Source organism: Peromyscus californicus, unplaced genomic scaffold, assembly GCF_007827085.1.
Source record: "Peromyscus californicus insignis strain IS unplaced genomic scaffold, ASM782708v3 Scaffold_7__1_contigs__length_154581171, whole genome shotgun sequence".
NCBI classification, from domain to species: Eukaryota; Metazoa; Chordata; class Mammalia; order Rodentia; family Cricetidae; genus Peromyscus; species Peromyscus californicus.
Genome location: NW_026294595.1, coordinates 66669827 through 66812154, shown reverse-complemented (window position 1 = coordinate 66812154; position 142328 = coordinate 66669827). Strand labels below are relative to the sequence as shown.

Sequence of the window (142328 nt, the reverse complement as noted above, 5' to 3'; positions counted from 1 at the left end):
CCAGCTCCATTGCCTGATGAAGACACTGAGGCTTCACGAATTGCCTGCAGTCAAACAGCTTAAAATCTAGATCCCCAAATTAATTAGCCACAAGTCACCATATCTTGTGACTCTGGCATCTGTGAAGCATCTCTTCTCCTCTGCCCCACTTGTCTCTTGGTACCCAAGAGATCGTTTAGGAGGAAGAGGTTTGGACCACTGCTCAGTTTCCCCACCTGTGCTCCTCAGTGCTACCCCATCGAGCTAGACAGTGCTGGCCTTAGACCCTGGAGTGTCTTCACAGGCACATCCTGGCAGCCAAGCCTCTCCTGGCAGCTAGAGACACCCAGCAGGGATGGGCCCTCCGGTGACTGAAGAAAGCCCAGCCAGTGCCTCACCCAGTCATTAGGGAAAGCTTAGCCTCCAGCGGACACATTGACACACAGGCTGGAGCCAGCTCAGAAGGAAAGTATGTGTGGTTCTTGGAAGATGTGTAGAGAACCCCTTTGCTCTGTGAACCCACTGTTGGGATTCTGTGTCCTCTGCGGAGCAAGCAGGAGGGTGATGCCATGGCCACTTGAGACGGGGGGGGGGGGGGGGGGGGGGGGGGGGGGGGGGGATGCTGTGCTTCTTAAGTGGGTATGTAGTCCAAGGAGACAGCTCACATAAGCAGTCTTTTTGTTTTCTAGCACCTGGCATGCCTGGATGTTCCTGCCCTGGCTGTGGTATGGCAGGCCAAAGGGTCCTCTTCCTCACTGTCGTTGCCCTGGAGCTCTTGGGAAGGGTTGGAGGTTCTCAGCCAGCCCTCCGGAGCCTGGGGGCTGCAGCTGCCTGCCGCCTGGATAATAAAGAAAGCGAGTCCTGGGGGGCTTTGCTGAGTGGGGAGCGACTGGACACCTGGATCTGCTCCCTCTTGGGCTCTCTCATGGTTGGGCTCAGTGGGGTTTTCCCCTTGCTGGTTATTCCCCTGGAGATGGGGACCATGTTGCGCTCAGAAGGTAAGTGACTCTTCAGTGGCCCTGAGAATCAGCTAGAGGCCGGGGAAATATACTGCTTGCTTTTGGGAAATGCTAGGTCTCATGTACCAGATACAGTATATCTGGGATGGAGAGCAGTGTCACCTTGGTCCTGTGGGAATAAGGTGTCCATATTCACCTGTTCATCCATGCATGCATCTGTCTCTTCTTTCATTCAGCAACCACTCCCCAGACTCAGTATGAACCATGGCTGGCAATATGGCTGCCACACTACCTGGGCTCAAATCCTGGCTCTGCCACTCACCAACTAAGTAGAACATGAGGCAAGTTACTTAACCTCACTCTGCCTCAGTCTGCCAGACTTTAAAATAGGGATAAGTCGGAGCATGTAGTTCAGTAGTATAGAATGATTGCCTACGTGTTCAAGGCCTGGGTTCAGTCCCCACCCCCTCCACCCCCCCACTGAAAATAGTACCTTTACTAACTGGTGAGTTTTAGATGGAGTACTTGGAGGTTGCCCTGGTGCAGGGAAGGGGCAGGTGACGAACCCTGGGTACCAAGGGGAGCAAGTGCTGCCTCCCCTCCAGTTTTGGTTAGTGCTGTAAAGGCTAGGGATGTAACACAGTTGGTATTGTACTTGCCTGGTATGCGGGACTTCAGTCCCCAGCACTGAATAAAACTGGATATGGTAGCACATACTGGAAAATCCCAGAACTGGAGTGAAGGCAGAAGAATCAGAAGTTCAAGGTCATCTTTAGCTACATAGCCAGACAGAGGCCAACCTGTGCTACATGAAATCCTTTCTCAAAATATAAAAAGAACGTAGGGGCTGGAGAGATGGCTCAGCTCTTAAGAGCACATTCTGCTCTTGCAGAAGATCCAGATTCAATTCCTAGCACTCATGTCAGGGAGCTCAGGACTGTCTGTAACTACAGTTCCAGCAGGATCCCCTGGTCTGGGCAGGCACCTGCACACGTGTACATGCATATAATTGAAAAAGAACAGATCTTTAAAAAGGAAGGGCTGGTGGGATGGCTTAGTGGGTAAAGGTGCTTACCCCTTACCCTACAAGCCTGGCAAACTGACTGCATTCCTGAAACCCATGGAAAGGTGGAAGGAGGGAACAGACTCTGCACCCATGTATCCGTCCACACACATCATGGGCACACATAATAATAAAATAAATGAATAAGTAGAGTGACTGCCCTTAGCCTTTGCCCATCTGCCATGCTCAGGAACCATTCACTAAACCAGATGGCTCCTGGATGATGGTGTCTGTCTGATGGTTGCTACCAGTTGTGATCCACATCTTTCTGGAGCCTGTCATGCCCATGCAACAAGTGTCCTCCTTCAAACAGCCCAGGGGTAGCTCTGTGGTGGAATGCTTACTTGGTATGCGTGAGGCCTGGGCAGGGTCCGTGCAGGATGCGCTTGGAGTACTGGCTACATTTTACAGGTGGGAAGCATTGGACATGGCAGTGTCGCCCCACCATCAACTGTATCTGTCCTCTAGGCCTCAGTTGCTTTATCAACTGACAAGCACTTCCAAATCTGGATATGCAAGCCGTAAAAGTCCCCAAAATTCTGTCAGCTTTCTGCAGGTGGCACTAGTTGAGAGAGATTCCCATTTAATGAACATTTGCTTTATTCTTTGTTGTTTAATTCTGACAAGATCCAATTTATACACGGGGAAACTGAGTCTCAGAAGTTATCTTCGGGATGCCAGCAGATGGGCTGGAGAGCTGGAACTTGCCAGGGTCCAAGCCCATCTCTTAACCAATATGCAGTAGCCAGTGAGTCCACAGTGGTTCTTCAGACTGTTACACGTTCCTCCTGAGTGCTCTGTCCTTGTTGGCTGGGCCTGTGGGTTTAAGAAGAGCTACCCAGAAAACCAGTAGCCCAAATCCAGCCTTTGGAAGCTTGCAGTCTGGAAATGGGTGAGCTTGGGAGCAGAAGCTCGGCCAGGACCTCATGTCTCTGCTTTGCAGCTGGAGCCTGGCGTCTGAAGCAGCTGCTCAGCTTTGCCTTAGGTGGACTCCTGGGCAACGTGTTTCTGCACCTGCTGCCAGAGGCGTGGGCTTACACCTGTAGCAACAGCCCCGGTAAGTGAGACCGCAGGGCAGGATAGGAATGCAGAGCTGGTGTCCATGCCCAGGGTTAGCCTAAGCCCTGCCGGTTCTGCAGGGTCTGGGAGGGATATGGGAAGAGACCCAGAAAACCTTGTCTGAGAGGGAAGGTCTAATCCTGACGCCCTGGCCTCTTTGGGAGTCCTAGGGCCCAGCTTCCGTTCAGTAGGCCCCCCACCCCGGCAGTCCCCCACCTCCTCCCTGGACTAGCTCTGACCTAGGTCCCATTCCAAATGGCTCCCTTCTAGCCACTGGCTTGGCATGGCCTGTTAGTGCTCCCCCTGCAGGTGGTGAAGGACAGAGTCTGCAGCAGCAGCAACAGCTGGGGCTATGGGTCATTGCCGGCTTCCTAACCTTTCTGGCATTGGAGAAGATGTTCCTGAATGGCAAGGAGAAGGAGGGCCCCAGCCAGGTGAGCCACAGGCCCCAGAGCCTGGATATGTCAGTTTTGGTTTTTGTTTTTTGTTTTTCTAAAGTAAGTACCCAGGGCCTGGAGAAGCCCAGGGTCTGAGTTAAATCCCCCCAAAAGTATCTCCTGGCTCTTTCCTGAGAGCTGTGGAGTGTGGACCAGCTTCTTTAGGAAACTCCTGAGAGTGACAGTGTCAGCCTCTGAAGTAGTTTGATCTTATAGATGGATAATGATAGTAGTGTGGGGTTGAGGTCTGATGAGTCTGGGGAACCTAGCTGATGGATCAGCAAAGTCTAGCCAGATCAAAGAAGTATTTGGTGTCTCTTGCCCTTCTTTCTTTCTGTCTGCCTGTCTGAGTGGGGGGGGGCATCTAATGTCACCTCTTTCTCCTTCTTCTGGCCGTAGACCCCCAGCAAAGACCCCACTGCTGCCGCGCTCAATGGAGGCCACTGTCTGGCCCAGCCGGCTGCAGAGCCCGGCCTGAGAGCCGTGGTCCGGAACCTCAAAGTGAGTGGCCCATGAGGGCCCCCCTCCTGCAGCTGCAGAGCTGAATGGCCAGCTCAGCTCTGCCTGCCTGGCTCAGCCCGACTTTCTCTCCCTTCCCCCAGGTCAGTGGCTATCTCAACCTGCTGGCCAACACCATAGACAACTTCACCCATGGGCTGGCTGTGGCTGCCAGCTTCCTAGTGAGCAAAAAGGTAAGGAATGGGGCAGGTAGAGTTCTGGCATTTCTGGTGGGAATGATACCAATGTCTACCAATTTGATCAACCTTCAAAACAGTCTCTCTACTTCTTGCTTTTATTACCAGTACCTTTGGGAAGCCCCCATCCCTGACCCTCTGCTCGATGCTACAGTCTCTTCATCCTCTCCCTTCACCTTTATTGTCCTCAAAGACTTCTTTGCATGTGCGTGCTGGTGTCACATGCTTGTGTGCTCTTGGAGGCAAAAGATCCTCTAGCTGGATTTGGGTCCCTGGAGCTGGAGTTATAAACAGTTGTGAGCTACCTAGTGTGGGTGCTGGGAACTGAACTTGGGTCCTCTGGAAGAGCAGTAAGCACTCCTAACCTCTAGGCCCCCACCCCATCGCACCTTCTGTCCCCCTCTGCTGTTCTTGTTGCCAGCACACCTCCTCTGGATGCCTCTATCAGGCTCCTAGACTTGGCCCTGCCCTCTAGCAGATGCTTCTCCCTTCACTTCCTACTGTCTCCTATGCTCCGGCCCCAGTGGTCCTCTGCCCCTAACACTGGCTAGTCACTGAGCCTCTTCCTGGAATGTCCCTCCTCCCACTCTTGGAACAGCTGACTCCTCATCCCCGGGGCCTCGATTTAAATGTACTCCCAAAAGGCACTTGTCCTCCCTGCCCTGTTCTCCAGAGCACCTGTCAATATTCCTCACAGCACTGCTCCATGTGGAGCCACATCCAGCCTGCAGCTTAGGGGCTGCACATGTCCCCATGTGCTGTGGATGCAGCCAGCACATCTGTAGATGATACCCTGCTGCAGTATTAAGGCTTTGTCTCCTTTAGTCTCTCCACTGTCTTTCCTATAGCTACAGTGTCCCGCCCAGAGCAGACTCAAATACATGTTTGTAAAGGGACTGGGTGTGGGGGAAGCCTAGTTACCCAGCAAAGGCATCAGACTCAGACTCCCATCTCTGCAGATTGGGCTCCTAACCACCATGGCCATCCTCCTGCATGAGATCCCCCATGAGGTAAGTGCCCAGAGGGTGGCCCCAAGGCCAAAGATCCCAAGGTTCCCATGATCAGCATGGGTGTGGAACTTGGCCAGGGCTTTGGGTGGGCCTTGCCCACAGAAGTGGGCTGGGGGAAGACACAGCAAGGTACTGGCCCAGAGGCAGGATAGACAGGAGGCTGGGTGTTCATGTGGTCTGGTTCTGGGTGACCATCTGGGCCTTTCCTCAGGTGGGTGACTTTGCTATCCTGCTCCGGGCTGGCTTTGACCGATGGACTGCAGCCAAGCTACAGTTCTCTACAGCCTTGGGGGGCCTCCTGGGGGCCTGCTTCGCCATCTGTACACAATCCCCCAAAGGAGTAGGTACGAGTGGTGGTGTTCAGTAGAGGTCCAGCAGCCAAAGGCACCATTGCCCTGCTGCTACTGGGCTAGTGTCTGCCTGGTCTCCCCTGCAGGAGAGGGTGGGTACACACAGTCCCCCGAGCTCACTACCAGCTGATCCTTCCCTACAGAGGAGACAGTGCTCTGGATCCTGCCCTTTACCTCTGGAGGCTTCCTCTATATTGCTCTGGTGAATGTGCTGCCTGACCTCTTGGAAGAAGATGACCCGTGGTGAGTGACCTACTGGACTGGTCATTGCTGGGGCCCAGGAGGAACTACTGCCTTGGCCCACCCTGTCCACGAGCCTAAATCTCCCTCTCCCAACAGGCACTCCGTGCAGCAGGTGCTGCTGCTCTGCTCGGGCATTGTGGTGATGGTGCTGCTTTCCCTGTTCGTTGAGTAACCATTCCTGACATCCCACTCCGCATAGCAAGCAATAAGAGAACCAACTTGTCCTGTGACTTTGTGTGTGAGAGGCAGAGGGTGAATGCTAGAACCAGCCTCACTGGACAAGGAGGGTGTGGTGTGCATGTGCAGCCAGATGTGTGCGAGACCGACACTGTGATCCCTGTGTGCAGAGCCCAGAACAGCACCTGCCCAGCCACCCCACTGTCATCTAGCAGCAGGAACGATAGCACTGGTGCCAGCTCAGGCCTCACCTCTCAGAGAAAGCGGCCCTCAGAGCCCGGGCTACAGGGAAGCCCAGAGTTGTCCCTCCTGGGCCTCTAGCCCAATAGCCCAAGAGTAATTAAAGCTGTGCTCATACATCCAGGCCCCAAGCACCTTAGAGGCAGAGGCTGCACAGCTCTTCTCTGCTATCCATTTTCCCAGGCCTTCCTACACCACCTCTACAGCCAAAGAAAGGGGAGGTGGGTGCTCTGTAGCCCCAGCCCCACTCAGCACTGATGCCCTACCCTTCCCCAGCACTGAGCAGGCAGCCTCTCCAGGACATCCTCCCGGGGGCTGCCAGTCTGGCTAGCTCATGCTTCCCTAGCAAATAAATGCTCCTGGGCCTCATAGGCAGCTCTCACCACCTCTAGCTGCCAAACAGCAGTCTGCAAGGCAGCAAGTAGTCCTCAGGCAAGCAGTCTCCTATGCGACTCCAGGATGCTCCTGCCAGCACAGGGTCCAGCAGACATGTCCAGGGCAGAGAATGAGCCTTGCTGCCCTTCCCTGCTCAGGCCCCTTGTCCTCTGGGTTGAGAGTAAGGTGCGGGTGGTGAGGGCTCCACATTGTCAGTGCTCAGGAATGTGAACTGGGAGAATGCTGAAGCCATAATCCCCAACTATTTCCCTTGGCTGACATCCAGGTACTTAGCTGGCCCACTCTACAGCCAGACTCCAGCCCTGCTGCTCAACTGTGGGTGTTAGAGAAGTGGCCACTGAAGAGTCTGAATGATTCCAGAGCAGTTATGCTGTGGTCCGTCTTTATCTGTAAATACCTGTTCTGTAGATATAAATAAATATTGCCTAGACTGCTGCCTGTTCCACATACTAGGGCAGTCAAGCAGAGCTCTTGCTACGTGCTCCGGCCAAGTTCGTTACACTTGCTGTGCATCTCTGGAGGTTTCTCATCTCCCTGCCCAGTCTCATAGCAATTCTTTTTTTTTTCTTTCTTTTTTTTTTTTTTTTGGTTTTTCGAGACAGGGTTTCTCTGTGTAGTTTTTGGTGCCTGTCCTGGATCTTGTTCTGTAACCCAGGCTGGCCTCAAACTCACAGAGATCCGCCTGGCTCTGCCTCCCCAGTGCTGGGATTAAAGGCGTGCGCCACCACCGCCCGCTAGCCTCTATCAAGGGGTTAGGACATGAAGTCATCTCCAGCTCTGACTTCAGTAGGACTGCAGTTCATTTAAGAGAGAGAGCCAGGTGTGGTGTCCCACTATAACCTCAGCATCCAGGAGTGGTGGCACAAGGATCTGGAGTTAAAAGATGAAACCACCATTTTGAAAAACAAGGGGGAAAAAAGAGGTCACGGGGGAGCATTGGATATAATAAGGATGAACTGAAGGCCAGCCTGGGCTACGTGAGACCCTGCCTCACTTGCGCCTCCCCACAGCACCCACCTCCCATATACAGTCAGGAGGAAAAGGGGTCTTTACCAGGCTCCCCTCCCATCACACACCGGGGGCACTGCTGCTCCATCAGCAGCCCACTGCTGGGACAAACCAGCTGTGCGGTGTCAGAGTCAAGTGCAAGCAGGTGGGAAACAGTCACCTACCCTTAGCCGGGAATGCCCAGCTGTCAGCGGTCTTCAGCACATCCGTCAGAGATCTGTTCCACCTGGCTGACATGGGTAAGCTCACCATCCAGGACCTCAGGACTGAAGGGTAAAGCCCAGCTGTCCTTCCTGCCAGCAGGTGCTCAGGGCGGTGGCTGTGGTGTGAAGCCCTGCTGGGAGGCTGACAAGCACATGCCAAGGATCACTGCCCCCCACTGCACTCGGCCCGCCTGAGGGGTGGAGAAGGGGCTCTGTTATAGTGTAGAAGCCAGCAGAGGAGGGGTGCTGCCTGCACATTCACCTCTGTCCTGGCCAAGAGCAAATTCTATCTGGTTAGAAAGGAGGAGGGGCACCTAAGTCCAGGCCGGACCGGAGGACCAATCAGAAACACTTGAGCTGCTCAGCTCCTGGAGCAAGACATAATCAAACCACAACCACCAGGCAGCATGCACTCACTGCTTGGTGAGCCAGCACGTGGGGAGGGTCACACCAGAGAGCTGGCACGGTGGCCCTGTGCAGGTGTGACAGAAGCTTGCTGTAGTAATGTCCACTGGGTAGAGGAAAGAAGGAAATGGCAACGAGTTTTTGCCCCTTTTGGGCAATAAAGTGGAATTTTGAGGATTAAGTTTTGAAAGGCCATTGAGGGCTGCCAAAGCCACTGGTAAACAGCTCAATGGAAAGATGATGAGCCAGACAAGGCGGCACATGCCTTTAAACCAGCACTTTTGAGACTAATCTCAGAGGCCACAAGCCAGAGTTCAAGGCTAACCTGATCTACATAGAAAGTTCCAGGCTGACCAAAACTTCATAGTGAGATCCTGTCAGAAACAAAGAACATGATGGATGGGTCTGAATCCCTGCTATGCCACCTCATTTAATTATGCTACAATTCTAGCCCAGTTGCTCACTTGCATCTGTAAAATGGGTACACCCAGGTCAGGGAGATGGATCAGTGGGTAAAGGTACTTACTGCGCAAGCTTGCTGATCTGAGTTCAATCCCTAAAACCCAGGTAAAGGTAGAAAGAGAGAACTGACTCCAGAGTTGTCTTGATGGCCATGTGTCTTGACCACAAGCACGGGCACAAAGTAAAAATGATATATGAACTCTACAGTGTCTATCCTGATAAAAATTATGCATTAAGACCTATACAGGTGCAGGGATGTATCTCAGGTAGTAGAGTGCTTGCCTAACATGGACTAAACCCTGGGTTCTATCTTTATGCCACATAAAACTGGGAATAGTGGGGGCTGGAGAGATGGCTCAGAGGTTAAGAGCACTGGCTGCTCTTCCAGAGGTCCTGAGTTCAATTCCCAGCACCCACATGGTGGCTCACAACCATCTGTAATGAGATCTGGCGCCCTCTTCTGGCTTGCAGGGACACATGCAGGCAGAGCACTGTATACATAATAAATGTTAGAGGAGTTGGGAATGGTGGGACATGCCATCACCTCAGCACTTGGGGGCTGGACTGAAGGCTGTGGGGCGCCTGCCATACAGAGCAGGGCAGACAGCAGGGTAAGGCTGGCTGAGAACAGCAGGATGGAAGGTTAGGCCTGGATGGCTTTCAGAGTGGATCTTGCTCAAGGTTATTTTGTGAGCCAGAAAAATTGGACTGAAGGGTTAATAAGACCTGGTGAGAGGGGTTGGGGATTTAGCTCAGTGGTAGAGCACTTGCCTAGCAAGCGCAAGGCCCTGGGTTCGGTCCTCAGCTAAGACCTGGTGAGAAACAGGATGCCCACAAGCCACGACAGTGTGGTTCATTTCAAGAATCCAAGCCCTAATCTTGATTTTATAAGGCAACAGGAACTAGATTCCAGCGCTGAGATGCAAGAGGGGAATTCTAGCTCCTCTTTAGGGTCTTCCTTCTGAACTCCAAGGCCACAGGCCTCTAAAAGGGCAGAGCCGTGGCAGGGAACAGAACAGGGGAGAGAAGACTTAAGGAGACTGTGGGGAGAGACTGGAGAAGACTCCAGGCAACAGCCATGCCCTGTACCCCCCTGCCACAGGGCCTCACCCAGACAGCTGGTTGTGGCCCATGGCCATCTGTGGGATTTTGAGACTGTAGCCCCTGAGGAAAAGACCTTCTCCATACATGCCACTTGCACCGAGTCCATGGAGGGTAAGACAGACAGGTGGCAAGGAACAGAAAACACCTTTTATTACCAACTTCAGCCCACAGACCAGTGGGCAGACTAGACGTACTCCTAGGCATAGTACTGCAGGTTGGCTTTCTTCTTGGCCTGTACCTCTAAGATGCCCTCCATGTAGTCCTCGTGCGTAAGCTCCGTGGCACCCCTGCGCAGTGCGATCATACCCTGCAGCCAGGACAGACATGGTCTAGGGTGCCTCCCTGCACCCTGAGCCCAACTTCCAAAGGCCTGGGCCCCTGACCTATGCAGGGAAAGGGCAGGGCTGAAACAATCCACCTATCCCCTGACCACTCACCGCCTCCACACACACGGCCTTGCACTGGGCGCCATTGAAGTCATCAGTGCAGCGGGCCAGCTCCTCATAGTTGACGTCAGGACTGGAGAAAGGACAGACACCACAGAGCTTGGTTACTCATGGGGAGGAAAGGGAATGGGAAGCTGTCCTACTATGCACTCATTAGGCAATAAAGTCAACTCGCTTTCTGCTGGAAGGCAGGTTTCCACCCACCCTGACCTTTCTTCTCAGTATAAAATAAGGGGTTGAAGGCTAATGACATTAAACAAAGTTACTTATAGGATCCCTGATACTCTAGCCTTCTAGAACCCTCCATCTGAGATCCCAGGAACCAAGTTTGCCTGAGGCAATGGAACAAGGGGTTATAGACACAAAAGATAATATAACTCCACAGAGCCCTGCATCAGCCAGCACAACGCAGCTGCCATATCTGTCCTCATATGCCCAGCACTATGTTTTAAGACCTCGTCATGGAGGGGTTGGGGATTTTTTAGCTCAGTGGTACAGTACTTGCTAGGACCCTGGGAGTTCAATCCTCAGCTCTGAAAAAAAAAAGACAAAATAAGACATCATCTGCCGGGTGGTGGTGGTGCATGCCTTTAATCCCAGCACTGGGAAGCAGAGCCAGGCAGATCTCCATGAGTTCAGTCTACAGAGTGAGATCCAGGACAGGCACCAAAACTACACAGAGAAACCCTGTCTTGAGAAACCAAAAAAAGACATCATGGCACTGGGTGGTGGTGGCTCACACCTTTGATGCCAGCATTCAAGAGGCAGAGACAAGCCTAGTCTACAGAGCGAGTTCCAGCATAGTCAGGGATGCACAGAAACTGTCTCAGGGGAAAATAAAGACATCATCATAGCCAATTCTCAAAGTCGAGTTAATTATCCCCAAGTTTCAAATAACAGAACATGCTTAGATAGTTAGGCCACCTGCTGAAAGTTGTACAAGTCTGAGCTCAGATCACCTGGTCCTAGTCAGTCTCCTAAATCATGCTTGGACTGTGCCCACCTACTGAGCTGTGGAGGTCTATGTGTCTTCAGACGGGAGGATGAGGTGCAGGTGATTTTGAGTACCACAGCACCCAGAAGTAGGGTCTGAGCCCCAGCAAAGCCTACCTCAGGCAGTGGGGGAGAAATGAAGGGTACGTGCATGCATAGGAAGGGAGGGGTAGTCAGGCTGGGGAACCACAGCACAGGAGTGGTGAAAACCAAGGGTCCAAAAACGCTCTTGCAGCTGACCTGACATTCATCTTCCGTGAGTGAATCTGCATGATTCTGGCCCGGGCCTCCTCGTTGGGCATTGGGAACTCGATCTTCCGGTCCAGGCGTCCTGATCGGAGCAGGGCAGGGTCTAGGATGTCTACTCTGTTAGTGGCTGCAATTACCTAAGGATGAAGGGAACAGCAGCCTGAACTGAAGAGCAGTACATCCACCCACAGGCACAAGTCATGGTTGGAACAGGAGGCAGCCCAGGGTGTGGGAAAGACAGAGTCCCAACTCTGTCAGTACCGGAGCCCAGCTCAGCCCACTGCTGAGCTGCATTTTCTTTACTCACCTTTACTTGGGTGTTGGGCTGGAAGCCATCCAGCTGGTTCAGAAGCTCCAGCATGGTCCTCTGCACCTCCCGGTCCCCTGCCTTTTCACTGTCGAAGCTGCGGGGCACAGGAGCCCGAGATGCATAAGCACAGGCTATTCCAATTTGTACAGGGAAATGGTTGCCTCAACTTGAGGCTCCCAGCCCAGGGACTAACACAGAGAAAAGTGTCACCAACAGTTAACTACAGCATTCAAAGCTTGCAGCGGGTTCTGGGATCAGATGCTGGGCTGACGACAAACAGTGAGCGGTAACAGCCAGGGCTAGGGCTCTGAGCAATGCATGATCCTAGAAATACCCAGGCTCAGAGTCAGGAGCCCAGGCATCCAACCCCAAGGAAGGGTTCTTAAGTCTGAAGACAATGGCTGTTCACTACCAGTGAACAGGAAAGAGCAGAAACCAATCAGACACTGGGAGGGTGTCAAGGGTGTCCAGGGTGGGGGCAGAGTGAGACTCTAAGTACAGGCCACATAAATCTAGCACTTATGCTAAGGAGCAATGGGGTGACCCAGGAAGGGTTTTAAATAGCTCTCTGTGTACGACAGACTTTGAATACATGTGAGATGACCAAATTTCTCTTTTGAGAGCAATGTAGCAGCTGTGAGAATTTAGGAAGCAGATAAACAGAAGAGTTACTACCCAGGGAGAGGGAGGGAGGATGGGAAAGAGTCGGAATTTAGCTGAGTTGGGAGTTCAGCTCCCACCCCATCCCTTACCCCCAGGAACCCTTGGAAGTCCCTAGCACTCCCTTACCGCTTGGTACCAATGGCATCCAATTCATCAATGAAGATGATAGATGGCGCCTTTTCCTTGGCCAGGGCAAAAGCATCCCGGACCAGCTTGGCACCATCTCCAATGAACATCTGCACCAGCTGAGGGCCTGCCAACTTCAAGAAGGTAGCCTGAGAGAGAGAGGATAGCTAGATCAGCCCGAAGGCACAAGAGGCTCCAAGAACCTTCCAGCCCATTTCCTACAGCTTCAGCCCACCCGCGTCCTCCTCACTGCCCCCGCACACACCTTGGTCTACAGCTTCAGCCCACCCGTGTCCTCCCCCCTCACCGCCCCCGCACACACCTTGGTCTACAGCTTCAGCCCACCCCGTCCTCCCCCCTCACTGCCCCCGCACACACCTTGGTCTACAGCTCCAGCCCACCCGCGTCCTCCTCACTGCCCCCCTGCACACACCTTGGTCTACAGCTTCAGCCCACCCGTGTCCTCCCCCCTCACTGCCCCTGCACACACCTTGGTCTACAGCTTCAGCCCACCCACGTCCTCCTCACTGCCCCCGCACACACCTTGGTCTACAGCTTCAGCCCACCCACGTCCTCCCCCCTCACTGCCCCTGCACACACCTTGGTCTACAGCTTCAGCCCACCCACGTCCTCCCCCCTCACTGCCCCTGCACACACCTTGGTCTACAGCTTCAGCCCACCCGTGTCCTCCCCCCTCACTGCCCCCACACACACCTTGGTCTGAGCAGCACAGGCTCGGGCAAGCAGAGTCTTCCCTGTACCAGGTGGTCCGTACATCAGCACTCCTTTGGGGGGCTGGATACCCAAGTTCTCAAACTTCTCTTTGTGGTTCATAGGCAGGACAATGGCCTCTACCAGCTGCCAGGAAGAAGTCCTGGGTGAGGAGAGCGATGCCCTGAGGGATCCTACAACCCTAATCTAATCTGCATATTTCCTACAACACTCTACTCTCATTCTCCTACAACTGAAAGACATGCAAGTCCCCATTTCCCACCCTAAGGCCGCCACCTAGAACAGCAGAATGAGGACAGATGGCTGGGCACATGGCTGTGCGAGCATGAAGAACTGAGTCCAGATCTCCAGCACCCATGTAAAAATCCAGGCATGAACATAAGCCTATAACCCCAGTGCTGTGGGGACAGTCAGGAGGATCACTGGGGTCTGCTGGCTCCCAACCTAGTTTCAGGTTCAGTGAGGGACATCTCATAGGAAAAAGGTGGAGAGTGACAGATGAGGATATTCGACATTTCCTGTATATGTATGCACCTACACACACGCACTCACACCACACATATGGAGGGAGGGAGCGGGGAAGGAGGCAGGCAGGCATTGAGGCAAGAACAGGAGCCTGAGTGAAGTTTTTGCACTGGCCCTTTCTGGCCTTGGGCAACCCCTCCAATCTCTCTGGAATCCAGGCTACCAGCACTTAACACTGATTTTTTTTCCTCCCCAGTCAACTATTCCACAAGGATAAAGGCACAATAAGGGAATACAATCTGGTCAAATAGGTGAAAACATACAAAAGGCTGGCGAGGCTCCTGGCAGTGGCCTTGCCTCCCTCACCTCCTGGATCTGCTTGTCCAGGCCCCCGATGTCACTGTATTGCTCTGTGGGCCTCTCGTCCACCTCCATGGCCTTCACCCGAGAGTCATATTCTGTGGGCAGGGTCTCCAGGATCAGATAGGAGTCTTTGTTCACACCCTGAGGACAGAGCATAGAGTCTCCGCATTTGTCCCAGCTCTGCCCAATGGGCTGGGGGACAGTTACTTACAAAAAGGAGGCTACAGGGCAGGGGAAATTCAAGAATCACAGACTGCAGAGAGAATTTCTGCAGCAGTGGCCAGTTCAGAGGCCACAGGGACCTAAAGCTGTATAAGAAGCTCACTGGGTAGCCGGGCGGTGGTGGCGCATGCCTTTAATCCCAGCACTCGGGAGGCAGAGCCAGGCGGATCTCTGTGAGTTCGAGGCCAGCCTGGGCTACCAAGTGAGTTCCAGGAGAGGAGCAAAGCTACACGGAGAAACCCTGTCTCGAAAAACCAAAAAAAAAAAAAAAAGAAGCTCACTGGGGAAGCCCTGCCTGGGCTCAGGCAACACTCACCACCAGGTCTCCCGGCTTCAGTTTTTCTGCGTCCACCAACCCAATTACTGGCAGGAAGTATGTCTTCAGGACAAATCAGAGGCAGTGTTAGCTCCTTTCCCCACTGACAGCCCAATGCTGCCCCTTGCCCTCTGTCCATTACTGAGCCAGGCTTACTTGTCGTGTGGAAGTTTTGATCACGGCACACTTGCCCTTCCTCTGCGAGTCCAGGTCAATATTGGCACCATCCTCCTCCTGGTCATTGGGATCAACGTCCAGCAACTAAGAAAGAAAGTAAGCCCAGTCCCTTGAAATTCCGAGTCCACTGCTATGTGGGCCAAAACAATTCCCCACATTCATGAGGCCACAGGCCCTACTTCGATCCCCAAACTAGCCTTAAGCTTAATAAAATAATTTGCCAGGCGGTGGTGGCACACTCCTTTAGCCCCAGCACTGAGGAGGCAGAGGTAGGTGGATCTATGAGTTCAAGCCAAGGCTACATAAAGAAACCCTATCTCAAAAAACAAACAAACAAAAAAAACCCAAAAAGATAAATAGATGAATAAATAAAAAATTAAATACAGTAGATATGCTAGAGGGTTGATAAAATATTTGTTTAGGTGCTGCTTCTGATGCAAAGTCCATCACGTCTTTGCAGGCCTATGTCTAGGAAGTGGGTCTCAGGTATAAGGTGTAATAGAGTTTGGCTTCAAAGTTTGTACCAACTCTACCCCTTTGGGCCCCATCCCAAGATGCCCTTCTGCCTCCCCCTTTTCCCATCCACACCCACACACACCTCAATGACGTTGGAGACAAGGTATGGCAGGGTTTTGTTGACTTTGATTTTCTCACTGTTCTCTTTGATTTTGTCTTTCATGGCTTGGAGTTCATGGGTGACTCGCAGCACTTCACTCTTCATGATCTGCGGCAGGAGAAAGCAAATGCCCAACCCTGATTCAGCGTGCATTCATGAGGGGTCTGGTATTGATGAGGCCAGACTGCCCATGAGACCCATCCAACCAGGTCTAAGGCTTTCTGAAGGCCCAGCCTGTCTGTGTCCAAACTGCAGAAGTCAAGACAAAAAGCCAGTTTGAAAGCCTCCTGGCCGGGCGGTGGTGGCGCACGCCTTTAATCCCAGCACTCGGGAGGCAGAGGCAGGCGGATCTCTGTGAGTTCGAGGTCAGCCTGGTCTACCAAGCAAGTTCCAGGAAAGGTGCAAAGCTACACAGAGAAACCCTGTCTCGAAAAAAAAACAAAAAAAACTGTTCACTTGAGGCCGGGCGGTGGTGGCGCACGCCTTTAATCCCAGCACTCGGAAGGCAGAGGCAGGCGGATTTCTGTGAGTTCGAGGCCAGCCTGGTCTACAGAGCTAGTCCAGGACAGGCTCCAAAGCTGCAGAGAACCCCTGTCTCGAAAAACCAAAAAAAAAAAAAAAGAAACCTTGCTGGTGAAGGAGCTGGGGGTGGGGGGTGGGGTCGATGAATCCTTCCCTGAGCCCTGTCTCCTCTTCTGTAAAACGGAGACTTATTTTAAAAACTGGTGTTATATATAATGAGACAGTCTCATTATGTAGTCCAGGCTGGCCACAGATCCTTGAGAATACTTTGAAGACCTCTTTGGGAACGATAACTCCTCGTCTCGGGGTGGTCCGCAATCACCCTGTCCCTTCTCCCCTTTCAAGGCTTAGCTTTCTTTTTTTCTTTCTCCGGCCCCAGGAGACAGGCCCACAGCCCCCTGCATTCTGACTGTAAAGCAAGTAGATGAACGAGTCTGGGGTCGGCAGGCGGGTCTCGTTGGGACTGCACCCCTCACTGGAGCCCGGCGCCCACCTTGATCTCACTGTCCAGCAGCCGCGTGCGCTGGATGATCTCTTCTGTGGACATCTTGAGCACCTCCTCGCCAATGCCATCTTGCTGTTCAAGGAAAGGAAGGCGTACTTTCTTTACTGTTACGAAGGGCTGCCGTCCCTCGTGCCCACAGCCCCTCACAGCCCGTTTCTCTACCCCTAACAGCAGGATGAAGACGTCAGGACTTCTGCCCACGTCCCAAGAGGCACCGTGCTCAGTCCGAGCCGGACCCGCATTCCCAGGCACCTCCTTCCCAGTCCTCCAAGAATGTCTCGCCCTCTGGCCCAAGCTCAGGGACGCCCCTCAGGTCTCCCAGCACTCACCTCAGCTTCATCCCACACGGTCGCCATCTTCTCCTGCCGAGTCACTGGACTCTCGGGCGTCGGCAGCAGATTCATTTCCTGCATGAAAAGGCCGAAACGGGGAGTGCGCCCGAGCCCCTGCGGGAGCCCAGCGCAGTCTCTCTCAGCGCCCTCTCTCCACCAGTGGCAAACTTCACCCACGATTCTTGACTCGACAGAGTTAGCTCCTTCTCCAGTGCCGAGCGAATCTGCCGCTCGGACTCCACGAACCAAACCAGGCCACAGGGCCCGCCCCGCCCCGCCCCGTGGCTCGCTGGTTGCTCCGGTTTGTGCGGGAGCGATAGGTGGGCTGCTATTGGCCGGCGCGAGTGGTAGGGCGGGGCCTGGTGCACAACCGGAAGAGGCGGGAGACAGGTTCTTCCGGGAAATGTAGTTTTAATGAAAAGGCTTTTGCGGAGGCGCATGTTCAAGCTCAGGATCCAGGTCAACTCGAATTGAAAGATTTGTAAAATGCCGGGCTTAGAAGCCCTCACCTATTTTTAGTCCCAGCATTTGGGTGGCAGAGGTGGATCTCGAGAGCAGCCTGGTCTCCAGAGCGAGTTCCAGGACAGCCAGGACTACAAGGGAAATCCTGTCTCGAAATAAAAAGAAGAGGAGGAGGAGGAGGAAGAGGAGGAGGAGAATAGATGAAAGATTAGTAAAATGGCACTGCCTCCCCAACCATAAACGACACATCCAGCCATGTGCAAAGGACCAGAAAAGAGGAATGCCATGCCACCTTAGGCCAAATTTTTACTATATACAAGCTGCCCTGCCCCTCATCCCCAGGATTACTGAACATTAGCCACTTTTTAAAATTATTGTTTTATTGTGTGTGTGTGTGTGTGTGTGTGTGTGTGTGTGTGTGTGTGTGTGTGTGTGTTTGCATGTAGGGGGAGGCTGACATTGTGTGAGTGCAGGCACATGCCCGAGGTTGGCATCAAGTCTCCTTCACTTCACCTTGTGTACTGAGGCAAGCTCTTGCTGAACCTGCAGCTCACCAATTTGGAGAGTTAGCCAACTTGCCTGAGGATGCAGTGCTGTGATTGGCATTTACATGGGTGATGGAGATCAGATCTCAGTCCTAATGTTCCCAATACTTTGGAAGCAAGCAATTTGCCCACTGAGCCATATCTCGGCTGCTTAACAGAGAAAATGGCTGGCTGTAATGGCACAGGCCTTTAAACCAGTACTAGGAAGACAGAGGAAGGCAGATCCCTGTTTGAGTTGGAGACCAGCATGTTATACATAAGGAGTTCGACACCAGGCAGCTTACTATGGCCTGTTATGGGGTTTTTGGTTTTTTGTTTGTTGTTTTGTTTTGTTTTCGAGACAGGGTTTCTCTGTGTAGTTTTGGTGCCTGTCCTGGATCTCACTCTGTAGACCAAGCTGGCCTCAAACTCAAGAGATCCGCCTGGCTCTTCTTCCCGAGTGCTGGGATTAAAGGCGTGCACCACCACCGCCCAGCTTACAATGACATGTAACTACAGTTTCAGGGGGTCCAACAGCCTCTTCTGGCTTCTTCAGGCACTGCACATATATCAAGCACATAAATCACATCGGTACCCACCCACATACATTAAATAAATAAGCCATGTCCAAGCAGTGTTCTCTGGTGAATACCCCCAACAATTGCTTCTACTACTATTGTTATTTTTTCCTTTTTCTCTTTTTTTTTTGTGTGTGTGTGTGTATGGGGGGGTGTTCGAGATAGGGTTTATCTGTGTAGTTTTAGTGCCTGTGCTGGATCTAGCTCTGTAGACCAGGCTGGCCTCTCACTCACAGAGACCTGCTTGCCTCTGCCTCTCGAGTGTTGGGATTAAAGGCATGTACCACCGCACCTAGCTGCTTCTACTACTATTAATGCAGATCCCCCAGACTGTCCACATAGGAAGAGCTCAGTCGACAATGCCTATGCAGTCACAAACAGGACTCAAGTCTGCAGCGGTCTGTGTTCATAGTGACCTTGGTGAGCATGACAGGTCTCCTTTGAAGATTTATTTTATGAGTATGAGTTTTTTGCCTACATGTATGTCTGTGCACCACATGAATCCAGTGCCCAAGAAGGCCAGAAGAGGGCATCAGATTCCCCTGGAACTCCAGGTGCAAATGGTGTAAGCAGCCCTCCAGGTACTGGGAAGCAAACCCAGGTCCTTGGCAAACGCAGCAAGTACCCTTAATTGTGTGCCATCTCTCCAGCCTCTCTTTTGAACAGCACGAGACTGGTGTGTTGTGCTCGTGTCTGTTACTCAAGAGGATCTCTGGATAGTTTGAGATGAATCCTAGGCCCCTGTATTATTATCTTCATGGAAGTCACACAGCTTATATGCTCTAAATTGGGGGGATGTTTGCAGTGGTTGCCTTGGGATACAGCTGAAGGCAGATCTTTCTTTAGGTCTCAGCGGTGGCAGTTGCCGTCCCAGACAAAGCACCTCTCGGTGCGTGTTAGTCTGTCCTCTCAAACATGCTGCCCTGTGGACAGGTCACTGCCAAGTTTAGATAAACACACAGAGGCTCAGAGGGTTGGATGATGGACCCAGGGTCATTCAGTGAGTCACTGTCAATACTGGGCCTACTGACCTCAAATTTCTACTTCCAGCTGGGATCAGCGGCATGCTCAGGAGTTTGAGGACGGCCTGAGAATTGTGGCCAAAGTTTGTCTCAAATGAGAGAGGAGAAAAATGGGTGGGTGGGGGGCTTGGGAGATGGCTTGGTGGGTAAAATGAACAGTACACAAGCATGAGAGCTTGAGTTTGGGTCGTCGAGTGTCCATGGAAGAAGCTGTCAAAATGTCTGCCTGTAACGAGGGAGGGACTGAGAGCCAGCAAACAGGCAGATCCTGGGGGGCCACCAGTCAGCCAATCTGTTGCCGGATATTTGACCACGCTGTGAACCCCGAGATTGCATTATGTACTGGAAAAAACTCTTTCTCGTTGTGGTGTGGCTCAGCCCTAGCACACATGTTTAATCCAAGAGCTTTCTGCTTGAATATTGTCAACAGGATTAAATAAAGTCAACTACAGGTTAAGAGGCAGAGCAAGCAGCCAGTTGACAGGAAGTAAACAAGAAAAACTACAGAGAATGAGGAGTCAGGAGGGTGGATAGGTAGACACACAGGAAGTGGAAGGGAGGGGCATTGAGTGTGGGGAGTTTTGTTTGAGACGGGTGTAGGAAAAATCTCTTTCTGGGATGATGGCAGAGGAGGAATGTCAGCTGGGTGCTTTCTCTGCCTCTCTGAGCTAGCAGGTTTTTATCCCAGCATCTGGCTCCCGAGTCTTTATTGGTAAAATGAATGATTGACATTTAGTAAAAAAACACCACCAGTCTAGCCTAAAAAGGCTCCAGGATTAGTGAAAGACCCTGTCTCAGACAGGAAGGGGAGGCAGACAGCAGGAAGATACCCTATTTAGATCTCTAGGTTAGATCACAAACATACGCATGTGAGTGTACCCACACAGAGGCACAACACTCTCTCTCTCTCTCTTTCTCTCTCAGGAAGGGCAGGACAGGAGGAGGGAAAGAATGAGAGAAGTAGACTGGATTTCTCATATGAAGAATATCAGGACTGATCAATTCTTTTGAGAGCAAAGGAGTAGGATGTCTTGGGGGAGCCGGGAAAGAAAGCTCATTTAAGAAGGCTGTGGTGCTGAGGGAGATTAGGACTTAGGAGGGGACCATCTCAACAGGACACTGAGATTCTAAGCATGGCCTCAGGGAGAAAGAAACTAACCCAGCTTGGGGCCTCAGGTCCATCTAGGCCTTTCAAGGGAAGAAAAGGTCCAGAGCAAGGGAGGCAGGAGGTCCTGGAGTCAACGCACTGGTGCCAATAGAAGCTGGATTCAGGATGGCATCCGGACTGAGTAGTTCCATTTTAACCCTGGGCTCCTGTGAAGGGACTGGGAATGGAGAAGATGGCCCAGTGTGCTTGGGCAGCTCTGGTCCCCTCGTGCTGATCACACAGAGCTCTGGTCCCCTCACGCTGATCACACAGAGCTCTGGTCCCCTCACGCTGATCACACAGAGCTCTGGTCCCCTCGTGCTGATCACACAGAGCTCTGGTCCCCTCACGCTGATCACACAGAGCTCTGGTCCCCTCACGCTGATCACACAGAGTTGTGGTGAAGGTAAAGCAGGGTGGTGGATGTGGCTGTTCTTTGAGAACAGTAAGATGGTGGACGTTTTTCTGACAGCCTTAGGCTGGGGTGAGATCCATCCCTTCTTTTCTTTTTTTCTTTTTCTTTTTTTTTTTTTTTTTTTTGTGTAGTAGTTTGAATGTAATTGGCCTCCATAAGCTCATACGAAGTGGCACTATTAGGTGTGGCTTTGTTGGAGTGGGTATGGCCTTGTTGGAGGAAGTGTGTTACTGTAGGGGCCAGCTCTGAGGTTTCCTATGCTCAGGATACTGCCAAATGTCTCAGTCGAATTCCTGTGCCCTGCATATCAAGATGTAGCCAGCACCATGTCTGCCTGCACATCGCCATGCTCCCCACCACGATGATAATGGGCTGACCCTCTGAAACTGTAAGTGAGCCACCCCATTTAAATGTTTTCCTTTATAAGAGTTGCCATGGATATGGTATCTCTTCACAGCAACAGAAATCCTAAGACATTTTGTTTCTCGAGACAGTGTTGTTTACGTAGCCCTGGCTGTCTAGAACTTGCTCTGCAGACCAGGCTGGGAGATCAACCCCTTCTAATCTGTTCTCCAAAGAGTATCCAGAGACATCAGGCTCAAGCTAGATCTGGTCATGGTAGCTGTGTTACAGCTCTGGAGGGAAAGGTATTCTGGCTGTCAGAAGCCAAGTGATAACAGCCAAATGATACAGGAATGTAGCAGTTCTGTTCTCTCCGGGAGAGAGCACAGCTCAGCTCTGCTCTGCTAAGGGAGTTTCCCCGCAGAAATGTAGCAATTCTGCTCCGGCTCCAGCGAGAGCCATCACAGCTCTGCTTTGCTAAAAGAGTTTTCCCTTCAGCAAAAGTCGTTCTCTGCCCTGCTCCACTCTGGTGAAAGAAGGTGGTCACCCAAACCTCGTTCAAGAGACTTCCTGGGAGGGAGGAATCCAGGAGAGTGGCTGCCTCTGCCAGGATGGAAAAAGGCAACCCCCAAACTGAACAGGTACAGGGCTTGTATGTGATTTCTTTCGGGGTGGAGTTTTTTCAGGGTGAAGATTTTCAGGGTGGGAATTGATCGGATTTCAATCCCTGAGCTTGGACAAGCTCGGAGACTGGCTGGATTTTGTACTCAGGGATTGGCTGGTTTTCCTGCTGAGCTGGTCAGGGGCAGAATGTGTTTTATTTGGCTGGGCCTTTTACTTTACAGTATCCATTCTCTCAAGAAGAAAACAAAAACAAAGCCTTCTCTTAGGATAAAGAGCCAAGTCTGGCCAGGCGGTGATGGTGCGCGCCTTTAATCTCAGCACTCGGGAGGCAGAGGCAGGCGCATCTTTGTGAGTTCGAGGCCAGCCTGGTCTACAGAGTGAGATCCAGGACAGGCGCAAAGCTACACAGAGAAACCCTGTCTCGAAAAACAAAAACAAAACAACAACAACAACAAAAAGAGCCAAGTCTGGTCCCTGACCACATCTTGCCCACATGCTACATCTTTTCTTGCCACATCAGTACCTGGGCCTTTGCCCTTTGGTGTCTCAGACCCCCAATAACTCATCCCACATCTGTGCTTCTACTTTTCCTATAACTCTGTGTCCCCACTGAATATCAATGAACTCTCATGCTCTTTAATCAGACCCAAAGACTAGTCAAGTCTTATTCCGTTTCCCACACTCCCCTTCAGGGCACTTACCAGACATACCAGGAAAATCCCTGGCACGAAACATATGCTTTTCTCCATTGCCTTTTAGAGGGAGTTTCACTACATAACCCAGGCTGGTCCTGAGCTCACAAAGATCCAACTGTCTTGTGTCCTGAGTGCTGGGATTAAAGGCTCACAATTGGCCGAACTGTGTGTGTGTGTGTGTGTGTGTGTGTGTGTGTGTGTGTGTGAGAGAGAGAGAGAGAGAGAGACAGACAGACAGACAGACAGACAGAGACAAGGCTTCATATCCCAGGCTGGCTATGAACTTACCATATAGCCCTGGATGCCCTGGAAGTTCTGATTCTCCTGCATTCAAGCATTGGGATTGTGTACTGATTTTTTCCCCCACCAAACCTGGTTTCTGCAGCACTGGGAATCAAACCTGAGGCTTCCTCCACGCTAGGGTAGCACTCTACCAACTCAGCAACACCCCAAAACAGCCTGCTTTCCTTTGGCAAAATTTGACACCTGTCACAGGAGCCTGTTCCCTAATATCTGGATCTGTCCCTTCCCCACAGCACATCCCCACACCCTCCCTCCCTATGTCTGGGTAACATTTCCTAAAATTTACCATTTGGAAAAACTCTTGATTTTGAAAAAAATGTAAAAATTACAAGTTGAAAGAACAAACAATGAAAACCTGCCTTTCCCATAAATTTGCCAACTGGTAACATGTGCCACATCTACGTGTGTGTGTGTGTGTGTGTGTGTGTGTGTGTGTGTGTGTGTGTGTGTGTGTGCTTGTGTGTGTGTGTAGACAAGATCTCACATTGTACCCCATGCTGCCAGTCTGGAAGCCTTCAGGCCAGTTGTCTTGGACCTAGTCTGTTCTCTACATAGTAACCAGTGGAATTCCTTTGAAACTGCTCAGATCATGTCACTCTGCCTAAAACCCCAGCAGCTGCCTGCCCTCTCAGAGTAAAACCCAGTCCTCACAACAGCCTGTACGGCCCTGTGTGTCTGTACTCTCTGGTCTCTCAGCTCTAGGCCATGGTGACGAGCTTCCTTGCTGTCCCTTGACTGTATCAGGCAAGCCCTTGTTCCTTTCTTCTAGAATGTACTTTACTGATAATTGGGCTGCTTGACCCCATCCCTATTTTTAATTTTTCTTCTCTTTTAATATTTGTTTTATTTAAGTGCACCACATGGGTCTGTATGTGTGCATTCATGTGAGTGCTGTGCCCTGGAAGGCCAGAAGGCAGGCGGCATTTGGGACCCCTTGGAGCAGGAATTAGGGGAATTATGGGTTGTGAGTCACCAACATAGGTGCTGGGAACTGAACTCTGTAACAAGTCTTTCTCTGTTCCGCCAGCCAGCTCTCAAATAATGACACAAAGACTTCTTATTAATTATGGAAGCTTGGCCTTAGCCTGGGTTTGTTTCTAATTACCTCTTATAACCTAAATTAACCTATTTCTATTAATCTACGTGCTGCCATGGAGCTTGTGGCTTTTTCCTCTTCTCCTGAATGTCCTGCTTCCTCTGCATCCGGCTGGCAACTCCCCCTTTCTTCTTTCCAGAACTCTCTCTGTCCGGAAGTTCCACCTGTATCTCCTGCCTAGCTACTGGCAATGTGGCTTTTTATTAAACCAGTCCCAGTGACATGTCTTTACAGAGTGTAATCAAACACCGCGCAACAGAACTCAGGTCCTCTGGAAGAGCAGTAAGCACTCAACCACTGAGCAATTTCTCCAGCCCTATTTCTTTCTTCTTTTAAAATCAGGACCTCACTCTGTAACTTAACTGGCCTAGCACTTTCTGTTTAGTCCAGGCTGACCTCGATCTCAGAGCAATCCTTCCTCCTTGATCTTCTGAGGGCTGGCATTACAACCGCAAAGCACAACACCAACCTTTTCCCTTTATCTCTTCTCTTCAGTACGGGGGTTTGAACCCGGGTCCTCCCAGGTGCTAGGCAAGGCCTACACCACTGAGACGCATCCCAGCTCTTACTGCTTGCGTCACCTCTCAACACCACCTTCTCAGAAAGACCACCCCAAGAACCACTCTAACGCTAACCCGCCCACCCCGCTGCCTACTCCCTACTCACTCTACTCCTTTAAAGAAGTTAGCTATTTTTGTTTAAAAGAAAAAAAACAGGCTGGAGAGATGGCTCAGAGGTTAAGAGCACTGGCTGCTCTTCCAGAGGTCCTGAGTTCAATTCCCAGCACCCACGTGGTGTGGCTCACAACCATCTATAATGAGATCTGGCGCCTTCTTCTGGTGTGCAGGAATATATGCAGACAGAGCAATGTATACAAATAAATAAATAAATCTTAAAAAAAGAAAGAAAGGAAGGAAGGAAGGAAGGAAGGAAGGAAGAAAGGAAGAAAGAAAGAAAGAAAACAACCTGAAGATATGGGATAGTTCCTTGAATTCCTAAACGGAAGCAATCTTCCTGTCTCCTGAGGAGCTGGGACTACAGGTTATGTCATCCGTGCCTGGCATTGTATACATGTGAGAGAGATATATATGCATATACATGTGAGATACATATGCATATATATCACATATATATATTAGAAATACAACAGTAGTAACTTCTCTTGGGGAGACGGCTGTTTTCAAGACAGGGTTTCTCTCTGTAGCCCTGGCTGTCCTGGATCTCGCTCTGTAGACCAGGCTGACCTCAAACTCAGAGATCCGCCTGCCTCTGCCTCCAGAGTGCTGGGACTAAAAGCCTGAACCACCACCGCCAGACTTGTAACTTCTTTTCAGGAATCAAATGAAATTGAGGGCTAGTATCAGCTTGGATACTTCTGTAAGAATTTCCTAAAAGAACTTCCACCTGGGCAGTGGTGGCACACGCCTTTAATCCCAGGGCTCAGGAGGCAGAGGCAGGTGGATCTCTGAGTTTGAGGCCAGCCTGGTCTAGAAAGCAAGATCCAGGACAGCCAGGGCTACACAGAGAAACCCTGCCTGGATAAAACAAACGAACAACAACAACAACAACAAAAAGAACATCCTCCTGGGCTAGAGGGATGTAGCTCAGTGGAAGAGTATTCCCAAAGCCCTGCATCAAATCAACAGAACCGGATCAAAACCAAACAGTCTCCCGATTAACCACGGCATTGCCTGGAACAGGGGGATGTGAATATCAGTAGCTTTCCACAATTTCATCCTCAGGCCTCCTCCTCGCTTCACTGGCTGTCCTAGCAACAGCCTTTACAGTGAAGGAGTCCAGCGGAGAAGGGCTGCGTGCACTCAGTGCTTCTATACAAGAATTAAGTCTAAACAACCTAATCAATTATATATAGTTAAAACTGGCATTCGAAATTGAAGCCATAAAGCTTCCCATTAAAGTTTGCACTTTCAATATTGAATACATTTAATGTACTTGTCTATCACTGAATAAAAAAAATGATAGACTAGGAAAACAAAACAAAAACAAACAAACAAAAAACAAAACAGAAAAACAAAAAGCACACACACTCACAAAAAAGAATTTCCCAGACTTTCCTTGCATCCTGGTTAGTTTTAACCAGCTCGACACAAGCCAGGGTCATTTGGGAAGGGGAAATTTCAACTGAGGAAATACTTCCATCAGCTTGGCCTGTAGGCAAGACTGTGGGGGTGTTTTCTTGATTAATGACTGATGTGGGAGGGCCCAGATCACTGTGGGTGGTATCAGCCCTGGACTGGTGGTCCTGGGTCATATGAGAAAGCAGGTTGAGCTAACCGTGGAAAGCAAGCCAGTAAGCTGCATTCCTTCAAGGTCTCGGCTTCAGTTCCAACCTCTAGGTTCCTGCCTCCAGTTCCTGCCCTGACTTCCCTTGGTGAGGGACTGTGATTGGGACGTGTAAGCCAAATACATCTTTTCCTCAAGTTGTTTTTGGTCACAGTAGAAAACAAACGAATACACCTTGATTTCATTTCTGGACACTTTCAAAAATCACAGTTACTCTGAGGGATGTTTCTAACTGTGTCCCTCTTAGTGTTGTGCCTTTCAGGTGGCACACAGTTTCACCTTGTCCTGGAGGTGAACTGGGCCAGCCAACCAGCTCCACTGAGACGTAGCTTTTTCTTCCCTTTAAAATTAATACCCATGTCTGGAGAGATGGCTCAGTGCTTAAGAGCACTGGGTTCAATTCCCAGCACCCATATGGCAGCTCACAACTGTCTGTAACTCCAGTTCCAGGGGATCTGACTCACTTGCAGACATACATGCAAACAAAACACCAATAAAATATTTTTTTAAAGTATAAACTAGATAATCTAAACACAGAAGCTAATTTCTTTTTTAAAAATGTTTTATTTTTTATGTGTATGGGTTTTGTGCTTGTATGTGTATCTGAACACCATGTGTGTCCTGGTGCTGTGGAAGCCATAAGAGGGTTTGGGTCCCTGGAACTGGAGTTACAGACAGATGTCATGTGGGTCCTGGAAATCAAACCTGAGTCCTCTGGATGAGCAGCCAGTGAGCAGAGAAGAAATCATGTAGCTACCGAGCCATCGCTCCAGCCCCAGAAGCTAGTTTTCTCTCTGTTTTAGAGGCTGCAATTCCCAGAAGAGGGTGCTAGGAAATTCAGTTTTGGGTGAGGTTCCTTTTCCTGGCTGGCAGATAACCATGTCCTTACTGTGTCCTCAATGAGAGAGGCTCTTTATGCATCATGGGGAGAGGGGAGAAAACTCTCCTATTTCGCCAATGTCTCTCTTCTTCTCAGGACAGGAGTCCTGTTTGATGAGCATCCCAACCTTAGGACTGAGATGAACTCATTTTGTTTTGTTTTTGAGACAGGGTCTCACGTAGCCCAGGCTGGCCTTAAATTTGCCATGGAGCAGAGGGTGACCTTGAACTTCTGATCCTCCTACCTTCATCTCCCAAGTGCTAGTATATTTGGTTTGTGTGGTGTTGGGGAGTAAAGCTAGACCCTCAAGTGGGCTGGGCAAGCACCCTACCCACTAAGCTTTCTTCCCAGGCTTTCACTAGCCTGTTCAAGGCCTCATCTTCAAATATACTCACAGTAGGGGCTTTTTTTTCCATCCAAATTCACATGTTGAAACAGAATGCCTTGTGTTGTGGTATTTGTAAAGAGGCCTTTGGGAGGTGGTCATCAGTCCCTTCTAGTAAAGGTGACAGAGCCAGGCATGGTGGCACACGCCCTTAATTCCATCAGTCAGGAGCCAGAGGCAGGAGCTTCGTGAATTTGAATCTACACAATGATTCCAGACCAGCCAGAACTACATAGTGAGACTCTTGTCTTACTGAATAGACAGATCCTGTTTAAAGGCATTTGCTAGGCAGTGCCTTTAATCCAAGCTCTTGGGAGGCAGAGGCAGGCAGATCTCTGTGAGTTCGAGGCCAGCCTGGTCTATAGAGTGAGTTCCAGGACAGCCAGGGCTATGCAGAGAAACCCTGTCTCAAAAAAAACCAAAAACAATTAACAACAGAAAAATTGGTGGGGTAGGTGCCAGCGAGATGGCTCAGCATGTAAAGACACTTGCCTCCAAGCCTGAGGACCTGGGTTCCACCCCCAGGGACTCACATGGTAGGACAGAACTGGCTCCCTGAAATTGTTCTCTGACCTCACATTCACACTGGCACATGTGCTCCTACACATGTGCACACACATGCAATAGATATAATTTTTAAAAACTGGTGGGGCAGACGTTTACAATGCAATCCATGCAAGTTTCTAGCACTTTCCACATTGCTTGCCTATTCTGCTTATTATCTAGTAGTCCCCTCTCACACTGGGGGTAGGTATCCCAGCAGCAAGGATCGTGTCTCCAGTTCTTGTGGTAACTGAGTTGTTAAGAAGGTGGGTGGCTGGAGGGTCTCACACGGAATATGGAGTGAGGCTTGTGTCTGGGGAAGCCCACGTGAGGAGGAAAGGCCAGCACCACTGGCACCAGGTACAAACATTTTATTTTTCTATAAAGAACAAAATACAAAGAAACAGGGGAGGGGAGCTAGGCCCAGAGGAGCAGCAGGCAAGCCCCTGGCCCTGAGTCGGCAAAGGAGGCCCTGGCAGCTACCCTAGAATTTCACCGGGCCTTCAGCTTGATGGTGGAGAAGGAGCCAAGGGAAGTGATGTCAACGCCGAAGACAGCCACTGAAGTCACACGAAGCCTGGCTTCATGGAGGCGCGGCGGCAGTTGGGACAACTCCGAGTGCCATTGTTCTGCAGGCATCTGCGGAGGCAGAGGGCTCTGTCCACTCACCCATGCCAGACTTTCTCCAGGCTCTGGCTTCTGTCTTCCTCCCTTCCAGCCCAGGGGTCGCTGTCCAGTGGCAGAGGAGGCTCTCCAGGCCTGCTGCTCACCTCCTGCCTGCCCTGCATCAGAGGCTTCCACCCTGGGGCAAGCCTGGTCCTGGAAGGGGACGCTCTGAATTCCCCCTGGGATGGTGGTAAGAACAACCCCTTCATGCGGTTGGAGGGAAGAGTCGGTAAGTAGGTGGGAAGTTCTTAGAACACACCAAGCCTGGGGAAGACACCCAGGAGCTTGCCTCTAATATTGTTAGTGTGATCTGGGGGTCGTGCCCACCCAGCCTCACCTGAGATGAAAGATGTGGGAGCAGGGCAGGGCCTGCAGCCGGCTGTTCTTCTCCCCGATGGACTCGCCACACAGGCCACAGTAGAGCTCCGTCTCCTCCACGCACTCATGGAACCTCACTACGTGCGCGCGCAGCTCACGCTGCAGCCCTTTGCTGCGGTAGATGCCCTCACTCAGGCAGTGCAGCTTGAGCTGGCTCAGCTAAGATGGGGGGGGGGGGGGGATAGATGCCGTGAGAGGCTAGGCAGAGGGCAGGGCTGGGAAGGTGCTGTCCCTGTCACACTCCTGCCTGGCTGGGGGACCTGGGAGAAAGACCCTGCCCACCCCCAAGCCTTGGATTCCCTTTGGACAGAGAGTGGGTAAGAGACAAGAACATGGGACCCCATGTTTTTGTTTTGAGATAGGGTCTCGCATACATAGCCGAGGCTGGCCTCAAACTCACTATATAGTCGTGGCTAGCCTAGAACTCCCGATCCTTCTGCCTCCACCTCCCAAGTCCTGGAACAGGTGTGCCCCACCATACCATGTTTCTGAAGGGTTTTGTTGACCAAACGTGCTGCTGTTAGCTATTAGATATTGCCTCTACCGTATCTAATTTGCTTCCTTATTTTTACTGAGTATTCATTTCCGATCAGTGTGAGAGCTGAGTAAACATGAGTGGCTGCGGTCCAGCCCAAAGCAAATACACTTCAACATCTTAGTCGGGCTGTGCACCAGAGCCTACAGAAGACTCTGGGAAACACTAAGCCAAAAGGCCTCAAGGTCTGGATACGATTAAGACATCTGAAGAGGCTACATATTACTATGGACTTTAGCATTAGGTCACAGCAGCTGGTAGCTGGGGGCCCGTGGGCCTCATCTATAGTATGAGATCACTTAGAGGGAAGGCTGCAGCCAACATCTGTGAGGATACCCAGCTCTTGATGCCAAGTACCCAGCTATGGAGAAGTAGAGGACGTTGTGAGGGTTGGTATTTTGGCTTTATTTTTAAGATTTTTAAAATGTGTACAAGCATTTTTGTTTGTGTATATGTTTGTGTACCATGTGCATGCCTAGTGCCCATGGAAAAGAAGACGTCTAATCCACGGAACTGAAGTTAGTTACAGGTGGTTGTGAACTGCCGTGTGTGCTGAGAACTGAACTCAGGTCCTCTAGAAGGGCGGGTAGTGCTCTTAACTGCTCAGGCATCTCCAGCCCCTGTTAGGGGTTTTTAAAGAAGAATAAAGAGGCTACCAGGGACTCACTGCTTCTCCAAACTATGAAATGCCTGCCTAGCCCCAGAAATACTCTCTAGGAGGAAGCTGGAGATCCAGGGGGTTGGGATGGCTGCAAGTACCTTCCAGAGGATCAGAGGAGCTCAGAGCTCTAGCAGGGTCTTATGTATCCCAAGCTGGCTTCCAACTCACTATGTAGCCAAGGCCAAGGATCACCTTAAACTCTGATTATCCTGTTTCCTCCACCACCACACCTAATTTTCCTCCTTTGGTTCTTGATCCTGCCAGACCCAGGAGACATAACCATGTCTGACCTTATTTCCAACCTCTTCAGCCAGGTCCTGGGCTTTCTCAATGGCATCCAAAGCCTGGAAGGTGAGCAGAGGCCAGAGATGTAGGCAGTCTGACTGTCTTGACTCATAGCAAAGAAAAGGAAAGTGGGCCGGGGGGGGGGGGGGGGGGGGGCGCGGGGGTGGGGGTAAAGGGGGGGGTGGAACCGTTGCTCTGTGAGAAGGCAGGAGAGGTTGTATGAGCAAATTACATCCCGCCTTAGTTTCTTAGTTTATACAGACACAATGAGCAGAACATGACTGCCTCATCGGATGCTGTGAGACAGCAGAAGGAAATTTAAGAATCTCAGCTCCAAATGCCAGCTTTGGCCCTTTAGAAGCTGTGGGCCCCTGGACAAGGCATGGGCCTTCTTTGAGGGTAGAGAATTACTGGGAATGTCTGGGCCTCATGGGAACAGAGTGAGGCAGATGTTAAAAAAGGGGGACAAGCCCAGCACCATACTCCCAGTGTTGGCTGAGTAGCCCCAAACTGGGAGCCCCCCGAGAGAGCTTTAGCTCCAGGAAAGGGCCCGACCTCACCTTGTCCAACACCTTCCTGGCCATCCAGCACTTGGCCACACCCAGCAGCACATGCACCTGCCCCAGGCGGTTTCCAATCTCCGTCATGATACTCATAGCAGAGTCGTACCTCGGGAAGGCTGTCTGCAAAGCCGGGCAGGGTTGGAATTGAGGTGATCCAGGCCCACGGTCCCCCCTCATCCTGGTGATCTCACCTCCAGGTCCCCCCGGCTCCGGTGGATATCGGCAAAGCAGAGCAGACAGAGTGCCTGCAGTGGTCGGTCACCGTGCTGCAGAGCAATCTTCATGGATTCCTGCAAGGGAGGCTGGTCACTCAGGCAAGCTGACCCTACTACGGGGTGTCCTATACCCAGCAGTCCCTCAGAAGGGACAGCTAGGGTCACCACCTCCTCAGAACCGAATACATTCTTGCAGTTGGTGAGGCCTCTTGTACTGAACCACTAAGATCGTAGTATTGTCTGACCGATGGAAACTGAGACCCAGAGAGAAGTACCTTTACTGGGATCAGAGGAAGAAGCAATGGGCTTTGAGCCTGAGTGGGGGAACTTCAAGACGCCTTCTATCTTTCTCTCGTTTTTTTTTTTTTTTTAAAAGACAGAGTCTCATGTAGCCGAGGATGGCCTTGAACTTCTGATCCTTCACCTTCCAAGGGTTGGGATTATAGGCATACACCACCAATCTGGATGGGTTTTATGTAGGACTACAGATTGAATCCAGGGCTATGTTGTTGTTTTGGTTTTGGTGTTTCAAGACGAGGTTTCTCTGTATATTCCTGGCTGTCCTGGAACTCTCTCTGTAGCCCAGGCTGGCCTTGAACTCACAGAGATCCGCCTGGCTCTGCCTCCCGAGTGCTGGGATTAAAGGCGTGTGCCACCACCGCCCTGCTGAACCCAGGGCTTTGTGCATGTCAGGCAAGCATTCTACCAACTGAGCCACATCCTCAGCCCTTACGTTTTACTTTTCTTTTTTTTTTTCTTTTTTTTTTTTTTTGGTTTTTTTGAGACAGGGTTTCTCTGTGTAGCTTTGCGCCTTTCCTGGAACTCACTTGGTAGCCCAGGCTGGCCTCGAACTCACAGAGATCCGCCTGGCTCTGCCTCCCGAGTGCTGGGATTAAAGGTGTGCACCACCACCGCCCGGCACGTTTTACTTTTCAGAGTGACCTACAGAGGCTGCCTCTTGCCCTGAGGATGGACTGGAAGGGAATAAGGTCTGGGGCACAGTTTGTGATAGAAATACTCTCTTCAGCGACTCAAGGGCAAGGGGTGTGTGTGTGTGTGTGTGTGTGTGTGTGTGTGTGTGTGTGTGTGGATTCTGTGGACTGTTCTAGAAAATCGGGGGCCCGGTGTCCTGGGCCTGAGGTCCTTCCCCCCCACCCCCACCGAGTGCTTCCCAGCTCCCCCACCTCACAACACTCCATGGCGCTGCCCAGGTGGCCTAGCAGACGGTAGGCCACAGCCATGTGGTACTGGCTCATGGCCCGATACTTGAGGCTCCAGCCTTTGCCATAGTCGTTGACAAGCTCCGCAGCCTTGCAGGGGAAGAACAAGGCTTTCTCATAGTCCTGCAGGGACACAGAACAGGAGGGGGACACAGTGAGTGGTAGGAATTGCCCTAAACCCGGGGCTCCAGACTGGGGTTCTCTGACAGCCAGGGAACCCCACTTTTTTTTTTAAATGTTGCACGAGTTAGCTGCAAACTTATAATCTTCCCGACCATGCCTCCCGAGTGCTAGGATCACAGATATGCCCCACGGTGGTCATAGTCAGCTCATTCTTTTTAAGTTTTTTTAAAATATTTATTTATTTGTTATGTATACAGTGTTCATTCTGCCTTTATGTATGCCTGCAGGCCAGAAGAGGGCACCAGATCTTATTATAGACGGTTGTGAGCCACCATGTGGTTGCTGGGAATTGAACTCAGGACCTCTGGAAGAGCAGCCTTATCCTCTTGAGTCATCTCTCCAGCCCCCCAGCTCATTCTTTCATTTTGGCCTCCAGTGGTAAGCATGATCCAGGAAGAAGGGGAAGCCAGTGCACAGGTATGGTCTCTTAGGATGGCTGCTGTGTGCCAAGTGCCTAAAACAGTTCTTAGACTTGGCTGATACGTAATAAATATCTGTTCATTGAATGAACAGGCAAAACACAGCTGGCTTCTCTCATCCTGTCCTAGAGGGCTTCTGAGGGGTTTACCAGGAGCAGCTGCTCCTGAGGGCTGAGACAGTTCTATCGCATCAGCACCAGAGAACATCAGAACAGGCTTGGCATGCCCATGAAATCCTTCTCGAACGCTCCCCCCTCAAACTCACAAAAGCCCCTCATAAAGAGCCAATGCCGTCGCCTCCCACTCATCAGGAAAGCAGGAGCTCAGAGGACCGCCCTGTCTGTCCACTCTTAGCCACATTCTCTGCCCTACATCTTGGTTCTCTTCCTGTTCCTCCACCCATGCCATGGGAACCAACCCCTGGGCCGAAGCCCCTACGTCTGCATCTTTGAAGTCTCTCTACCTAATCATCTACTACATACAAACAAGTCCTGACATTTCTCACCTCATTTAAAACTTAATAGCAAGGCTGAATGTGACATTGCTCACTTGGAAACCCAGCACCCAGAAAGTGGAGGCAGGAGAATCAGGAGTTCAAGGCCAGCTTTGGCTATATGCAGACTGTGAGGTCAGTCTGGATACATAAGACCTTGTCTTTAACCAACTAACCAAACAAACAAATGGACCAAAATTTTCCACTTTGAGAAAGAAGGACTGAGTTTACAGTCAGTGGAGAAGAACCCCTAAGCACTAGGTTTCGGGTGGAGCTAGCCCTGCCGTGTGAACTCCAGCTGCTCTGGCATCTGAGAAGATTGAGCAACACAGACAGAAGGCCGCTGTGCATACCTGGGGACCCACAGCTAGACTCCAACCACCATTGCCCACTGAAAAGAGCCTGAGGGAACAGCAGACTTCACGCCTAGCCCAGAGGATGTTCAAAACGAGCCCGTGGCTCTTTATTGCGCCAAATAAACAGGACAGTAAATAAAACACTTGTCAAAAGGATATGGGGTCAAGGTTGGAGGGACTTCCACTGGGCAAGGTTAAAATAATACAAGCCAGGCAGTGGTGGTGCACACCTTTAAACCCAGCACTCAGGAGGCAGAGGCAGGATCTCTGAGTTCAAGGCCAGCCTGGTCTACAGAATGAGTTCCAGGACAGCCAGGGCTACACAGAGAAAGCCTGTCTCAAAACAAAACAATAAAACAGACTACAAACAGGGCTGGGAGACGGCCCAGTAGCAAGCCAGCATGTCTTGTAACACATACACCACCTCCACGCAGAAAATTTTAAAAAGAGAATTCAAACTACAAAAAATAATAATGGAGGGCTGTGGATATAGCTCTGTGGGAGATTTGTCTACCATACTGGAAGATCCTGGATTCCTTCCCCAGAGCTGGGAGAAAAAAAAAAAAAGGGACCCTGTGATTTCACAGCGATGCACCAAAAGGAGAAGGCAGAGGTAGGCATGCCCTGAACACAGCCCTGATGTCCTTACTCCGGCAGCTAAATGAAGGGAAAGCCTTTGGTTTCCATTGGATCTGCACTTCAGAGTACCACCTAGCCCTCACTGATGAAGGAAAGGCCTTCAAGAAAAAAAGAAACCGCCGCTAATCAATCAAGAGGGACTAAGAGGGTGCAGGTGTCAGCATTTCATCAGCATTCACAGCAAACTGTGGACTCGGGCAACATTAGGGAAAGCGCTACAACCTCTAAGAGTCCAGGATGGGTTAACAAGCTGGCTGTGACAGGGCAGCTTCAACCCCGAAGGTGGAAGGACCCACTCACTGTCACTCTGAACCATGTTAACAGGTTTGTGTGGTGCTGGGACCCAAACCGGGGCACACGAGGCAAGTACTCTACCAACCGAGCCACAGTCCCAGCCCCATAGGCTGGGTATAGGTGTTTTGCCAGCATGTATGTCTTTCACCACATACATGCCTGTGGAGGCTGGAAGGGTGTGTGGGACACCCCTGGACGTGCAAATGGTTGTGAGCAGCCATGTAGGTGCTGGGAATGGAACCGAAGGTCTTGGAAAGAGCAGCAAGTGCTGGGTCATCTTTCCAGTCCTCCATAGCTTTTTTCTCTCTTTCTATTTTTAATTTTATTTTTACTCTTTTTTTGTTTAGGTTTTTTGTTTTTTTAAGACAGGGTTTCTCTGTTTTGCCCTGGCTGTTCTGGAACTCACTCTGAAGACCAGACTGGCCTTAAACTCACAGAGATCCGCCTGGTTCTGCCTCCCAAGTGCTGGGATTAAAGGCGTGCGCCACCATCGCCCAGCTTGCTTTTTTTTTTGACATAGGATCTCACTCTGTAGCTCTGGTGGTCCTGAAACTCACTATGTAGACCAGGCTGGCCCTGAACTCACAGAGATCTTGGATTAAAGGCATCCACTGCCACAATTTTAATTTTGGATTTTTTTCAGAAGACTATTATTTTTCTTCAGTATTTGGTGTGTGTGTGTGTGTGTGTGTGTGTGTGTGTGTGTGTGTGTGTGTGTGTGTGTGTGTGTGTGTTGGCAAAGGTCAACCTCAGATGTTGTTCCTTGGTCCCATTTAACTTTTTTTTTTAAACAAGTCTCTCACTGGCCTGAATGTCTGTAGTAGTCTGAGCTAGCTGGCCAGTGATCCCCCCAGATACGCCTGTCTTCACCTCTAAGGCGTGGGGGTGACAAGCACAAGGCCCCTGGCTTTACACACGGGTTCTAGAAATGGAACTGAGGTCTTTGGGCTCGCACAGCAAGCCCTTCACCAAGGCAGCCTCACTCCGACCTTGATTAAAAATGGCCACACGACATGAGTCAACCAAGGAAAAAACAGCTCCTCCTAGCTCTAAAGCCCCAACCAGATGATTCCTCCACTATTTTTCCATCACACTAACGAGCCTTTCCCTTATTGGCCTCAACCCGGTCCCTTCTCTCCCTCTCCAGCCTCTCTGGTTTCCCTTTCTCCCTCCTCAGCGCCAGGCTGCCCACCCAGTCAGCACTGAGGGTCCCTACCCAGGACCCTGAATGGAATTACACTATCCCAGGGGGCATCCTTGCTAGGGATCAGTTTGTAACTTGCCTGCTGGCTAGTTTTCATAAGGCCACCCTTAAAGCACTAAATTATGAAAAAATCCAAGAGGTCAAACGTGAAAACCCGACTCTACTCCTAGACCAACCCACAAAGGCCCTCTTAGAATACACTGATCTGGATCCCTAGACCCTAGACGGACAACAACTCCTTATGTCCCACTTCTTCTCCCAGTTTCCCTGATATTAGCGACACACTCAGACATCCAGAGAAAGGACGCCCAACTCCACAGGCAGAAGTCTTGGCCATGGCCTTTAAGATGTACCACGGAGAAATGAGAAAACCCGGAAACAAAAATACCTGATGCTATTGAAGATCTTTCGACTGGCCATAGCCACTGCCCAGGCTTCCTGGCCTCCTAAAGCCTGAGAACCTCTGGGTCCCTGCTTCAAATGCAGTTCAGGAGGATCACTGGGCCTGGGCCTATCTGAAGCCACGTAAACTACCTGGATCATGTCCAAGGTGCCATCAAGGAGGGCACTGAGGTGTTGACTGCTTCCATGTCCCTTGTGGCATGGGGATCAGGCTCAGATGGTCCTGCAGCCGTCCTCAAGTCTGGCCATGGATGACTGAGGGGGTCTGGGACCCCTTGGCCTGACCACCGCCATCTCTGACGGGGAGCCTCAGGTCGACATCACAGTATCAGGGAGATCTACCTCTCTCCTTCTGGACACTGGGGCCACCTACTATATCCTGATGGAGTTTTGGGGACCTAGCTCTCCTTCTCATTCCTCTGTCTGTCAGAGGAGGGGGACAGCTGTACCAGCCTCACCCAAACCCACCAGATCACCCAGGCTCCATACTCACTCTTTCTCCACAACCCCGGGGACTTAAGCCTCTTGCCTCTGACCTCTAAGGAGGAATTTTCTGTGATCCACTTCTTCCCCCTTTAATACCTCCATACTTGTGGTTAAAACAAAAAACAAAAAACAATGGAGCCTCCCCCTTGGTTCAGGATCTCCAACACCATCTCGGCAGTGGCTCCCCTTCATCCCACCGTACCCAAGCCGTATACTCTCCTCTCCACCATCCCATTTCTGTCCTAGACCTCAAGGATGCCTCCTTATTCATACCTCTCGATCCCCAGTCACAAACGACCTGTGTCTTTACTTGGGCTGACCTGGACTGTCTTTCTACTCACCTCTCCTGGACTGTCCTACCCCAGGGGTTGCAGGAACATTCCGCATCTATGTGGCAAGGCTCTGGTCCCTGACTTGTTCGCTCTGTCTCTTCCTAAATCCAAGCTTACACAATACATAGCAGGTTTTCTCCTCTGTAGTCCACCTCTACCTTATTAAACTTCCTGTCCAGCCAGGGATACAGGGTCTCACCCCGAAGGTCCAGCTGTCCACTCCTCAGGTTACTTATCTGGGATTAGCTATTACTCCAACTCAGGCCATTACCCTAGATAGAAAACAGTACCCAGCACCAAGCACGAAATTCTATTCTTCCTAAGGAGGAACAGCTTCTTACACTCTTGGGTTCCTTCTCTCTCCTCGCCCACCCGATATGTGAGGCGGCCCTCAGCCCCTCACACGAACCCTTTCTTGTACCCGTTACCAAGCCACTTTGTAAGCTTCAACAGGCCCTCCTCCAGGCTCTGGCCCTACATCTTCTGGACTTAACTCCTCCTTCTCTCTCCAGGTTACAGAAAAGAGGGGTGGTATGTCCTCAGGTTCCTGGGTCACCACCTGGGAACTTCCTTTGTGCCCATTGCACACTTATCGAAAGACAGCACATACTTGCCAAGGATGGGTGCCTTGCCTGTGTGCTCTGGTCACAGCGGAGCTTCTTAAACACAAATAAGAATGATTAACCTTTGGGTCACCCAGTACTGCCTTCTCTTTTCACTCCCTATCCCATCTCCTAGCGTACAAGGGGCTCCAAACACTACCCCCTTCCAGAGTTCTCTCTCTTCAGGTAGCATTGGTAGAGGACGCTATGCTTACCTTTCAGCCATGCCCACGTCTCAACATTTCAAACTGACTCCAGTTGCTGATCGGACTCTCTTAAGGTGTACATGATCATTTGTTTCTGCTGGCTTCTGACACACACCATATGTGATTCCAAATTCTAGAGCCTACCTCTTCAGCCGCTTCTTCCCTCCACCTGCTCTGTCCATCTGTCTCCTCCCCTACTCGGTAAGTGTCCTCTCTCTGGCTCCTGCGGCCTGCTACCCTCTCCGGGGCCCCACCCTGTGGGCAACTCTAGTTTCTAAGGCAGTTACTCTTCTCCCTCTACTGGAACCCCTCCTTTCCTTGCCTCCTCCTCCTAGGAGCTGCCTGCTAAGCCCTCTGGGCCTCTGTGACCTTGCCCCATCTCACAGCTCCATCTTGTAAGTCTCACAGCTTCTCTACACCCCCCCCCCCCCGTGCCCCCACCCCCTGGGCTTCTCTAGTGCCTCTCAGCTCCAACCTGGAACTTAGAGAAACTCCCTCCAGTGGAGTTCGTTTTGTGACTCTTCCTCTCTTCCTCCATGGACTCAGATTTTATAAATGTCTCACTCTGTTACTACAAACAGCTTGGCCTCGGTACATTTTGATGGCCTAAATTGGCATGCTTGGATTTTCAATGGTGGCAAATTCTTCCACTGCACAAACAAATGATCTGAAATCTGATCACAAACAAATGATCTTCCACATTTAAACTTGCTCTCTCCTCCTCTATTTCTTCCTAACTACACCTGTCTGGGGTAGCTCTTACATGTGGACGTTTATCATCTAAGAGACCCCCACCTTTAACCAACAGCCTGTCCTAACAGGGTTGGGAAGTTGTTCTATACCAGGCTGCCAAAGGCTGATTCAGTTCCCTATCACTCCCCTATCCATCTCTCCTTCACTAGGGCTTACCCCCATGCTTGTTTTCTCTATTTTTGTATGATAATTCCTATTCTGAAAGCAAAAATCATAAAAACAGGCCTTATGGTAAGATTTAAGGAACAATGCTTGTTTAATAGGGTATTAAAGCTGCACCTCCATGTACTCATAAAAGAATGCACCTCATGCTGGTAGCCGAACTTTGTAATGTCACCAAGGTGGTATTACTCTTAAAAAGACATGCAGGGCAGGGCTGAAGAGATGGCTCAGAGGTTAAGAGCACTGGCTGCTCCTCCAGAGGTCCTGAGTTCAATTCCCAGCACCCACATGGTGGCTCACAACCATCTGTAATGAGATCTGGTGCTCTCTTCTGGCATGCAGACAGAACACTGTATACATAATAAATAAATCTTAAAAAAAAAAAGACATGCAGGGGTCATCAAGAGCAACTGAGCCTTGGCACTGTGTGGCAGGACAGAAGTTCCTAAAGACAGCCCAGGAAAGGCTATTGGTGAAAGATTCAGTAAGTTTTGAGGATCTATGAAAGTATATACAAGCCTGAGGACACAAAAGCCAAAGAAAGCTCTGAAGGTATAAGAAAGTGACTGAGAGTAATGAAAAGTGTTTCAGATTTCTTCCCACCCCCTCCCCCATGCTACTGTTTCATTAAGATTTCAAAGGTTTAGGAAACTTGTACTTAACAGTTCAACCAGACCACTCGTCTGGAGACTGTTCACCAGCAGGTTACCAAAGGAGATACTTGTCCCTACAGCACCAAAACCGACTTCCCAAACACCTGTCCCCTCTGCTTGCTTTCTCTATGATCCAACTAGAGATCACTGTCAACACTGGCCAGAGACTTACGGAGGCTGCCCTTACTGGTCCTGTAGGAGATGTGATGCATATTCAGGAAGGCATTCTACCTTTTATGTAAAATGACCAGTCTTTTATAGTCTAACTAATGATCCATGGCACCCCAGATAGGAGACAAAGTCACTGGTAAACTTTACTATAACATTTATCTCAGCTGCCCATCAGGCACAATCAAAATACAGAGGATACACATCCCACTCTCTCATGGGGTACATGAGATCTGTCGGAGGGAGGGAGGAGCCCTAATATCACCCCTTTTAGACAATATTGACCCTACCTCACTGTCACAGCATCTCTTGTTTCAGACCTCAACCTCTGCATATCAGCTATTGAATAATGCTTTGCCTGACTGCTTTGGAGAATGGTGGTAGTGTGCCCCTCCTGGGTCAAACTGACGGCCAGCATTGTGGCCTCACCCATTGTCTTATTAGACTCTCTCACCTTGCCTGTCTTTAATTGCTCTAAGCCGAATATCACTACCACTCCTTATCTCTCCCACACCTCTCTTCAGTATCACAGACTATGGTGATATTTTATTTGTACTGAAATGTGATTTTATTTGTATGTTAATAAGTAAAGTTGCCTGGGGGTCAGAGCCAATAGCAAGCCTTAGCAGAAGCTGGGCGGTGGTGGTGCACCCCTTTAATCCCAGCTCTTGGGAGGCAGAGCTAGGTGGATCTCTGTGTGTTCAAGGATACAGCCAGCATGGAGACACACGTGTTTAATCTCAATACCAACCATAGAAGACCTGGAGGTCTGTACAGACAGGCAGTGAAGAGGAGGTCATGTGGTTGGGTTTACAACCAATGAGAAGGCAGAACAGAAAGTCTATATAAAGACAAACACACAGGAAGTAGATCTCTTGGCTGAAGAGGATAGCTACAGCAGTGAAGGGTAAGGCTCCTAGCTCTGACCTCTTGGGCTTTCATCTTTGCATTGGCTCTGTGTTTCTTAATTAATAAGATGGTTACTTCTACAACAGACTGCTTTAGCTCTTCAGGAACATACTTTGTGGGCACACTGGATTCTGCAGACTACAATAATTCCTTAACCCTTAGTACTACCACCCAGCTCCTATGCCCAAACATTTACAATGACTCAATTCTCTACAACACTCAAGTTTATTGCTGCCTACCTGCTCAGGGTGGTCTGGGATTTGTCCCCTGGTTTTCCTTTTTCCAAGACTGGGGGTGGTACCCAGTGAAAAACTCTGGCTGATTCCCATCACAGGGTTTACAGCAGTCCTGGGTATAACTGCTGGTGTCCCCATTGGAGCAGCGAGACTGACGACTTCCCTAACTATTTACCATCAGTTTTTCTTAGTTCATCCAGGACCCCCAAATGGGTGGCTTACCATTCTTACCCTCCAGGGCCAAAGAGACTCGCTGGCCGCCATAGTGCTACAAAATTGGTGAGGATTAGATTTACTAACAGCAGAGAGAGGTGGTCTTTGTTTCTTCCTCAGAGAGGACTGTTGCTTTTGTGTCTACCCGTCAGGTAAACTTTACTATATCATTTATCACATAAAAGACAAGATCTGACAACTCCAGATGGATCTCCTAGAATATAAGATACAGCCTGATGCCTCTGGCCAGCGGCTCACTGACAGTCCAATATAAAATTGGATACTACGTTTCTGTAGTAGTTTGAATGTAACTGGCCCCCATAATTTCATAGGGAGTGGCACTATTAGGAGGTGTGGCTTTGTTGGAATGGGTATGGCCTTGTTGGAGGAAGTGTGTTACTGTAGGGGCCAGCTCTGAGGTTTCCTATGCTCAGGATACTGCCAAAGGTCTCATTCCTGTGGCCTGCATATCAAGATGTAGCCAGTACCATGTCTGCCTGCACACCACCATGCTCCCCACCATGATGGTAATGGACTGACCCTATGAAACTGTAAGTGAGCCACCCCAATTAAATGTTTTCCTTAAGTTGCTGTGGTCATGGTATCTTCATAGCAATAGAAACTCTAAGACACCCTCTTAACCCCCTTTCTACCCCCCCTTTTTTGTTTTTTTCTAGACAAGGTTTCTCTGTGCAGTTTTGGTAGCTGTCCTGGATCTCACTCTGTAGACCAGGATGGCCTCAAACTCACAGAGATCTGCATGGCTCTGCCTCCAGAGTGCTGGGATTAAATGTGTGCACCACCACTGCCCAGCCTCTCCCCCTTTTCTTAACATATTTGTGACTTTGTGGTATTCCTTGGCTCCCAACTGCCAGAATACCTACATTTCATACAGAACTATTTCAGGGTCAAATATGAGATGTTGGGCAGGAGAGTTGGCTCAGTGGTTCAGAATACTTGCTGTTTTTGCAAAGGACCTGGGTTTGATTCCCAGCTCCCACAACCATCTTTAATTCCAGTTCCAGGGAATCTGACACCCTCCTCTGGCCTCCTGGGGCACCAGACACACATGGAGTGCACATACACATACTCTTACACAGGAAATAAACGAAGTCTAAAAAATAAAATATAAAAATAGTGACATGTCAACAATTTTTCTTCCCTCCCTCTGACAGATCTCATGTACCCCATGAGATCTTCAAACTCATTGTCAGTTACAAATGACCTTCAAGGGGCTGGAGAGACAGCACACTGTTTAAGAGCACTGGCTACTTTTCCAGAGGATCTGGGTTCCATTCCCAGCACCCACATGGCAGTTCACAACTGTCTGTAACTCCAGTTCTAGGGGATCGGACACCTGCACACCAAAGCACATAAAATAAAGTTAAAAAAAAAAGAATGATCTTCTGATCCTTTTCTGCCTCCTCAGTGCTGGGATCACAGGCATGTGCTACTACACTCAGTTTACGCAGTCCTGGGAACTGAACTTTGTGAACACTACAAAAGACTGCCAACAGCCCTACATCGCCGTCTGATGTCAGTAACTTTCTAATCCAATAGTAAAATGCATAACCCAAAAGTAGCACAATATGAATAGTTGGTCCATCTAAGTGGTGGGTATACGGGAATTCACTGTGTTATTATATTTTCTTACATTATTTTCTCACTTTGGGGGGACAAAGTATTTATCATATGCCAGGAGTTAAAATTCCACCAAAGCTTGGGGCTAGAGACATGGCTTAGTGGTTAGGAGCACTGGCTGCTCTTCCAGAGGACCTGGTTTTGATTTGCAGCACTCCCATGACAGCTTCAGGGCATCCAATGCTGACCTCTGGTGTCCACTAGCAAGGCACATGTGGTACTCAGACACACACGTAGGCAAAGCATCCACACACACAAAATAAAAATTAATCTTAAAAAAAAATCCCCCACGGCCGGGTGTTACACTGGGCCATAGGAGACCATGTCACGCCCTCCCCACTAAAATCCTGGTGATGGTTTGGTCCCCGACTCTGCCATCAAGTTCACAACCACCCTTCTGCATGGCTTCCCGCCTCCTCATACACCTCTGGCCACTCTGTGCCCTCCCTTCCTCTTGGCAGAGCTTGGGCTGATGATCATTCCTGGGATTTCTGCATGGCTCACCCCTCTCTTCCTCCATCACTCACTGAGGCCTTCTGATCCCTGTCTTAACAATGGCACCACTACCCCACATCCTGGTGTTGCTACCTTTCTTCACACGATGCACAACCACCTTCCTGAATGTGTTCACCGCCATTCTCCTCCAGATAGAACAGGGCTGCCAGATAGAGACCCCACCATTGTCTCTGTTGCTACAGACACACAGTCCAACGGTGCCTGGGATGGAGTGGATCCTCAGCAAACTTTGGTTTCCTTTTGTTTTTTGTTTTTTTTTCCAGACAGGGTTTCTCTGTAGCTTTTGGAGCCTGTTCTGGACAAGCTCTGTAGACCAGGCTGGCCTCAAACTCACAGAGATCCACCTGCCTCTGCCTCCCGAGTGCTGGGATTACAGGCATGCACCATCACCGCCCGGCTCGTTTTGGTTTTTTATTTTTTTAATTTTTTTCCTTTTGGTTTTTTAAAGACAGGGTTTTTCTGCACAGCCCTGGCTGTCCTGGATATCACAGAGAACTGCCTACCTCTGCCTCCCAAGTGCTGGGATTAAAGGTGTGTGCCACCACTGCCTGGCTCAGTAAATATTTCTTAAAGTATTTATTTGATATTGTGTGTGTGTGTGTGTGTGTGTGTGTGTGTGTGTGTGTGTGTGTGTCTGTCTGTCTGTCTGAATGTATGTATGTGTAGCAGGTGCATGCAGCAGCCTGCAGAGGTCAGGAGAGCTATGGGACTGTAGTTAAAAGCAGTTGTGAGCCACCATATCAGTGCTGGGAACCAAACCTGGGTCCTCTTCAAGAGCAGCAAGCATCAAAGCAGCAAGCAGGGCTTTTAACCACTGATCCCTCTCTCCAACCCCCTTCCAGAAATATTAGACAAATAAATCTTTAAACCTCATCTGAGTCTTGTTCTTCCTCATTTATAAACAGACCTCTTAGGGTTCAGAGAAGGTAGGTGACTTGCTGAAGACCGTACAGAAAACACAGCCTATGCCTTGTTCTTACAGGGGGCTTCCCTGTCTCCTAGGTCACCTGAGAGATGGAGGTGAATGGCTCCACCTTCCCTGGAGTCCTGTCTCATTCAGCACACCACTATCTAAAAGGAGGGCTGAGGGCAGTGCCCAGCAAGATGAGTGGTCCTAGGAGGCTCTCGGGGCTTGTGCTGAACCTGGAGGAGGCAGGCGCAGCCTCTATAAAGCATGCCAGTGGGTTTGTGGACTTGTGCATGCTGGGAAATGCTCCTGTGCCATGGACCACTCGTCCACCCAAGGGAATGTGAAGCTGACAAGGTCACAGGCAGGTTCAATAGCCACCTTAAAACCTATGCCATCTGAGGGACCATTTGCAGGATCCGCAAGTCTGATAGTTCTGTTCTCTGATTGGCTAAGGCTGATGGCATTGTCTCAAAAGAACTTTCGGCCAGAGGAAATCAGGGAATAGCTATCATAAACAGTGAGAACCCTCTCCCCGAAACTCTCAGGGAGGCCCAAACCCCCACTGTCCTCCCCCCTAGGGCCCAGGCCCACCTTGACCTGGGCGTAGAAGCTGCCCAGGCTGCAGCAAACACGGCACTCCAGCATGGTGTCATCATTGTTGTGGGCATAGCGCAGGGCCTTCTCAAAGCTCTCTAGGGCCTTCTGGAAGAGGCTGAGGCCCAGGAAAGCATTGCCCATGCTCAGGCTGACCTGGCCCCCAAGCTGGGCACCAGCCCTGGTACCAGGCAGGCCAAGGCAAGTCTTGCAGTAGGAGATGGTTTTGTGGAACTCACAGAGTTTCTCATTGCTGCGTGCCAGGTTCAGGTAGCTTTCCAGCAGGAAGTCAGCATCCTCCAGCTCCCGTGCAGTGTCAATCTGGACCACAGCAAACTGACCCCGGGGTAGTAGGCAGACAACATTCAGCCAAGGCTCAACCTGTATCCCCTGGGGTGCCATATCCAGCCCCACCTCACAGCCAGAGCAGCAGACCCCAAAGCTCAGACTCAGAGTTTCCACTATCTCAGATACATCCTCCCAGGCTCCAGCCACAGCCTATAAGCTTGAACTGCAGCTCAGACCTGTAGACAACACCCTTTCACCCCCAGCCTCAGATCTGGAGTCTACCACTGACCAGCCAGACACTCAAATGGAGCCTGTATCTCCAGGCAGCAAGCAGCAGACCAAAACCTAGGCTTGGAGGTCTGGTCTTGAGATCCCTGGACTCTAGTCCTGATGCCTGAGAACCTCAGGCTCAGAGGCTCAGACACTGAAGCTGAAGGCCACAGGCCTGAATCTGAAGATACCCATCCATCTAAGTCTCAGGGTCTTCCACGCAGATTGAAAACCTCAGACCCAGCCACTGGCCTGTTAAGATAGAGGATTCTCAGGAAGCTACAAAGGAGCCTGGGAGTCGGGAGCCACCCAGCCCTGTTCCAAGCCCTTTCACAGCACCCGGGCCCTCCCATGGCACCCTGTGAAGGTACATCTACCTTCAGCATCTCTTTGTAGCGGCCCATCTCTGAGTGAGCTGTGACCAGGCAGCCTAGCACCCGGAAGCGGCCCACGAGGTCGGAGCCTTTCTCCAGCACCTTCATCCACACCTGCAGTGCCTTCTCTGTCTGGTTGGACTGGTACAGCTGCAGTCCTTTTTCGATCTGTTGCTTTGTCTGGTCCTGCCCCATCCTCCCACAGCCCGGCCACTCGGAAAGACTGTGGTTGGGCTACGTGCCTCTAGACCCTCATGGTGTTGGCTCCACGGCACCGGCTGCCCACTGAACGCTGGGAGGGGAAAGCAACACCAGGAACGGAGCAGGGCCTGGATGGACACCGGGCGCCACCCTGGGAACAAGGCTGGTTCAGCCCCTGTCTGCAGCTGTCCCTGCCAGTTGGCACCACGTGGCTTCTGAGGAATGTCAGCAGCAAGGTCACGAGGGTTTCTGCCGCACCCACCCAAAGCTGAGAGGTGGCTCCTCCAGGGACGCAGGCATTCTGCCGCCTGGGAACCTGTCTGGGTGCCCCCTTGTACACTTCTGATACCAGCCTTGATGACCCCGGAGGTTAGACTTTCCTGAAGCCTTGCCAAAGGCTGTTTGTCGGCCAGGATTTGGGCAAGCCTCAGGACAGGGGTTCTGACAGCAGGAAAGAAACAGACAGGACGCTGGGCACACAGGCATCAGGGAGGAGGGGTGAGTGCCCAGCCTGCTTATTCCCTTTTCCTCTCACCTCTGCTTTTCTTTTTTTCAGTTTTTGTTTTTAAGACAGGGTTTCTCTGTGTAGCCCTGGCTGTCCTGCATCTCGCTCTGTAGTCCAGGCTGGCCTCAAACTCACACAGATCCATCTGCCTCTGCCTCCCGAGTGCTGGGATTAAAGGTATGCACCACAACTACCCGGTGCTTTTCTTCCTTTCTTGTTTTTTGAGACAGGGTTTTTCTGTGTAGCCCTGGCATTCCTGGAACTCACTTTGTAGTCCAGGCTGGCCTTGAACTCAGAGCTCCACCTGCCTCTGCCACCAGAGTGCTAATACTAAAGGCGTGGGACACCACACTCAGCTAATGGACACCTCTTATTTTTCAACAGGGTTTCTCTGTGTAGCCCTGGCTGTTCTGGAACTCACAGACATCCGCCTGCCTCAGCCTCCCAAGTGCTGGGATTAAAGGCCACCACCACCTGGCTTCACCTCCCCTTTTCTTCTCAGTCCCCCCAACCCCTGTTTTATTCTTGCAATTTACCCATCACTTAGACACTTACCCGGGCACATAACCACATTGATCCTGACATCTCACCTTAGACAGCTGCTGCCTGCTTCCTTCCTAATTCCCTAAGCAACTCACTCATGCAGCTCTCGGGGCCTGATTCCACAAGGCGAGGATAAACTCTCACAGCTGTGCAGTGGCTCACACACAGCACAGCACGGCACACTGGCTACCAGCCTGGCTCTGCTTGCTACATTTCTGTATTAGCTGTGTAAGCACAGAAAATTTGGGCAAACTACCGGCCTGAGGAAGAAAGGTTAACCGCACCCAGTTCACAGGATTGTCACAGAACTCGAGGACTCAGAACAGTCTCTGGTGTGAAGGAAACACTATGTGTTAGAAAGGATGACATTACCCCAATGACAAAATGACAACCGAGGGCCACCGCTTGGTCCATAAAAAGTGTCCCAATTCCAGGGACTGATGAGATGGCTGAGCCAGTAATAGCATTTGCTGCTAAACCGAACAACCTGAGCTCCATCCCTGGGATCCATGTGATAGGACGGAAGTGACTCCCACAAAGTGTTCTCTGACCTCCACATGTGCAGGTGCATTACACACATACACACACCGAATAAGAAAAATTTTAAGTGACCCAGTTCTAATCCCAACCCTGGTCTGACAGCACAATAGTGAATTTAATGCCAGACACCAGAGGGGTCTTATGGAGAAAGTAGCTATATTAAATTCTAGACTCCACCAGAGCTGTGCAGTCGAGAGTAACTGCAGAGGCTGGCAGGGTTCACTGGCTCGACTCATCCATGCTCCTCAAAGTCACTTCTGGCCTCAGTGCAAATTTCATTCTGCTAGAGAGGGTAATTCAGTGGAGTTTTAGCATAGTCTCAAAGTTGTGCATCGACTGCCACTACTTCCAGAAAGTGTGTACCCACCAGCAGTTCCCTTCAGTCCTCCCTGGTTATGGCTGAACTGTCTCCTCTTCTAGATTCATGGGGTAAAGTCCTAACCCTCAGTTCCTCACAAGGTAGCTCTATGTGGAAATACTGTCTCTAAAAAGCTAATTAAGGTACAGTGAGTTAATAGGGGCTGTGTGACTTTTTCTGGAGAAATATGAAGTGTCTTTTTACTAGGTAGACTTGGGTGGAACTGCCCTTAAAAAGTCTATTTAGCTGGGTGTTGTGGGATAAATGTTTGTATGGCCATTCCATTGTACCCATAAATCAACCCTGAATCAAAGGACGGAGTCAGTGATTGGATGACTGGGATTAGGCATAGAGTTCTTGGAGGACTGAGGAGGTCAGCTAGAGAAGACAGGAAAGGAGAAGAGAGAATTTCTGGTGCTGGTGATTCAGGAAAAATGTGAAGAGAGGGTCAGCCAATTGACTCTCTGTTATCCTTAGATTTAACAGGTCTTTATTTCAATTTCTGACTCTGAAGTTTTCATTATACTGCAACAATTTAGGTATTCATTACTTCTGGCGCCCAACATGGGGCATTATTAAACCACACCAAGGTGGTAAACTCTCCATGCTGCTGCCTGGGATGAAGGGTTCACCGCTGCTTGTTCAGAGAAGAATTGCCAGGACCATTGTGTTACAAGAAAGCATCCACAAAGGTCAGTTTGGAAGAGTTTGGCAAGACAAATGGTGGGGAGAAATTGCTGTGAAAATACTCTCTTCTAGGGAAGAACATTCATGGTTCCAAGAGACAGACATTTATGAGACTGTGATTGCTCCAAACCACAGAGGAGGCACAAAAAAAAAAAAAAAAAAATTCTAAAGGAAACCATGACCACGCCTAGCAGCGACTTTGGAATCTTCAAAAGGATGACAGGATCCCACAATGATGATTCCACATGGACTATGGTAAAACCATTAAACTGACTAGCACCACGGAAAGATCGACTTTGGACTACAAACTGTTCAGGACAATTTTGAGATGGCTAGCTGAGATGATCCACCCTGACAGTCTACTTGAACAAGGACTTGAAACAAGCCCTGAAGTTTCCTATTATGCAGAGACTGGACAAATGATACAGGACTTGACAATTAACCCAAAATTTTTCTTTTCAGGATCCCCTAAAGATTTTTCACCCCCAAAAAGCAGGAAGTAATTTTAAGAAAACGACACCCACAATCCCAAGAGGTGGGATGGGAGGTTTTTAGTCATTTAATGAGTTATGGATATTGTCATTGTTTATGATGGTTGGTTACAAGTTGTTAATTGTTAGTGGTCAGGAAAAAAGCTGAACAAAGAGATTAGCTTCAGAGTCTTTGTTTGAAAAAAAAGAAAAAGAAAAAGAAAAAAGATGAATAATAGGATAAATGGGTAGATGATTCAATCTATTCTAAAAAGAAAAAAGGGGAAGATATAAAAATGACAAAAGGTAGATTACTGTGGAATGTTCTGTATGGCAAATGTGTTGCTAATTAGTTAATAAATAAAACACTGATTGGCCATTGGCTAGGCAGGAAGTGTAGGCGGGACAAGGAGGAGAATAAAGCTGGGAAGTGGAAGGCTGAGTCAGAGAGACACTGCCAGCCGCCACGATGAGAAACAGAATGTGAAGATACCGGTAAGCCACGAGCCATGTGGCAAGGTATAGATTAATGGAAATGGATTAATTTAAGCTGTAAGAACAGTTAGCAAGAAGCCTGCCATGGCCATACAGTTTGTACCCAGTATAAGTCTCTGTGTTTACTTGGTCGGGTCTGAGTGGCTGTGGGACTGGCGGGTGACAGAGATTTGTCCTGACTGTGGGCCAGGCAGGAAAACTCCAGCTACAGTAGATTACTGAATCTATTATGAAAAGAAAAAATACTTTTAAAAAGGAACTACTTGTTTTAAATAGGATAAGTAATGAAAATTTTTCTGAGTTTATCAAATGTTACTGGACTGAACATTGTTAATATATATAATGGAATTTTTTGTCTGAATCTGTCAAATGTTAATGGTCTAGACATCGTTAATGTAATTCTTGACTCTATATATTGTATATACTTATTGGATAGTTTTTCTTGTATTAGTTATAAGCTTTTTTAAATTTTAGACAAAAAAGGGGAAATGTGGTGGTATTGTATTCCCCAAAATATTGTGTACCCTAATAAACTTATCTGGGGTCAAAGAACAGAAAAGCCACTAGCTACTTAGGCTAGAAAATGGTGGCACTCACACCTTTTTTTTTTTTTTTAAATTTATTTATTTATTATGTATACAGTGTTCTGCCTACATGTATGCCTGCAGGCCAGAAGAGGGCACCAGATCTCATTATAGATGGTTGTGAGCCACCATGTGGTTGCTGGGAATTGAACTTAGAACCTCTGGAAGAGCAGCCAGTGCTCTTAACCTCTGAGCCATCTCTCCAGCCTGGCACTCATGCCTTTAATCCTAGCATTCCAGAGGCAGAAATCCATGTGTTCAAGGATACAGCCAAGCACGGTGACTTACGCCTTTAATCCCAGGGAGTGGTGGTAGAAAGCAGAAAAGTATATAAGGCGTGAGGACCAGAAACTAGAAGCATTTGGCTGGTTAAGCTTTTAGCTGTTTAAGCTTTCAGGCTTTGGAGCAGCAGTTCAGCTGAGATTCATTCTGGATGAGGACTCAGAGGTTTCCAGTCTGAGGAAACAGGATCAGCTGAGGAACTGGTGAGGTGAGGTAGCTGTGGCTTGTTCTGCTTCTCTGATATTCCAGCAGTCACCCCAATACCTGGCTCAGGTTTAATTTTACTAATAAGACCTGTTAAGATTCCTGCTACCCATGCCCTCCATGCCAGCACAATCAAACATCAGAACTGTAGCTGATTACCCCTGCATATCCCTGCCTACACCGTCAGCATCATCAGATCTGGTAAGACGCTTGGGAATTTTTAAGTGGGGACTTAGGTTAAAAAAGCGAGGTGGTTAAGAATAAAACATATCACAATGCAGGGAGTTAGGACCCTGTTTGGAGCTACTATGGATGGCTTGCAAATGGAAAGAATAAATGAGGTGATAAACAGCTTAGCTGGGATTCACATAATGTCGATCTTAATTATCATCACTTGAGTAGTTCATATTTTATCCTTAAAAAAGTGGTTTGATAACTGTGCCAAATATGATAATTTGACTGATAAGATATAAGCCTTAGAAAGACCTACTAATCAAAATAAAAGAAGGAGCACAACCTATCATACCATCAGAGGAGCAGCCCAATGTTACTAGAAAACCAACCTTAAGCTGGGCAGTGGTGGCGCACACTTTTAATCCCAGCACTCGGGAGGCAGAGACAGGCGGATCTCTGTGAGTTTGAGGCCAGCCTGGTCTACAGAGCTAGATCTAGGACAGGCACCAAAATTATGTGGAGAAATTGTCTTGAAAAACCAAAAAGAAAAAAAAAAAAACCAAAAACATTAACAGCAGTACTGGAAGCTGGCGCTCAGTTACAGTGGAAAACATGGTGGAGAGAGGAAGCCAGGGCCATAGAGCAGCAAAAAGGGGCTAGAGGTGTGGAAATTTCCCAAGACCAGCTTCTCGGTGAGGGCGACGACCCTGGTTTGCAAAGACGACTTAGATGATGATTACACCTTGCTGCAATGTCATATAGCAGCCTTGAATGCTTGAGACATGGTTGATGAATCAGGAACGAGGACTGGGTCATTTGCTAAAATTTTGGTCATGGTTAGGGAGGAAACTAAACAACAGAGATTAGATTCAGGGATCAGGTTCTGAAAAGAAAAAGGGGTGGATATAGAAATTATAGTAAAAAAGGGTAGATTATTGAATCTACTTTCAAACTAAAAAAACAACTACTAGTGTCAAATATTTGACATTGGTATGGATTTTTGTATACTGAGACAAATTTAGGGTGCTTTTTGTTATACTGTATATATGTTTCTACTCTTGTTTAAGGTGTTTTTGTATATGGATATAAACTTAAGGCTATTTTTGTTATATAGTATTATGTTTCTATTTCTTGTTTAAGGCATTGTACCTATGCAGCTCATTTAAAATGTAAAGTTCTAGTCCTTGAAAGCTATTTTGAATAATAAAGAACTATAGGTTGGTAGCTAGTCATCTATAACAATCAAACTTAGAGTCATGTTAGGTATGTTTTCAAGGTCAATCAGAGACATTTTAAATAGAGAGATGGTCTTCAAACACTTCAGAGACCTACAGAATATGGTATTTTAATAACATACGGATTTTCATGACAGCAAGACATGTCTGCTCCTGGCAGCACTAATTTACTCCAAAAGATGACAGGCATTGAAAAACCTCCATACAGTTTCACTTGTGGCGAGGTTAGGCACTGGACAAAGAGACTGTCCTTGCCTTGGACTGCTGCCAGTATGCTGTCCAAACTGGACAAGCAGGACACAAAAGGAGGCACATGCCAAACTTTGCCAAGAGAAGGTAGGACAGTCCTTCAAAAATTCCTGCTTCACAGAAGATGGATGCTTCAATGCTGTAAAGGAACCCTGAGGTGACTGTCAAGACAGCCAGATGTCTCTGTTGTTTCTTAGTTTTGGAAGTTGCTTGATCTTCACTTCCTGTTTATTCAGGTAATATTATATATATATATATATATATATATATATATATATATATATATATATATATATATATATATATATATCTCCTTCTCGGGTCTCTGATAGGGTTGAAGATTAGATAGTTATAGTTGCATAGTTGCAGTTTTCCTTAGTTATGATAGAAAGTAAATCAGGTACAAACTTTGGACTCACCAAGGTAAGATAGAGTATTTTCTCTGAATTTGCCAAATACAAATGGACTGGATATTGTGAATGTATTTCTTACTTGATAATTGTTCTTACTGTATATAGTTTTACTATGTTAGAGTTAAAACCTTTCCTTTTTATTTAGATAAAAAAAGGGGAAATTTGAGGGAGTATTGTTCGTATAGTCATTCCACTGTGCCAGTAAAGCAACCTTGAATCAAAGGACTGGCTGACTGGGATTAGTCATGGAGTTCTTGGAAGGCTGAGGAGGTCTGCAAGAGAGGACAGGAAGACAGAAGAGAGGATTCTGGGGGATTTCAGGGGCTGGTGGTTCAGGAAAAATGACTCTCCACTGTCCTTGGATTTATAGGTCTTTATCTCAATCTCTGACTCAGGAGTTTTTATTATACTGGAACAATTTACACATTCATTACCGCTGGGTGTGGTGGTAGCACTTGGGAGACAGGGGCAGGTCTACATAAAAATAAGCCAGCTTGGTCCACATGCAAGTTCCAGGTCAAAGGCCACATAGAGAAACCCTGTCTCAAAATATGTATGTTCGTGTGTGTGTGTGTGTGTGTGTGTGTGTGTGTGTGTGTGTATGTGTATGTGTGTGTGGCAGGGGAGGGTCACACACACCTTTAATCTCAAGAGGCAGAGGCAGAGGCAGGGGGATCTCTAAATTGGAGGCAAGCCTGCTCTACAGAGTGAGTTTCAGGACAGCTAAGGCTACACAGAGAAACTCCATCTCAAAAAGGAAATTAAAAAAAAAAAAAAAAAAAAAAAAAGAGCTGAGTGTGGCCTTTCTTCAGCCTCCCTAATGCTAAAATGACCATCATACACTTCCATGCCTGGCTTTTAAATCAGAAGTTTGCGGTTTGGGGATGTAGTTCAATGGTAGAGTGCTTACTACACATAAGGCCCTGCGTTTGATCCCCAACAATGTAAAAGTAGAACCAGAACTTTATATGAGTTTGCAGATAGTTGCCATAGCTAATGTTTGTTGGACTATTTGCTGCAGTCAGGTGATGTGGGAAACACATGAAGCTCATTATATATTCCATCTTTACATCATTCCTGGGCTGTATTCATTGTCTCTCCCCATTTACATACAAACAAGTCAGCTAAAAGCAACTGTGCTAAGCCAGGAGGTGGTGGTGCAAACCTTTAATCCCAGCACTCAGGAGGCAGAGGCAGGCGGATCTCTGTGAGTTTGAGGCCAGCCTGGTCTACAGAGCGAGTTCCAGGAAAGGCTCCAAAGCTACACAGAGAAACCCTGTCTCAAAAAACAAAACAAAACAAAAAAAGAAAGAAAAGTATAAGAAAGAAAGAGAGAAAGAAAGAAATGTGCTGTGGGGGCCCTCGGAATTAGACTGGACCACCCAGTTCCCAAGCCCTCTCTCTTCACTACCACCAGGGAGGAATGTCTCAAAAACAAATACAGTTACAGTGACCGCAGGCTCCAATGAGGATAGACTTGGGAGGTCCTGTGGCACTCATGCCATCTCTCCCATCCCCCAGAGGACTACAGCTCTGCCTCCTTTGGCTGTTTCGATGTTGGAGGGAATTACTAGTCACTATTTATTGTTCCCGCAAAAGTGCCACCACCTGTGGGAGTCAAGGATCCTCTGGGGTATTTCTCTACTAGATATCCTGCCCAGCTCTTTCTTTTCTTTTCTTTTTTTTTTTTTTAAGATTTATTTATTACGTATACCGTGTTCTGTCTGCATGTAGGACTGCAGGTCAGAAGAGGGCACCAGATCTCATTATAGATGGTTGTGAGCCACCATGTGGTTGCTAGGAGTTGAACTCGGGACCTCTGGAAGAGCAGCCAGTGCTCTTAACCTCTGAGCCATCTCTCCAGCCCTCCTTTAAAAAAAAAAAAAAAAAAATTATTATATATACCGTGTTCTGTCTGCATGTATGCCTGTATGCCAGAAGAGGGCACCAGATCTCATTATAGATGGTTGTGAGCCACCATGTGGTTGCTGGGAATTGAACTTAGGACCTCTGAAAGAGCAGTCAGTGTTCTTAACCACTGAGCCATCTCTCCAGCCCCCAGCTCTTGTTTTATCTAATGTGTATTTACTTATTTTTGAGACTGGGTCTCACTGCTTAGCCCTGGTTGACATGGAACTTGTAGATCAGGCTGATTTCAGACTCATAATGCTGGGGTTAAAGGTGTGAGCTATCACACTCGCCCTTAATGATTTGTGGGCTTTGTTTTTTTTGCTTTTCAAGACATTGTTTCTCAGTGTGGCCCTGGCTATTCTACAACTTGCTCTATAGACTAGGCTGGCTTTGAACTCAAAGAGATCCACCTACCTCTGCCTCCTGAGTGCTAGAATTAAAGGTATGGGCTAACACCAATTGGCTTATTAATTTATTTTTATGGGTACTGAGTGTTTTTGGCTGCATATGTGTACATACACTCCCCCCACACACATGTATGCCTGGTTCCCACAGATGTCAGAAGAGGTAGTCAGATCACATGGAACTGGAATTAGGTACAGAGGGTTGTGAGCTCCTGTGTGGATGCTGGAAATGGCATCAGGGTCCTCTGTACGACCAAGTGTTTGTAGGCGTTGAGATATCTCTCTGGCCCTTGTTTTGTTTTTGAGAGTGTGGATGTTTTGTGCACGTGAGAGACACATACATGTATATGTGTGTCAGAGGACTTTCAAGAGTCTCTTCTCTCCTTCCATGTGGGTCCCAGGAATCAAGGTCATCAGGCCTGGCTGCAAGCTCCTTTACTCACTAAGCCATCTTGGCCTTTTGCTTTGTTTTGGTTGACAAGATCTTTGTTTTTGTTTTTTGAGACAGGGTTTCTCTCTGTATCCCTGGATGTCCTAGAACTCACTCTGTAGACGAGGCTGGCCTCGAACTCACAGAGATCCACCTGCCTCTGCCTCCCAAGTGCTGCCAACACTGGGTGACAGGATCTTTTAAATTTCACTTGTGAACAACATCAAATGGTATTGTGTCCAGGAAATGCTTGGGTTAAGGAGACTTCTTTCCCATCCGTTTTCTCTGAACCTAGAATATGCTAGTGTACCACTAGGCACTAGAAAGCAGGCAAACGTCCCTAACTATGTGTTCAGTCACAGACTGTAACATGAGATAGTACTGAATAAACACTATACCCTGCACCAGACAGACCCCAAATAAAGGGGTATTGAGAAGAGGAGGGCTGAGGTCTGGCCCACCCACAGCCCAAGTAGCCGTTGTAGCAGCTTCTAAAGAGGGTTCAGTTCCATGAAGACTGGACTACTCAGAGTTGCTGGGACTCTCCATATAAGGAAGACTGTGGTAATGAAGGATAAGATCAAAACCAAGGCCTGACCTGGCAGTGTGGCGCACGCCTTTAATCCCAGCACTCAGGAGGCAGAGGCAGGGGGATCTCTGTGAGTTCAATGCCAGCCTGGTCTACAGAGTGAGTTCCAGGACAGCCAGATCTACACAGAGAAACCCTGTCTCAAAAAACAAAAAAGACATCTTAAAGGTATAACTACTTTTTAAAAAAAAATATGAGTGTTCTGCGTGTATACCTGAATGCCAGAAGAGAGCATCAGGTTTTATTGTAGATGGCTGTGAGCCATCACGTGAGTGCTGGGAATTGAACTCAGCACCTCTGAAAGAGCAGCAACTGCTCTTAACCCGTGACTCACCTCTCCAGCCTGGTATAACTACTTTTGGGACTGGAGACTGAAGGCTTAGAGAAAAGGATTCACATAGGCCATCAGTAGTTACAGAGGAGGAACTCCAGCAAGAGCTGGTCTGAACCAGTTCTGTGGTACGGCAGCCATTACCAAAGAAGAGGAAGAACAAAAATTAATGATGCCAAAACATTTCAAGGTGTTCCTATGTTACCTTGTAGCATGCAGACAGGTCAGGCAGGTCGTATTCCAGAGAAAAACTGTATTTTTCTTCAGGATCTTTTGTGTGGGTTCAACTGAACCATCATCAGGTATACCAGCATGAAACACACACACACACACACCCTGACACCACCCCCCCCCCCCACACCCCCGTCTCGGCAATCAACAACTCTGAACACATCAGTTCTTCTCAAACAGTTTAATAGCAAATAAACAAAGGAAGGTACCACACTTGGCAGATACAAAATGACTTTTTGTCCGTGTGTCTGTGCAATTAAAACAGATTTAGGTTCCCCATTGGGACGAAAGGAAAAACACACAAAAAAAGGAAGGAGAGTCCTTTTAAACACATACTCCCTTGCTCCAAACTTTTAACAACTTTTTTCTTTTTAATCCACTACACAAACTGTGATTAGGTAAGAAAAGCGACAAGGGCTCTTCTTGCCCTTTTTTTTTTTTAAACCATTAAAGCAAAATCCATAATTTTCTACAGAGTACAACACAAGTTCACACACACAAAAAAAAGACATCTTTTGTAAATCAAACAGGAAAAAAAGGAAAGCTCAAACAAGGTCAAGGAAAAGCATTTCTACGGCTGAATCACGACTTTGAGTTGATTGAATCCCGTTGTTGCTGCAGAACAGACTGTGCGTTTGGTCATAGTGGCAATTTTTTCTCTTCACATTGTGAAATCACTTTACATTGTTTTCTAGTAGAAAAGGCAAAAAACTGTACAAAACCCCTAGTGTTAAATACAACGTTTGTACCAATAAAAAACTCACACAGGTTTGTCTCCAAAATGTAAAGTTTCTTTTTTTTTTCTTTTTAAATTATTCACAAAAAGCAGCTGGAAATCAGAAAGGCAGCTGCCGCTCCAGGGTCTCAAATCCATTAAAACCACTACAGAACAATTAAAACAATCAGAGAGAAAAGGAAAAGGAAACAATGTCCAACATTTGGCATTTGGTTTTATCCACAGGTTTTCCCAGAGCTCCTCTTGGAACTGAAAGCAAAATATATTGGCAAACACAGCTTCTCACTGCACAGAAAGGGGAGCCTCGGCGCCTCGTGCCGACAGAGGCGGCTCTGTGCAATCAGACCGTGGGGCACACAGCAGGCTCTCAGGCTAGGGCTCTGGCTTCACCCCATCCCACATCACCCCTCTCAGGACATCAAGCAGCCTATCTACAGGGGTCCTCCACTTGGCTGCCTGTCCTTCCTAGTAAGGTGGCCTCAAGCATAATATATTGGGCAACCTGTGGGGGTCCCAGAGCAGACATTCTGCTGGCGTCCCTTCATCACCTGGGCGTAGATGATGCTAGTCAGTGCTTCAATACCCCACCCCCATCCCTTGCTGCACCTTGTCACCCTTCCCTGGACAATCTTGCTCCCACTCTCCCTCCCACCAGTGCTTATGTCTCAGTGGGACCTGTCAAAAATCCTCCCTGCTGCCTCTGCTCTTCACAGACCCACCATCCCTGTCTACTCATTTCCTCTAGCCCCTCTCCTAACTCACATTCTTCCAAGTCCCCAAGACCCTGAGGCTGGATGGTGCTACAAGAGAAGAGGGTAAGTTTCCCTTAGGAAACCAAAGAACTGGCTGGCCTGGCACCCGGGGACAGTAGCTATTTGGCTCTTCACCCAATTTAATAACAAATTCTTGCCCTTACCCCAAGTCTACTAGCTGAGTAAGAGCAGAGCCACAGTGAAGAGCCAGTGTGGGGTGGTTGGTGCCCAGGGCTGTAAACAGTGTGAAGACTGTAGTATTTATTGTGCTTGTCACCTAGGGAAAGAGCAGGCAGGTGTATTGCCACTCAGTGTGCAGACGGCTTTCTGTGGGTAGTTAGGAGCACAGCACCCCCTCCTCTGTGATTTAGCCTTCCGTGCTAGGCCTCCTGCTTACCCACAGCCACCTTTGGTTCTACTTTCGCCTCTCCAGCCCCCCTGGACTCCCTGAGCAGAGCAGCCAGCCTCCTGGATGCCCCACCGAGACCTGGAGGCCACAAAGAGTGACAGTCTAAGTGCACAGGCAAACACTCTAAGGGCAATAGAGGAGAAAGTTGCCACTTCAAATAAAACAATACAATCTTGAGAAAAAAAATATCAACCCCATAACAATTTAAAACATCTTCTTTGAAACCCCTTTAAATCAGTCAGTTTTTGCACAAACTATAGAAAACAGAGAGGTGAAGGTGATACATACGAAGGTGTGGAGAAACAGCAGGAAACATGCACAACTTGTCTTTTCTGGGCATAATCTTAGTAGGAAAGGAAAAATTCAAAACAAAAAGGCAAAAACAATACAAAACCCCCCAAAATTTCAAAGCATCACATTTTGCTGTGGAGACTGTAGGAATAAGCATGGATGTGAGCTGGTTGAGCTGAGGGGAGGGAAAAGTGGCCCTAGGGTTTCCCTGCAGGGCTGCTTCAGGAAGAACCACAAAAGGAAAACAAAAAGCTAGCTGGGGCCCAAACCTCAGCCTCAGTGAAAAGCGAACGAGTGGGGGTGTTTCAGGTGTTTTCTGCAGTTGAGAACTCAGAAAAACAAAAATTAATAATAACACATGCGGTCTCCTCAAGCCCCAAAACTATATCAGCAAAATGTGTTCAGGAGCCTCAAAGATTTTAGTGACATCGTTTATTCCATTGTTTATTTCCAAGCTGTCTTTAAACTAAGCACACAGAGGAGGAAGCCTGGAAGCGGACTGGCTGTGTGTTTACAGGGTACAGACACCACACGGCATGTGCTAGCAGGGCTGCTCTGAGACAGTTACAAAGAATCGGAATCACAAAACCAAGTGGTTATCTTATGAAGTTCTAGAAAAATAGATTTTTTTTATATTCAAATGCAAGTTTAAATATTTTTCCCTTCAGCAGTCGTTCTAGCAAAACCAATTTTGGCAGCACAAAAGGGAAAAAAAAAAGAAAGAAAAAAGAAAAAACAAGGAAAGAAACAAACATAATAAAATACACATCAGCATCAAAGGTCAACACAAGGTCAAAGGTGAGAGTTCAAGCATCAGAGAAGCTGAAGAGACAGGGATTTGGACGATGTACTGGACGCCACATCGACATGCTTTAGGCACAACGATGAACATACGGCAGGAATCTAGAAAAAAAACAGACCAGAAAGAGGGAGACCCACTGAGTTACACAGAGCAATACATCCAAACAGAGAGACCAGGACACTCACTGTGTGCAGCCTGAAATGAGGAGGGGGCAGGGCAGGGCAGGGGTGGGGCAGGACAGGGACTTTTGCACATGCTAACAATGGACACAGGGAAAAGTTCAAAAGGACATGGAGGACACCAAGAGAACATCCAACTGCCAGAGACAGAAGGGAACCTAAGGCTTGGATTTCCTGCAAAGCACCTAACACATCAAGACAGTCTCTGGGGTAAGCAGGGCCTCAGCCTCTTTCCCACTACCTGGCAAGACCCAAGGGGAGAGGAAACAAAAGATGCTGACTAGAGCAGAAGGGAGATTATTTAGGGTAGAAGGCCAGTTTCTTGCTCAATCTTGGATGGCCCTTTGATCCCGGAAATCCAAGCCCTAAGCTTCCACATAGGCCCTGGCCACTCGTGTGGAACCCAGGACACAGCGGTCGGGCTGCAGTGAAGGCAAATCGATGGCATGATAGAATCCAAGAAACAAAACTACAGCAGAAAACACACTGTAAGTGAAACCTCCCTCCACACAACAGAAATAGACTGCTTAAGACTTCACTTCAGTCTCCACTCTGAGCTGAGCCCTTCCACATCAAGACTTATAGGGAGCAGCTTCTTCAACAAAACCATCTTTGGCCTGGGGAGAGAACTGTGCTCAAGGACAGTGCTCCTGCTGTGCTTAGGAACTGGGTGAAGGGGGAGAAGAGAAGTGCATGGTCTCCCCAGCTGGCTGGCTGCCTGAGCACACCATGAGCCTGCTGGGGCTACTGCTCCTTTTACAGCCCCAAGTAGGTATCAAGTTTGGGGTCACACCTTTGCCTCTAATATCATTAGGAAGGTAGTTTCATAAGGTCCTAGAGCACAGGACAAATCTGTGGACAAATGGTGAAATGGGAGAGAGAGAAGGGGGAAGACAGAATAGAGTTTCTGGTTAGGGAGCACAGCGCTGGCAGACCCTGTGGAGCACAGCTCTCACCTCTGCCGATTCACAGCATTAATGTTAGCCTTCCCCTTGGACAGGTTACCTGGGCTGCAACGGTCACAGAAAGTCAGTAGTTTCAATCATACACAGCACCCCGTGTGTACAACAATCACATTCTGGATTCTACAAAATCCTGGCCTTTTCCAGAGATATAATTTAGGTAATAAATATTCTCCACCCCGGAGCTGTATAAAACTTCTATAAAAATAGAAACGACATTCTTGGTTCCAGCCGGTTGGGATTCAGAACAGTGCCTGCCCAACCTAGCATTTTCTTTCTTTTTTTTTTTTTAAAGTTTTTTTATTTTTATTTTTTATTTTTGCATTTATTTAAAAAAAAATCCCATCATTACCCTGGAAGCCTTTAGAACAGTTTTATCTTGAAACACAGGACACTTTTCTCCCATTTTGCAGAATTCAAGTTTATGTGGTTCAGTTTAAGAAGTGTATTATTTCATGTTTCTTAAGAGGACAATAGACCCAACTTATCACTATGAGAAGAGAACAGCTGTCCCAGTTTCAATGGGATAATCCAACACTAACGACTACCTGTACAACAGCAAGATGGTCAATCCCTGTCTATACATACAGGGACAGCATGATAAACAGAAGTGTCCCCATCTGACTTAAAAACAGGCTAGCCCCTTTCTTTTAATCTCTGTTGCTAGGAGTCAAGACTTTTAACTTGTGAGGTTTAAGCTTCCAAGGACCCAGGAACCCAAGCCCTGGCGGTGGCTGAGAGTCATATGCTTACGGGGCTACCTCTGCCCAGATGAACATTCCCAAAAGCATTTCTTGGAGCAGAAGCAGAGCCCAGAGGCTGTGGAGGACACTGGCAAACACTGGAGTTAAGATTGGTGAAGGGCAGCAGAAAGCTAACTGTAAGCATGAACACAGACTAATACTGAGGTAAATGAACACTAAACCCACATGGAGCCTGTAAACGTCCTGTACTCTCTTCTGTCTCTAGGGGAGGCTTGCCAGACCCCTGTGGGAACTCAACTTCTGGGACACCTTCATCCAAGAGGTCAGCGTGCACTTCTGCATCCTCCTGAATACTAGGCTCTGCTCAAATACAGTATCCTGGCCTCAAGAGACCTTGATTCAGGTCCATCAAGAAGCAGGGTCCTCCTCCTGGCTTCTGATCGCTCTGCCTGTGAACAGTCCACCCTTGTTGGCTAGATGCTGCAAGAGCTTCTTAGATTCGCCCTCAAGAGGAAATTGTGGTGGGGAAGGAGGCAATATTCTTTGCTGTGGTGAATTTCCATAGACTTTCTTCAAAATAAACTGTTGGAAATGAGCCATGGTTCTAACTTCACACTGAAATAAACTAAAAATGACCTCTTTGGCTGCTTCCCCCAAAGAACCACCAGCCAGGTAGGGTAATACAATACCCATGGTGAGCTGGGATGGCTAGTAATGGGTATCTCCCTGTTCTTTGCATATTTCAGGCTAAATGAAGAAGTGCTTTATTTACTGAGACTTGCTGACCCCCTTTTAGGAAAGAAGGTCAAAAATCCAGGACAAAAATCAGAAAAATGGGTGGCAGAAGCTTAGCATTTCCACAGAGAGCAGCTAGTATATGAAGGGGTCTAGATGCCAAGCTACCTCACCCACTCTGCCCCTGTAGCTCATTAGATCTTGCCCACCCTCGCACTCAGGGAAAGAGATTTGGGGTAAATCATTTTTCTGTTCTGCTCAGTCCTCTCTCTTCCAGTGGTTTGGGGCACATTCTGATCATCTTTTAAACCATTTCCCCCTTCCTCAGGGTGGACTGGTTGGTGTTGGTCCTTCTCAACATACTGGTTACAAACACAGCAAACTTTAAATAAAGGGAAAAGAAACAAAAACAAAACAAAACAAAAACCCCCTCAGGATATGGCACCTAAACTCCAAAGTAAAACACTGGAAACCAAAGCACAAACTTGTCCTCTGTACGAAGCGACACTCCCACAGAAGGCAGTAGCTGAGTCTTCAGGGCAAGCTGTGCCTGCGAGAGTGGCAGGGGTCAGGGTCCAGGGCTGTCAGCACACAGCCTTAGGGCTTCGAAGGATTAAGGGTGCTCCTCCCCACTTACCACAAGATCTTCTCACTCCAGTCTCAGAGGGAGCGCGCTCAGTAGGGCTTACTGTCGTTCTTGGAACGCTTGAGCTGCACTTTAAGCCTCTTCATTCCAATCTGAAAGCCGTTCATGGACTGGATGGCAGCTTGAGCTGAGACAGGATTGTCGTAACTTACAAAACCTGTGTGTCCAAGCAGAAACCTAGGTGAGAGACTAAGTCCTCCTTATGCAAGAGATTATGTGTTAGTCTCAAATCTCAACTTTCCTCAGCGGGAATGACAATTCTGGAAAAATATCAACATGAAAACAAGTAGGTTCCCAGTGGTACCACCTCTGGACCAGCGCTGTAAGCAGAAATCACCCCCTCCGATTCAGAGAAAAGTGACGCTCAAAGAGGTCATACGATCCGCCCAGGTCAAAGCCCAAAGCAGCTTTTGGGGGCTGGAGAGATGGCGCAGAGGTTATGAGCACTGCCTGCTCTTCCAGAGGTCCTGAGTTCAATTCCCAGCTCACAGCCATCTGTAATGAGATCTGGTGCCCTCTACTGGTGCAGGCATACATACATAGAGGCAGAATGTTGTATACATAATAAATAATCTTTTTTTTGTTTTGTTTTTCGAGACAGGGTTTCTCTGTGTAGCTTTGCGCCTTTCCTGGATCTCGCTCTGTAGACCAGGCTGGCCTCACAGAGATCTGACTGCCTCTGCCTCCCAAGTGCTGGGATTAAAGGCATGCGCCACCAACGCCCGGCAAAAATAAATAATCTTTAAAAAAAAAAAAGCAGCTTTCTCTGAATTTGTCAGCAGCTCCTTTCTTTCTCAGTGGCAAAATATTTCATCCCATTCTGACACCAAAAGAGAAGCCAACATACCAAAACACTTGCTCAGGTTGGTCTGCTTGTCTATGAAAACCTTGGCAGACACAACATTCCCAAAGGGCATAAACATCTGCAGCAGGTCCTGGTCTCCAAACTCCTGGGGCAGGTGATAGATGAACAGGTTGGCTCCCTCTGGACCTTCAAATATCCGATGATTGGAAAAGTATCAGTGTTAAGTATGCTTATCAGCCAGAGCCAAGAGTCGCTCATTCCCATCTATACCAACACTAGCAAAATCAACAAATTTATTCTTTGAGGGGAACTAAACAGATTCTCTAAACACAAGGCAGGAAACCTAGCAGAAATTCCAAGATTAGATTTCTCCCCTTGCATATAGCCATGAGGCATCTCATGGAAAGATATCTTTTGGTATTTTGTTTTTCTTTTTTGTTTTATTTTGTTTTTTGAAACAAGGTTTCTCTGTATAACAGCTCTGGCTGTCCTTGAACTCAGAGATCCGCCTGCCTCTGCCTTTCAAGTGCTGGGATTAAAGTTGTGTTTTTTCAAAACAGGGTCTCATTACACAGCTCTGGCTGTCCTAGAACTATGTACACCCAGCTGCTGGCCTCAGACTCACAGAGATCCACCCGCCTTTGCCTCCCAAGTGCTGGGATTAAAGGCATACACCACTATTTTTGTTTCACAGAAAGATGTTAAAGTCGTGCCTTGCCAGAGACAGTATACAGGGATTGGAAAGAAGGCGGATCTGCATGTACAGTAGTAAAACAGAAAGCGAACCCACAAGGGAATAAGGAAAAGGGGGTAAAATGGGTTCTATAGTCAAAACAAGTTTCAGCCTACCACTCAGGAGGCTGAGATAGGAGGATCTCAACAAATCCAAGGTCTGCCTGGGGTACATAGTAAGACCACCCTGCCTCAAATACAAAAACTTATAAGTAACAAAAATTAGGTTTCAAAGCACAGAGTTGGTGGTACATGCCTTTAACCTCAGAACTTGGGAGGCAGAGGCCAGCCTGGTCTACAGAGTGAGTTCCAAGACAGCCAGGGCTATTACCAAGAAAAACCCTGTCTCGAAAACCCCCCACCTCCACCCAAAAAAAATAAATTAGGTTTCAAAACTGTGCCTGGATACTAAAGGGCAAACAGACTGGTAGTGCCATTGGCAAGAACGGGAGCAGCAAGTAAGAGTGGGGTGCTAGTAGAGTTTCTAGTGGACTGTATCCCAGTAAAAAGAAGACATTTTTAAATGGACCTATGCTTAACACATTACTTACAATGTGATTTTCTAATGAAGAGTGACTAAGACAATAGGTAACAATTCAGTCATTCTCCAGCCACACTTCTCCCAGCTGTTATAAACACACGCCCTTTATTGCCTCCAGGACCATGCACTTGCCATTTTTGTGCCACTACTTCTCTTTCTCCTACACACACTTGGTTGGCTGCCTCATATCCTCTAGGTCTCTTAACACTAGTTCACACACTAAAGCCAAAAAGGACACTTGTTTGTTTGTTTTTTTTTTTTTTTTTTCCATTAGTGCCTAAACCTTATCAAGTTGTGGTTACAGAAACCCAGTCAAACCTGAATACTAAGGTGCTAGCAGGAACACTGTCTAGAAAGTCTCTTATAAATTTAATATAATTCATATGAAACCCACTGACTATATCACTCTATCTCATCCCATCTCAGTATCTCACTTAGGACATACATTAATCAGAAAGAAAGGTGTCAAATGAGATCCCTAAAGAATACTTAAAACAACCCTCTGACAGGTTCATAACCACAGAAGACTTCCTAACTGAAGATTCTTGTCAAATGATCAGATGCAATAATTACAATGTCTGTTCATTTCTTTGATTAAAAACTAAGCTCCATCCTAAGAGGATCTCTAGGGATTCTGATCCCCCACCCCAAACTGCAAAAACACTACACTTCATAGTCTTTCTCGGTCTGTCCTTGCCTGGGCTGGGCAGAGGTTAGTCTGGCCACCTATATTGTTTCCCTAAACCTCGACTTCAATTCTGGTGCACTCACCTTCCTTCTGGCTTCCAGCAGCACCAATGCTCTGCTGTGTCAATAAATTCTGGTTGTACAGAGTGGGCAGCGCCGCGGCGGCGTACTGCTGGATCCCAGAATATGCCTGGGTGAGGGCCTCCATAGTGCTCCCAGTGCCGTTGGAAAGGCCACTGCTGCCCAGACCACCATTCAATGCAGCCATTCCTTTGTTGGGGGAAGAACAAGGTTAATATATTGGAAAGAGTCAATTGATTCTGAAGACAGATATACTTAAGTTACTAGAAAATTGACCCTCCCAGCAAATCTGCCCTTCCATCTCTCTCTTAACTTCCCACTGAGTGAGTCTATTCATCTGAGTGGTCCCATTTCAGGACACTTCACCAGGCTTCGATGCTCATGTGAACATCAAACAATTCACACCCCTCACTGCTCTCTTCATTACTGTTTTCTAGCACATGGAAGGACTGACACCATTCACAATGCCTATACCTGTTTTTCATCTTCTTCATACAAAGCTGGAATATGTAAAATCAGGCCCAGAACCAGGGACTTTTAAGATGTGAGTAAATGCTATCATTAAAATAGCACCCAACATTTACTGAGCATGTTCTGTATGGCAGGCACTGAATTAAGTGTGCTCATCAGCCCTTTGCCAATGTTCTCAGTCTAATTTATCGATTGATTGGTTGGTTGGTTGGTTGGTTTTTTAAGACGGGGTTTCTCTGTGTAGCCCTGGCTGACCAGGAACTCACTCTGTAGACCAGGCTGGCCTCGAACTCAGAAATCAATCTGCCTCAGACTCCCAAGTGCTGGGATTAAAGGTGCGCACTGCTGTCACCACCTGGTTCATTTAACATCATCTTCATAAAAGGTTGTTTTGTATTTTAAAATTTTGTGTGGGTGCTTTGCCTGTACATATGACCATGCACCATGTATGCGGTGCCATGAAGGCCAGAAAAGGATGTCAGATCCTCTGGGATTGGAGTTACAGACAGTTGTGACCCATCATGTGGATGCTGGGAATCAAACCCAGGCCCTCTGGAAGAGTAGCCGGTGCTCTTAACAGCTGAACCATCTCTCCAGCTGCTCATTTAACTTTTTTTTTTTTTTTTGGTTTGTTTTTTTTCAAGACCAAGTTTCTCTGTGTAGCCCTGGCTATTCTCAAACTCATAGAGATCTGCTTGCCTCTGCCTCCCTGGTGCTGAGATTTAAAGGCATGTGCCACCACCACCTGGCATCATTTAACGTCTTAAGAACGCTTCAAAGTATTCTATTACTCTATGGATAAGAAAATGACTATTAGAATGATGGTCCAAGGTTACAACTAGCTAAGCAGCAGAGTCTGACAAAACCCTGACTATTTCTAACTTCTCTTGGGCCAAGGCAATTTATCTAACCGGTACTGGGTTAGTTTATGATGTGCCATTTATAAAGTAGCTGGATGATAACCAGGGGCTGCCCATTACCTGCCAAAGAGCCAACGTTGAGGCCAGCTGTTGCTCCGGCTAATGTTTGCAGGGCTCCAAGTGAGGCTATAGGGTTGACAGAGTTACTGCTGCTGGAGCTCGGTGAAGACCCTGCTATTAGAAATTGAGTTAAATCATCACTTGCCTTTTCTTGTCAACAGGAACCAAAGCACAAGAATGATCCTACCTAACTCTTCTATTTGCAAAAGGGGTTTTGCAATCACTGAATTACTGAAATAACATCTGAGAGTGGTTCAGTGGGTAAAGGTGCTTGGCCATCAACCTTAAGGACCTGAGCTCCATTTCTGGGCCCACAAAGGGGAAAGACTCATCTGCTACAAGTTGTCCTCTGACTGTTACATAGGTAATGTGGCATGTGCACATTCTCACAGTCACAAATGAACACACACACACACACACACACACACACACACACACACACACACGTAGCTAGAGTTTTCCTGCCTGGCCCACAGTCAGGACAAATCTCTCTCACCCACCAGTCCCACAGCCGCTCAGACCCGACCAAGTAAACACAGAGACTTATATTGCTTACAAACTGTATGGCCGTGGCAGGCTTCTTGCTAACTGTTCTTACAGCTTAAATTAATCCATTTCCATTAATCTATACCTTGTCACATGGCTTGTGGCTTACCAGCATCTTCACATGCTGTTTGTCATCGGGGCGGCTGGCAGTGTCTCTCAGCCTTCCACTTCCTAGCTTTATTCTCCTTCTTGTCCCGCCTATACTTCCTGCCTAGCCAATGGCCAATCAGTGATTTATTTATTGACCAATCAGGAACACACTTGACATATAGACCATCCCACAGCTCGCAGGCACACACACGTAATATCATTTAAAATTTTTATTTTAGCTGGGCGATGGTGGCGCACGCCATTAATCCCAGCACTCAGGAGGCAGAACCAGGCGGATCTCTGTGAGTTCAAGGCTAGGCTGGTCTACAGAGCGAATTCCTGGATAGGCTCCAAAGCTACACAGAGAAACCCTGTCTCTAAAAACCAAAACCAAAACCAAAAACAAAACAAACAAAAAAATTATTTTAAATTGTATAGATGTGTAGCTGTATAAAAGTATAAATACATGTGAACATAGGCTTACAGAGGGTGGAAAAGGAAGTTGAATTCTCTGGAGTTACAGGCTGTTGTGAGTTGCTTACTGTGGATGCTAAGAACCAAGCTCAGGTCTGCTGAAAGACCAGTACACGCTGTTAATCACTGAACCACCTCTCCTGCCTCAATAATTTAAATTTTTTTATGAAGAGCAAAAACAAACAAGGGTGTGATCCACAAATCTTTGATCCCAGCACTTGGGAGGCAGAGGAAAGGATCTCTTTTGAGTTCAAGGCCAGCCTGGTCTACACAACAAGTCCAGGATAGCCAGGACTCACACAGAGACCCACAGGGGTGGGGTAGGGGGAGACACCAAGACCAAGACCTCTGAATCTTTGTTCATAATACAACCCATCAAGATGACATCCCACCCCTGCAAGCCTTCAAAGTGGATCTGTCCAAGAAACACAATGCTCCCTGTTGGCTCCTTACCTGAACTGGTGAGCACGCTGAGGGGACTGCTGGATGTAGTGAGGGCATTGGTACCACTTGGTGTGTTCTGAGCTGCACTAGCTGCAGCAGCTAGTGCAGCCAAATTCTGTAGCTGCATTGCATTTAACCCTGAAATATCCAGAAAAAGATATCAGTCAGCAGATTAGGTGTTCAACATTTATTCCAGCAATGCTTAAAAAACGTCCCAGACAAAGAGGAACTATCCTATGTAAGAATATACTTATTTTCTGTATTTTCCATAATAAACTACAGGGATCCAAAAGATCTAGTAATAAAATTTAAAATGCCAGGGTTCTAATTCAGTGGTATAGCACATGTTACCATGCACGAGGTCTTGGGTCCTCTCCTCAGCAGGGAGGAGAGGAGAAGAAACCCAGAGCTTGTGAATCCAATAGCAACAACGCTCCAGACGAGCACTAACACAGAGGTGGGCAAAACTGAATGAGGAGCACACTTGTAACCTGTCATGGGGCCAGGGGCTCAAAGGAACAGTGCCAAAAGCCACAGTAAAAAAAAGTCCCCCTTACACACACGTAAGTGCACTAAAGAAGCAGGGAACAGAGATCTAGAAGGCTCCCATGGGAGTAACAGGAAAGACCAGTAATAGGAGAAGGGATAAAGAAAACACTGCCACTGTAACAGTAAATTAATCATCAGAAGAAGGCAGAAAATAATGTGAGGGAAAGAATTGTAAGTAAAACCTTAGTAATACAGAGTTAAGAACAAATTAACAGATTTGATTACATAGAGAAACCCTGTCTCAAAAAAGCTAAAAAAACAAAAAACAAACCAAGCCGGGCAGTGGTGTTGCATGCCTTTAACCCCAGCATTTGGGAGGCAGAGGCAGGCGGATCTCTGAGTTTGAGGCCAATCTTGTCTATCTACAGAGCGAGATCCAGGACAGGTACCAAAACTACTCAGAGAAACCCTGTCTCAAAAAACAAAAACAAGAACAAGAACAATGAATTTGAATTGTGCTGTGGATTTTGTAAAGCATTTTACTAGAGGATATACATACTATCAGGACAGGAAATGGACAAAAGTAAAAACACCATACATTACAATTTAATAATTTTCCCAAAACATAGAAAAAAATCAAATTCCCTAGGACAAAACCAATCACTATCAACACTTCAAAATGCAGTTCACCAAACATGCCCCTCTTTCTCAATGTGTATGATTAGCTGTACCCTGCTGCACAGGGTACAGGCGCAGGCTACTGTGGGACTACTCACATGGTGCCTCCTCAGACTTTTCTGTCAGCCTGTGGCTCATGTCTGTCTTTAGAACTTCATTTGCTACAAACTATGTTATTTATAATCTACATTTTCCATGCATTTTTTTGTTGTTTTCAAGACAGTGTTTCATGTATCTTAACAGCAACAACAACAGCATGAATTCAGAAACACAAAAACTCCTTGGTTCGAGCAGCTTTGGGTAGGTATTTACACAAAGTCACTGATTGTTACTTCATTATATATATAGGGCTCTTGGCCATTTTCCTTCCCCAACAGTGACTTAGAATTAAGTATACCAGACAACTTCAGAGCAATGTGGCATCAACCAACAATAAGGCTACATAATAGCGATAAGAAAGTTTGAGTCCTAGATAGTCACCTTATGTAAGGAGTGAAAAGGTTTGGCAGAAATGGTGCAAAGCTCTCAGACTGAGACAGCCGTCTGCTGGCCCATGCGCTGCTGCTCCTCTGCAGCAGTGAAGCACTTACCTCCCATTGGGTGGAGGCTGCTCAGGGTGTTGAGGTTCCCAGAGGAGGCAGTCTGCTGAAGGAGCTGCAAATAAAGCTAGACATTACACCAAAAAACAGAACAAGAGTGAGAGTGAGGGCTGGTTCTGCATCTGGGATAACTCTACAGCACAGCAAAGCAAGAGTGCAGAGGCCCCCAGAGAGAAGGAAGTCAAAGACAGATCCCAAGCCAACACAAATGCAAGCCTAACGACGACATGCAGCACGAGGAACACAGCAAAGCCCGGCCCAGAAGACTGTTCACTGGACAGTGAGTTAAGCTCAAGTCTCTGGGCAGCAGAATACAGCACAGCAAAGAACAAAAACAGCACAAAGAAATAACCTAGTGCAAGTGCTAGCACACCTCAGGGGTTATAGGCCATTTCTAGTTTCTTTCTTTCTCTCCCATGTTCTCCCAGTAAGGCCAACACATCATATTCTTTAGGTTACAACCACTAACTAGTTTATTATTACCTTGTTGTTGTTTGAGATAGGTTCAAACTATTTAGCCCTGGTTGGCCTCAAACTCAAAATGTAGACCAGGCTAGCCCTGAATTCAGAGCTCTACCAGCACCTGACTCCTCAGAGCTGGGATTAAAGGTATACACCATCACACCCAGCCTTCCACTTAACTATTTTTATTTTATTTTTTAATTTATTTTATTTTTATTTTATGTGCATTGGTGTTTTGTCTACATATATGTCTGTGTGAGGGTGTCAGATTTTGGAGTTACAGGCAGTTGTGAGGTGTCATGTGGGTGCTGGGAATTGAACTCGGGTCCTCTGGAAGAACAGTCAGTGCTCTTAACCGCTGAGCCATCTCTCCAGCCCCCCACTTAACTATTTTAAATTATCATATTGGATCTTATTTTAGTATTTCTTGTGTGTATGTGTGTGCGCATGCGCGTGCAAGCATGTGTAATTGAGACAGGGTCTCTCTTTATGTAGCTCTAGCTGTCCTTGAACTCACTATGTAGACCAGGCTGGCCTCAAACTCAGAGATCCGCCTTCCTCTGTCCCCGAGTGCTAGGATTAAAGGCGTACACCACCACACCTGGCTAGAGATCATTTTCAAAGCATTATTCTGGTGGAAAACGACAGTTATCTCTAAACTTATAAACAATGTTCCTGGCATTAAGAAATAACTATTGAAATATATAGAATAATCTTTCACCTTTTCTTACCTAATTTTAAAGACATACTAGTTAGAATAAATTGGCAGTTCTAAGATTTAAGAAATATGGAAACCAGTGGGCATTAGGTTAATTAGAAATCAGTACGGGCTATAGTGGGTAGCCGTTCCAGCTCTGACCTGGAAGTACTACCTCCATGGAGGCTTTGGTAACTGTCACACCTACAAGGTGGAGCCGAGACAGGACCCCTGAAGACCCAAGATCCGGATGGGCCGGCTCTCTTGGTTCTTGGATCCTGGACGCTGGAGGTAGACCAAGCAGAGCTCTCCAGAGAACACCTCTGGGCTGCGCTTCACCTTTCCCAGACCCTGTAACCTATCCCTTCACTTGTAAGTTACCCCACAAAATAAACCTCTCTTTTAACTACATGGAATTGCCTTAATATTTAAACCAATAATGGGGCAACAGAACTATTATCTTCCCTGTTTCTACACAGAATTAGTATCTGAAAGAATAAAGAACAAATGACTGCAGTAGTTATTTCTATATGCACATTTCCAAACTAGCTATACAGACTTAAGATTTCACCATTTGCCGGGCGGTGGTGGCGCACGCCTTTAATCCCAGCACTTGGGAGGCAGAGCCAGGCGGATCTCTGTGAGTTCGAGGCCAGCCTGGGCTACCAAGTGAGTTCCAGGAAAGGCGCAAAGCTACACAGAGAAACCCTGTCTCGAAAAACCAAAAAAAAAAAAAAAAAAAAAAAAAAAAAAAAAAGATTTCACCATTTACAGACTCAGAGAAGACAAGGTTTCAGTCTGGCCAGGAACTCACTGTGCATCACAGGTTGACCTAGAACTCATCATCTTCCTGCCATGGACCCCCAAGCACTAGAACTATAGTAATGTGCTACTATGCTGAAAGATGCCCTTTTCCTTTGTGTCTCACAATTTTAATAATCTCCTGTGAGATTATTATTGACTAAAACCTAAATAATAGATTACAGCTGGATCTTCTTTTAGACTGTATGACTCAAGTCATTAACAGAGAAATCAATTAAAGGAAACCTATTTACAATTTGGCAAATGCAACAAATATGTACCTATATTTCTCATTTAAGAGCATCCATTTTAATTTCAGGATCTTTCAGTGTGCTGAAAGATACATTTATCATGCTTTCAGGGAAGACTCAATACAAGATTTTGATGAGCTGGGTGGTGGTGGCCCATGCCTTTAATCCCAGGACTCTGGAGGCAGAGGCAGGCAGATCTCCTGTGAGTTACAGGCCAGCCTGGTTTACTTTGTTCCAGACCAGCCAGGATTACACAGAGTTACCCTGTCTTGAAAATTAAAAAAGATGATGCCCACTAGAAAGAGACATCGAAAATGAGGCCGAACAGAGAAGATTTCTTGAGGATATCTCTTGGAGGCAGGGAATTACGAGACATTTATAAATCTTTAAACTAAAATCATAATTTCACTTGAATTGTAGCAAAAGCCTCAAGATTAAACCATAAAGGAGACAGACAAGACATCAATTGACACTCCTAATTTTTACATAAAATCTCTACATGCCCAAAGTTGCAAATGCCATTGTTTGTTAGCTAGAGATAGAAGAAAACAGCCAGGAGCTTGCACAATCTGCAGAAAGCAAACCACACAACTCACTGCTAAGTACTGGGGCCCAAGAGTGTTCAGACCAGCCAGGTTCCCCCACACAGATGCTGCGCTGATCTGCTGCATCTGCTGCTGGAGCTGCTGGGCCATTCTCTTCTGTTCTTTGTCCTTCTGGGTGTCAGCAAACTTTACCACCATGGGAGAGGAGCAACCCTAGGAAAACACCAAAACCAAAGGGTCAAATACCCTCGGACTTCTACATGCATGCTATGGATGGAGAAAAACACACGGACACAGACACGGACGGACGGACGGACGGACACACACACAAATTAAAACAAAATTCCTCCTGGGTTGCAGGAGGAAATCATCCTTTTTATTGATATGAAGGCTGCAATCTAATTTCCACCACCCCCAAATGACTTTTTTGATAGATAGCAGTGGCAAAAGAGTATTTCTTTCATTTCTTTTTTTTTTTCCTTTTGTTTTTTCGAGACAGGGTTTCTCTGTGTACCTTTGGAGTCTGTCCTGGTACTCACTTTGTAGATCAGGCTGGCCTCGAACTCACAGAGATCCATCTGCCTCTGCGCCCCCCCCCCCCCCCCCCAGTGCTGGGATTAAAGGCGTGTGCCATCACCACCGGCAAGACTATTTCTAATAATCATTTTCTGTTTATTATTTTTAAAACAGAGAAGTCTTACCATGTTGCTAAAATTGGTTCTTAACTAGGTTCACGTGTTCCTCCTGTCTTAGCCTGAATCACTGGGCCTTTAAGCATTCTCTTATCTGCCTCCAATGTTAGTTAGCTTTTCAAAGATGTATTTACTAACTCTATATGCGTGAGTGTTTTCCCTACTTGTGTAGGTATGCCCCACGTGCATTTATGGTGCCCAAGGAAGCCAGAAGAGGGTGTTGAATCCCCTACAACTGTACTTGTAGATAGTTGTGAGCTATCATGTGGATGCTGGGAATCAAATACAGGTCCTCTGCAAGATCATCGGGTGCTCTAAACCACTGAGTTCTATGATTTTAAACTTAGTATTTCATACCTTAAAGGAGATTGACTGTTAAGTTTCAGGGTGCAAAGGATTTTCCTGACAAGGGGTTTTTGTCCTCTTCCACCTGTCTGCTCCTTACCTCCATGGTTTGTGCTTGGTGCATTGCTTTGATAGCTGTCTGTGCCATGGTTCTTGTTGTAAAAGTCACAAATGCACAACCTGGTAAACAAAGAATCAATATTCATTTGTTTAGAGATTTATCTGTCAGACATTAATTGAACATCTAACTTACTGTGTGTTAACTACCATGTTAGCAATATGATCCTACTTTTCAGGATTTTCCAAGCTGGTTCAGTAGACAGATTCATGATAGGGTACTAAGTGCTACCAAGGAACCACAAATAGCCAAGAGTGATTGAGGGAGAAGCAAAGAGCCTCAGTTCATGCTAAAAAGCAAATGTGAGAAAACTGTCCCATTTTGGTCATCAAGATCTTCTGGAAACAAGAGAAATTGAGGAGACAGAACTCCTTAAGCAGGACTGGAAGAATACATAAGGGACGCCGGGGTTGGGGATTTAGCACTTGATAAAGCACTTGCCTAGCGGGCGGTGGTGGCGCACGCCTTTAATCTCAGCACTTGGGAGGCAGAGCACTCTGGAGGCAGGGGCAGGCGGATCTCTGTTTGAGGCCATCCTGCTCTACAGAGTGAGTTCCAGGACAGCCAGAGCTAGACAGAGAAACCCTGTCTCAGAAAACAGCAGAGAAAAAAGAAAGAATGGAGGAAAAGCCAAGGGATCAACTGGTGAGAAGAATGACAAGACCAAGGTGTACAGCAAGAGGCGGCAGGCCCAACCTTCATCTGTCTTCTACTGGTCCAGTTAAATTAAGAGACAGCAACTTAAGACATTTTTTTAAGTCTTAATTTAAGTATATTTTTTAAAAGCTATAAAAATGTACCACCTCGGCTCAAGCCATCAGGTCCCCGCAATATCCGGCATTCTTCAATCTGTCCAAATGAAGAGAACATGACTCGGATGTCATTTTCAGTACACTTCTTGGAAATCATACCAATAAACAGCTTCCTGTCTTCCACAGCTAAAAGAGTAAAACACAAAAGTCTTGGACATTATCACTAAAAGGCAGTGTAGTATAGAGTCAAGAGCCAAAGGGTTTGAATCTTGGCTGTATCTCATATAACTCATCTCACAGATTATTTTTTTTTCTTTTGTTTTTTGAGACAGGGTTTCTCTGTGTGGCCCTGGCTGTCCTAGAACTCACTCTGTAAACCAGGCTGGCCTCGAACTCACAGAGATCCATCTGTCTCTGCCTCCCGAGTGCCGGGATTAAAGGCGTGCACCACCATCACCCAGCTCATCTCGAAGACTCTAAGACACATTTCTTCCTCCCATAATTTTATATCAATAGTATCTTAAAATTATACATATTTGGAAGCATTTGCATAAAATATCGAGAATTGGTGCTGTTGTTCAAGTTACTTCACCAATCTGTTTGATAACAGACAGCCCTAGGTCACCACCAAGGCTAATCTTGTAGGTATAAAATGCAATTTCTGGCATCTTGTCATGCACTTGGTAGGTTTGCTCTTTCTAACAATACCATGAAAAGGTTTTACACTTGATGTGACCACGGAACAGAACACTTCAGTGGGAACTTTCTACTTTCCTTTTCTGATATTTTAAATTTCACTTACTTAAAAAATTCTCCCTTAAATTGTGAATGGCATTTGGTCATTTGTCTGTCTGCCTGCCTTCCTCCATCCTTTCCTCTCTCTTTCTTTTTTGAAACAGGGTCTCTCAATGTAGCCCTGGCTGTCCTTGAACTTGCTATGTTGACTAGACTGGTTTCAAACTCAAGAGATCCTCCTGCCTCTGTTTCCTGTGGGTCCTTTGAATCTCTAACTGAAACTCTTGAGAATTCAGTATTAACATTCTAGCCTCTGGGCTTTTTACAGCATTGTTCTGTTTTATTTTGTCTAAATGAAACTAAATGAGTTAGCTGCCATCTAATTTTAGGTGGATTCTACTGAGAAATCTGCATAATTCCCACAATTTCACTACGAAAGACCAAGTCCTCAAAGGTGGCACCGAGCATAGCTGTTCGTTAGTAGTATAGCCCCTGAGATGGTCTGCCTGTTTCTTTTCTTTTTCTTTCTTTCTTTCTTTCTTTTTTTTTTTTTTTTTTTTTTTTTTTTTGGTTTTTTGAGACAGAGTTTCTCTGTGTAGCTTTGTGCCTTTCCTGGAACTCGCTTTGTAGCCCAGGCTGGCCTCGCACTCACAGAGATTCGCCTGGCTCTGCCTCCTGAGTGCTGAGATTAAAGGCGTGCGCCACCACCGCCCAATGGTCTGCCTGTTTCTACACATCTTTTTCCAAGCTGTTTCAGGACAAATTCTCCTCTGAGCTTCCTGGGAACGGTTTGTTCAGCTTTCTCAAAGAGTTCACTTGTGGGAGTGAAATGAAGGTTATCTGTAGCTTTCTGACCACCAATTTTCATTTCTTTTGGCTTCCATTATATTTTGCTTTTACAGACAACACTTTAAGTCTGAGTTCATCCCCAGCTCCAAAAGTCCCTGGGTCATAGCTTGTTGCTGGGGTGCAGTATCTTGGCAACTGCACTGGTTATGGCCTTGTCCCTACTGAGCTCAGGAAACTCTGTCCTAAAGCACTAGCAGGTTTGCTTCCCAGCTGGTCCACTTTCCTCCTTAACTCTGTCCATAAGAAATTATACTTATCAAGGACATTCTAGGTTTTCTGTTTGTGTATCTGACTGTTTTTGAAATATGGTCTCATGTGGCCCAAGCTGACCTCAAACTCCTAAATGCTTGAAACTACACTGAATACTACCACACCGGGCTAATTGATCCTAATAAGTAATATTTCTGTTAACTCTATTTTTCTCACTTATTTATCAAAATTAAGACAAGAGAGATTTGTTGTGGTTTTGTTTTTTTGTGTAACAACAGCCCCGACTGTCCTGGATCGCCCTTCTATAGACCAGGTTGGCCTCTGCCTCCTGAGTGCTGGGGTTAAGGTGTGTGCCACTACTGCTTGGCTCAAGAGACTTTTATAGCACAATTCAATACAAGTATCTTTTTTTTTTTTTGGTTTTTCGAGACAGGGTTTCTCTGTGTAGCTTTGCGCGCCGTTCCTGGATCTCGCTCTGTAGACCAGGCTGGCCTCGAACTCACAAAGATCCGCCTGCCTCTGCCTCCCGAGTGCTGGGATTAAAGGCGTGTGCCGCCACCACCGCCCAGCTCAATACAAGTATCTTAAGAAAGGAAAAGAAAAGAATCTCATGCAGAGCAGACTTGGCATGCTGCTTACCATTGTTCTTTTCACTGTCAGCAGGTTTCATCTGTATAGGGTGATGCATCTAAACAGGAAAACCACTGGTGTTATTCTCCAAACCCATTAATGGCTTTCAAAAATATAAAGACTCTAAAGGGCATACCAAAACAACAGCCTTTAGAATTCTCATAGCTGCCCAATGATCTTACTTACAAAATATTAGACAGAATGTGAGTCATAAAGTTAAAATACACTAGACTCTTGGCAGCGAGGACAACTTTTGGTCTATCTTCTTTGAAATGTTCCCTTTATATAGACTCCTTTTCACAGCAATTACCTTTCTTCCAAAATGCTTTCCATTGTGTGCTTGACATGCAGAAGCATGTCCCATGCACAAAAATTGAAACAACTCCATTTTTACTTATAAGAGCCTCTTACCCCAGGGAGGACCTTCATGTTGTGAAGAGCATTCTGAGCTTCTAATGCAGCTTTACGGGTGTAAAATGTAACAAAACAGCACCCTGAAAAAACAAGATTTTACAAAATTAGTGCCTTGGAAACAGACAATACTTAGAACATTTCTATCGCTACACTACTGCAGAACTTTAAGGGAGGAATGAGTTTATTAAAATTCAAGAGGAGGAGAAGGGCACTATCTCTTTTTTTGTTGTTTTGTTTTGTTTTAATTGAGGCAGGGTCTCTGTGTAGCCTTGGTTGTCCTGAAACTCACTCTGTAGACAAGGCTAACCTCAGAGATGCGCCCGCCTCTGCCTCCCGAGTGCTGGGATTAAAGGCGTGCGCCGCCACGTTCATCAAAGGGTCAAGAGAATGTCGTCTTTTAAGCGTCTTTCTTGGTTGTTCTAGTCCTACTCCAGCTCTGGGCTGTATCTCTAAATTCCTTGTAGTCATTAGGAGTCTTCCTTTGCTTTTGTGACTTTTCTGGAAAAATCCTTCCCCCTTATAAAAACAAAAAACCCTGAGACAATTTCATGTAGCACAGGCTGGCTTTGAATTTGGTATGTTAGCTAAGGATGTTCTTGAACTCCTGTCTCCACCTTCTAAGAACTGAGATTATAGTCTACACAACCATGTACGTCTAAAATGCTCCCTTTACAAAGGTTATGCGCCATCACATTTAACCCATCCCATCATAAACTAGGTAATATGCTGAGGAACAAGACCTAGACACAAGCAAGCTAGACACAGCCCTTATTCTAGCAGCCTGGTTTCCTGAAAACTCCTTTTCTCTCTGCTTGCTCAGAACAAATCACTCCCTATATCACAGCTAGTTTTTAAAATATTTGTTTTATTATTTTATTTTATGTATACGGGTGTTTTGTCTGTGTACCATATGTGCTGGGTGCTGAGGAGGCCAGAAAAGGGCATTGGATCCCCTGAGACTGGATTTACAGCCTGTTGTGGGCCACTGTGTGGATGGTGAGAACTGAACCTGGATCCTCTGGAAAGAGCCAATGGTGCTCTTAATTGCTGTAGCATCCCTCCAACCTCTCACAGCCAGTTTCTGTCCATATGACTCAAACGTAACTATCACTAATTAAATTATAAAATTACTCAAGAACAAGAACTTAGAATCTTTTTTGAATTATTGATTCTCATCAGATAATTCTATTACTCACAGCACTTGGTACTGTTTTGAAGATTTTGTACTTTGTTTAGTATCTGGAGACAAAAGGGTCTTAAAAATCTTGGACTTCAGTGGTCTGATACTTGTGTGTTATTATGAAATATGCCATGAGGAGAAAATTCATCTGTTTCTAGATCTTAAATTGGGCACATACAACAACCATATACCTCACATCTGTACTGGAAAATAGCTTTTACAAAGAGTCACAATAAAATTGGTCATTTGAAAAATAAGAGTATGTTTGTATGTACAAGCAAAGCTAATGTCGCCTACTTACTCCTGGTCTCCTGAACTGCACATGTCACTGTGATCTCTGGAAGAACCTAACCTTTCTCTCCCTAACCGTTTTGTAGGCTACTGCCAACCAACTGCCTCAATTAAGCCCTTCTCAGCTGATCAACTATCATGGAAGGGCTTGTGTAGCATCAGTTTACTCCAGTCAGAACCCTCCTGTGGCTAGTTTACTATTTTAAGCATTCCATTCCTAGATCAAATGAGACACAGCTCCGTGAGTACTTACAGAGGACTGCCCAGGTGCATCTTACAAAACATCCTCATGTGGTCACCTTAATATTTTAAGCCATTAAATGTTTGGATTAGAAAATATAGCTAATATAAAAGGATACCTTCCCCTATAAACACAAAAATACCCTCACAATCAGAGATAAGATGTTACAGTATTATTATAGAAATTAAAAATAAAACCCAAGCCGGGCGGTGGTGGCGCACGCCTTTAATCCCAGCACTCGGGAGGCAGAGCCAGGCGGATCTCTGTGAGTTCGAGGCCAGCCTGGGCTACCAAGTGAGTTCCAGGAGAGGCGCAAAGCTACACAGAGAAACCCTGTCTCGAAAAACCAAAAAAAAAAAATAAAACCCATCTGGGTGTGGTACATGCTTTTAATCCTAGTACTAAGGAGGCAGAGGCAGGAACTCTTGAGCTTGAGGCCAGCCTGGTCTACATAGCAAGTTCCAGGACAGTCAAAGCTAATATAGAGAAACCCTGTCTCGAACAAACAAAAAAACCAAAACAAACAAATTAAAACTTCATTATTTGCACTGTGTTAAAACACCCCCAAGCCTGGCCGCAAGCCTGTTCAGTGAGTAGAAGTGCTTGCTGGTAAAGGTGCTCCTGCCAAGCCTAACCTTTGAGTTCAATGCCTGGGATCCACATAATGGAGAACCTTGTATTTCAACTTGTCCATTGACCTCCACATATATGAACTATAATAAAAATAGAAATAAAATAAAAACACCTCACCTTTGCTCTGAGGAGGGTTTTGGCTCCTATCCCTTAGGATGTTGATTTCATAGACAGCACCATACTGCTCAAAAAGCTCCCTCAAGTCCTTCTCAGACCAGGTCCTGGGAACCTGGCCCACAAACATCTTGATAGCATCAAGATCTGGTTGGTCTGGGTGGTCCAGGGTGCCGTTCATTTTCTTTGAGCTGCATGAGATAAAGGGGGAGGTTATATATATTGTGTACCAGAAGGGTTTCTTCTTTCTAAACATTTTCAAGTACTTAGAAGGAGAAAAATCTACTTCATTCACTACTTCTACTTAATTTACCTGAATTCTAGTCTGTCCACTCTACTACATATCAAAACTAAATTTACCATTCTGATTAAGACATACAGAGTTTTAAAGAAATTGACAATGCCACTTACGCCTTGTTCTAATATAAAAATTCTCAGAACTTACAAAGTGAAGATCCCAAAGATAGATCGTTTTAGTAGTATTTGAGTACAGCTAAACAAATAAATTTATCTCTTAATGTATAGTAATAAGGATATTCATATGTCACAGCATTGTGCAGAGTTTGGAGTACCACTTTTTGGAGTCAGTTCTGTCCTCTTTTATGTGGGTTCTGGGATTGAGTTCTTGTTGCCAGGCTTGTGGGGCAAGTATTTTATCTGTCATTTTATCAGCCTAATAAGGACTTCAAAATATATAGTAATGTATAGTAACAAAGGATTAGTGATTACAGGTAAGAATCAGGACTCTAAGATTGTCAGTATCCTTCTAGCAGATGTCAGAACAGATGCATTTCATTCCCAACTCCAAACTAAGGATTCTCCAGAATACTAGCTTAAAGGGGATGTCTCAAACATAGTGCTTTTAAGTTAGCTTTACCTCTACTGAACTGCCAAAAATGACTCTGAATTATGTAACCAGTACTAGCTGTTTCTCTGAGACTTTGTATTCGATTCCCCACCAACTACAACCATTTCAAATTCCACAAAATCTTCCAGTCCTATAACACCTACACTGCTACTTTAATACCTGTATTCCTAGCCTGTAAACTGTCAAGAACTCTGGGGCATTCTTGCATCACAAACATTTCTTCAGAAACTAGAGTTCATTTCCAACTCTTTCCCACTATTTCAAGACCTTATACTTAAAACTGAAGTCTTTGCCACCATTTCAAGATCTTGCACTTAAAATTTAACATCTACACCTAACAACTTCAATTCTTAAACACTAGCAAGAAAAACCGGATCGGTGAGAGCCGTTTGACCTCTGTCCCCTTTGCAGGATCTAGCATTAAGTAGTTATCAAGAGGATAAATAACACATACTTGTCAAAGCCAGGTGTGGTGTGCATGCTTATAATTCCAACATTTAAGATGCAGGAGGACTGCCTCAAGTTCAAGGCCAGTTTGGGCTACATACAAAGCTCCCATCTCAAAAAAACAAAAAAATACAGCCAACACTTACCCCTGTACTTATGGTTCTCAATATTTTTCCATTTTAATTAGTCAGAGACATTCTAGGATATAAACAATACTAAATTTCCATCTCCATTATATAGCTGACACCTTTTATCATCACCTAGCTTTATCCAGTCTTCCCAAGGACTGATAGTTCTTCAAAGGTAGTAATGGCTTTAGTCTTATTCTTTATTTCCTTTTTAAAGGTAGTATTGGGAATGGAACTCAGGGTCTCAGGCAAGCATTCTATCTCTGAGTGTGTCCATAGCTTTCCTGCTCATTCTTGTAGCTTCATCTGGTATAGTGGGGCCTGGTTCATAGCTATATGAAATTTCTTCCTAATGGTTCCAAGAAATTCTTTCTCCTTTCTCAAAATTAATTTTACGTGTATGGGTGTATGGTGTCTGCATGTATGTCTATGTATCACATGTGTTCCTGATGCCTTCAGGGACCAAAAAAGGGTGTCGTCAGATATCCTGAGACTGAAATTATAGACAGTTGTAAGATGCCATGTGGGTACTGACAACTGAACCCAGGTCCTTTTGGAAGAGCAGCCACCAAGCCATCTCTCCAGCCTTTGAAATTCTTTTAAGCAATTAATCTCACCAAAAATGAGTGTTATACACAAGAGGACTCTTAATTTAAGCACAGCTATCATACCTGGGGGTAATGGAACACACATAATCCTGAAAGTGAAGACAGGAGGATCAGGAATTTAGGGAAGAGCTTTGGCTACAGATTTGAAGCCAGTTGTGGCTAAATGAGAATGTGTTTCAAAACAACAAAAAGATAGCTATCACTTCCTATGATTGATTATATAATTGCCATAGAATCAAGCTATCCTCTTTGTTTTGTTTTTCGAGACAGGGTTTCTCTGTGTAGTCCTGGCTGTCCTCAAACTCACAGAGATCTGCTTGCCTCTGCCTCCCAAGCACTGGGATTAAAGGTGTGTGCCACCACTGCCTGTCCAAGCTATCCTCTTAAAAAGTTATTTTGGAAGCAAACAGGCAGATGACTCAGAGGTAAAATGCAAGCATGAAGATGGAGTTTAGATATTCACCATCTATATGGAAAAAATCTGGCACACCAACACTGGAAACAGACAGTAGGTTCCTGCAGGCTTGCTGGTCTGGCCAAGTCTAGCCTAATTGATAAGCTATAGGTTCAGTGAGAGAGACTGTCTCAAAATAATTGATGGTGATGATGATGATGATGGTGGTGGTGGGGGTGGTGGGGGTGGCGGTAGTCAAGCATGGAAGTGCTCATCTTTAATCCCAGCACTTGGGAGACAGAGGTCAGCCTGGTCTACATAGCAGGTTCCTGGTCAGTTAGGGCTATACAGTAAGACCTTGTCTCAATAAATTAATTAATTAAATTGAAAAATAAAAATATGAAGTAGAGAGTGATACAGAAGACACCCTCTGGCCTCCACATATCCATACATGGGTATATATACACCACACACATGATAAAAAAACCTACTTTGGAATACACTGTGTTATTGGTTTTCCTTACGCTGTTAATTTAAAACTGTGGATGGTGGAGGCTGGTGGTATATACCTGTATTCCAGCACTAGGGAGGCTGGGCAATCCTGAGTTCTATGAAAGGTGGGGCTACACAGAAAAACCCTGTCTGAAAACAAAGACAGGAGGGAGTGGAAGGGAGGAAGAAATATGGCAGGTCATTGTAAAAAAATATATATATATTTTTTATCATTTTAACCTTACTGTCCCAATAGAAACCAGACTTCCATGATTAAAAAAAGAAGGTACCATTAAGTAGTGAATGATCTGCTGTTTCTTACAATATGACTCTAACAACTTTATCAGTTTTAGTAGTGTTTTATTAAAATGCTGACAATCTCTCATCATGTAGTTCTATTCCAGAGAAGATTAACAGAACCTTAAAGGTATTCAGTATATGTTGCAATAATAAGCTAACAGCTCTTTCTGCAGAGGCAGAGGTTTATTCATTTATATTACATTAGAAGCTGCAACTGAATGGGCTTGTCCTTCCCTCCCACATGTGCATGCCATCTCTAACTTTACAACATCAACAATTCTGTGTGAAGCAAAAGAATGGTTAATATACACAAATTACAACTTATCTATAACCAGTAGAAACTCAGAATTCTAAAACCTTCTCTCTCCAAATTCTCTATCTTATCTTTTCTTTTTGGAGTGTGTGTGTAGGGGGGAATACTGTGAGGATGGAGCCTAAGGCCTTGTACATCCTAGGCAAGTACTCTGCCTATATACCTTCTCTTTACTTTGAGACAGAATCTCACTAACTTGCCCAGGATAGACTTGAACACTGTATTAAAGGGTGGCAGCATTGGCCAGTAATCTGTGTATTTCTCCTAACTTTGACTCCCTAGTGCCTGAGACTATGGACCTTTACCAACAAGACCAGCTTCAAATTCTTTCTTCAAGTTCACCCCCTCCATAAACCAATCTTTTCCTTTTGTATACCAACTCAGTATCCCTAAGAATTATCTAGGTCAGTGCTATGTGAACCAAGGCCCAGAGATCAGAGGCAACTTTCAAACTTAACCTTTTAGAATTCCCTTTTCATAGAAATTCGATTAAGCCATTATATATCTATTAAAATTGGTAATAACAAATACAAAATAAATCTATGTCTCATTTTTTAATTAATCAATTAATTAATTATTTCCATGATAGAGTTTCTCTGTGTAGTCCTGGTTGTCCTGGAATTTACTCTATAGACCAGGCTAGCCTCGAGAACTCAAGAGATCCACCTGCCTCTGTCTCCTGAGAGCTGGCATTAAAGGTGTACATCACCATTGCCTGGCCACATCTAATTTTTTGAAGGAAATATTTTTTACTGTATTTCACAACGAAGTGAAGGATGAGGCAGTCCACCACTTTGAAAGGCACTACCTAGGTGCTTCAAATTTTCAGAGAAGGTCAACACACTATAGAGATCATGAGCTACAATCATTTACTGACTCATTCCTGCTTCCAATAAATATTGGGCACTTAACTTATATAGATCAACACACTGTTAGACATGGTATACATTGGTAAGTAACAAAAGCATTGTATAATAAATAAAACATAATTGTACATGTTTGAAAATACCAAAATAAAATCCATATGTATGCTAATTTGAAAAATTAAGTTTTATTTTTGTTTATGTACATAAATTAAGATTTATTTTCTGTTCCGTGTGTGGGTGCTCTAGGAAGCCAACAGATACAGGTGCTAGGAACTGAACCTGGGTCCCCTGGAAGAACAACAATTCTCTTAATCATTGAGTAATCTCTCTAGCCCTAACTAGAATTTTATTTTTAAAGACTGAAATAAAGAATAAAAATAAAGATAAAAGGTAGGAGAGAAAAGCCAATGATATGGCTCAATGGATAAAGGTCCTTGTTGCCAAGCCTGACAGTTTAATCTGCTCCTCGGGGCCCACATAGTGGAGGACAGATCTACTCCCACAAGCTGCCCTCTAACCTCCACAAGCATGGTATATACAGGCCTTTAATCCCAGCACTCAGAAGGGGAAAGCAGAAGCAGACCAATTTCTGTTTCCATTCAGGCCAGCCAGCACTACACAGTGAGATCCTGTTTCCAAAAAGTTAATTCATCTGATTAAATATCTTTTAAAAGGAGGTCAGTAAGATGGCTCAGTAGGTAAAAGCACCTGTCACCAACCCAAGTTCAAACTCCAGAACTCACATAATAGGAGAAAACCAACTCCCACTACACACTGCCTGTACACATACATGCACAAAGAAATCTATTTAAAAAAAAATTTTTAATGGCATGTGGGGGAGCAGGGAGAGGGAAGGATCAGTGGATAAAGGCATTTTATGTCCAGCCAGGGTACCCAAGTTCAATCCCTGGAATCTCCATGTAGGAGAGCATTCACTCCAAACCAGTTTCTCTAAGTTGTCCTTTGATCTCCACACACGTGTCCACAATACTAAATACATAAATGTAAAAATAAAAAGATTTTAAACAAAGAAAATTTTTTATTTTTCTTGGGATATTTCCTCAGAGCTCATGGAAACAGTTAAAAAGGAAATTGACAACATCAGCTAGAAATTTAAAAACTGAGAGAAGCAACCACATAAATATATAGTCAAATAAGTCGATTCAAACGTTCTCAGCTGCCACTGATGTGAAGGGATGAGGAGCAACAGCAGGCAGTCTTCTGTTGTCCTTGCACATATACTTTCAGCAAACGTGTTGTCCTTAAGCAGGTGATCGCTGCATTAAAAAAGTCACCTGAGGGTAAAGATGGAGTCCAGTGCTCTCCTAGCATTCCTAAAGCACTGGGTATGGTTCCCAGCACCACAAAATCGTGAAAGGATAGATAAGTAAAGTACGTAGGTAAACTAAATAAGTAGATGAAAAGATAAGTAAATAAATAAATGTCTATTTCCCGGGAGGTTAATATCTCCAGGCAGAGTACTCGTCTAGCCTGCTGAAAACCAGAGTTCAATCCCCAGCATGATAAAAAAGGGGGAGTAGATGCTGAAGAAATGACTCAGTCACTAAAGTGCTTGTGCAAGCATGGACACCTGAGTTCAGATCCCAATACCCATGTGAAAAGTTGGGCACGGTGGAGCACTTCTGTGACCCCAGCACTGGGGGGCCGACAGATGGATCCCAAGGTTTACTAGTCTAGTCAGTCTAGCTGAAACTGAACTTCGGATTCAGCAGAAGAATTTCTCTCTCAAAGAATAAGGTGGAGAGATAGAGGAAAACAACTTAACATCAACCTCTGAGCTCCACATGCACCCACACAGGTAGGTAAAGCACACCTGCACAGCCAAGCCATGCATGCAAGCACACACGCAGAGCCCCCAATCATTTTCAAAAGCTTTCATTATTTATTTTGTCACTCACCTGTCATTATTAGTTGATTTCCCTTTGCTCAATACACAAACAGAAAAAATTTTCAGACATCAATCTACCTTTTTAGCAAGCATAAACCCATATTACATTGTAAATTTAACTATCACCCAGTCTCAACAAGTCCCCCCAGCTTTTGTAAATACTGTGCTGTGGAAAGGGAGGAAGAGAAATGCATGCAAATTTCAAGGACTTTAGAGAAAGGAGACCATGTTACGTTCCAGATATTTCTCTAGTGAGAACAAGACAGAAAATGTGTATGATGTGTGGAAATAATTGTAATTTGGATATAGGGAGACTTGTCACTAGGTACTAGAAACAGCTATCAACAAAGGTCTCTAAGTCAACATCCTATAACAGCATAGCTGACAATTTAATTTTGAAGTAGTCTTCTTCCCTGAAGTCTGGAGAAAATGTCAGGGTTTATTCTGTAATTATCTCCTTCTAGCCCCTCCTCTCCAAAAAAACCCTCAAACAAAAACAAATCAAAAGAACATGCTCACTGGGTGGTGGTAGCGCAGGCCTTTAATACCAGCACTCAGGAGACAGAGGAAGGAGGATCTCTGTGAGTTCAAGGCCAGCGCTACACAGAGAAACCCTGTGTGTGTGTGGGGAGACGGATAAAACAAAACAACAACAAAAAAACATGTTCTTACTATGGTGTTAGAGCAACAGCAGCACCACCATTATATTGGCTCTATGAAAGACTGAGTAACAATCTGCCCTGGAGAGTAACAGTAAACAAGTGAAGACACTCCACAACAAATCAGTTAGCAAATATAAAAATTCTATGTTGCTGGGTGTGATGGCGAAGCACACTTCCCAGCAGAAGGGAAGCAGGAGGCAGGAGGATTTCTGAAGTTCCAGGCCAGTCAAACCTACCTGATGAGATACTGTCTCAAAAAAAAAAGATGGAGGGGGGGTTGTGTGTGGGGGGGGGTGTGTGGCTAATAACCTGATTTTATTTGGAGGAGTATGGACTGGGATTTAAGATGCATGAACTAGGAGAAATGATATATGGCATGTAGGACTGAAAGCCTAAGACATCAGATGAGAGACGGAGAACAGAAAGGAAGAAAAAAACTATACTTCGGAGTTAAGAGCACAGAAATCAATAGAAATAGAAAAGAAAGAAGAGAAGTGATTAGGAATCAAGATAGAAAAAGAGGTAGGCTGGAGAGACCCAGAAGACAGACTTCCTGTAATACACTAAGAGCTTGGATTTTATTCCAAGCTCTTTGCTTTTCCTTCCTTCCTTTTGTTTTTAAAACAGGGTCTTATATAGCCCAGGCAGGTCTTAAACTCCCTATGCTGCTAAGGATGATCCTGAACTCCTGATTCTCTCTCTAGCCTCTACCTCCCAACAGATACATACTACCACTCTTGCTATTCTAAATCAGCATGCCTTTAATCCTACCACTCACAAGGCAGAGGCAGGTGGATCTCTGTGAGTGGGGCCAGCCTGGTCTTCAGAGCGAGTTCCAGGATAGCAGAGCTACAGAGAGAAATCCTGTCTTCAAAATCCAACAACAACAATATTATTATTATTATTATTATTATTATTATTATTATTATTATTATTATTATTATTAAAAAACCAAAAATTCTCAAAACAAAAACCTGGCAAGCCAGCCGAGAATGTGCACATCTGCAACTTCATTACTGGGCAAGTAGAGGTAGGTGCATCATGAGTTTGAAGTCAACCTGGGCTATATAGCCAGACAATCTCAAAAATAAAAACAAAATGAGCCAGGCATGGTGGTACATGTCTTTAATCCTAGCAGAGACAAAAGCAGGCAGATGTCTGTGAGTTCAACACTAGCCTCATCTACAGAGTGAGTCTTAGTCCAACCAGGGGCTACAAAGTAGACTCCAAACTCCACTCCCCTCATGTGTGTATGTGTGTGTACACATACACGCGCACAACAAAAGAAAAATGCCGGGAATAAGAAGCAGAAATAAATTGGGGTAAGGAGAGAACACGAAACCAGGGAATTCTATATAAAGTTGCTCCCATATTCATTTTTGGGTCATGATCCCATCACATCCCTAGGATGTGAAGTTTAAGGAACTCCAAGGAGGTGAGAAAGAAAAACTGAGTCATGGGTTCTAATGTAGACAATTTGGAAAATTGCTTTTCTGTAACGAAGCCATCAGAAAGAGATGTCTAATAGACCGATTTAGAATCAAGTTACGGAGCTTGGGGCATCTAAAAAATGTAGAGTCCTGAGGTGGGGGTGGGGTAGGGGGAGAGTAAAGTCCTGAGCAACAGAGAAGCTAGGAGAGGAGATTAATCAATTAGAGAGCTAGAGGCTTAGACCTAACTAACCTTGGAGCATCGTGTATCTTGAAGCGTAAGCAAATGAAAAGAACAGCTAGCAGAAGGCTTCCCCACAACCAAGAACCCAGGACACGAGCAGAAGAACAGGAAAGGGTTCCTTTCTGGGTTCCCTGGAGCTTTTAGGGACCTTTCAGGTGGCAAGCACGCACCAATTTCAAGAATTCGCTATCCTGGGGCTGGGAAAGTGGGTCGGAGGTAAAGTGCTCATCTAGTATGTACAAGGTTCTGGGTTTTATTTCCAACAACTCCCGAATGCACATGCACACACACCCTGCATCATAAGCTCCATTCTGTGGTGGTGTATCATTCATATGGAAGTGGATCTAGGAACATGGAAATATAAGCTACTCATTGATATGGGGTCTAGTACCTGCCCCCCCAATAAAAAAAGAAGACCAAGTTTGACATCAGTTATCTTCAGCAAGCAAGTCATGGCCTCTCTCAACTGAGTTCCTCATCTGTAGATAGGGGCAACAGCCAAAGCACTTAGCATTACAAAGCTTTGGGGGGATGGGTCACAAAAATAGATGCAAATGACTTTGGATTTAAAAAACAATAACAATTTACTCTGATTAATTCAAAATACCCACATTAAATCCATTTGTTTCAAACTTCAATGTACATTAAAAACTACACATTATACTTAAAACTGTCTTGGCCCTTACTTTAACATAAAAATTAATTTGGACCTTTAAGTTCCAGGTGATGTTCATGCAATGGTTCTGTCACAGACTTTGTAGAATGGTGGATTAGTTCAACCTCTTAAAAGGTAAGAAACTGGGCTGAGGTTGGTAGCTCAGGTGGTAAAGTGCTTGGAAACCCTGGTCTGATCCCAGGGTTGTATAAACTGGAAGTAGAAGCATATGACGACCATCACAAAGCGCAGGAGGTGGAGGCAGGAGGACCAGAAGTTCGTCAGCCTTGCCTCGACAGAAAGTTAAGAGGCCAGCCTGAGATACATGAAACCTTTCATACATACGAAGAAAATGGAAAGGAAAGGGAAAAAGGAAGGAGGATGCATGGATGGAGTGTAGCTTAGAACATTTGTTTGCTCAGCAAGCTAAGTTCTAGCACAAAAAGAAAAGGCCAAAGAACAGGGGGAAGGGAGCTGAGGAAAACACTGGAATGTTCAACAGGCAGTAGCAAAGCACAAAAAGAAACTTCTAGAACGCAAAGATAATTTGAGTCACAGACTCCAATTTTAGCTAGTATATATTCTGAGATATGAGCATACTTGGTGTGCTGAATCTTGATAGTTAATGCTTACTGCAATTTGCCCTTTTAACTACTTCTAAAATAACATTTTGACAGTAAAGAACTGTCATTAAAAAAAATCTAAATTACTATTTGGAGGACTATAGAGAAGGTATATAATCCATTTCAAAAGAGCAATATGGCTAACTTCGAGACTCAAAACGACCTCACAAAGTATCTATTACTCACAACTGTCTCAGGGGTGTTAGGGAGATCTAACTTCAAAGATTCACACTACTACCTTTCACCTAGCGAACGTTCTCCTACTAACATTCTTGGCTTTCAATAAAGGTGCATTTACTTGATGTTCCAAGGTTATTCTGAACTTGGTTAAAGTGATGAAACCAGGGACACTGGTTAAGGTAAATGAAATAACACAGAGTTCAGATTTTGATGGAAATCGAGTTAGAAATGGGATCCTTCTCTACAAAGTCCAGAACTCATGTTCCTTATTTATTGCCCCAACTCAGGACCAGGTTAACATATTGGCTAGCTAACAAGGTCTTCAATTTCTGCACCCACAATTTATTTGAGCAAACTGCCAATCAAAATTGATTTATTTTTGTTTTACTGGGTTTGGTTTGGTTTTGTTTTTATGAAGATAACCTAGTATTACTGAAATCACATGTTGAACTGTATTTTCAATTAGGGGTAGGGGGAGAAAATTAAGGTTCAGAATTATACTTCACAGGTTAATACATCATATAACACTATACATACAATACTAAATAATACCATACATTAACTCCCAGTTTTCTCTGTGACAGGAGCTTCGCAGCATGAGAGTTAAAAACTAGCAGGGCATGGTGGTACATGTATAAAAACCTAGCACCTCAGCAGCTATGGTAGAGAATCATGAGGCCAATCTGAGCTATATAGGGAGACCCTGCCTCAAAAAAAAAAAAAAAACAGGGGCTGAGGATGATAGAGTGTTTGCTTCCTGGCTCATGACTGCAATCTCAGCCCCCAGAAAGAGTAAGCTGGAGGATCAGGAATTCAAGGTCATCTTCGGCTACATAGGGAGTTCCAGACCAGCCCAGGTTACATGAAACCCTGTCTCAAAAAAATAAGTAAGTAAATAAATAAATAAAAACAATGAATAACAAAATACTCAATTCTCAAAGGATTATTTAACATTGCATACCCAACCCAAAGCAATAAAGGCACAGTTTAAAAAACACTTGGAATCTGTTACATGAGTAAAGACTACAGTTTGAAGAGATTAGAGCCAGCACACTTGAATTGATGTTGCTAGCCATACATCAAGTGTACCTTCATGCAAAGAATTTAGTTACATCCTGGAGGCAATTAGCAGTTATGAGAATTAGACTAAATAATTAAGAGAATCAAATGCGGGCATTCTAATTTTTTCTTCTCTCTTTTAAGGGACCGGTTTCACCAAATAATAATAATAATAAAACAGCCCAGTTCCCTCTGCTTATGATAAAAATTAGACAACAAAAATACTTACACAGGACTGGAATTCAAAGAGCAATGATCCACCATCATTTCTGGAAGGAAATCCAACTTAAACGCAGCCATCACCTCACTCTCCCCTTCAGAAGCCAATGATAATAACTTGCTGCACTTGTCTGATCCACAAATACACACAGCTTTAGCTTCCTGGGCCCCACAAAAAACACAAAGTGGAAATGGAGCTCAGGGAAACCAGCAGTAAGTGCCACAGAAAGAGGCAGGTCTGGGGAAGGGGCAGGGAAAGGGAGTATTGGACTAAAATGGGGATGCGACCATGTGAAGGGAGGCTCAGCCCAGCACACAATGAAAGTGCTGATGCACCAGGCTTGTTTTGTGTGATTTTCCCTGGCGAAGCAGTACTAAGTGCACTGTCAGATAAATAGTGTGTCAGATTCATGAAGATAGTGTAGCCAACAAAGCAGAAGAAACACAAACTTGTTTCACATCCTCCAAAGTCCTCCCTATAAATCACTATTTACATCCCAGAAAGCTAAAGTTACCCAAAGGAAAAAGCAAACAGACAAAACAAAATAACAGCAACAACAAAAAAGTAACCAACCAAGAAAAAAAATCCACCTCACTTTATGTGGTCCAAAAACGCTTTGTGAAAGAACTGATTGTTGGCCTTGGTTTTAAACTTAGTTTCCACGAGTGGAAGATAGCACCGAGCACAGTCCTTGAGTCCCAATGAACCCCAGAACAGTCACAAAAGGACAGGAAGGCCAAGAAGCAGGCTAGGGCAAGCTGTTGTCAAACTGGCCACCTAAACCTGGTTGTTCAATGACTTCTGAGGGACTGGTCTTGTTCTCTTTAATAGTATTGACAAGCTTTTAAATCTCTGGTTCAGTATCACTCATTAGGTAGGCACAGGCACAATTTTTTTTACTAATTCTGTATCTTATAATTCTGAATCTTAACTTGCCAGAAATGAAAAGGAATAGTAATAGTCTGCCTCCTTCTTAATACAATACTAGGAAATAACCTCCCCCTCCCAATACCCCCCCCCCCCCCCAGTTTCCTGCTGGACTTTCTTCTTTTTGTAGACAGGGTCTCATATATAGCTCTGGGGTGTCCTGGAACTCAGTGAACTAACTCACTGAGACTGAGCTAGCGTCAAACTCAGAGATCCACCTGTCTCTTGCACGCACCACTACTCCCAGCATCTGTTGGCCTTTGTTTATTCGTTCGTTCATTCATTCATTTATTTTTCAGGGCAGGGTTTCTCTGTGTAACAGTCCTGGCACTCTATAGACCAGGCTAGTCTTGAACTCATAGAGATTCACTGCTTCTGCCTACTGAGTGCTGGGATTAAAGGCGTGTACCACCGCCACCTGGCTCATCTGTTGGCCACTCCAATGAAATAAAAAAACATAAGCCACTAGTGCTAATAATAAAAAGAACTCTGTCTAATAGGGATACAAATTCGAAACAGAGGGGAAGGAAGACAGCAATATAGGATTACTACTCTCTTCATTCTCTTCTTACCTTCCTTAAGGTCTAGAGGTATAACAGTCCAGTGGAACGCTTACCTAGCATGTGTAACAACAGAGGTTCAATCCCTAGTACCAAAAGGTGTAAGAAAACACTGTTGCAAAAAACCAAGACTGGTGAGTGCAGACATAAAAATTCCATTGTGAGAGTGCTGTTGAAATGGATATACTTAGCAATAAAGGCAGATGTGTGCTCCCTTCTCAATTTAGCTCCACATCCCTCTAAACAACAAATGGTGGCATTTAAATATTTAGGCAATGATTCTAAAACTTAGCTCTGAAAGCCCTCAAAATTCACAGACTTCCTTTCCATTTTTATCATTAGGGTTGTCTTACTGCAAAGATTTCACTTCATCCAAGCTCAGCTCACAACACAGGAAACTTTGGAAAATGTTTTATTCAGCTTATAAAAGAAAAAGAAGTAAAATGAAGTGGGGCTGGTACTACAGGCTTGTAATCCTAGCACTTGGAAGATAAAGGCAGGATGATCAGTTCAAGGTGAGACTCAGCTACATAGGGAATTTCAAGGACAGCAGGGAATACAAAAGACCATCTTAAACAAACAAGAGAAAACAAATTCCTAAACCATAAAAGGAAGGACAGCATATGACAATGTGACTTCAAACTTCTAGTCTGTAACAATGGCTAACGTCTATCTTCACCTGACCCAAGAGAGCAGAGGCTAGGTTTCCCCTCCAAAGTCTATACATAGCCACTCCACTTCTAAATAAACGTCTACGGAGGAGAGACTACAAACAATCCACAGGCCAGTTCACCAGTCAGATTGCAGGCTACCCCTAGCTGGGACTGCTTAAGTTACTGGCAGGGTTGTTGTCCAAGTTCTTATAATTGCTGGAGCTGATAACATTCCTCATCCAAAAGAAGTTATGTGACCCAAGAAATAACTTTCTAAGTCAAAGATCAAATTAGACTTCTTAGTTTAAGAATTCATTTAAAGAGGAATCAAGTTATAAGGGACCCACTGGCTGTTGCTATATTTCTATAATTCATTAAAGACATACAAATTCTAATTATGTGTTTACATGTTAAAATCATACTACCTATTAAAGGGGGGGAGTACTTAAACATGGGAGATGTAACTGAATCACTAGGCACTGCCCAATGTATGAAAGGATATATACTCCTTACAATACTTTCATTAAACCATGGGCCAAGAAACACTGATTTCCCGCCCCCTCCCATTTAATAGAAGCTTTTAAAAGAAAATAGGGGAGGTCCTACAAGTTCTGTGCTTACTACACTGATATTACAATCCATTTTATGTTTTTGTTTTTTTTTTTTTTTTTTTTTTGTTTTTCGAGACAGGGTTTCTCTGTGTAGCTTTGCGCCTTTCCTGGAACTCGCTTTGGAGACCAGGCTGGCCTCGAACTCACAGAGATCCGCCTGGCTCTGCCTCCCAAGTGCTGGGATTAAAGGCATGCGCCACCACCTCCCGGTACAATCCATTTTATAAGGCTAGAGAGATGGCTCAGTGGTGAAGAGCACTGCCTGCTCTTCCAGAGGACCAGAATTATATTCCCAGCACCCATGTCTGTGACTCCAGTTCCAGGGATACGACACCTTCACATAGACAAATGCAGGCAAAACCACCAATGCATATAAAATAAAAATAAATCATTAAAATCCATTTTATGATTTATAAAGCACTATTGCTTCAAAATCCTCTAATATGGAAATGTTACTCCATGGAGAAGAGTATCTCTTTAGGCAGATTCCAAGAGTTATCTCAGTATAATTCAATGCAATGAACTTGTGGGAAAGAAAGCAGGGAAATAGTTTACAGTTCAATCAGTTTTTTAAAAGGATTATAACACTAAGTGATAACAGAAATCACATGAATATAAAAATACAGAAATTAAGAACTAGAAATCTGCTGGGTGGTAGTGGCGCATGCCTTTAATCTCAGCACTCAGGAGGCATATAAATCTGTGAGTTTGAGGCCAGCCTGGTCTACAGCTCAAGATTCAGGACAGGCACTAAAACTACACAGAGAAAACCTGTCTCAAAAAAACAAAAACAAAAAACAACAACAAAACAAAACTAGAAATCTGTTGTTCATAGCAATGGACTCATTGGAGATAAGGAGGCGGCAGGAGTTTCACGTGGGGTTTGCTGTTAACTTTTCCTCTATCTGCATCCTGTCCTTTCTCTCTGGATATCTCCGGACATCTTCTTCCCTCTTCTTTCTCTGTTTATATGTCTGTTTTGTCTTAAATATTTTCCACCTGGTTTTTTTGTTTGTTTGTTTTTGTCTTGTTCTTTGAGAAAGATTTCTCTTTGTAGCCCTGGCTGTGCTTAAAGCCACCATGGCTAATTTACTTACCCCCCCCCCCCCACCCCCGTCTCTCTCTCTGTCTCTCTGTCTCAAGGTAACAATCCAGATAGGTGGTAGCAGCACAAGCCTTTAATCCCAACAGAGGCAGAGGGATCTCTCTGAGTTACAGGCCAGCCTGGTCTACAGAGTTAGGAATTCTAGAACAGTCAGGGCTACACAGAAAAAACCCTGTCTTGAACCCACCTCCCTCACCCCCCAAAAAAAGAAAGAAAACAACATCAGTAAGCAAGAACAATACAGATAAGGAAAATAGACTCTACAAAATAGCACACTCTGCATTTAGAATATACAAATGAATAAATTTAGCATGAAAATATAAAACTGGATTAGTAGAGAAAATTATAGCAACCCCCCCCCCCCCAAAAAAAAACCGCCTAGGAGGCAAGTCCAAATAGCCACCACTTATTTATTTATTTATTTACTTATTTGCTTACTTATTTATTATTTATTTGTTTGTTTGTTTGTTTGTTTATTTATTTATTTATTATATTTAGTGTGTGTTTCCCTGCATGTATTGTGTGTCACATGCGTGCCTGGTGTCCATGAACGTCAGAAGAAGATGTTGGATCCTTAGAACTAGAGTTTATGGATGGTTGTGAACCACCATGTAGGTGCTGGGCCTTGAACCTGGGTCCTCTGCAAGAGCAACAAAGTACTCTTAACTGCTGAGCCATCTCTCCAACTCCCCAAATAGCCATGTTGACTGACATAAATAGGGAGTACAATGATAGGTAAACACATTTTTGTTTGCTCCAATAATCTGTCTTTGAAAGAGCAATAACATGAAGTTTGGTTATGTAAGAACAGAAGAGATTATGGACTGCCACCGAATTCTTTAAAAAAAAAAAAAAACAACCGCCGGGCGGTGGTGGCGCACGCCTTTAATCCCAGCACTTGGGAGGCAGAGCCAGGCGGATCTCTGTGAGTTCGAGGCCAGCCTGGGCTACCAAGTGAGTCACAGGAAAGGCGCAAAGCTACACAGAGAAACCCTGTCTTGAAAAACCGAGAAAAAAAAAAACAAAAACCAAAAAATTCATAAATTATGCAAGGAAAGCTAAAAGTGAAAATATTTAGAAAACATCCATAGGCTCAGACTACTAAGTGGATTGTGTATGCCTGCCTCTTCCCTACCTGCTGATCATTAGATGACAGAGGGATACAGAAAAGAAGCAATGGATTTCACTTCAAAGTAAGCAGCCAGAAGAGCCTAAACTTTTAACTTAGAACATTTAAACTACAAAGAATTTCCATTTCAAAAATTGAGTACTTCTGGAGCTGCAAAGAGGGCTTAGTGGCTTACGAGTACTTGCTGCTCCTCCAGAAGACTGCTGATTGGTTCCCAGCACCCCTGCCAGGCACTTCTCAACTGCCTGCAACTCCAGATCCAAGGGTCCAATGCCCACACACCATCTTTCTTTCTTTCTTTTTTTTTTTTTGAGAACTTATAGTGACTCCTATACTAGAACTCCCAACCCAGTATCTTGTGTATTTAAAAATGCTGAGCTGAGTTGGCATCCTACTTTATTATTATCATCATTATTATTATTATTATTATTATTATTATTATTATTATTATTATTTTGTAAAATTGTGAAAGAATGATTTTAGACCAACAGTCTTTATGAGTTTGCGACAGAAGTCAGACAATAGAAGTCACACTCTGAAGGGGAGTGTGTGAAGTGAAAAAGAAATACATTTTAGGGTTGGGGATTTAGCTCAGTGGTAGAGTGCTTGCCTAGCAAGCGTAAGGCCCTGGGTTCAGTCTTCAGCTGGGGGGGGGGGGGGGGGGGTTACATTTTAAAAATTGCCTCAAATCTAAAATAATGCATGAAGAAAGCAATGTTCAATGTGTAAGCTAGTCTGCATGTAAACTTTCTATATATAATATACTAAAAAATATGACAAGGCAGAAGGAAGAGTAATGAGAATTTATTTTGAAAACGATAAAGTTTTGTTTCTTTCCCGTTTTTAATCATTCTTCTCTTCTTCCTTCTTGCTCAGTGCCAAGTACAAAGACTAGCATAGCAGAAAGACCCTGTTCTGAGATTACTCGCACTCAAAGCAAAAATCAAGAACCTCTCTTGAAGTTTCTTTTCTTTCTTTCTTCCTTCCTTCCTTTCTCTCTTATTTTTGTTTGTTTTTTTTGAGACAGGGTTTCTCTGTGTAGCCCTGGCTGCCCTGAAACTCACAGAGATTCGCCTGAGTGCTGGGATCAAAGGAGTGCACCATCATGCCTGGCTCAAAACTCATTTTAAAACATCAACTAAAAGTTGGAGAATTGCCGGGCGGTGGTGGCGCACGCCTGTAATCCCAGCACTCAGGAGGCAGAGCCAGGTGGATCTCTGTGAGTTCGAGGCCAGCCTGGGCTACAGAGCTAGTCCAGGACAGGCTCCAAAGCAACAGAGAAACCCTGTCTCGAAAAACAAAAACAAAACAAAACAAAACAAAAAAAACCAACAAAAAAAAAAAGTTGGAGAATTAAAGTACTAAATGGCAGGAAAGATATTTGCCCCCAAATCTCACAGCAAATAACAAGACTTAGAGGTTGAATTTCAGTACATTTAGGTAATCAAAGCAGTCACCAGAATTATCATTTTTGTTTTCTTTTTGTGCTTGAGACAGGGTCTCCTGCGTCCAACTGGCCTGAAAACAATGTATCTGAGAATGACCTTGAGCTTCTGACCTTCCTGCCTTCACCTCCCCAGTACTGGGATTACAAGCATGCACAACCATGTCTAATTAATAAGTATCCAGATAGAAACCAAAGCTTCACATATTCTAGGTAAGCCCTCTATCAACTACATGAGCTACATCTCCAGCTAACCCACCTGCTATGGGACAGGAGGCCACAGAAAAGCTAAAGGATATAATTCTCTGCAATTAAGTAACATGTTATTAATGTAGAGAGGATACTATTATTTCCCCCAAAGCAATTTTCCTGAATAGGTAGGTGTTAGGCATAAACTTTTCAAAGGCAACCAAGTTCCTGACTTTGTAAATCCATCTTGGTGGCCCTAAGGTGGTGGTGAACCACTAAAACCAAAATAATCAGAAGATGAGGAAGTAACTGAAGGTAAAAGCAAAGAACCACAAAACCATTTGCCTTATTTTTAAACATTATTGAATAATCTTACAAGTAGAGATTGATTCTGTAACTGCCCCAATTCCTACAAACTTCCATTTATAACTCCTTCCAGCTGTACTTTCATCCAGCTATAGTCAGGGTACTGCTCAAAGTCATCAAGGACAATTTCTACCTGAAAAGTGTAAGAATTTTGAAAGATCGCCGGGCAGTGGTGGCTCACGCCTTTAATCCCAGCACTCAGGAGGCAGAGCCAGGCGGATCTATGTGAGTTTGAGGCCAGCCTGGTTTACAGAGTGAGTTCCAGGAAAGGTGCAAAGGTACACAGAGAAACCCTGTCTCGAAAAACTAAAAAAGAATTTTGAAAGATCAAGCTAGACCTAGAACTATGAGACCTACCTTCTCTGAAAACAGACGCTGTTTTGTTATGCTTTATTTTATGTGATTTGAGTGCTTTTATGTGTGTATGTACTTCATGAGGAAGCCTGGTGCAACTGGTTACAGATGGTTGGGAGCCACCATGTGGATACTTCCAACTGAATCTGGATCCTCTGCAAGAGTAACAAGCCCTCTTAATAACTGAGCCATTTCTCCAGCTCCACAAAGACTCCTAACTAGCACAAAACATATGCAAGTTTTTTGTTTTTTACTTTTTTTCAGGGATTGGAACTGAACCCAGGCATCATGCATGCTAAGTAAGCACTCCACTAAGTGTCTCTTTAAACAAAAAAAGGGTTTTTGTTTTTGGTTTTATTTTTTAAATATAGGGTTTCAATACATTACTCAGGCTGCAATCAATCCTCCTGCCTCAGCCTCATAAATAGCTAGGATTAACAGTGTGCTGGTCGGATGGCAGTGGTGCACACCTTTAATCCCAGCACTTGGGAGGCAGAGCCAGGCGGATCTCTGTGAGTTCAAGGCCTGCCTGGTCTACAGAGTGAGATCCAGGATAGGCACCAAAGCTACACAGAAGAGAAGCCCTGTCTCGAAAAACCAAAAAAAAAAAAAAAAAAAGAAAGAAAGAAACAGGAGGATAATTATAAGTCTGAGGGTGTGTAGGCTATGGAGTGAGACTGTATCTCCCCTCTCCCGCTCCCAAAAGTCTTTGTCTTAGTATCAGTTGAGGAAGTGGTATTGGGGATTGAACTGCAGATTGAACTCTGTAGTCCAGGCTGGCCTCAAACTCACAGAGATCCGCCTGGCTCTGCCTCCTGAGTGCTGGGATTAAAGGTGTGCGCCACCACCGCCTGGCCCTCCTGTTTTTTCCAAGGGCTGAAAATACAAGCAATCACCACTATGCCTGGCTCCAAAGTTTTCTTCAAGTGAAAACTAAAGCACCCCCTGCTGCTCTTGTACACTGGAAAGATTTGTCATTCCAACTGGTTTAATAAAACTTGGGCTGGCCAGTAGCCAGGCAGGAAGTATAGGCCGGGTGACCAAACTAAGAATGCTGGGAAGAGGAAGGGCAGAGTCGGGAGTTGCCAGCCAGAGGAAAAGGAAACAAGATGAGAATGCTGTACTGAGAAAAGGTCCCAAGCCACATGGCTAAATAGATAAAAACTATGGGTTAATTTAAAATAAACCTGAGCTACTGGCCGAGCATTTATAATTAATATAAGCCTCTGTGTGTCAATTTGGGAAGCAGCTGCTGGGTATTTGGGAATTGCTGGAGGGACAGAAACTCTGCCTTCACACCCACAAAAAGAATGAACACTGTCTTCTACAGTGAGCCCTTACATGGAAGGTAAGGACAGTATCTAGTGTAATACACTCTATGGCATTGTGTTGAAAAGCTTTGTCTTCCCCAATTTTGCTCCTACCATCTTTAAAGCAGGAAAATAGCCAAGTACAGTGGTATAGACCTGTAAAGTACAGGCAAGAGGATCAGGAGTTCAAGGCCAGCCTGAACTACATGAGCCTTTGTTACAAAACAAAACAGGACACAAAGGAAGGTTTCAAAGGATAAAGAGCAAGGAAGCTGTGAATAACCAACATTACCTACTTGCTTTAAAAAAAAAAATGGCAGGGCGGTGGTGGCATAGCACACACACACTAGAGCCAAGACTGGAAAATAACTGAGGACAACTATCCCCACAGAGAGTTGTGTGCTGACAAGCCTGGAGTTTGAAAGACCTTGCCTCAACAAGATGGACAGTGAAAACTGACCCTCAAAAGTTGTCCTGACTTCTCCACTATACAACTCCATTTGGCATTGAGGGACATAAGTGAAAAGGAAACAAATGCTCTCTTTCTATGCCTCTTCCTGTTCCCATCTCAGCACCACTCTCAGTATTGGGCAAAAGAAAATGTTGGATGCAGCACCTTGCATACAGTGGCTAAGCTGAGGTCCATCTCTTCCTGGGCAGAATGGAGGCTCCTGAATTACGATTTTTCTATCATTCTAGGTTGAATTCAGTGTTCCAAAGGATGGAAGAAGTGTAGGCTCTAGAGAGGGATTCTGAAGACAAAGCACTTAATCTAACAAAGGACTCTAACATTTGACTTTTCCACAACACTCTGTATTATTCGCTCAAATTTGGCATGTTGTAAGGCTACCAAGTCCTCTTTAATTTCACTGTCCTGCCAGAAGGCCAAATCTAGTGAGTCACTACTGCTCGTCTCTCCAAGGCATTTTGATTTCCACCCACTTGTGAAACTCATCAGGACTACACCATATGTTAGCATCATGTAGGCAGAATAATTTTTTTTTTCAAAAGTCACAGTTGCTTTTAAAATTACCTTATAATCCTAGTTATTATGACAATAATTCACAACCTTCTAGAAATGGCTTTATAATTATTTGAGTATGGTCAGAGAATTTATTCTTTTGAATGCATGTATGCATGCACGTATGCATTAATTCATTCATTATTTGGCAGGATATTGCTATGCAGTTAAGGCTAGACTTGAAAATGAGATTCTCCTGCCTCAGCCTTCCAAAAAGCTTGAATTACATATATGCTGCTGAACTGTGCTGGCTTCAAATGCAATTCTTCAGTATTTTTCACCCCCACTTTTCAGTTAAGTAAACTAGAATGAATAAATTCAGTGACACCCAGTCACCTGGAGCTGAGCTTTTTTATAGCCCTGAGCTATAGCAGAGGAAATAAAGTGCAGTTTAATGCCTGCAAGTTTGCTGTACAGACTTTGCCGGCCTTGAACCTGTGTCAATCCGACCTCTGCCTCCCACGTGCAGATTACATGTGGGAGCCACCATGTATACCACTGCTTTCACTTCTCTTTTTGGTGGGGGGTTATTTATTTTGTTTTAGTTTTTTGAGACAATTTCTCTGTGTAGCCTTGGCTGTTCTGGAATTCCCTCTGTAGACCAGGTTGGCCTTGAACTCAGAGATCAGCTTGCCTCTGCCTCCCAGTGCTGGGATTAAAGGTGTGTGATACCACGACCTGCTTTAAACCTGACTTTTTTTTTTAACTTTCTTAAAGTCATTAGTAAACTTTAGATACAACTACTACCTGGAATTTACAGGTAATTCTGATGATAAGCTGATCTCACACACATACAAGGTGCTTAAGAGACAAGGTCTGAACAGGACCTGGACACTAAACATTTTTCAAATTGCTGAGGATCATAAATGGGTAAAATTAACAGAGAGATAATTCATAGACACAGGAACCATAAATTCTTCAGAAGTTTAAGAGTAGGGCAAGTGAGCTGGCTAAGCCATTGAAGGCAATATGCTGTGTCAACCTGCAAGATCTCTGAGACCACAATTGCCTCAGGACCTCCACATGCAGGCTGTTGGCAAAGGCTTGTCCTCCCGAGAATGAATGATAAAGTTTCAGAGTAGCTATTCCTACCTCTCCCAGGGAATTTAGCACTTCCCTGATTACCGGATCGGATAACTACACTCATTTCAAGGAAGTTTCTTGGACTGGAGAGATGGCTCAGTGGTTAAGAGTAGTACTGGCTATTTCAGAAGATCCAGGTTAAACTGTCAGCACCCACAATGTCAGCTCACAACTGTCTGTACATACACAGCCATAAAATAAATATAAATAACTAAAAGTTTTAAAAAGGAAGTTTTCTTTTTGTTTTTTGTTTTGTTTTGTTTTGTTTTTTTTTTGGTTTTTTGAGACAGGGTTTCTCTGTGTAGCTTTGCGCCTTTTCCTGGAACTCACTTGGTAGCCCAGGCTGGCCTCGAACTCACAGAGATCCGCCTGGCTCTGCCTCCCGAGTGCTGGGATTAAAGGCGTGCGCCACCACCGCCCGGCTCTTGTTTTTTTTTTAAGACAGGGTTTCTCTCTGTAGTTTTTTCCTGAAACTCGCTCTGTAGCCCAGGCTGGCCTTGAACTCACAGAGATCCGCCTGAGCTCATCCTCCCAGTGCTGGGATTAAAGGCATGTGCCACCACCGCCCGGCGCTTAAAAAGCAAGTTTTTTTATACTGTCCAAATATTTCAGGTCCTATGGTTCATTCTAGTAACCACTTACAAGGTAATAGTTTGATGACTACCACATTAAAATCTCCTTCTCTCCTAATAATTACTTTAAAAAAAAAAAAAAAAAAACTTTTACAATTATTTATTTAGTGTGTGTGCTCCCAAGACCAAATTCAGGTTGTCAGAATTGGCAGTTAGCAATCTTACCCACTGAGTCATCTTGCTAGCCTACCTACTAGTAATATCCTTAACGAATACGATCATCTGTAAACTACAAAAAGGAATTTTTAAAGTATCTGACTGATACTGAAAACTGCACATGATTTTTCAATCCACAGGTTCTTGTTCTTGAAAAATATTATACAAATACACTTGTACCTGATATATACAAAGTATGGACAAGGGCATTCAAAAGAACACTGTCAACAACAAAACCTAAAAAACCACTACCAATTTAAGTCTGATAAAATAAACCATAGTATAACCAGAAAACAGAACTTTGTAAACTATTAAAAAAAAGTGATCAGGATCTATTTATATAATAAAATAAGAATCACACATGGCTTGAATGGAAACAAATTTACAGAAAAATATAATCTAGCTGTAGAAGTAGGCTACCAGTTGAACTGTTTACATGTGGATATACAGCCTATTCAATAGACTTTTTTTTCCCCTTACAGATAAGATCTCACTAGGTAATCCTGGGATAGCCTTGACTCGCTGTATAGACCTGCCTGGCCTGGATCTTGCAGAGATCTGCTTGTCTTTGCCTCCCAACTGCTGAGATCTTTTAAAGGCATATGCTCCCAAGCCTGACAGACAGAAAATTTTTTAAAAGTCCCATGAAGCACCGGGCGTGGCAAGATGGCATGTTCAGCACTGCTACCAAGCCTGATGACCTGAGTTTGACCCTGAACAGACATGGAGAAAATCAGTACTTCCAAGCTGCCCTCTGGCTTCCATATAGCACTGTTAGCATGCACTTGTGTGCTCACACACAGACACACACAATTAATGCTTAAAAACAAAACTATAGCCAGGCATGATGGTACACACATTTAATCCCAGCACTCAGGAGGCAGAGGCAGGCTGATCTATCAAGGACAGCTAAGGCTACACAAGGCTACAGCCTGTCTCAAACAAACAAACAAACAAAAACCTAAGAGGACAACATAAACATCCCAACATATATAGTGCTCCGAACATTTTGGTTTTGCACTTTTTTTTTCTTGCTTTGCCTGAAACTCTTTTGCACAAAGAGCCACTGTCCCAATAAATCAGCAATATATCACATGTGAATTGGACAACTGCATCACACTGATTGAAATTATTGTAGCAACTCACCTGACACTCAGGCAACTTGAACTACAAGCTTTATTATGCCTTGCCTACTTTAAAAGTTTGAAGCTATTTCCAATCACTCAGCTGTGCATCTGTGTACATTTTCTTCAATCTTTCTTGCTAAAGCAGAGTGCAGTATTAGATGAATTCCAGTAAGGAAGGCAATGGACTGGGTAAGATAGTATGTAAAAAAAAAAAAAAAAAAAAGTTCTATAAATACATCTTTTGGCCTACTCTCTCAAAAAGAAATCAAAGCAGTTTTAAGTTTAAACACAAAAAGCCTTTAGTACGGAAATCTTGACAGCTCTAGAGAACAGAAGAGGAAGTTTCTCACACTACACCTTGTCTTTGTCTTCCCAATCTCAGAAGGAGGTTTAGACCCAATTGTAGGCTTTGTCATGCAAGTCCCAGCTTCTTCCTTCCCATACCCTAAATCTAGCCAGCAGAACACTGTCTTCTCACTGTCCTTCTCATTCACTTTTTAGACAGGCATACACAAAGCAGACAACACACACCAGCTCTTCCACAGCACCTAGCACCGAACTTCTACCACCTCCAAAACTTTGACCAAGCAAGTAGCCAAGAAACCTACCTGCCTGTACTATCTACCCCCACCTCCCTCCCAAAGCACTCAAGCAGGATGCTCCCATATGGTCTTATCTAGGGATGGTTGACCTGTTTTGCTGAGAAGCGAGAAACTTCATTGTCTTTCTGTTTTGGCACATCTCAATAAAATACAAACAAAACCCCCTTTCCCTGCCTTACCTCCACCACTTGTGGTTCATACCTGTAACCCTCAGTTTCCAATAGGCTGAGGTAGGAAGATTATGAGTTTATCAACCAGTCTGGGGGCTGGGTGGCAGTGATGTACGCCTTTAATCCCAGCACTCGGGAGGCAGAGCTAGGTGGGTCTCTGTGAGTTCGAGGCCAGCCTAGTCTACAGAGTGAGATCCAGGACAGGCACCAAAACTGCACAGAGAAACCCTGTCTCGAAAAAAAATCCCACCCCCTCAAAAAACAATCAGTCTGGGTAGGCTAGTATAGTGAGTTCCAAGACATGCTAGGCTATAAACAAAGACCCTGTCTGAAACAACAGCAACAAAAAGGGGGAAAAATGGTAACTCTGCTTTCATTATCCAGTGAGTAGGGCACTTTGGTTGGTTGGTTGGTTGGTTAATTGGTTGGGGGTTTTTTGTTTGTTTGTTTTTCAAGACAGGGTTTCTCTGTGTAGCTTTGGAGGCTGTCCTGGATCGCTCTGTAGCTCTGGCGAGTGAGGCATTTCTAATCTAAGGACAAACCATCTAAGAACACAATCCAAGTATCTCTCTCTACATTATTTTTTGAAAAGTGAGTTCAATTATGTTTTCATCACTTTCCAATTGTGTTCCTAAAAGAACTTCTCACATTTAAATACTCACAGGATTTACAACACCTCCTTCAAATCACAACTTAAAATATCTTGACTGTTTCACAAAATTAAAGTTGTCAGTGATTTGATTTCATTTTCACAAAAACAAGTTCTTTAGAAAACAGGAGCTCGGTCAATGAAAAAAAGAACCCAGGGCTGGAAAGATGGTCAAGTTTAAGAGTCCTTGCTGCATTTCTAAAGGACTTGAGTTTGGTTCCAGCACTCAAATCTTAGATGGTTCATAATGGCCTGTAACTTAGGTCTAGAGACTCTGATGCCCTCTTCTGGCCTACACAGGCACGCATACATGTGGCATATATTCACAGAGACAGACAGGGTGGGGGGTGAGGGGTAGGAATCCACTTTTTTAGAACTAAGGAAAAGGGTCCATTCCCTGCCTTCATGAACATTGTTAATAAACTATGACTTGCATTAGAAACACACACACACACACACACACACACACACACACACACACGACACACATTCAAGGGGAAGGCAATCATTACTTTGGAATACAAAAAACTTTTGCAGGGCAATAATAGCTCACACCTTTAATCCTAACAAAAGTAGGGGATCTCTGTGAGTTTATGGCCAACCTGGTCTACAGAGGACTACCAGGACTACCAGGGCTACACTCAGAAACCCTATCTCGAAAAACCAAGGGGATGTGAATATTGGGCTGGCGAGACGGCACAACAGTTGAGAGCACTGGCTGCTCTTCCAGGGGACCCAGGTTCAATTCCCAGCACCCACATGACAGCTCACATCTGTCTGTAACTCCAGTTCCAGGGGATCTGACACCCTCACAGAGACACACACAGCAGGCAAAATATCAATGCATATAATAAATTAAAAAAAAATCCCCACAAAAATGGGTTCTGTTGTGTGTTTATCTAAGACCAGGTCAGGCTACACTGTCCAGACTGGCCTGAACTTGATACTTACTCTTGGCTGGCCTCCTAACTCAGGATCTTCCTTCCTCAACCTCTCAAGTGGTAAAACTGGTGAAATTAGGTTTCTTTTGTTGTTTGTTTTGTCTCCTAAGACGAGGTTTCTCTGTGTAGTTTTGGTGCCTGTCCTGGAACTCACTCTGTAGACCAGGCTGGCCTTGAATTTACAGAGATCTGCCTGCCTCTGCCTCATGAGTGCTGGGATTAAAGGCCTGCATCACTACCTCCCAGCTTAAAATGACTGATTCTTATTCACCTGTCTAAATTCATTCTTTGTGGTAATTGTTTATCCATGTCCTGGATATAATTATATTTTTGTTAGCCTCCATGGCAATTTCACGGTCAAACCACAAATTCTCTTAGTGTCACTCCTCGTGAACAGATCTCCCTGTTATCCTGACAAAATTCATAGTTTTAGATGAGGCAAAAATTGCTAGTCCTTCCATTCCATGACCTTTCATGAAGGCATCTCCAAGAGATGTATACAGTACAGGGGGGAATACAGCTCAGTTAGCAGAGTGCTTAACCAGCATGCAGGAAGTCCTGAGTTCAATCCCTAACACCCTATAAACTCAACACGGTAGTACACACTTATAACCTCATCGGAGAGAGACAGAATTAGAGGCAAGATCAAGTGTTGAAGGCCATCTGTGATTAGTGAATTTGAGGCTATGATGTCTCAATGAAAAATAAAAAAAAATAAATGAATAAAGGTGTAGGTGTGTGTAATAGAGTGTAGCTCAATGGCAAAGTGCTTGTCTAGGATGCATGTGACTCTAAATTCAATCTCCAGTACAAAAAAACAAAAAACAAAAAACACTATACTTACTACAAACCTAGGGTGTATCCTACATCAACTCTATAGTGTCATAACAAGGATCTTTATTTTCCAGTTTTGGTGCTAACCAGGTGACTTTGTGAACATTGATTTTTCTTTTTAAAAATGTTTATTATGCCAGGTGGTGGTGGCGCACGCCTTTAATCCCAGCACTTGGGAAAGCCAGGTAGATCTCTGTGAGTTCAAGGCCAGCCTGGTCTACAGAGCGATCCAAGACAGCCTCCAAAGCTACACAGAGAAACCCTGTCTTGAAAAACCAAAAAGTTTATTACTGAAAGGAGAAGCTACATGCCATGCATGTGTGCGGAAGTAGATGACAACTTTGGAGTTGGTTCTCTCTTTCTACCTTTACATGGGCTCTAGGAGGGATTAAACTTACTCACCAGGCTTTTGTGGCAAGAGTCTTTACCCACCAGCCTTCTTTTTGAAACATACTCACGTATTCCAGCTGGCCTTTAACTCTCTATACATCGTACAATGACCATGTACTTCTTACTCTTCTATCCCTACCTCCTAAGTGCTAGAAGTGCTGGCATATGGTATCATTGTAAGCTTACAGGGTGCTAAGCAACCCCAGGGTTTTCTGAGTGTTATCGAAGCACCCTACCAACTGGGCTACATCCCCACACCCCAGTAGCTTTGTAAAATTGTTAAACATCTTTTTGTTGTTGTTGTTTTGGTTTTTTGAGATAGCGTTTCACTGTATAGCCCTGACTATACTGGAACTCACTCTGTAGACCAGGCTGACCTTGAATTCAGAGGTCCTCCATCTTTGCCTCCCAAGTGCTGGAATTAAAGGCATGTGCCACTATGGCCCAGCTTGCTAAACATCTTTATGTATTTTCTCATGTGAAAAATAGTTACAGCCGGGGGTTGTGGTGCCCGCCTTTAACCCTAGCACTCAGGAGGCAGAGGCAAGTGGATCTCTGTGAGTTCGAGGCCAGTCTGGCCTACAGAGTGAGATCTAGGACAGGCTCCTAAGCTACACACAGAAACCCTGTCTTGAAAAAACAAAAACAAATAAAAAAAAAAAAGATTTGAAAGTACAACATGTAGAACACAGAAAATACTCAAATAGACATTTGCTACTGTTATTCTAGATGATAAATTTGGTGACTGTGGAAGGTTGTCTCAGAAAGCTTTAATCTTGAGCAAGATGGTTATCTCTTCAAAATTATTACCTGATTAGAAAGAAAAAGGATACATATAAGAAGTAAAAGTACCTTTATTTGTAGGAGGCTATGATCCTATATTTAAAAGACCCTAAAGACTCGACTTGAAAACTCTTGGAACTGGGTTCAATTCCCCGCACCCACATGGTGGCTCATAACTATCTATGTAATTCTAGTTCTACAGGGTTTAATACCTTCTTCTGGACTCTAGGCATTGTATACATGCAATGGTACAGGCATACATGCAGGCAAGACATCCAAACATATAAAATTAAAAATGAAAGGTCATGTTCTCCCATTAAGAAATGGGAGACCTGAGATTCAGTGGAAGGAGGGAGGGAAAACAGGTAAGAAGGCAATGCTTGGCTAATAGATCAGTGCCCCCAACTGGGCCTGTTAGCATCCAACAGGTATACAGCGTTTCTCATTATTCAATATTCATTATTCAAATAAGTGCAATGCTTAAAAAAAATTATTTTTTAGCTGGGGGTGGTGGCATGTGCTTTAACCCCAGCAGACACAGATCTCACTTTGAGTCCACCCTGGTCTACAGAGTTCCAGGACAGCCAGGACTCCACAAAGAAACTGCCTTGAACCACCCCCCCCCCCAAAACTGGGTGAATAATATAAAATTTATTTATTTCATGAGTGTTTTGTCTCCAAGTAAATATGTGCACCATGTGTTTGCCTGGTGCTCATGAGAGTCAGAAAAGGGCATTAGATCCCCTGGAACTGGAGTTACAGGTGGTTGTGAGCTGCCATGTGGGTGCTGAGAACTGAACCTCTGGGAAAGCAGCTGGTTCTCTTAATCACTGAACCACCTCACCAACCTAATTCCTCTTCTTCCTTGAAATTTATTTTTCCCCTTCATCATATCAAAATAAGTTTGTGGAAGCTTTCCAAGTGGATACACATAAATAAAGCCAGGAACTGGGCATGGTGACACATGTGTTTAATCCCAGCACTTGGGAGGCAGAGGCAGGAAGATCTCTAAGTTCAAGTCCAGCCTGGTCTACAGAGTAAGTTCCAGAATAGCCAGGTTTACAGAGAAACCTTGTTTTGAAAAATAATAATAATAATAATAATAATAATAATAATGGGGGCAGGAAAATTATAAAATTATTTTTTAAAAGACCAAAAACAAAGAGAAAACTGTAACATAAATGTGCTACCGTGGTATCAGTTGCTGAAGCTGAGCTGTAAAAACCAAGAGAAGTGAGTTGGAGGCCAGTCTGGTCTACAGAGTAAGTTCCAGGACAGCCAGGACTACATGAGACCCTGTCTCAAACAACAACACAAGAGCTATCGCTGACTTTAACCTTTAACATAAGCCCTACATAATAGTTCATGGTATCAATGAGAAAACAGTAGAACAGAAAAATTCAATGGCCACTCAAACTTACCAAGGGGAAGATTAAGCCAACATATTGTTATAGTCAATATTTTAGGGTGTCATGAGGTATACAAAACCCATGAGAGTCTCCACCAGACTTAGTCTGAAAAGACAGAATACACATCACCAAACAGCCAAAGAATTCTGCACCTAAATCAACCCAGCTGCAGACAGAAGGCACCTGAGTAAAGTTGTTTTTCCAGCATTTAAAGTCTTTTCATCTCCAAATGAGCCATAGTTATAAACATGTCCAGCAACTGTCTCGCCCCCCTCAGCTGACAAGTCCTATTCCCAGCTCTACAGACTGTGACTCACAGGGATGAGGGGAGGGAAGAAGTCAAAGGAACCAGCAAAACAAAGAACTTCACTTTAGATGAGGTGAAGATTGAAGTTACCTAATTCACTCCAATTAAATTAATTAATTAATTAAAATAATCTCAGAACAAGCCAACAAAGTCTTTTAAAATAGTATCAACATTAGTACTTGGAAAATTGCCTGAAAGCTATAGATCACGACCCCTCTACTCCCTAAATAGGTATGATATCCCAGGCATTACAAGGCCTGCTAGGCAAAACTTTGCAAAGCACTGTGAATCCACACAACAGCATAGGTAGCTACAAAAACAAAAATAACCAGGCATTCTCCCCAGCTCTTCTCAGCAAAAGGCCAAGTAACAATCCTACTGTATCTATTCCCAAAGAGATGAACACAAAGTCTTTAGAGAGCTGGTTTCTCAGCTTTTTATACTCAAAATTTATGTCAGAAATTATGTTCAGTCCCACCTTTAAGAACTGATTTTTGTGATCTGTTAAAAACAAACAACAAAGCACTTCTTCAGTGAGCCATGTTTCTAAGGTAGTTCAGAGACTTCCTGACACTAAATTAAGCAGCCTGGCATCTGCTCCTCAAGAAATCTTTCCTCCACCCAGTCCCAAATTTCTCATTTTCTACTATTTGTAACTGACACACCTAAACAAATCAAACCAAAAAAAGACAAACAAGTCACCTCTTTTACTTGAAAACCTTAGTCTTCCACAAAAATGTACACAGACAGACAGATGGACGAACGTTAAGAACACAAACGTCAAGCCCTGGCTGAATCCTGAGCAGGTCTGAGGCAATGTGGGTGCACAGGATAACTGCTCCGCCTAGCTAGTGGGCTGCTCCTGCTGTTGCTGTACAAATATAGAAAGCTGCTAAGTGGAGCAGCAGCTTCCGTAGAGCAGCCTCTGCTCTGCACTCTGAGAGGGAGGAGCAGGGAACCGAGCAGCTTTACCCATACATGGTTGCTGAAAGGGGGCCATTAGTGAAAGGGCAATTATCTCTCACACTCAATTCTGTTCACATACTTCAGATAAAAAAAAAAAAAACAGAGACAGAGCTGGGCGGTGGTGGTGCACACCTTTAATCCCAGCACTTGGGAGGCAGAGACAGGTGGATCTCTGTGAGTTCGAGGCCAGTCTGTCTGGTCTACAGTGAGTTCCAGGACAGTCAGGGCTACACAGAGAAACACAAGAGGAGATGATAGATAGATAGATAGATAGATAGATAGATAGATAGATAGATAGATAGATAGATAGATAGATAGATAGAGATATGAGAGAGAAAGAGAGAGAGAGAGACAGACAGAGAGAAGCAAAAGCAGGCTTAGAGTTTATTCCATGGAATCTACCTACAAGCTTTTCACCTTGTCTTCAATGTGGGAAAATGTGAGTTTGGAATAGGTTTTTTTTTTTTTTTTTTTTTTTTTTTTTTGGTTTTTCGAGACAGGGTTTCTCTGTGTAGCTTTGCGCCTTTCCTGGAACTCACTTGGTAGTCCAGGCTGGCCTCGAACTCACAGAGATCCTCCTGGCTCTGCCTCCCAAGTGCTGGGATTAAAGGCGTGCGCCACCACCACCCGGCTGGAATAGGTTTTTTGAGACAGGGTTTCTCTGTGTATTCCTGGCAGTCCTGGAACTCAGAACTCAAGAGATTCCCCATTTCTGCTTCCCAAGTGCTGGGACTAAAGGTGAGTGCCAACACAGATTGGTAATCCTAGCACTCAGCATCTCTCTCTCTCTCTCTCTCTCTCTCTCTCTCTCTCTCTCTCTCTCTCTCTCTCTCACACACACACACACACACACACACACACACACACACAGGCACAATTCAGCACACTCACTGGTAATTCAACATTCACTCAAACATTTCTCACCTAACACTGATTAGTCTTTTGAATAAATTTTACTTTATTTATTCATTCCAGACAGAGTTTCTCTCTGTAGATCAGGCTGGCCTGATCAAAAGCATGTACCACCACCGCCCAGTTTCAAACCACTATTTTAAACAAAGCAAAAAGGAAAATAACAACAAAACACTTGGGAGGTAAAAGTAGGAGGTTCTGGAGTTCAAGGTCACACTCAGCTATATATTAAGTTAGGAGGCCAGCCCGAAGCAAAAAGGTGGGACTAGAAATACTGATGATTTATAGTCCTTGGTCGGGAAACACTACTATATTATCCTGCCAAAGGGACTGCTGAGAAACCAGTACTGGCTTCTCCACCCAGGGAAGTGTGTGGTGGGGCTATCATAAAAATCCTAGGTAGGTGCCCCCAAACACTCTCCCTAAAATTTATAAAGAAAAGTCAGTCTTAAGACATACATGGTCCAACATATTTACTTTTTTTATTTGCAAATTAACTTTTTGGAATTTTGAAAGTTTCTTTTGCCAGATATAAGTAATGATAACTTAATGTGGTGAAGCAATAGCAAACTTGAATTTTCAATCCTACTGCATATTCTTCTGGTGTAAAACAGAGCCTTGTATTTATCACTTAACATACTTAAAAAAAAAGCACACTCCTGCAGTTATTTAAGCACATTCATATCCCCCCAAAATAGACATGCCAAGTGTCTAGTGGGTCACTGAGATCTCTTATTAATGATATATAATGAAATGGCTTGTGTATTTAATCTTTAAGAATCTGAACTGCTTTGTTGTAAAAACTTTGATTGCTTACAGTAGCTTACGGTGGATATGCTGCTATATTTTATATACCACAGCTTTATATACCACTACATAGTTTGCTAAGATTACTATGTGTAAGCAACTAAGCAAAAAAAAAAAAACCCACAAAAGTCCATAATTATATTTATCAATGATAATTAAAATATAATCTAAATCAAAATAACTATAAACCCCTATAAGCTAAGTACACTGACTTATTTAGCAAGTCATTTTTTCTCTCTGGGCCTATTTCCTCAAATGAAAAATAGAGTAAGATCAGATCAGTGTTCTATGCTGAAGGCCCACAGACCTCCATAATTAATAGATGGACTTCAAGTATTCCAAAAGAAGCTCCCTTATATTATGCACAAAATCTCTCTCTCTCTCTCTCTCTGTCTGTGTCTCTCTCTGTCTGTGTCTCTCTCTCTCTCACACACACACACACACACACACACACACACACACACACACACACACACACACACACACACACGAAGGGGGATAGAGTGAGAAATTTAAAATAGGTTTCAGTTTCATTTAAAATTATGGAGCTTGAACAAGATGGGCACACCTATAATCTATAATCTCAGCAGATGGTAGGTAAAGGCAAGGTGGCTACAAGCTTGAGGCCAGCCTTGACTAGTCAATGAGACTCTACCAGAAAAAGAACAAAAACAAGCCAGCTGTATCACACTAGGGAACCAGAAGCAAGCGGATCTCACTGAGTTTCAGGCCAGCCTAGTCTACATAGCTAGCTCCAGGTCAGCTAGAGCTATACACTAAGACCTTGTCTCAATCTAAAAAGAAAAGGGGTGGTGGAGGGGTAGGCCCTGGAGAGATAGCTCAGAGGTTAAGAGCATATACTGCTTCTGCAGAGAACATGAATTTGGTTTCTATCATCTACATCCAAGGTTCAGAGCTGCCTTTATCTTTAGCTATAGGGAATCTAATACCCTCTTCTAGACTCCTGCACATCCACATCCACTAGTGCCCCCACCCCCACAATTACAAATAAATCTTTAAACCAGCACTTGGGAGGCAGAGGCAGGTAACTCTATGAGTTTTGAGGCCAGCCTAGTCAACACAGTGAGCACCACAACAACCAGGGACCATGTAGAGAAACCCAATCTCGAAAGGGAGGGAGGGAGGGAAGGAGGGAGGGAGGGAAAGGAAAAAGAAAGAGAGGGAGGGAGTGGGGAAGAGACAGAGAGAGAGGGGGGAAGGAAGAGAGGAAGGAAGGAAGGAAAAGAAAAGAGGGGAAAAATGCCTTATCTCCATAATTAATCAAGAAAGTTACTCTGGCCAAGAAACTACTCACGTATTCCATTTAAATTGAACCTGATTTGGTTTTAGATTTGGTTTAAAATGATCAATTTAGCTGGGGGGGTGGGGTGGCACAAGCCTTTAGTCCCAGCACTCAGGAGGCAAAGGCAGGTGGATCTCTGAGTTTGAGGCCAGCCTCATCTACAGAGCAAGTTCCAGGACAGTCTTCAAAGATATAAAGAGAAATACTGTCTGGAAAACCCAAAATAGAATAATTAACTTTATAGTGACCTTTTTTTTTTTTTTTTTTTTTTTAAAGTTTGCAAGAAATTTTAGGCCATGACTTACTGGGAAAGATAATTCATCCTAAGGGGCTTGCGCGTGCTAAGCAATAAACCTCTGGATAGATAATCCTTTATCAAACTCATTTAAATAAACAAACAAAGCTTCTCATTTTTGTCCCCCTCTTTTAAGATAGGGTGTCACATAGCTGAGGCTGGTCTCCAACTTGCTATGCAGTTAAGGCTGGCTCTGAACTCCTGATTTTCCTGCCTCTACCTCCCATTATGTCTTGCTCAGTTTTCTACTTCTACTCTTACCTTGAAGCAAAGAAGTAAACTGGGAAAGGTGACCCGTGCCTGTAATTCTACCTCTCAGAAGGCAAAAAGGACTGCTCAGAGTTAAAGGCTAACACAGGCTACAGAGTAAGATTCTGTCTCAAAGACAAAGTAAGTAACACAAGACAATACAGTGAGGGACGAAAACTAAGACTGAAATGGAAGAAGCTACTGAAAACAAAGAAAGAAGTTATTATCTTATGAGTAAAGAAAGCAAACTATGAATACAGAGAGTGCTCAACTGATGAAAACTATTAGCTGAGCATACATACCTGAAATCTCAGCACTCGGGAAGCTGAGGCGGGAAGATCAGGAGTTCACAGCCAGCCTTGGTTAGATACCGAATTTAGGGCCAACCTGGGCTCTTGAGACTGTCTCCAGAAAAAAAAAAAAAAAACAACTATATTTAAAAACAAAAACAAGGCCAGGCATGGTGGCACAAGCCTTTAATCCCAGCACTCTAGAAGCAGAGGCAGATAAACCTGAGTTTGAGGCCAGCTTGGTTGACACAGCAAGCTCCAGAACATGTAGGGCTATATAATAGAGACCCTGTCAAAACCAAACCAAAGCTGGGCATGGTGGCACATGCCTTTAATCTTAACATTCTAAAGGCAAAGACTGGTGGATAGAGATCACTTTGCACAGGTAAGAGGCACGTCTGATCTATATAGTGAGTTCTAGGCCAGCTGGAACCACATAATGAAGACCTGCAAAACAAAACAAACAAACAAAAAATGGCAAAACAACAAAACTAGCCTCTGTCTAAAACAGTAAGAGAAAAAAGAGAAAGAAGTACTTAGCAATTTAAGCCTTAACATTTTTGGGTTCTCATAGCAACCAAAGCAGCGTGCTGAACATACTGTATATAAAGCACATAACTGGAGGCTTAGCTAGTAAATTCAAAATATGACATATGTGCAATGTGGGCGACATTATTCTGAGAACTTTAAAATCTCCTAACTTTGATTTTGTAGTCCCAAAGATGATATAATAGTCAACTATGCAGAAGGTACAAGCTCAAGTAAGAGGTACAAAGAATATAAAAAGAAGCAAAGAGATGAAAGACAAGAAAATTCATACTATCAGAAAAATGAACTCCAAATATGGTTCTCTCTCCCACTGTGAATCAACCTGGAAATGGAGGTTTTAAGTCAAGACTGCTAGTATCAAGATACCATTTAGGATGTGCTTTAATGTGGGTTCAATCGAAAGAGGGCTCTGACAAAGACCAGACAATATGGCTGACCCCATTGGTAGTCTAGAGAAAATGGGGTTTTCTTTCTCTTTTTTTCTAGCTCACAGCATATGGCTGTTTAGAATTCAAACACTGTATCAGCTGGGCCTGGTGAGTTAAGAGCAGATGTGTGGGATTAGGAGGATAAAGCTTTAAGAACAACAGGGCAGGGTTGGAGAGAGAGCTTGCAGCAAAGAGCACTGGCTGCTCTTCCAGGAGATCAGGGTTCAATTCCCAGTACTGACTAACAAACATCTGTAACTTCAGTTAACTCCAGTTCCAGGAAGTCCAATGTCCTCTTCTGGCCTCCACAGGCGCTATACACATGTGACACACAGACTTACATACAAGAAAAACAAACATTCATACATAAAATAAAAAAATAAGTCTTAGAAAAGGAAGAGGAAGAGAGGAAGGAGAAGAATGAAGAAGAAAGAAGAATGAAGAACAGTTGGGCTATATAGGTCAGTTAGAATGCTTGCCTAAAATATATGAGGTCCCAAGTTCAATCCCCAGTACTTCCTATTACCACTGAAGAACAACTTATACTACAAAGATCAAGAAATGACAAACAACATCCTATATCACTAAAAAACCAAATAAAGCCATGACACTCAGTCCACCTACCTACCCAAAAGAACTCAACAAGAAGTAGACATCATAACACATGCCTGTAACCGTCTATCATCACATTGTCCATTCAGATGGCAGACACAGGAAGATAGCAAGTTAGAGGCCAGCCTAAGCCACCTGAGTAAGTATTCTAGGCAGGCCTGGAATACACAGCAAGTCTCGGTTTCAAAAAGCAAGACAAAAACCAGGGCTGGTGAGATGGCTTGGCAGGTTTAAGAAAACAACAACAACAACTTGCCACAAAGCCTGAGGAAGCCTGGTGGTGGTGGCGGCGCCCTCGGGTGGCAGAGACAGGCGGATCTCTGTGAGTTCAAGGCTAGCCTGGTCTACAGAGTGAGTTCCAGGACAGCCAGGACTGCTTCATAGAAAAACCCTGTTTCAAAAAAACCAAAAAGATTCACAACTGCCTCTGACAACTAAAGTATCCGATTATACCCTGAATACAAGTGCTGTGGTCTTCAATTGCCAAGATCTCAAAAATTCAAAAAAGCCAAGAGTGACAGCACTTGGGAGAGGAAACCATGGGGATCTTGAGTTCAAGGTCAGCCCTGGCTACATAACAAGTTTAAAGCTATCTTGGGCTACAAGAGCTCCCATCTTACACAGACAGGGGGATTGAGATCCGTCCCTGGTGCACGGGCAGGCTTCTGGGAATCCAGTGCCTGTGGTGTGACACCTTGGGCAGCTTTGGTGCAGTGGGAAGGGGCTTGGACCTGCCTAGGCTCAGTGTGCCGAGCTCTGCTAACTCCCCATGGAAGACCTTGATTTGGGGGATGTGGGGATGCGGGGTGGCTTGGGAGAGAGGGCTGGGGGTGGGAGGAGGGAGGAGATGGGATCTGTGGGTGGTATGGAAATTTATTTATTTATTTATTTATTTTTGGTTTTTTGAGACATCGTTTCTCTGTGTAGTTTTGCGCCTTTCCTGGAACTCACTTCGTAGACCAGGCTGGCCTCGAACTCACAGAGATCCACCCGCCTCAGCCTCCTGAGTGCTGGGATTAAAGGCATGTGCCACCACGGCACGGCAGAAAATTTCTTAATAAAGAAAAATGGGGTGGGGGGAAAGGCCAGGACTGAGAAGGCAGAAACACTCAGCTCTCAAAAGTCTGAGGCTTACCTGAGCTACATAGTGACTATACCAGGTGAGCCAAAGTTAGAAAATGAAACCCTGGATCAAAAAGATCCATAAAACTTCAGAGCTGGATTTGTTGACACATTCTAAATTGGAGGCTAACCTGGACTACATAAGCAAGACTCTCAAATAATAAATATCACATTTTCTTTCTTTTCTTTTTTTTATAGTAGTCTAACCCAAGACCTCCTTCTGTATGCTAGATAAATTCTCTATTGATATGCATTCCTAGCCTCACTACATTTTCATTACAACATTCTCTATTCCACTGAAGAGAGCAAAAAACTGCCAACAGCATTTTCACTTTGGTTTTCTGTAAAGACAAAGGTAAATACATGTTTGTGTTTGCTTAAGTTAAAAGATATAAACAACCCTGAATTTTTGTTTGCTTGTTTTTCGAGACAGGGTTTCTCTGTGTTGCCCTGGCTGTCCTAGAACTAGCTCTGTAGCCCAGGATGGTCTTGTACTCAGAGATCCGCCTGCCTCTGCCTCCTGAGTGCTGGGATTAAAGGCGTGTGCCACCACCGCCTGGCCAAACTTCATTTCTTAAATAAATGTACCTACTTTAGTTTTAATTTTTTATTCCTTGGGGGGGGGGGTTTGTGTATGTCAGTCTGGCATCAAACATCCTATGTAGCTGGAGCTGGCCTCCAATTCCTTATCCTCCTGTCTTAGCCTCCCATGTACCAGAATTTCAGCTATGTACCACCATACCCAGTCTATATGTACTCACACTTGAAACAAAGATGAAAGCATCCAAACACATCACAAAACCCGAAAACAATTTGCCTGTTTGGTTTCTGATTCTGCACTCAGGAAGCAAACGCAGGTGGCTCTGGGTGAGTTCCAGGCCAGTCTACACAGGGAGTTCCACACCAGAGAGAACTACACGGTGAGAGGGCTGAGGGAGGGGTGGAGGTGACATTCAGGAGGACAGGAAAGCAGGAAAATAAATGAAGGCCCACCTCGACTACACAGTAAGTTTTAAGACAGACTGGATATGAAACTGGCTCAAGAAAAAACAAAACACTGAAGGCCTTTTTTAGGGAGTAGGGCTTTTTTAGTTCAGTCATCTTATCTTATTAAGTCTATCAGAAAGTACAATAAGCTCCATATAGCATTTATTCTCACATATTCCTTCCCACTTATTAAAGGACTAGTTTATTCCAAATATGGGATTATCTTTACAAAGTTCTAGGGTTTAGGTATGACATAACTCCTCTACAGAATTACCTGTCTTCTCAAGACTGACAAGCATGACTTAAAGAGATAAACTGCCCTAACTGTAAAAAAATAAATAAAAAATAAAATTGAGAATTATTCTGATCTATGGGGGGGGGTGGAAGCATCTAGCTTTAAGATGAGAAATCCACATAAACTGATTTCCCTTAGAACTCTAGCAATAAGCTCAGCAAGATGGCTCAGTGATAAAGGCATTAGCCATTAAGCCTGACAACCCAAAATGGAACCCACATTATTGAAGGAAAAAATTAACTCTCCCCAAGTTATCCTGTGACCTTCAATACTGACAACCAGCATGCGTGTACAGGCCTGTGTCAGAGTATGTACACACACATACACACACACACACACACACACACACACACACACACACACACACACACACAAAATAAGCAATAAAATGTAATGTTTTACAATGAGAGAACCGGGCTGAAGAGATGGCTCAGTGGTTTAGAGCACTGACTGCTCTTCCAGAGGTCCTGAGTTCAATTCCCAGCAACCACATGGTGGCTCACAACCACCTGCAATTAGATCTGGTGCCCTCTTCTGGCCTGCAAAGACACATGCAGGCAGAACACTGTATACATAATAAATAAAATAAATCTTAAAAAAAAAAAAAAAAAGAGAGAACCTACATTGATGGAGCTTTTGCCAACTAGACAACCTCAAACTAAAGGGAGAGGTGGCAGCTTTCTACCCAGGACCCTGCAGGATGGTTTCCTTCACTATGCAAAAAGGTTCCATACATATCTCTCAGGTCTTCTAACCTCCCAAACTGAGATTTTAATATGAAAAGTAGAGATAATGAATGAATAGAAAGCACAGACTAGAAGGGAAAGTTAAAAAGGCCTAGGTTGAAATTCTGCCTCTGCCTCTATGTGAACTTAAATATGGCATTTCATTTTCCTCATCTTATTTCCTCAGTTGCAAACTGAAAAAAAAAAAAAAAAGAAAAGAAAAGATTTCTAACCCTCCTCTGCCACCCACCCACTTCCCACTGATGCACCTTACCATAATTAGGCAGCTGTTTAAAGCTTCTAGTTAACAGAACAAATAAATTAAAACCTTGAACTTTTTTTTTCTATTTCTGGTACATTGCAAATGTGCAACAGTATTTTAGCAGTGGTTAATGCCACACAGATCCTGATATTGGCTTTTCTTTGAACCTTAGCGACAGCTATGCGGTGACAAGTTGTAAGCAAGGAGGTTGTTACCATGGAAACTCACTAGGATTCCTGGGGGTGGATCCAGCAGGCTTTTTTCTTTTGTAAAAGCATTTTTTGATATTCTCGATCTTGTAATTCAGAATGATCTAACTTTTCTTCAGCGCACTGCTTTTAAGAAGTATTACCACATAGCATACAATTCTGAATAAATACTTAAAATTATCATTAGCTCTTTCTTGAAAGACTCAATACATTCAAGATTCAATCCTCCTCTGTTCATAAAAACAAACTAGGTGTGGTGTGATATCACACAGAAGTAATGTAATTCTAGCACTAAAAAGGCTGATTCAGAATTACTTCCAGCTTGAGGCTGACCTATAACCCAATTCCCCAAAGCCCACCTCCAAAAAAGAAAAAAAGAAACTAAATCGACATTTCAACAATTTATGTTTCCATTTCCTTCTACACAAGCACACTGTCTCTATATATATTATGTAAGTATCGGTATTATAATTAAGAGTTTAAAATTCTTGCAACTTCAAGAAACTTCAGCTTCCTTATATGATTGTTAGAAACATTTTCAGCCTGACAGATATTGGTGGTACATGTAATCTCAGTATTTGAGATTTATGCTGCATGAGACCCTGTCTCAAAAGAGGGGCGTGGGGTAAGGGACTAGAGAGGTGGTGGCTCAGTGGTTAAGAGCACTTGAGGCTCTTGCAGAGGACCTGGGTTTGGTTCCCAGCACCAACAAGGAGGCTCACAATCCTTTGTAACTCTGTTCCCAGGGATCTAATGCCCTCTTCTGACATCCACAGAACACTGCATTCATGATGGACAGACACACAGAGGCAGAACACTCATACACACAACAATAACACTTTAAATACATTATAGATATAAAATTAATAGATCTGTAACAAAACTGACTATTGTGGAACATAGAGGTTTATGTCCAAATTCCAAGACTGCCTCCCAAACTGCTATTGTATAGACAGAGGTGATAAAATTCAGCAAGATTAAAATGCCACTCCCAGCTAATATATGCTGCCATTCAGGTCTCGACCCACTCCTTTGGATTGTTGTTTTAGTTTTTGTAGTACTAGGAATTAAACCTAGAGATCTGTGTATGCTAGACACACATTTTATCACAGTTACATCCTCAGCCCACGCCTATACACTCATTTTAATATTTACATTTATTTATTGTGTGTCTTGCTTACATGCATGTATGTGTACAACATGCATGCCTGGTGTCAGAAGGCAACACAGGATTCCCCTAGAACTGGAGTTACGATGGTACAGACCACCCTGTGAATGCTAGCAACTGAACTTGGGTCCCTGCCCACTGAGCCATAGCTCCAGCCCCCTTGTTAAAATTTTTATTTTTAAATAGTCTTAACTTGTTCCCTATCCTTGAACTTGTGATCCTCCTGCCTCAGCCTCCTGAACAGCTGAAATTATAGACAAGTGCCATTATACCCAGACTGTTAGAAGATATCTTTTTTTTTTTTTTTGGTTTTTCAAGACAGGGTTTCTCTGGCTGTCCTGGAACTCAATCTGTAGACCAAGCTGGCCTCAAACTCAAGAGATCTGCCTGGCTCTGCCTCCTGAGCAATGAGATTAAAGGCGTGTGCCACCGCCATCACCACAGGGCCAGAAGATATCTTAAGAAAACAGATCAGAGGCTGGAGAAATGGCTCAGCACTTCAAAGTACTGGCTGCTCTTCCAGAGGTCCCGGATTTGATTCCCAGCACCCACATATCAACTAACAACAGTCTGTGAGTCCAGTTCTAGGGGATTCAATGCCTTCTTCTAACCTCTGAAGACACCAGGATGCACATGGTACAAAGACATACATGGAAACAAAACACTCACATATACAAAAATTTTAAGCCGGGAGGTGGAAGAGCACACCTTTAACCCCAGCACTCAGGAGGCAGAGGTTGACAATCTCTGAGTTTAAGGCCAGCCTGGTCTACAGAGTGAATTCCAGGACAGCCAGGGCTACACAGAGAAAGCCTGTCTTGAGCCCCCTCCCCCCACCCCCCCCCAAAAAAAACTATCTCATATTCACAAGCTAAAGGGGAAAAAAATGGTTCACAGGAGTTATAATGTCAACTAAAAGGTAGGAATTAGGCATCAAGAAAAGCAGTTCAGAATCTAGTTTGTATTCATTTACTCACCTAAGCTCTGCTGTAGCTGGATCACAGGTTGTTTTTAGTTTCCTAACTCCATCATCTATAACCCAAATGAGTTTAGTAAAGGTCTGTAAGCTGTTTCTTTTTAATTGCCCTTGAAGATGTGTCCAAGAGCTATTAAAAAGAAACAGCATACAATAAAAACAATCAATCTAGGAAAGTGTCGTCTCATGATCTCTCATAAACTTGTAAGGAAACAGGAAGACAAGATTAGAGGATAGTTTTGCTACATTAGTTTAATAGCACACAATCTGGAAACAAAAAGGAGATTCAGTCTGCAGGACATGAGAGGTAGAAACTCCTAGGTCCTTTTTCATTTTTATTAATGATTTGCACTTTCCTTGGAAAATCCTATCTTGGCCCAGAAAAGCAAAAGAACACAGACTGCCAGTTGTATGTCAATTTTCTTTTTCTTTTGCACTACACAAAAGCCAAAATCACGATTGTCCTGACCTTATTAATGTTGGTATACAACCGGGCTGGAGAGAGACGGCTCAGTGGTTAAGAATACCGACTGCTCTTCCAGAGGACCCAGGTTCAATTCCCATCACCCACATGGCAGCTCACAACTGTCTTGTAACTCCAGTTCTAGGGGATCCAACACCCTCACACAGAATATATAGAGAAAACACCAGTACGCATTAAATAGGTAAATCTAAGAAAAAGAAAGATTGGTATACAATATGATGTTTCAAGATTATAGAGCTTCACACAGCTTTTATGCCACAAATTCTAGCCAATGCAGTACGTACTTTTTTTTTTTTTTTTTAAAGACAGGTTTCTCTGTGTAGCTTTGGAGCCTTTCCTGGAACTCACTCTGTAGCCCAGGCTGGCCTCGAACTCACAGAGATCCTCCTGCCTCTCTGCCTCCCAAGTGCTGGGATTAAGAGCGTATGCCACCACTGCCCAGCGCAATACCTACCTTTTAACAAAAAGTTGCCTACTCAGAGAAACCCTGTCTCAGAACTGTTAGAATTCTGCCCTTATTCCAGCTGCGTGACCGCACATGCGCAGTCCAGGAATTAAGCAAAAGGTCTTGCATCTTACATCATCAGTGTGCGCCAACTACGTATGAGTGGTCGCACTATCTGCGCCTTAAAAAGCCGGCCGCAGACCCCAGCCTCTCCGCTCCCCTCTCCCCCCGACCCCACAATCTCTCTCTCTCTCTCTCCCCGGGCCTGGCTCTCCTCTCTCCTCTCCCCTCCTTTCCCTTCTAATAAAGCTCTGAAAAATAACACGGGGTTCTGTTGTGACCACGACCTTTCCATGCCACCAGCACCGTCTATCAGACCTTTCAAGAACCACCCCACCAAAAGTTGCTCACAATACTGTCATAATTACTTGAGGCTTTAATGTACTCTTGTCTTCAGAAGACAATGACTTAAAGTTATAGAATGTCAATGTTTTCTTCCTCTTCCTAGTCCTTAACGCTAAACTGTTTCAAACATAAAAGTGCCATTCTACCAAATAATGGAGTACTCAGCAAATATTTATTCCATGCAAGGCCCTGATATTAGTAAACATTGGGGACTGTAGTTTCCTTTATGCACAGCATTCAGTTCAATACTGTACACACACTACACCCAAGCATTAGGGAAAAAAAGCAAATAGACCATTTATAAATCTGCTCTATATAGATCTAGCTTATTCAGAAAAAATAAAGTGGTTCTCAACATTATATGCATACTTACAAACACACTTTGGTCCAATAACAAATGTCTCATAGCTTTTTCTACATTACAAATCTATACCTTACTCATTGCATACAAAACCACTTATTTATTTCTAATTCCTGCTCATTAAAATTAAAAAGAATTTTCAAAGCTGGGGTATAGTGGTGTAGGCTGCCCATCTCTATTTCAAGGCCAGCCAGGACAGTCAGAGCAACATAGTGAGATCCCGTCTTGAAAAACAAAACAAACAACAATAAAAAACTCTCATGAGGGGTTGGGGATTTAGCTCAGTGGTAGAGTGCTTGCCTAGCAAGCACAAAGCCCTGGGTTCGGTCCTAAGCTCTGAGGGGGGGAAAAAACAAAACAAAAACAAAAACAAACAAAAAAAACCCTCTCATGAACTGGGCATGGTGGCACACACCTTTGATCCCAGCAATCAGGAGGCAGAGCCAGGCAGATCTCGAGTTCGAGGCCAGCCTGGTCTGCGGAGTGAGTTCCAGAATAGGCTCCAAAGCTACACAGAGAAACCCTGTGTCAAAAAAACAAAACAAAACAAATTTTACATTTATCTGGTATAGTCTTTCTACTTAAAAATCAAAACAAAACAAAAGCCAGGCGGTGGTGGCGCACACCTTTAATCCCAGCACTCGGGAGGCAGAGGCAGGTGGATCTCTGTGAGATCGAGGCCAGTCCAGTCTACTAAGTGAGTTCTAGGACAGCCCCTACACTGAGAAACCCTGTCTCAAAAAGCCACCAAGGGCGGGGGGCACAGAAAGGGCATAAAAATTTTAAATGTGGGCTGGCAGTGGTGACACACGCCTTTAATCCTAGCACTTGGGAGACAGAGACAGGTGGATCTCTGTGAGTTCAAGGCCAGCATGGTCTACAGAGGGAATTCCAGGACAGGCTCCAAAGCTACACAGAGAACCTCTGTCTTAAAAACAAAAAAAATTTTTTTAATGTGTCACTTAACAAAAAATGAAAACCAAATCCATATGCCTCACAAAAACTTGCAAAATAATGGCTCATCTACATTTCCTGTAAGGAAACAATATTACTTTATCAGTCTTGTATACTTAAAAAAACTAGTTATAAAAAGATTCATTAAAACCTTGAAGGGAGACCACATGTGGTAACTCACACTTATAATCCCAGTGCTGGAGAAGTGGGGGAGGCAACTTCAAGGATTGCCTCGATGCATGAAAGCCTGTACTAAAAGAAGATAATGTGGGCTGGAGGGATGGTGCAGAGCTTAAGAGCACTGGCTGCCCTTCCAGAGGTCCTGAGTTCAATTTCCAGCACCCACATGCCAGCTCACAACCATCTATAATAAGATCTGGTGCCCTCTTCTGGCTTGCAGGGACAGATGCAGGGAGAACACTGTATACATAATGAATAAATAAATCTTAAAAAAAGATAATGTAAATGTATAAATACTATACACTATCCCACTGAGTGACCAGAGCTCCTTAAAAAAAAAAAAGATATGGGAAATACAATAAGCAAGCATAGAGTGATTTCTGTTCCTCAAAAACCTCAAAATTTCACTTAAATGAAAAAAGATGTCATTAATAAAATACGAACTGATATCCTGTAAGTTGTTACAGACATGAACAAGAAAAAAGACAACAAAGGGCAGTGAGATGGCTCAGTAGGTAAAGGCACCTACTGCCAAGCCTGGAAGGAAAGAACCCACTCCCACAAGATTTCCTCGGACATGCACAAGCACACCGTGTCTCATGCAACGCCCCCCGCCCCCCACGCAATAAACTGCTATGGTTACTAGTTTGGTTTTTCTCACCATGTTACTGTGGCTGGCCTGGAACTTGCAATGCAGACGACGGTGACCTTAAACTCAGAGTCACCTGCCTCAGTTTCAAATACTGGGATAAAGGTCTATGCCACCATGTCTGGCATAAAAAACCATTTTTTTATTTTAAAGAAATTTTTAGGCAAATAGAAATTGAACTACAAGCCGGGAGAGGCTGAAGAACATTCCTAAACACAAAATGTAAAGCTTGTTTCTCTTACTGCCTAAGAAATAGGGACCTGGCAGGGGTTGGTGGCACAGGCTTGAAACCCTAGCTACTCCAGAGGACTGAGGAAAGAGGATCAAGAGTACAAGGTCAGCTTGGGAAACTTGAGACCCTGTCCCAAAACAAGTAAAGGGAGGGCTTGGGATATTAACTCATGGTATAAGCTTGCCTACCATAGGGGCAAGGCGCTGATTTCCTTCATTATCACTAAAAATAGGGACCTGGGGTAGTGTGAATGTAACTGGCCCCCATAAGCTCACAGGGAGTGGCACTATTAGGAGGTGTGGTGCTGTGGGAGGAAGTGTGTCACTGTAGGGGTGGGCTATGAGGTTTCCTTTGCTCAAGCAACTCTGTGTGACACTCAGTTCTCTTCCTGCTGCCTGCAGATGAAGATGTAGAACTCTCAGCTCCTCCAGCACCATGTCTGCCTGCAGACCACCATGCCCTGCCATGATGATAATGGACTAAACCTCTGAACTGCAAGTCACCCCATTAAATGTTTTCCTTTATAAATGTCCTGGTCATGGTGTCTCTTCACAGCAATAAAAACCCTAAGACAGGACCTAACAAATAAATGATCTTTTACTACATAAATAGCTCCCAGTGAAATATCCTTGAAGAAAGTCTCTCACAAAACTTAAAATGACTCTACGTCCATAACCAGTATTGATTAATCAGGAAGAAATCAGTTAGCTAATAAAGGTTAAATGGTTATAAATTCAAGTTGTCATCACTATCCTGTTATTCTTCTAGCCCTTGGTCTCTACAAATCTCTTGCTCAGATGGCAGTCAGATTAAGGCAAACGGCTAGTAAACAGCACAAGGTTTCTCCACAGTAATAGCATAGAAGGCAGCAGCAGCAGCAGCAGCAAAACTGACAGAATTTACCCAGGAAACAAACACTGAGCTGTGTGACTCCAATGTGGGGGAAGGAGATTAGTGGAGAAGAGTGTATCCCACACACAAAAGATACAAGCACAAAGAAACTGGAAGAGCCTACAGTAAATTATCTGTGCAAAATAAATTAGCAAAAATTTAGCATTTATATTCAAATATAAAGTTGGGTCAAAAATAAAAAAACCTGTCCACTCAGAGCAGACTATTAGTTACCCTACATTATCACCAAATAACACTCATTCTCCATTCTCTGCTAGATTTGCTTCCACCTCACAGGGAATAAAAAGGGGGAGAGAAGGAAGAGAAACTGACCACAGTTCCTGACCTGGAGATTCTTTTCTGAAGATCAGCAATGGTACGGAAATCCAACAGCTGACCTCACACAACTGACACAACATCAGAAAGTGAACAGCTCTGGAAGCTGGGCTTGGAGTTGCAGGGCACAACTTTAATCCCAGCACTCCAGAGGCAGAGGCAAGGCAGGTGGGTCTCGGGAGTCTGAGACAGCCTGGTCTACACAGCCAGTTGTAGGTCAGCCAGAACTACATAGAAACACTCTCTCTCTCAAAAACAAAACTGGGGAAGAAAAGTCCAATTAGTCACCTCCATTTTGTTAGAAATGACCTTAGCTGACACAAATTAGTGAACAGACTTTAAATACCTACCAAAAGCACATTCTAATCAACTGTAATCCCTTTAATTTCAATAAAACCACAAACTAGACTCCTCTTCAATATTTGTTACCATGTGTTGTAAGTGTAGGAAAAGAAAATCAAAATGATACACCCAAAAGCTGTTCAGAAATTGAGTCCTTTTCTTGAAAGATAGGTACAAAGGTCCTTGATTTGATATCACACAGAACTAATGTCACATTTAAATTTAAAGCTAATATGCTTTGAATCACATAATGAAATATACTCACATCAAGTCCTTTAACTAGGTCTTCTCACCTTTTGAAAGAAATAAAAGTTTCTATAACATTCAAGTTCTCTGCATACAAGTTAGAAACCCTCAAGCATAGAAGTACAGCTATAATAGCCCTAACAGGAAGGCTGAGGCACAAGGCTTGAGAGTTCAAGGCCAGCCTGAACCAGACCAGGCTACATAGGGAAATCCTGTTTCAACGAGGAGGAAAAAAATACCGCCTATCTAGCCATTTGCCTAGAGAAAAAAAATTTAGCATCCATCCTTCTAAGTCTTGTTGTTTTTATGGGGAGGAGGGGGCAGCTGGTGGTGGTGTTTCTGAGCCAGACTCCTGCTATGGAACTCATTGAGATCCACCTGCCCAACTTCCTAAAATAAATATAGTTGTTGTTGGGATTTGTGTGTGTGTGTGTTTTGGGGTTTTTTGTTTTGTGTGTGTGTGTGTGTGTGTGTGTGTGTGTGTGTGTGTGTGTGTTGTTTTTGAGACAGGGTCTCACTATGTAACCCTGGCTGTCCTGGAACTCACTATGTAACCCAGGCTGGCCTCGAACTCACAGAGATCTGCCTGCCTCTGCCTCCCGAGTGATGGAATCAAAAGCATGCGCCACTGCACCCAACTCAAGTTTTAAAAGGGGCAAAAGAACTGGCTGTCACCACACTAGTCTAGAGAGCTGAGTTTAACTCCCAAATCCACATAAGGATGGAAGGAAAAAAACAATTCCAACATAGAAACCAGTTGTCCTCTGACCTCCTTACTCAAGACCTGGCACTAACGCAAGCATGTGTAAACACACACAAAACAGTAAAATTTTTAAAAAGCCAGGAAATGGTTGGCATATGCACATGTCAGCATTTGGAGGGTGGAGACAAGAGGATCAAGAATTCAAAGTCATCATTGGCTATATAAAAAGTTGGACTTTAGGCTACATGAATTAGATTGTCTGGAATGAAAGGGAGAAGGGCTGAAGATACAGCCCAGTGGTTAACAGCATGTGCTCTTCTAGGAGGCTAGTTCAAATTCCAGCACCCATGTCAGGCAGTTCACAACTGCCTGTAAACTCCAATTTCAGTGGATCCAATGCCCTCTTAGACACATACACAGGAATAAATCATTTCTTTTAAAGCTCCTGCCTCCAGGGTCCTAGCCTGTTGAATTTCTGTCCTGACTTCTTTCATGTGGAAGTGTAAGACAAATAAGCCCTTTCCTCTCCAAATTGCTTTTGGTGCTATTATCAAAGCAAAAGTAACCCTAAGACACATATTGTATAAAATTCTCGAAAAACAGTATATATAGTACTGTGACAGAGGAAACCACCTTATCAACACTACCCAAGTCATAAGCTAATTTTGACTTCCCAGTCCACAGTATTATCTTTATTTTAGGTGTGTGTGTTGCCTGCATTTATGTATATGAACCATGTGTGTACTGAGCTATGAAGACCAGAAGAGTGTCACATCTCCTGGAACTGGAGTTATAGACAGTTGTGAGCTACCACATGGGTATTGGGAACTGAAACTGGGTCCTCTGAGAAGCAGCAAGTGTGCTTAGCCTGAGCTATTTCTCCAACCCCAATATCTTTATTTTAAAGATAGGAAAATAGCACCAGAAACATAAAGGTCACAATGTTGATAACAAATTTTAAGCCTAGCACGCCAAGCTGTCACAACTTTTCTCCCAAGCTGTGTCTCATGTAAAGCACACCATTTTTTCAGCCAGGCAGTGCTGGCATACGCCTTTAATCCCAGCACTGAGCTAAATTCCCAACCCTCTTCTGCCTCTTGAGTACTGGGATCAAAGGCGTGCACCACTACCGCCCAGCAAACTTTTCTTGGTTCTATTTTCCTTCACTGTTGGCCATTTCAGTGTGTCAAGGCATATCAAACAAAATTGTGGGTAAATCAACAGCAATCAACTTTGGGACCTGTTAGAAATTCAACTCAGAAAGCCAGGCACAGTGGCTCACACACAAGATTCCAATTTAGGAAGATAAGGAAGATGATCCAAACAAGTTTACAGACAATCTAGGCAACATAATGAATTCCAGACTAACCTCAACTAAGTAAAATTTGGTCTTTAAGGAAAAAAAAAGGTTAAAATTATCTAAATCTAAGCCCTAAAACTAAAAAACTCATAGAGGGAAAATTTTATGTCATTAGATTTGATAATGGACATGACAACAGGCCATCCACCAAAAGTGAGACAGACAAATGAGATGAGCTCAAACTTAAGAATCTCTGTGGTTCAGAGGTCCCAACAGTCAGGTATGATGCACATGCCTACAATCCCAACAGTCAGGAGGCAGAGCAGGAGGACTGCTGCATGTCTGAGGCCGCCCTGGTAGTCTACACGGTTAAACTTGTGTCTTTTAACAAAAAAGGTGGGAAGTAGCCAATTAACAACATGAAAAGCAAGCTACACCATGGGAAAAAATATCTGCAAAGCATCATAAGGAGTTAGGAACTTGTAAATTGAAGTAGTTCTTTTGCCCCTCATTGTAGTAACACAGAATCCAGGCGCCGGGCAGCAGTGGCGCACGCCTTTAATCCCAGCACTCGGGAGGCAGAGAGTGAGTTCCAGGACAGCCAGGACTATGCAGACAAAAAAACAAACAAAAACTAAAAAAACAAACAACAACAAACAAAACCCTAGGGAGCTGAAGAGATGGCTTGGCAATTAAGAGTACTTGCTGGGCTCTTCCAAAGGACCAAAGCCCAAGTTTGGTCCCCAGTTACCCACATAGGACAGACAGCTCACAACCACCACCTGTAACTCCAGCTTCAGGGTATCCAGCACCCTCTTCTTGACTACATGGGCAGGTACACACATGTGACATACACAGATACATACTCATACATATATATAAAAACAAGCCGGGCGGTGGTGGCGCACGCCTTTAATCCCAGCACTCGGGAGGCAGAGCCAGGTGGATCTCTGTGAGTTCGAGGCCAGCCTGGGCTACCAAGTGAGTCCCAGGAAAGGCGCAAAGCTGCACAGAGAAACCCTGTCTCGAAAAACCAAAAAAAAAAAAAAAAAAAAAAAAAAAAAATCATAAAAGCAAAATTTGTGTGGCTACTAAAACAAAAACCAGGTCCAATAAGATGGCTCAGCAGGTAAAGATGCCCGCTGCCAAGTCTGATAACCTGAGTTCCAGGACCTTCTTAATAGAAGGAAAGAACCAACCGCATCTCCCCAAGACCCATATGGTGCGAGAAAACTGAATCCCCAAAACTGTCTTTTGGCTTCCTTTCAACACACCTACACATACATGCACAAGTAAATATATTTTAAACAAAAATCACAGAAACAAGTATTGTAAAGCTCAACTGGAATGCTTATCACTGCCAATGGGATTATAAAATGGCATAAGTGGGCTTGAGATGTTGCTCAGTCTGTAGAGTACTTGCTTTTCATACACAAAGCTCTGGGTATCAGTCCAATCCCTAGTACCACAAAATCCTGGAGTGGTGATGCGCCTCTGACATCATAGTATTTGGGAGGTGGAAGCAGGGGAAATCAGACTTTCAAGGTCACCCTCATATTTATAGCAGATTCAAGACTAGCCTGGGATAGATGACTTAATAGTTAAGAGCATTTCCTGCTCTGCCAGGAGTTACTTCAGTTCCCCGCACCCATATCAGATAGCTCACAACAGCCTGTAACTCTAGCTCCAAAGGATCCAATGCCCTCTTCTGGCTTCTGTTGGCACTTCCACACATGTGGCATACATATTCATACTCTCATTCTCTCATACTCATTCTCTCTCTGTCTCTCTCTGTCTCTCTCTGTCTCATCCGAACACTTGGCAGAGGCAGGCAGACCTCTGAGTTTGAGGCCGGCCTGGTCTACATAGCCAGTTTGAACTACATAAGAATACCTTGTCTCAGAAACAAACAAACAAACAAACACCCTGGACCTCAAAATATCTCTGGACCTGGGGACTCAAGCATAGGATAAGGATTGTGAACCTATAAGCAAAAGAAATGAAAGCAAATCTTGAACAGGCCAGGCATGTGACACAATTTCTGTAGCACTTACATACTAAGTTTGAGGCTGGCCAGGGCTACATCTGTAGCAAGGCTGTCACAACAACAAAACGACAAAACCAAAAAGAAAAAGAACAGTAACACTACATTTAAAACCACTCAGTTGTGTATTTTAAATGGATAAATTCTATGGTATGTGAACTGCAAGAAGGCAGATGAAAGAATTTAATCAAATCCTATTACTCACTGGTTTAAAGAGTACAGAGCTATTTGTCAGGAAGACCCAAATCCTGAGCAGAGGAGCCTATGCTCTTGGTTCCTCCAAATGACAGCTGTTCCCCCCACCCAAGGCACCCCACCACTGTTATCACCTAACAGCCTACTTCCTTATTAGGTCCAGTATCTCAGTAAAACAGAGTTAAAGGAGCTAGTACCCACACTCTAAACTTGGCAACAGAACCCAAATCTTCACTTAAAAAAAAAAATCACACAATGGACATAAACACAATAAATGTTAGGTCTCTTTATTTCCTGTCTTACTTTTCTGACCCACATATTTAAAAGAAGGATTTCTCTGCTCCTATGCTGGAGTATCTACTGGCCTATCTCATATGAGCAGAAACTATTAAATACAGAGCATTGTTTAAAATGTGTCTAGGGGCTGGTGAGATGGCTTAGAGAAGCTGGGTTTGAATCATAGTTCCTACAGTGGCTTAAAACAGTCTGTAACTCCAACCCTGGGGGTCCAACACCCTCTTCTGATCCTCTGGGCAGTAGACACACGGTAGTGTACACACAAACAAGCTGGAAAAATAACATATGCTTAGGCATAAAATGTGGTTGGTAAGACAAACCAAGCCAGGTGGGAGGTAGTGGCGCGGCCTTTAATCCCAGCACTTGGAAGGGAGAGGTGAGCGGATCTATGTGAGTTTGAGGCCAGACTGGTCTACATAGTGGATTCCAGGATAGCCAAGGCTGTTACACAGAGAAACCTGGTCTCAAACAAAACCAACCGAACAAAACCAAACAAACCAAGCCTACTCCCTACTATTAAAGCTTAAAAATATCACAGCCAGATGTAGAGACACAATCCTGTAATTCCAGCACTTGGGAGATAGAGGCAGGAGGTCAGGAATTCAAGATGGGGGTGGAGGGGCACATCACCAAACTGATTAGGATAAGCCTACTATGGTAAATAATAAATACTTCTTCACCACATGTAAGACAGGCATGGTGACACACACCAGTAATCCAGCACTTGGGGAGCTGAGGCAGAACTGCAGTGAACTTCAAGGCCAGGCTAACCTACAAAAGAGGAACCTGCTCCCAGGAAAAAGAAAAGGATATGTGCTAGGAAGACAACCCAGTGGTACACAGCATGCCTACCACCTGTGGGAGGCCATGAGCCATTCCCAACATACAAAAACAACAAACAACAAAAAGCTGAAGATTAAATAAAGACAAATTTTGGAAGATGTGGTGGTGTACACCATAATTCCAGCATTTGAGAGGTAGGTCAGTCAGGATTACACAGGAATACCCCATCTTTAGAGGGTAGTGGGGGTATAAAATTGCAACCCCCCCCCAAAAAAAAATTTAACAATCTCTAAAAGGTAAGATTTCACCTGGGTGGTGGTGGAGCATGCCTTTAATCCCAGCATTTGGGAGGCAGAGGCAGGCGGATCTCTGAGTTTGGGGCCAGCCTGGTGCAAAGATTGAATTCCAGGTCAGGACTACAGAGAGAAATCCTATTTCAAAAAAACAAAACAAAACAAAAAGTTAAGATTTCTTCCTGTTTGACTTACCTGTACCTTTTATAATGAACCTGCAACTTCAGTAATAAGAAGAGTATGTAGGGCTGGGCAGTGGTGGTGCACACCTTTATTTCCAGCAGTTGGAGGGCAGACACAGGAGCTCTGAGTTCAAGGCCAGCCTGATCTAAAGAGTGAGCTCCAGGGCAGCCAGGGCTACACAAAGAAACCCTGTCTCAAAACAAACAAACAAACAACAACAAAAAGTGTAGAAAAATAAATAAGACCGAGCAGTGGTGGCACACACCTATAGTCCCAGCACTTGGGGGGATTGTAAGTTAGAAACCAGCCTGGACTACATAGTAAATTCCAGGACAGCCAGGGCTTCACAGGGAAATGCTGTCTCGAAAAAAAAAAAAAAAAAAAAAGAAAAAAATCATCTGGCTCCAATTTTCACTATCTGGCCAGCTGTCCACATGTACAGTCACAGAGAAGAGGAACTAACACCATGTGAGATGGGCACCAATCCCTACAGGATTTTGAAGATTAAAATAAACTAAGGATCAAAATGAAAGAGTGATTTGACCAACTAGTAACCAACTGCAAAAAGATTCCTATAATGCAGGCTAACTTCAAGCCCAGAGCCCTTCCCATTCCATCACACCTTAAAGGGCAAATCAGCATCACTGCTCGTGATAGCAATTGTTTCATTAAAAAAAAAAAAAGGCAAGACAAGCAAACCTCTGGTAGGAGAATGTTCTAAGAGCACTTGCTACAACAACCTTGGGCAAAGAAGTCACTTTACCTTTTGAGGGCATCCGAAAAGCAAAAGCACAGAGGAGATGTGTCAACTATCTGGAACAGCCCCTCCTGGACCCTTAAGAATATCCAAAGGGTAAGAATGAATGAGAAAAGCGGCGACCTGTGTGCTCTAGAGCCAAGAGCCATTCTTAAGAGAAACAGGTGGTGGAGAAGAAGGAACCAAGAGGAACCATAAGCCTAACAGCTAAAGCAACAGCTGAAAGTCTCAGAAGCACTGCTTCAATCTTCCCGAAGTCATGATCAGAAGCCGCACTCACTCAATAAGGCTAAAATAGGAGAGAAAGCAAATCAGTGCAGCTGAGGTCTGTCCAGCCTAACCTCCGTGATTTCCCAAGTACACTTGTTAATGCCAAAACCAGAAAGAACTCTAAGCGGTGCCATTTGAAAACACCTTCATTCTCACTAAGGATTTAAAGAGAAAATGAAACTGTGGAAAAGGTGAAAAGTGCAATTAAAACCTCTTCAATTCAGAGAATCGAAGGCAGAGACCTTTCAAAGGTGAAGTTCCGGTAAAGCGTGCAAAGGGTGTCTGTAACCTCAACACTGCAGACATTATGAACAGACTACACGCACTTTAAAACTGATCAACAGCCGCCTTTACACAGCATTACCTCTGAGGACCAGAAAGATTCCGTTTTGCGAAAACAGACTCTGACCAAAAATCTCACACCTTCCACCCGGGAATCAGTCTCTAAGCCAATGAGACGCTCCTTAAGAGCATATGCAATGATCTGAGAGAATTAAAACAACATCCTGCCGGAACGACCAAAAACCAAGACACCACCGACTTTTAAATCCAAAGCCTGGTAACTAGCGAAGAAAGCGCAGTCAAGAGCTGTCCGCGCTCCTGGGAGCGAGATTCGAGCCCTGCTACTAGGCCTTGACTGGGTGAGCACCTGATGTGGGGGGTAGGGCGAGCCAAGGCGGACCCACTGCGAGAGCTGAGGGAGCTCGGGAGGTTGGAGAGAAGCGCTGCCTTCCAGGGGCGGGAATCTGGGGCACCCCCGGGGGTGGGCACCAAGAACACGTGGGGCGACAGGGTCAGGGAAGAGGCATCTCGGGCAGACAGCTGCGATCTCACACGGCGGACCCCAAGCGGAGGACTTGGGTGCCGTGCAGGGACCAAGCCCTCGGGGCCTGGAAAGTGAAGGCAAAGGGCAAGGGAGCCGGGGCAAGGCCACGAGGAGGGCGGGTCTCCCCGGGAGCAGGGGCACGCGCCGGGCCGACGCGAATGGGCCCCGAGTGCCGAGCAGTCGGCGGCCTCGTCCCCGGGGTGCGGGGAACCGGGAGCGACCGCGCCCGGAGGGCCCTGTGACCCGCAGCCGCCCGAACCGGACCCGCCCCGCGGCGCCTCCCTCCAGCCTCCCTCTTCCCTCCCTCCACCCCGCGGCCCGTTATCCTGCGGCCGCCGCACTCACCAGCGGCTGCACCTGAGCCTGCCGCTGCCTCAGCTGCTGCCTGCGCCTCCGCAGCCGCCGCCGCCGCCTCGCTGCTGAGGCCGAGTCCCGGGGGAGCCTCCGCGTCCCGCCGCCGCCGCCGCCGCCGCCGCCTCTGCCACTGCCGCCGCCGCCGCCAGAGCAGAACACCCCAAAATGGCGGCACTTCCGGCACCTACCACCGGCGGGGAGGGCCGCGGAGGAGGGGGCGGGCGGCTAGGGGGAACGTACCACCGCGGCGCCGCCCGCCAGCGCCGAGCCGAGAGGAGCGCCGCGCAGGGGCGGGCCGAGGGCCGGCGCGGCAGCGCCCCCTCTTGGCTGAGCCGTGGAGGAGCAGCCGCTCCGAAACCCTGGGGGCCGCGGGCGGAGCCCTCAGCCCTGGGAGCTGCAGGGGCGCATCTCTTTGTCTCAGAGCTGTCCTAGAGGGAAGACCCCGGCCTGGGAATTGAAGTTCTTGCCTCTGCGCACCGCACCTACTGGACCTCTGGCGGGCGAGCACCGCTGCTTGCCACTGAAAGTACTTATAAATAAATATCTGAGGAATGAATGAGCTGAATGGTGCTTGGCTAGCCCCGGACACCGGGCACACCCTCCTTTTTTTGCACGACAGCATACACACAACGGCATCCAGGCCTTCCTTCTTTGCTGGTATGTGGAATGTGTGTTGCAAGCTTTTAGAGTTAGGAAAGTGCCTTGTACAGAGATGACGATCAGCGGTGAGCATGCACAATCTGGCAAAAATCCCTGCGGCACCAGGAAGCTCTTGAGTAGTCTATTAAGAGACTACCCAGCCCAAACCTACTCTTCCTAGGGAAAAAAATTAACAATAAAATGTTTAAGATTCCACACACCACCCCTTCTAGGATTCAGGATTCCTACCCTGGGTCTAAATGAATTCACACATTACAGTTTGTTGTTTATTCCACAAAGTCTAGACAATGAAATGTAAGACAATGAAATGCAGATTGAGGGACAAAACTTAGTTCTGGGAGGTCCGGGTTCCATTAGTTTACAAATTACTCATTGGTTGGCAACAATTTCTCTTTATCACTTCACTTCCTAGAGCAAATAATTTGTACACTCACAAATGCCAATTATATTCTACCTTAACACACACACACACACACACACACAGAGCAAGCAGACCCCCCAATCAGAAGCCAAGGGTTTTCAAATGTGCTGAAGGCACAAACAATCATGTAGAGCAAAACAGCCCTTAAACTGCACATTACCAAATTACCTAATTGTACTGTAAACTTTTGGGGTTTTTGAGACAGGGTTTCATGTGCCCCAGGGTGGCCTTGAACTGTAAAGGAAGATGACCTTGAGCTTCTGAGTCTCCTGCTTCTGCCTCCCAACTGGTAAGATAACTGTCGTGTAGGCCTGGTTTTCTGTAGATCAAACTTAGAACTTTGTTCATGCTAGCACTATATCAAACTGAACGGCATCGCAGCAATGTAGCACATAGTTTTAGATACATTAATGATGCTGATAATACAAGCTTATTCTTTTTTGTTGTTTTGTTTGTTGAAACAAGTTCTATGCAGCCCTGGTTTCCTGAAACCTGCTATGTAGACCAGGCTGGCTTTGAATTCACAGAGATCCACCTGCCTCTGCCTCCAGAGTGCTGGGATCAAAGGCATGCCCCACCACCACCACCTGGCAACACCTTTTATTTGTTTGACTGGTTTGGTTTGGGGAGATAGGGTTCTCACTATTTCAGCCAAATTGGACTTGAACTCACAGCAATCCTCCTGCCTCAACCTAATTGCCTCAATTACAAATGAGCACCACTGTGCTCTGACAAATGTCTGCCTTATTAGTTCATCCTTATCTGACTACCCTATTTTATTTTATTATGTATGTGTATGGGTGTTTTGCCTACATATATGTCTTCTTCACATGCATGCAGTGCCCAAAAAGGCCAGTAGAGAGCTTCAGATACCCAGGAACTGGAGTTACAGACTTTTGCCAGAACTGGAATTACAGACTGTTGTGACCCGCCAGGTGGGTGCTAGGAATTGAATTCCAGATTCTCTGAAAGAGTAGCTGGTGCTCTTAACCACAGAGCCACCTCTCCAGTCCATGACCACATCATTTCGAATCACACACACACAGGGCAGGAGAGATGACTTAGCTCGTAAGGATGCCTGCCATCAAGCCTGACTACCTGCATGCAGTCTCTGGAACCCACATAATGGGAGGAAAGAACTGACTCCAGCATGTTCTCCTCTGACTTCTACATATGTGCCCACACACATACACAGAAATAAACAAACAAATAAATGTGATTATTTAACTTTTTATTTTTATGTGCATTGGTGTTTTGCCTGCATGTATGTCTGTGTGAGGGTGTCAGATCCCCTGGAACTGGAGTTACAGACAGTTGTGAGCTGCCATGTGAGTGCTGGGAATTGAACCTGGGTCCTCTTGGAGAGCAGTCAGTATTCTTAACCACTGAGCCCCAAATAAATGTGATTCTAAAAATTAAAAATAATAACTGATGTTACTAAGGGTACAAAAGGAGCGAGAAAGTTGAGCTGATAATAAGGAGATCTAGTAAGGTTATTCTTCCCAGTTTTCAAATTGCCTTTTTGTCTTCATGTTGTTGGTTCATGGGAATAGGGTTAGAGATGTAAAATGAATTAATTGCACATAAAAGACTAGGTTAGGCCAGGCGGTGGTGGCACACGCCTTTAATCCCAGCACTCGAGAGGCAGAGCCAGGCAGATCTCTGTGAGTTCGAGGCCAGCCTGGTCTACAGAGTGAGATCCAGGACAGGCACCAAAACTACGCAGAGAAACCCTGTCTCAAAAAACCAAAAAAAAAAAAAAAAGACTAGATTAGGAAAAGCTGGAGTGGTCATGAAAGATGAAACAAACTTCCTGAACAGAACAGAATCAGTAGCACAGACACTATGATTGATAATTAATAAATGGGACTTCATGAAACTGAAATTTTTCTGTAAGACAAGGGACACTGTCAATAGGACAAAACGGCATCCTACAGAATGGGAAAAGGTCTTCACCAACCTCACATATGACAGAGGGCTGATCTCCAAAATATATAAAGAACTCAAGAAACTAGACATAAAAAAAATAATCCAATTTAAAAATAGGGTACATATCTAAACAGAATTCTCAACAGAGGAATCTCAAATGGCCGAGAACACTTAAAGAAATGTTCAACATCCTTAGCCATCAGGGAAATGCAAATCAAAATGACTCTGAGATTCCATCTTACACCTATCAGAATGGCTATGATCAAAAACACAAATGACAGCTTATGCTGGAAAGGATGTGGAGCAAGGGGAACATTCCTCCATTGCTGGAGGGAGTGCAAACTTGTATAGCCACTTTGGAAATCAATATGGTGGTTTCTCAGAAAATTGGGAGTCAATCTGCCTCGAGATCCAGCTATCTGACTTTTGGGCATATACCCAAAGGATCCTCAATCATACCATAAGGTCGCTTGCTCAACTATGTTCATAGTAGCACTATTCATGATAGCCAGAACCTGGAAACAACCTAGATACCCCTCAACCAAAGAATGGAGAAAGAAAATGTGGTACATTTATACAATGGAGTATTACTCAACTGTTAAAAAACAATGACATCATGAAATTTGAAGGCAAATGGATGGAACTAGAAAAAAATCATCCTGAGTGAGGTAACGTAGACCCAGAAAGACAAACAGGTTATGTACTCACTTATAAGTGGATATTAGCTGTAAAGTAAACTATAGTCATGCCACATCCACAGACCCAGAGAGGCTAGGTAACAAGGAGGGCCCAAGTGGTGATGCATGGATCTCCCTGGGAAGGGGAAATAGAAGAGATCCTGTGGGTGTACTTGGGGCCAGTGGGATGGGAACCTAAGGGATCAGGGTAGTGAGGTGGAATGGACGGGGAGAGTTCTGAAAGAGATGACTGGAAAGGGGGACCATTTCGGGGTCAAGTAGAAACCCGGTGCAAGGAAACTTGCAGGACTCTACAAGGATGACCCCAACTAAGACCCCTAACAATAGGGGACACGTAGCCTGAACTGGCCAACTCCTGTGACCAGGCAAGACTTCCAGTGGAGGGACTGGGACACCAACTCAGCCACACAACTTTTGACCTACACTCTGCTCTGCCTATGGGATGTGATGGGGTAAGGGTAGTGCAGAGATTGTGGGAGTGACCAATCAATGACTGGTCCAGCCTGAGACCCATGCCACAATAGTGAGCCCACTCTTGAAACTGCCGGGAGCATCAGGACCAAGAAGCTGGGTGGCCCAGAGACCTAGGATACAAGCAAACACTATTGGAGAGAAAAAAAATATCAACATAATGATGCCTAACGATATTCTGCTGTACTCATAGATTGGTGTCCTGCCCAATTGTCATCAGAGAGCCTTCATCCAGCAACTGATGGAAACAGATGCAGAGACCCACAGCTGAACATTAGGCTGAGTTCAGGGAGTCCTGCTGAAGAGAAGGGGGCAGGATTGTCCAAGCCATAGGGGTCAAGGTCATCACAAGAAAACCCACAGAAACAACTAACCTGGGCTCATAGGAGCTCACAAAGTTTGAACCAACAATAACCAGGGAGCCTGTATGGGACTGATCTAGGCCTCAGCATATGTGTGACAGTTGTGTAGCTTGGTCTACTTGTGGGACTTCTAACAGTGGGAGCAGGGCTGTCCCTAATGCTTTGGCTGGCTCTTAGGAACCTATTCCTCATACTGGATTGACTTGTCCAGGCTTAATACAAGGCAAGATACTTAATTTTACCAAAACTTGATATGCCATGCTTTGTTGATACCCATGGGAGGCCTGCCCCTTTCTGAACAGAAACAGAGGAGTGGGTGTGGGGGGAGGGGCAGAGGGGAAGTGGGAAGGAGGGAATGGGAGGAACAGAGGGAGTGGAAACTTCAGTCAGGATGTAAAATAAATAATTTTAATTTTTTTAAAGGATGGAACAATTATATTTTAACTAGTTTTCTTTGTTTTTGTTTTTGTTTTTTGAGACAGGGTTTCTCTGTAGCTTTGGAGCCTATCCTGGAACTCACTCAGTAGACCAAGCTGGCCTCGAACTCACAAATATCCCCTGCCTCTGCCTCCCAAGTGCTGGGACTAAAGGCGTGCACCACTACTGCTGGGCTAAAATAGTTAATCTTAACTCGATAATAATCAAGATATTCGGATGTGGAGCATGCTGGGGGTATACCTCAGTTGGTAGAGGGCTTAATTAGCATGCACAGATCTCTGGGTTTGATCCCCAGCATTGCATAACCCAGGTGTGCTGGTGCTTGTCTATAATCCTAGCACCAAGGAGACAGAGGCAGGAAGAGTGTATCATCAGTTCAAGGCCAGCAGAGTATACACAGACAGTCATCCAGAACTACATGTAGAGATCCTATCTAAAAAAAAAATAGGGCCGTCAGGATGTGTCTGTGGGTAGTTGCAGCCAAGCCCAATGACTCAGGTTTAATCTCTAGAACCCGCACAGTTGAAGTAGGAGAGAACTGACTCCTGTAAATTGTCCTCTGATCTCCACAGTAACCACAGTAACCACACCACTAGACACACACCTACACACATCAGACATACACAGATAGATAAATGTAATTAACAAAAAAAAAAAAAAAAGGAAAGAAAAGCTGGGCGGTGATGGCGCATGCCTTTAATCCCAGCACTTGGGAGGCAGAGCCAGGCGGATCTCTGTGAGTTCGAGGCCAGCCTTGATCTACCTAGTGAAGTTCCAGTACACCCAGGACCACGTAGAGAGACTCTGTCTTGAAAAACAAAACAAAATAAACAAACACCACAGCTGGACATGGTTGATGTACTCCTGAAATACCAGCACTTGGGAGGTGGAGGAGTGGAGGAGGCTGGAGGG

General features: G+C 45.2%; 4 protein-coding genes and 2 long non-coding RNA genes across 20 annotated transcripts in view; 3 read left to right on the top strand and 3 right to left on the bottom strand.

Moving 5' to 3' along the window:
- Window positions 1-7075, top strand: part of Slc39a13 (solute carrier family 39 member 13) — a 7937-nt gene extending 862 nt beyond the window's left edge. Inside the window, exons 2-10 of one of the 3 annotated variants that reach the window (XM_052724223.1) lie at window positions 669-977; window positions 2945-3058; window positions 3331-3494; window positions 3897-3998; window positions 4100-4189; window positions 5152-5202; window positions 5414-5546; window positions 5696-5795; window positions 5892-7075. In XM_052724223.1, the coding sequence (XP_052580183.1) occupies window positions 677-977; window positions 2945-3058; window positions 3331-3494; window positions 3897-3998; window positions 4100-4189; window positions 5152-5202; window positions 5414-5546; window positions 5696-5795; window positions 5892-5967 (1131 nt within the window). In that variant the 5' untranslated portion in view covers window positions 669-676 and the 3' untranslated portion in view covers window positions 5968-7075. The remainder of the gene's footprint in view (window positions 1-668; window positions 978-2944; window positions 3059-3330; window positions 3495-3896; window positions 3999-4099; window positions 4190-5151; window positions 5203-5413; window positions 5547-5695; window positions 5796-5891) is intronic. The other 2 variants (XM_052724224.1, XM_052724225.1) reach the window with 2 other exon arrangements.
- Window positions 7076-9915: 2840 nt separating this feature from the next.
- On the bottom strand, window positions 9916-17111 carry Psmc3 (proteasome 26S subunit, ATPase 3). Its single transcript, XM_052724222.1, has 12 exons — window positions 16825-17111; window positions 16484-16567; window positions 15451-15576; window positions 14832-14936; window positions 14676-14738; window positions 14141-14278; window positions 13292-13435; window positions 12578-12726; window positions 11786-11882; window positions 11470-11615; window positions 10228-10309; window positions 9916-10097 (listed from the first exon to the last, which is right to left on the bottom strand). The coding sequence occupies exons 1-12, from the start codon at window positions 16906-16908 to the stop codon at window positions 9987-9989; spliced, it is 1329 nt and encodes a 442-aa protein (XP_052580182.1). The 5' UTR covers window positions 16909-17111; the 3' UTR covers window positions 9916-9986.
- Window positions 17112-21507: 4396 nt separating this feature from the next.
- Window positions 21508-31537, top strand: LOC128102246 (uncharacterized). Its single transcript, XR_008215362.1, has 3 exons — window positions 21508-21958; window positions 30652-30738; window positions 31433-31537. It is a non-coding gene; the product is annotated as an uncharacterized LOC128102246 (long non-coding RNA).
- Window positions 28129-46364, bottom strand: Rapsn (receptor associated protein of the synapse). The gene is made up of 8 exons (XM_052725822.1): window positions 45977-46364; window positions 45039-45377; window positions 32635-32793; window positions 31427-31525; window positions 31233-31355; window positions 30678-30731; window positions 29151-29350; window positions 28129-28786 (listed from the first exon to the last, which is right to left on the bottom strand). The coding sequence occupies exons 1-8, from the start codon at window positions 46166-46168 to the stop codon at window positions 28714-28716; spliced, it is 1239 nt and encodes a 412-aa protein (XP_052581782.1). The 5' UTR covers window positions 46169-46364; the 3' UTR covers window positions 28129-28713.
- Window positions 46365-56975: 10611 nt separating this feature from the next.
- Celf1 (CUGBP Elav-like family member 1) lies at window positions 56976-136574 on the bottom strand. 13 transcript variants are annotated; one of them, XM_052726512.1, is made up of 16 exons: window positions 136429-136536; window positions 92010-92161; window positions 86938-86964; window positions 80606-80793; window positions 78141-78223; window positions 77739-77787; window positions 75357-75491; window positions 74536-74615; window positions 73450-73611; window positions 70634-70709; window positions 68886-69014; window positions 67323-67436; window positions 65875-66060; window positions 63873-64016; window positions 63017-63182; window positions 56976-62929 (listed from the first exon to the last, which is right to left on the bottom strand). In XM_052726512.1, exons 2-15 carry the CDS (start codon window positions 92078-92080, stop codon window positions 63055-63057), a joined length of 1572 nt encoding a protein of 523 aa, XP_052582472.1. In that variant the 5' UTR covers window positions 92081-92161; window positions 136429-136536; the 3' UTR covers window positions 56976-62929; window positions 63017-63054. The 13 variants fall into 13 exon arrangements, with proteins under 13 accessions (XP_052582472.1, XP_052582473.1, XP_052582484.1 ...); XM_052726513.1 differs by having other exon boundaries at window positions 56976-59900; XM_052726524.1 differs by having other exon boundaries at window positions 56976-63182; window positions 136429-136574.
- On the top strand, window positions 134638-138748 carry LOC128102605 (uncharacterized). The gene is made up of 2 exons (XR_008215463.1): window positions 134638-135898; window positions 136859-138748. It is a non-coding gene; the product is annotated as an uncharacterized LOC128102605 (long non-coding RNA).
- The last annotated feature ends 3580 nt before the right edge of the window (window positions 138749-142328 follow it).

Bases quoted from the DNA above. Each gene is read 5' to 3' on its own strand.
- Psmc3 (XM_052724222.1), bottom strand. From the start codon at position 16,908: ATGCAGGAAATGAATCTGCTGCCGACGCCCGAGAGTCCAGTGACTCGG. The intron at 15,577-16,483 runs GTGGGCGCCGGG...CTCCTGCCGCAG, and splicing joins TGCTGGACAGTGAGATCAAG to ATCATGAAGAGTGAAGTGCT. The intron at 10,310-11,469 runs GTCAGCTGCAAG...TCCTTTCTCCAG, and splicing joins TCACGGAAGATGAATGTCAG to TCCTGACGTCAACTATGAGG.
- Rapsn (XM_052725822.1), bottom strand. From the start codon at position 46,168: ATGGGGCAGGACCAGACAAAGCAACAGATCGAAAAAGGACTGCAGCTG. The intron at 31,526-32,634 runs GTGGGGGAGCTG...CCTCCCTTGCAG, and splicing joins GCGCCATGGAGTGTTGTGAG to GAATCCATGAAGATTGCTCT. The intron at 29,351-30,677 runs GTCAGACATGGT...CCCCCATCTTAG, and splicing joins CTGAAGAGGTTGGAAATAAG to CTGAGCCAGCTCAAGCTGCA.
- Celf1 (XM_052726524.1), bottom strand. From the start codon at position 92,080: ATGGCTGCGTTTAAGTTGGATTTCCTTCCAGAAATGATGGTGGATCAT. The intron at 75,492-77,738 runs GTAAGCAGCATG...TTACTCTTTTAG, and splicing joins TGACAGTGAAAAGAACAATG to CTGTGGAAGACAGGAAGCTG. The intron at 69,015-70,633 runs GTAAGTGCTTCA...TGGATATTTCAG, and splicing joins CAGCCTCCACCCAATGGGAG to GGTTAAATGCAATGCAGCTA.